We start from the raw sequence: 121,896 nt of genomic DNA, 5'->3' as shown, positions 1-121,896 counted from the left end.
AAACTGTTCTCGCCGGGTCGTGTCCAAATTGCAGATTTACGAGCAAAATGAAAGATTTTATTATCAAGTTTTGGGGTGATTCGATATGCAGAAGTGGATGACTACAATAAGAGTTCTGAGAAACGTTCATTCTGCCTTTTCAGTCTGGTACACAGCTGGAGCCCCTGCAGCCATTTTGACACCATGAGGGGAGCCAGTGTGAGAATAAAGTTGGTGCTACAGAAGGTAGAAGGGTCAGGTGGCCCTGAGCCTGGTCCTCGGGACATGGCTGACCTGCTGGCTGCACCATCCACAAAGCCCCCCGGCTCTGTACTATGGGGCTCTGTGGGACCAGCCGAGAGATCTGGGAGGCAGACAAACCTCTTAGGAGGCTGCAGCACAACTTCCAGGCGAGAGAAGGAGAAGGTCAAGCGGATGGGCTGGAGGAGGGCACTGCTGAGTGGCAGGTCCCAGGTGCATGTTTTGTAGGTACTACCGTGATAGAAGGACATGCTGACACCACCCCTGCAGGACAGAGAACGGGCAAGTAATGGAACTACTGGGAGTGACTCTCCCTCCCTCTGCTCCCATGGGACTGGAAGCTTCCGCTCCTGTGGTCCTCACTGTGGCTGGGAGAGGGTGCTAACAACCTCCCAGACTCAGACAGGCCCTGGGGAGGGGAGCTTCTAGGCCCAGGGGGCCGGCTCAGCAGCTGCACAGCTTGTCCACTGTCCACTGCCCTAGAAAAAACGCCTCTTCCTGTTTCTGCCTGACGTTCTGGGTTGATCCCCACCCAGACTGACCTCAGCCCATCCCACCCTCCAGCCAGCAGGGCTGCGCCCCCTTCAGCGCCCCCTCACAGCTGGTAGCTGTTACTGCGGCCCTCAGCTGTTTACCAAAGGGCCTACCGCATTTCTCTCCTCTGGCAACGCAGATTCTTAAAGGGGCGCAGCAGTTTTCCTCCTCCTGTGACTCTGGGTTCTTCCCGGGGGTGTCCTTGTGCGGAGAGCAGGTGTCAGGATCCGGACAGTCAAAACCAGCAGGCTGACGACTCCCTGGGGCCACGGTGTTTGGACTACCCTGACTGTGGGGAGGGGGAACTGACCTCCTTTTCATCCTTGGGTAGAGGGGGTTCACCCCCACCCTGATCAAGCTTAGGACAAGACCCACTTCTGGGGGTGCACCATGCCAAGGTCCTCCTGGCTGGGCCCCTCCCTGATGGGTGAATGCACACAGACGCCCGGACGGCCCAGGAACACCCACTGTGCAGAAATGGAGAGAATCTGCAAACAGCTGAAGCTTTTAAGCATTTGGAAACCCTCTGACATTGCGTGAGACCAGGTGGGCTGCCCTGTGTGCCTGCCCCCAGGCTCGGCCAAGGCCACGGGCAGCTGCCCAGCCCATCGTGTGGCCGACAGGTCCTCTGCACCGTTCCCCAGGCCTGCGCCTGTCTGGCTGCATTGTGGGCTCAGGGCCTGCAGGGCCAGCTCTGCCCGCCTCTTCCGGGAACCGCAGTCAACATGAGGCCTTTGAATTATCGAAAAGCCTGAACCCCAAACGGGCATCACTGCCTGTAATCTGGGTGGGGGGGCTGGGGGCAAGCTAATGGTAATGACAAGGGAAGGGGCATAAGCACCCTGCCAAAGACTGAAATCTGTGTCCCCCACAAATTCACAGGTAAAAAACAACTCCCTCCCCGGTGATGGTGTTAGGGGGCGGGGCCGTGGGGAGCTGAGTAGGTCATGAGAGTGGAGCCCTTAGGAATAAGATGGGTGCCCTTGTACAAGAGACCCAGAGAGCTCCCTTGTCCCTTCCACCCAGTGAGGACACAGCAAAAAGTGACAGCTGTCTATGAACCAGGAAGAGGACCCCCTTGGACACCAAATCCGCCAGCACCTTGATCTCCAGCCTCCAGACCTTGAGGAATGTGTTTCTGCTGTGTGTAAGCCACCCAGGCTGTGGTGTTGTCATAGCAACCCGAGAGAAGAAAACACACCCTCACCATCATGGCGAGGGGGACCCGCAGGGCCCCTGCCAGGAGGTACAGATGGCAGCCCTGGAGAGAGGGAGTGTTATCAGCACCCACTTCATAGAGACCAAGCCAAGGCTCAGAGAGGTGAAACCTTCTGCCTAAGGTCACACAGCAAACAGAGCAGTCGAGGCTGTCGGTCCCCAGCTCCTGCATCAGATCCACCTGGGCCCCGGAGGGCCCTTGTGCACCTGGTGACAGCTGCAGACAGAGCAGCAGCACGTGTGGCCAGGGGCGCTCCAGGGCAAGCAGGGACTCGGCTTTGATGTGGGTGCTTTCAAACAGGGCTGGGCTGAGGTGAGAGCGTGGGAGGGAGGGGCCCCCAAAGGCCTCCCCGGACTGGGTCTCACCGTGGGCTTGGGAATGGCCCCCGTGGCAAAGCGGGGAGAGGAGAAAGCAGCAGCCCCAGGAGATGGTGAAGGTCAAAAGCAGCCCTGGTTACCGTCGCCAGCCCCTGAGACTTTGTGTTGCCAAGGCAACGCTCCCCCTGTGCTAGCCACCCCTTACGGGTCTGCTGTGATTGACGCAAAGCCTCTTGCAGGAGGCTTCTCAGGAAGGGCTTGACGCTGGTCGAACGGGGAAGAGCTGCCCCCCCCCAGGGGTCATAGGGAGCTGCCCATGCTTGCCACCCCTGCCCAGCCTCCCTGCCCGCAGGCAAGGTTCTGGGGAGAGGCCCTCCTTGTCTCCACACCTGAGCCCAGCTCCCCCATTTCTGGAGCAGTCCTGCCCAGACACCTGCCTCCCCCCGCCCCCGCCCTGGGAGGGAGCCCGGGAGCCGTGCAGAGCTGACCCACCCAGAGGGGTGGTGGGGTTCCGAGACTGCGATAGACTAAGAAATGCGCGGCAGGTTTTCTTCTTGGCTCCTGGTACAAGGGCTTCTAGAGCCTCTGGAATTTCCGGAGCGTCTGGGGTGAGAGGGGCTCCGGTCCCCCTGCGGCCCACACCTGAGTGCAGGCTGCCGGCGGGCCTGGGGGGTGGGCCACGGTCCCCCTGAGGGTGGCCCTGGGGGGGTGGGCCTGCGGCCGGGGACTGAACTTTCAGGCCGACCCCTGACGTCAGGGGCGGCTGGCGACTGAACCAGTCACTCCTGTGGAACGGACCCTCCATAGAAAGCCCTAAGGGCTGGGGCTCCGGGAGCTCCCCCGTAGCTGAGCACACAGAGGTGCCGAGAGGGTGGGGCACCCACAATGGTGCCCCCCCCCCCCCCGGCTCATGCCTCTCTTCCAGCTGCCTGTCCTACGTTAAACCCTCTTTGTAATCACCGGTGACAGTGGCGAAGTGTTTCCCTGAGTTCCGGGGCCCGTCTGGCAAATGGTCAGACCTGGGGAGACGCTGTGGGAAGCCCCTCCCGACTGGCCCTTGGTGTCTGAGGGGGTGGAGCCTTTAGCCCAGGGGTCGGCCTCAGGGTGCTGGGAAGTGGGGTTGCAAGCGACACCACACCGCAGAGGGGGTGACAGGCGGGAGAAAACCTCCCATCAGAGGTGTCATGACAGCAGACGCTCTGCAAGGGTCGGGGACTCGAGGGGAACAGACCCGGGGCTTGGGGCTTGAGCGCCCCGGAATCCCAGAGGGCTCTGCAAGCACGACCCGGGGCTTCCGACGCAGGGGGCCTGGGGCCCCCAAGAATGCAGGTTCCTAACAAGTTCCCTGGGTGCGCTGCCGCTGCCAGTCGGGACCCACTTTGAGAACCGCAGGTTCACACGCCCTGAGCCGAAGCCGACCTAAGCTGGCCCGTCATCTCCGCTTCCCACGCCCCCCCAATGTCAACCCTGAGTGAGACTCACGTCTGAGTGCTGGGCTCTCCCCTCGGGGCAGGTGTGGCAGCGGGGAGGCCAGTGCACCCGTGTGCGGGCTGGAACGCACGGTGACCAGCCCGTGGCCTGTGCAAGGACTGCTGTGGGGACACACCGCCGCTGACCCGCAGCAGGACAGGCCTGGGCCCGAGTCCCAGCCAGCCGAGGACCGCCGTGGGGAAACACCGCCGCTGACCCGCAGCAGGACAGGCCTGGGCCCGGGCCCCAGCCAGCCGAGGACCGCCGTGGGGACACACTGCCGCTGACCCGCAGCAGGACAGGCCTGGGCCCGAGCCCCAGCCGGCCGAGGACCGCCGTGGGGAAACACCGCCGCTGACCCGCAGCAGGACAGGCCTGGGCCCAAGCCCCAGCCGGCCGAGGACCGCCGTGGGGACACACCGCCGCTGACCCGCAGCAGGACAGGCCTGGGCCCGAGCCCCAGCCGGCCGAGGACCGCCGTGGGGACACACCGCCGCTGACCCGCAGCAGGACAGGCCTGGGCCCGAGGACCGCCGTGGGGACACACCGCCGCTGACCCGCAGCAGGACAGGCCTGGGCCCGAGCCCCAGCCGGCCGAGGACCGCCGTGGGGACACACCGCCGCTGACCGCAGCAGGACAGGCCTGGGCCCGAGCCCCAGCCGGCCGAGGACCGCCGTGGGGACACAGCAACCCGGGAGCCGAGGCTCCTCCAAGGGGAGAGAATGAAGGATGCCCAAGTGTTAACCTTGTGAAGGGGAGGAGGAGGAATGTTCCGGAAAGAGAAACAGCCTGCGTGCCTTCTCAGAAGAAAGAGTTCCATTGACCGGGGCCAGGATTTTGGGGGGAGGGCGGTGGGGGAAGCTTCTTTCGTGGTGAAAGGGTGCCCCACTGCCTTAACCGGGGTGACTGACCCTCCGGTGTGCCAGGGCAGGGGGCCTGCAGAGGGTCACTCTACTCTTAACTGCCCCAGGTAAAAAGGGGGTGTTGTTTTGCTAAAATCCCGGGAGCAGATTTGCAGTTTATCGAGTCAGCTCCAGCCTCCGTGGGGGCCTGGACCGAGCCCAAGACGAGCCGGTGCCCAGGTGGGCCCTCAGGCAGGTGGCGGCCACGCGGCGTTGCCATTTCTGACTTCTGGCCTCGGAAGCGCGAGAGAACCTCTGTGCTGTTTCTAGCCCCCCATTAGCACAAGCCTTGAACCCCCTCCCCCACTCAGAGCCAGGACCGGGCGTCCGTGTGGCCCCAGAACCTGAGGTGGGCAGGACAGGATGGGGGCCCGGACCCCCTGCTCCAGGGGAATTTGAGGTTGTCTCGTGGGGGTGCGTGGGGGTCCAGGTGAGGCCGGGGTGCAGACTTCCCCTGGCTGCGCCTGCCCGAGTGAGCTGTGAGCAGGGGCCGGGCCCTGTGACTCGACCCTGACTCTGCCGCCGGCCCCTGGGCAGTGCGGTGGTATCGAGTCCTGGGCCACCCCTCTGGGCTGCGCACCTGGTCCCCGAGCCCCCGTACCCGCTCTTCAGCTTGTCTGCCAGACGGGCTCCTTTTCTCAGTCACGGACCGTGGCACTCACCTTGGCCAGCACCCAGGCTGCCTTCCCCCGGCCCCCCTCCCTCCATGCACTGCGTCCTTCCTTATCTGCGGCAGGGACCCCAGTCCTCCCCGGCCACCCAGCTCGCCCAGGGGCCTCCATGAGCCTCTGCCCTGCTAGCCCGAGGGAACACCTCTGGTGCGGGCACACCCCTGTGCGGGCACTTCCCGTGCGGGCACACCCCCGTGCGGGCACACCCCTGTGTGGGCTCACCCCTGTGAGGGCACACCCCTGATGAGGGCACACCCCTGTGCGGGCACACCCCTGTGAGGGCACACCCCTGGTGCGGGCACACCCCTGTGTGGGCTCACCCCTGTGAGGGCACACCCCCGTGCGGGCACACCCCTGTGAGGGCACACCCCTGTGAGGGCACACCCCTGTGCGGGCTCACCCCTGTGAGGGCACACCCCCGTGCGGGCACACCCCTGTGAGGGCACACCCCTGGTGCGGGCACACCCCTGTGTGGGCTCACCCCTGTGAGGGCACACCCCTGTGCGGGCACACCCCTGTGAGGGCACACCTCTGGTGCGGGCACACCCCTGTGCGGGCACACCCCTGTGCGGGCACACTCTAGTGCGGGCACACCCCTGTGCAGGCACACCTCTGTGCGGGCACACCCCTGTGCGGGCACACTCTAGTGCGGGCACACCCCTGTGCGGGCACACCCCTGTGCGGGCACACCTCTGGTGCGGGCACACCCCTGTGAGGGCACACTCTGGTGCGGGCACACTTGCGGACGGACTCTCCGGGCACAGGCCGGGGTGCGGGGAGGAGCCCGAGGCACACTCCACCTTCAGTCCTGCAACCGGCAAGGCCTCGCTCGGGGCTGCTGGCACGTCCCTGCCCTGCCAGTGACCTTCTCCAGATCAGCTGCTGCCACACAACCCTTTCTGTCCAGCTCTCACAGAGGCCCAGGGCCGGACACATTCTCCCAGGGCCACGTGGGAGAAGCGCAAGGAAGTCACCTCGGATTCCAGGCATCTTAAGGAGCCACAAGCACATCGGCGCCTGGGCCTGGGCGAGGAGAGGCACTTCAAGACCTCTCGTGGCCGCGGGCCAGGCTCTGTGCGAGTCCCCGTGAGTCCCCTTCCCCGCCAGGAGCACACGCTTCTCACCCCCAACCACACGCACCCCGAAACTAGTAACTGGCAGAGAAAACGAGGCTCCTGTTGACCCTAACTGGGATCAGTCGCGTGCTCACGATGCACAAAGGCACCGGGGTGGGGGCCGCAGATGGAAGGAGTCAGGTGGACAGTGAAGATGGGAGCTTTGGGAAGGGTGAAGACAGACATCCTGGAAGGGTCACAGAGGACGAGGCCAGTCATGTGACTGTCCTCAAGGGCTCCCCCCACAGGCAGCACAGGCTCTCACCTCGTGGGGGTCAGGAGGCTCTCTGTGGGTGTCCCTCGGCCCCCTCTCCAGACACAGGGCCTACTCTGCTGGCTCTCCAGGGCCCTTGGTGGCCGGGAGGGGGCCCTTGCCAGGGCTCACGTGGCCTTGTCACCAAAGCTGATGTGACCATGTGCTGTCAGCCCTCACCTGGCCCGTGTGTGCCGAGGTGTAGCAGTGACGGGTGGCCCCTTACTGCAGGGCCCTCCCACCCAGCGTCCTGCCCTTGGGGCTGCTCGTGTGATCCTGTGGTAACTCGACACTTCGTGGTCATGGATAGGAAGGCTGGGACACCGGCTGGGAGGACAGGGACCTGGGCCTGACATGTCGACAATGTGTTAGTTGATCTTGGGTCCCATCTCCAGATTCCCTCCTAAATCCTGCATCAGTTATGGCCCCAACCCCCAAACGAACAACCACCTCGCCCAGCCCTGCCCTTCGGTCCGCGAGCTCCTGGCAGGTAGCGGTTCTGGACGGCCGGTGCGGGCCCCAGCGGTACCGCCCGGTGCCCGGAGCCCCTGCAAGCCGGGGCTCTGCTGGGTTAGAGGCGCTACATCCCAGGGAAGCATGTTTCCACCGAGGGCACCCCCGAGTTCCACGGAAGCGGAAGCGAGCCTGCGCCTCGCTGGTGGGGCTGCCCACGCCCTTGGGCAGATCCCGTGGGTGGAGCAAGGGGGCAAGGGACGCGGCTGCCACGCAGAAGTGCAGGTGTTCCCCGAGCAGGCCCGGCCCTCTGCTGCAGGCCGGGCACCCCGAAATGAACGGGCAGGAGGGGATGCTGACCGTGCACCTCGCTGCGCCAGAGGCCGGTCACGCACACACGTCCTTTGTTCTCCTCCAGCGGTGCTGGTACCGGTCGACGGTGTGGCTTCAATAAAATGACTTCAAACGTGCCAAGGGATGGCGGGACCAGTGGCCGAGAGGCTGGGCCTGAGCCCCAGCGCCCCTTGGGAAAGGGGGACGTGGCTCGGCTGGGGTGGAGGGCTGTGTCTCTGGGGTCCATCGACCATCTGCAGTGCTACTGGAAGGAGAGTGGGGGGGATGCTGCTGTCCTGGCTGCCCAGCCTCTGAGCCTCCCTCCCACCGGGTGAGCTCTGAGCCTCCTCCCCTCCCCGAGGCCAAAACAGTCCAGATGCGTGTTCTCGGAGTCCACGGCCGAGGGCAGCAGGCATGCGGCCTGAGCTTGGCCAACCGTGTGCCCGGCGTGCGTCACAAAGAAGAGGGGAGGCTTAGAACCCGCGCCCTGCTCTCGGGCCCCCGGCCTGGCCCTCCTGCCTTTGCCTCGATGCTGCGGGTCGCCCAGCACCTTCCCGCACTCCTTCTCCCCGACAGACCTGACCGGCCGCTGCAGGTCTACCTGTGCTCAAGCACCTCGCTGACGGGTGGCGGACGCGTCTCCGGGTTTTCACTCCTGCAGACGCGCGGACCTGAGCTCTCCGTCCTGCATCCCCCCGCACTCGCGCAGAGGTTTACGGAGCAGGGTTCGAGGCCCCTGCGCCTCCTTCCACCTGCAGCGCGCCCTCCCGGTGCCCCGTCTGCTGCTCCTCCTCCCTCCACAGAACCCAATCGAAGGAGTTCCAGCCGCCGCCCCCGCCGAATACCCTCCGGTTTCCGTCACCACGACCCGTTGTAAACACCCGGTGTGTGTACCTGCCCCCTGGCCGGGGCTTCGTGAGGACGGGGGCAGCGTCTGCTCGCTCAGCGTGCCACCCTCTGAACGCAGAATGGATTCAACAGCCCTTTCCGCGTGACCGACAGAACCTGGGGACCACCAGGCAGGTTTAATGGTCTAAGACGAGGGTAATGGAGGACCGAGCAAGCGAAAGGGGTGTGGAAGGTCCAGGAGCCACCAGGCTCCGTCTCCTTGCTTCCTGACAAGCCAGCCAGGCGGCGGGAGGACTGGGGATTCTCGGGGTGAGCACTGGCTGAACCTTCCAGTAACTTCTTTAAGCTCCGAGGGATCTGTGGAGGCAGGGGGACACCCGGAGGCCGGCTGCGGAGAGGAGCCGGGCTCTGCTCAGGGAGGCGCCGCTGGGGCCGGCCGCCTGCTGCCTAGTCCACGCCCGAGGAGTTGGTCAGGTAGAAGGGGCGGACGACCACGCGGAAGCTGCTGAAGGCCCCCGCCGGGCAGGGGAAGAAGGACGCCGCCCTGGAGCTGTTGGTGTCCAGGGCGCTGGGGATCATGGCCTTCTTGTTCTCGAAATCGGTGACGTCGGCCACGAAGCGCCCCCCACAGAGCATCAGGGCTTTGTTTTCATAGCCGATGGTGGGGTCCGAGAAGCCGGACTTGGAGAGGCCCAGGAGGGGGACCTCGTCAGAGGAGCACGAGAAGCCGTAGTTCCGGCAGCTCTGGACGGTGGAGAGGTACACGGACGACCAGGAGACGCGGCTGGCCCGGAAGAGGAAGCTGGGGTGTGGCGGGGTCTGGAAGGACTGGTAGGGGTCATACCCGTAGCGGTAGGAGTAAGACTTCGAGACGTAGCGGTAGGAAGCCCTGGAGCCCCTGGTCAGGGACACGCTCCAGGTGGGCGAGGTGTAAAGCCGGGGCAGGTAGGTGTCCTGGGTGAGGTTCAGGCCCCGGTACCGGGCCAGCAGCCGGAGGGGCACGGTGTGGAACTCCAGGGCCTGCAGTATCTTCTCCTGCAAGAGCTCCTGGTGGCTCCAGTACAGGCTCAGGTTGAACTGCAGCTGGAAGAGGCCCTCGGGCAGGATCATGGGGAAGCGGACCTCCCCTAGCAGCTCCTCCACGGCCTCGCTGGTGGCTCCCCTCTCCTGGCTCCAGGCGTCCAGGGACATCAGCAAGGCCAGCTCGCTGGGCACCGCCAGCTCGCTCCTGGAGAGCAGGACGCGGAGCAGGGCCGTGGGGACACGCAGCCAGGCCTCGGTCTCCATCAGGGCCTCGAAGTTCCAGGCCAGGAACTGCACGCAGAGCTCCTGCAGCACGGGGTCGCGGGTGGCCAGAGCGTAGGCGTAGAGGTCCAGGGTGGTCTGGAAAGAGAGGTCCTGGGGCAGGAGGACGGCGAAGAGGCCGGCACAGTAGCTCTGCAGCTGCTGGGCCCCGAGGGCAGAGGCCAGCTTGTGGAAACACTTCACGGTGGCCAGGGAGACGTCTATCCTTCGGGAATAGAAGTACCTGGAGGGGCGGGGTGGGGAGCTGAGCGCTGGTCCCAGCCCTCCCCCGCAGGGCGCAGGTGTGTGGGCGGCGGCCGGCCACCTCTCCCAGCATGCCGCCTCTTCCACGCCTGCCCTCGACCCGCTGACACCCACGTGCTGGCCGTTTGAAGCCACATCAGCCCACATCCACCCCCGATTCATCCTCAGATCAACCCACATTCCAATCTCAAGTCTCCTTGGAGTCCTGGGCACCGACAACTGGGCGGACCCCAGGGCCCTGGAGGTTGACGTCTCCTCTGTTGGGGGAGAGAGGGGCCCAGCACCTCCTGGTCGCCCCCCTCCACCGTCACCAGCACCTGCCTCGGTCCCAGACACCCTGCCCAGAAATCCCATCGAACGGCACAGGCTCACGAGCAAGCACTTGGACTTGGCTGGGAAGAAACTGTTCTAACCTGTTCTATTCTTTTTTGTTTGTTTGTTTTTCCTAATCAATTAAATTGCATCTGTTCTCTCCTAGGAGTTTCTTCAGCCATATGAAGCCGTGTAAGTCATGAAAAGGACCGAGAATAGTTTTCAATACCTGCAACTCTCTCAGGGGATGATTTAGAGACATCTCCTAGACGGCCCCCTGGTGGTGACAGAGGGGACACTCCCAAGCAGGGCCGTCTGGTGGGGAGCCCCAGGGACACAGCCCAGTACCGAGTCCCCGCCCCAGGGACACTCACCGGATGAGGTCTCTGACGACAGGCAGGCACTCGGCGTCCACCTCCATGGTGACCGTGCTGCCCGGCTCCCTCCACAGGGCCTGGGCCTCGGGGTTGCTGGACAGGATCAGCCTGTGAGCGCACATGCCCAGCTGCTCGGCACCCTTGGTCTTCACCTTGATGGACAGGTCACAGCCCTGCTGGCTGGCAAAGATCTGCTCCAGAGCCTCGGGGAGCTCGCTGGACAGGTCGAGGGTGTGGGTGCCTCTGGTTTCTAGGAAGGGGCAGGGGAAGGCACAGGCTTGGGCCAGGCTGTGGGGCCAGCATGGGGCCTGTCTCACGCTCACTCTGTGACCGGAAGTGTTTCCTCCCTGGGGTCAGTTTCTTTCCCTGAGTTTCGGCCCCGACCCTGCCCTGTCTCCTCAGGACGGCTCCTGGGGACATGCGGGACGTCAGCCCTGGAAGACTGGGTGCTCTTGCCCACAGGGGCCCACAGTCCTCCCAACCCACACCCGTCAAACACCCCTGCTTAACTCATCTGCTCCCCCACGTTCAGGCGGCCCCTCCAGGGGATTTGGAGGTGCTGACTTGCAAAGCCCGAGGCCCCATCCTTTTAAAATCCCAACCCAGACTGTTACCTTCTGAAACCCAAACCTTCTCCCTGGTCTGAAACTTGAGGGTCCATGGCAACCCAATGCTAGAACTTTGGGGTCCTCAGCAGCCTCCTTCCGGGCCCGAGAGTGGTGGGCGGGCATCTGCCCCTCCTCCGCCCCCTCCCAAAGCATCGCTGGGAACGAATCCACCTGTTCCTCCTTCGCCACGAACAGGTTTAGCTCAGTCCCGACTCTAAACCAGGTGGACTCGGTGCCTGTGTTTCTCCGGCCCCAGGCCCGGGAGCCTCCTCTGTCCCGCGGCTCTGTCCTGGGGGGACCCCTGCTTCCCTGTTCCCTCGGTGCAGCCCGGGCCTTAGGGGTGCACATGCGCCCAGGCCCTGTGTGTGAGTCTTGGAAGAAGCCACAGGTGGATGTGAGACAGCAGAGAACAGCCGACAACTCGGACTCAGGACTGAAACCCAGAGTAGCTCCTGGAGGTCTGACGAGTGTGGGGGGCTGGGCTCCTGGAGGTCTGACGAGTGTGGGGGGCTGGGCTCCTGGAGGTCTGACGAGTGTGGGGGGCTGGGCTCCTGGAGGTCTGACGAGTGTGGGGGGGCTGGGCTCCTGGAGGTGGATGGAGTGGGGGGGTCTGGGCTCCTGGAGGTGGATGGAGGGGGGGGCTGGGCTCCTGGAGGTCAGATGGAGTGTTGGGGGGTCTGGGCTCCTGGAGGTGGATGGAGTGGGGTGGAGGGCTGGGCTCCTGGAGGTGGATGGAGTGGGGGGGTCTGGGCTCCTGGAGGTGCATGGGGGGGGCTGTCTGTAACCAGGCCTTTCCAGCATCAAGAGCGTCCAGCCATGGCCAGTGTGGCCCAGTTGGTTGGAGCCTCATTCTGTGCACCGAAGGATTGTGGGTTCAATTCTCAGTCAGGCACATACCCAGGTTGTGGGTTCAGTCTCTGGTTGGGTTGGGGTACATATGGGAGACACAGATGTTTCTCTCTCAAAAAGAAGGAGAAGAGGAAGGAAGAAGTGGTGGGCTGAGGCCCTCAGTGCAGGGCCAGCGGGACAATGTTGGCTGGTACAGAGAAGCCTCAGACGTCATGGCCACTTGGGACGCGGCTCATTCTGACCATCAGGGCCCTGAGGGCTGGTTGCTGTGAGGCCGGCCCCGCAGGCTTTCCCCTCCTGGAGAGTGGGCGTCCCCGAGAACCTGTGCGCAGGTGTGTGATGGGCTTGGGGGCTTTCGTGCTGGGAGGGCAGGGAGCTGCATGACCATCCTGGCCTGGGGCTCAGGTCTCAGGGGCAGCCCCAGGGGCCCAGCACTTTGGGGGGCTCGGGCTGGGGGAGCCCCACGCACCATTGCTGCAGATGACGCCGGCGTCCTGTCTGTGCCCACACCTGCTCTTCAGCCAGCCCAGGGACGAGCAGTTGGCCAGCGAGGGCTCTGTCCCTGTGCACTGCACTTCGTCCAACATGACAGGGCCCGTTCCTGGTGGGACAGTAAGGTCAGACACTGGGGGTGGGCTGGGGCTCCCCGGAGAAGCCGGGTGCAGAGCCACACCGATGGCACAGGAATAGAAAACCCTGGAAACCCCGGAAACCCCGGCCCTCGCAGCGCTGTTAGGTCTGGGCTCGTGCGTCTTCAGCAGGATAATCAGGGGGCTCCGGGACTCGGTTTGGACTGACTACCGTGACACTGTGCCATAAACCAACCTTCCTCCTCATAGTCTGTGTGCTTCATGGACAGGAAGTTACCAAAAATCTCAATGATTTCCCTTTCTTAGGACTCCCGGCCACTGTGTCAGGGGAGCTCCTCCTGCACAGACTGCTTTGGGAATACATTGTGTCAAGATCAATTCCCAGGAGTGGAGTCTGGCTGGGGGGAAGGGCTGCAGCTGATCTCAGGATGATGTGCCCAGGAGCCTCGAAACAGCCACTAGCACGGGGAACGAGCCCAGCTGGTGGCACCTCCCCAGCACGTGGTCCTCCCCAGTGTGGGGCCCCGCGTGGTCCTCCCCAGCAGCGTGATCCTGTTGTAGCTCACTGTCCTTAGAATCCAACTTGTCTTTGAGCTGCCCTAATTAACAACCTCAGAGACAGCAAGACGAACAATGGGGAATGTTACAGAGGGCTTTAGCCCCATAAAAATTAACTAGAGTTTGACCTTCACTGGGAATTTGAAAAGCAACATCCTTCAAGAAAAGGGAGGACAGAAACGGCCCCAAGGCCAGAGTGTCCTGCATGCTCTGTAAAGAAACTGATAGGGAGAAACTGAAGCTCCCTTCACCCCATAAAACTGTAACTGTTCAACATGTGTGTATTGCTCCTGACTGACCGCTGATATCTGTCCCGAATTTGTTAGTTTTTAAAACTTGGATAATGGAATGAATAGCAGGATAGATGTGTGCTGACCCAGTTCACCCAGTTCCCTTTCGCCTCAGCTCCTTCCCCCCTCCGTTCCCTCCTGCTTATCGCTAACTGCCTCCGCTTCTGTACACCCAGCTTGCTTGCTCTGCTAAACTCTTGAATGACCCCTGCCCTATATAAGCAACCCTCCCCCTGAGCTCGGGGCTGCAGTTCTCCTCTGTGTAGGTTGGCTGCAGTCCCTGCGCAGGTAATAAAACATCCCCAAAAACTGAAAAATGGAGTCTGAGTGTGGTCGATCTCCTGGGTTACAACAATCCCCCCCCCCCCCCGTGCAGGGCCCCTTGCAGTCCTTCCCAGCAGAGCGGTCCTCCCCAGCAGCATGGTCCTCCCCAGTGTGGGGCCCCGCGTGATCCTCCCCAGCAGCGTGATCCCCCCCCCCCGTGCAGGGCCCCTTGTGGTCCTCCCCAGCAGCATGGTCTTCCCCAGCACGGGGGCCCCTTGTGGTCCTCCCCAGCAGCATGGTCCTCTCCAGCAGCATGGTCCTCCCCAGCAGCATGGTCCTCCCCAGCACGGGGCCCCTCGCGGTCCTCCCCAGCAGCGTGGTCCTCCCCAGCACGGGGCCCCTCGCGGTCCTCCCCAGCAGCGTGGTCCTCCCCAGCACGGGGCCCCTCGCGGTCCTCCCCAGCAGTGTGGTCCTCCCCAGCACGGGGCCCACGTGGTTCAGGGCGCTTGCTAGCACAAAGGGAGTGGGAATACCCCTCACATGGCCCAGGAACGGGGGAAGGGGACCGGCAGGCTGACCTGGCCCAAAGGCAGCTCCGCCCACAGCCTCGGTGGCGTTCTCAAACCCAAGGGCTCGGCAGACGACGCTGGCGTCCGTCAGGTCCCACAGGTTGTCACACACTGTCCCCCACTGGCCTCCATAGAAGATCTCCACGCGGCCCTTGTTGGCGGCGTCCCCATCGGCCAGCCGCATGTCACCATCTTGCACACCTGTGGGGCGCGAGAAGTCGGCCTGGGGGCAGCCCTGCACGGAGGCAAGGGCTGCTGGGGGGAGTGGGGTGCCTGGGGGGGGGGTAGACCCAGGGACCCCGGAAACGTAGGCAGAATCAGCCAGGTCAGAGAAAGCGGGGTCCTGGCCCACCCACACTTGTGCACCCAGGGCTCAGCCCCTGCTGGAGCCGACGGGGTCAAAGGACATTTCTCAGTGGGGGTACGGCAGACTTCCGTGGGGTCACCAGGATGAGGAAGGCCGCTCGGGCCTTGGGGGTGAAGAGCATGAGGACAAGTGTCCCCAACATCGGCTGGTGGGATGGCCCCTCCTGCTCAGCCCCTCTGGGAGCGGATGCCGTGCAGGACCCCATGGTCCCCCGAGAAGGTAAGCCACACGACTTGGGGCAGCAGGGGCTTCGGGTGGGAGAGGGGGCCAGCCGGGCAGAGCGCTGCCGAGATCTGCGAGGGGTGGTAACCTGCCAGCGAGGGAGCATGCTGCCCGGCCTGCCTGGGTTCTCACCTCGAGTCCCTGCCACCAGCAGCCACGCGCACAGGAGCCACGAGAGGGCCATGCCGCCCGGAGCCCTCGCCTGAGCAGGAGAGACAGGGGTGGGGCGGGTGGCCGAGACCCCCAGGCCCTGCAGCCTCCGCGCTCCCAAGAGCAGGGAGGGTGACGGGCGCCCAGGGGACCCTCGCCTGCCTGAAAGGTGGCCCTCCGAGGACCCGTGAGAGGCCCAGAGGGAGGGCTGGGCTGGGGGTGTCTCAGGTAACAAGGATGGAGGAAACAGGAGTGTGGCTCAGAACACCAGGCCTGGGCGTGGCTGTCCGCTGGGACAGATAGGGAGGGTGGGGAAGGCGGGGTGTGCAGGCCCCACAGGGAGAGGCCTATCTAAGCCGGCTCTGCCTGCAGGAGTGTCCGGGGGTCTGTGCAGCCCTGGAAGGGAGGGGGCGAGAGCCGGGCTGAGGGGCACATCTGGGGGAGGCCACAGAGATCCTGGCCGGGGAAACAGAGCGGGCAGCAGGGACAGATGTTGGGCTGGTTGGGGTGCAGCTGGGGTGGGGTGGGCTGTGACGTGGGCAGGATGGGCAGGACGTGCTGAGCCGGCTTAGTGTGGACTTGGCAATGACATCTCCCAGATCAGTGTCCCCAAGGCACAGAGGCTGGAAGGGGCTGGGGCACCGAGGACACAGGACCAGCAGGCAGGGTGGGGGCAGGTCTCCGCCGGTCCCAACAGTGTTCCTCTGCCCTTCCGCTGGGAGCTTGTCCTCGGCCCCGTCCCGCTCCTCCCCGGCCCCATGCCCCCTGCCCCACCACGGAGGAGCCGGTCATTGGCTCTCTGGTTTAGTGAGAGTCCTGTGACCCAGCAAGCAGGAGCCAGGCTGCTCTGGTGGGTGACCTGAGGCAGCACCCGGTTCCCATTGACCGGCCTCTGGCCTCCCAGCACACCACCTGGGTTCACAGGCGTGCATGGCGGCTGCTGGGTCCGGCCCTCAGTCCCGGGCACACCAGGAGAGCAGCCACTACCAGGCAGATTCACCTGGGACAGGAGCTCGGCGCAGACCCGGCACCTGGTGCCCAGGACGCAGATGGGGTTGTCCGGGGAGGGGCCGTGCCACGGGCTTCGCCTGACCCCCGAGTGGGAGCTGAGCCGGCTGCCTGACTGCCCACGTGGTGCCTTGGGCGAGTGAGCGAAGGGGCCCGGCCCCGGGCAGGTCAGAGCGGGCCAGGGCTGCACTCCGCACGCTGCTGTCCTCGGCGTGAGCCACCGCCCGGCTGTGCAGGGGCCTCTGCATCCCGGGCTCGGGAGCACCAGGTCAGCCGGGTGCAAAGGGGAAGTCCTGGCCCCGTCAGATGACACCGTGCAGGGAGAGGAGCACCTACCGTTCACCCCGAGGCAGTGATGGTGGTCCTGGGCCTCCCCTTCCTGCTGCAGGTCCCCTTGCAGACTGACCTTTACCCCGGAAACCCAGTGCGCAGGCTGGTCCTAAGTAATGCTTCAGAAAACAGTCTGGTTTCGATTCCCAGAAACCACATGACACACGTTTCTCCTGGGGTTGGCTGCTTGCAAGGTTCTGGGGCTCCCTGTGCTGCCTCTCGGCTCTGACTGTGGGTGTCGGGGATGGCAGCCGCCCAAGGCAGCAGTCTGGTTGGCCGGACAGCCGGAGCTGAACTCGAGCGGTCCCGCACCCTGCGCCGGCCCAGGGGAGAGGGGAGCAGAGGGGGGCAGGCAGGGTCTGCATGGCGGGGCGGCCGGGACCCCTGCTGCGATGTGGGCCGCCCCGGGCTCCCTCACTGCCAGCAGGCTGGACAGACCGCGGCGGCCGCTCAGCCAGTGGCTACCCCGAGGCCAGCTCCCGACACTCCCATCTTCACTGAGGGGCGGTGGTGAAGGTTGGGGGGTCCCTGAGACAGCCCAAGTATGAGCCAGTGAAGAGCTGGACCCCATGTGTAGCAATGGCCCCAGAGCCCGTCTGTGCTCGTCCCCACCGGAGTGCCCCCCGCCCCAGCAGTGGTTGCCCGCCCCACGCCTCACCCCGTGGGGCAGGGGACAGGACGCAAACTGTCCCGCCCACCTCATACCCTCCCCTTCCCCCAACAGAAAGCCAGCACCTCGGGTTTCCCTAGGGGAAGCCTCTCTCTCCTTCTCGTGGGTCCTGAGGCTCCCGTCTGCCCGGGGCCTGGCGGTCGGCGCCTGCAGACCCCTTGGCCGCACAGAGGGATCGGGACGGGCAGCCCCGCCTCGTGGAGGGGCCTGAAGGAGCCCCAGGCGCCCGGCCTGTGCCCGGGGAACGCCCGGCGAGGTGCGGGCAGCAGGTCCCGAGGACTCAAGGCTGAATGGGGCAGGCAGTGCCCTCCTCTGCTTCTGTCACGGGTCCCAAGGTCCAGGGTGTCCCCCTCACTAACCCAGGGCTTTCAACCTGGTCTCGACAGGAGAGTCACTGCGAGTTTAGGGATTCCGTGTCCAGACCACGAGGCCGCTCTCGGGCGGCACAGGCATGGCGTCTGCAAGCCCTCGGGGGGGGCCGGCGCACTGCCAGGGCTGGAGCCCGGGTGGGACGCAGCATTTCCCTGGCAGCTCAGCCTAAGGGAGCCAGCCCCGAGGCCGCACCGCCGGTGGCTGCCCAGGCGTGGGGTCCGAGAGCCCACGCGGTTCACGAGTCCCCTCCAAAGACGCCGTGAAGGTCCAGGGGAGAACCGGGGAAAGGACGGGGTGGGGTGGTTACGATCCCACCAGGTCAGGGACACGAACTCCTGGATTTGTGCCCAAAGGACAGAAAGTGAGAGGAAGTCTTTTGGGAGGTGCTGGCGGAAATGCTTAAAAACTCAAGTCGCTGAATCTTTAGCCCGAGTCCTGGAAAAATCCTTCACATCATCAAAGCAGACGGGCGAGTCTGTCCCGGGCCCCAAGGCCTTTCCAGCCTGCAGCTCCCACAAAGGGAACGGGGAGCAGAGCTCGGCCATCTGCCTGCAGGGTAGCTCGGCTGTGACCGAGACTGTACATCCCAGACCCCTCAGGGGCCCGGTTGTGAGTGTGGATGCGCTGCTGGAACCAGGAAGCCCCCGCTGAGACACCGGGCTGGGGCTGAGGCGGGACCCCAGCTCCCCGAGCGTAGGCACCTGCCCGCGGTGCTGACACCAGGTAGCAAGCCTTGGACACGAACTGCTTCACTCACTGTGAACTAACCCCTTTCACAGACAGAGGTGAAATCCGCCCAAAGCCATTCCACTGAAGGGGTAGAGCTGGGATTCACTTTTCCTTCTTATAAAAACAAAAAAACTGGCTTGAGGTATCATTTCCGTTAAGATAAAATGCAGTGATTTAACGAGCCCTGACAAATGGTGACAGATGGTGACCATGGCCACAATCACAATACGCAGGACGTTTTCATCACCCCCCAAACCTCTGCAGCCTCCTTCGCCAGCCCCGCCCGGCGACCAGAGCTGCTCGCTGCCAGCCCGCGCCCCTGCTGGAGAATTTCGGGTGAGTGGAAAGAGACGGCGTCACCTTTTGTAACTGGCTGCTCTTCCGTAGCACAACGCACCTGAGATCCATTCACGTACCTGTGAATACCGGTTTCGGTTCCCTGTTCCCTGTCTGGCATTTGCCAGTTTTTTGCTATCATTCCGGTGGGTGTGGAGTGGAATCTCGTGGTGGTTTCAATGACTAATGATATCGAGCATCTTTGCACATGCTTATTTGTCCTTCAGACATCCTCTTTGGCGAAGCACTTATTTAAATCTTGTGCACATTTTTTTTTTTTAATCCTCACCCAAGGACAGTTTTCCATTTTTTATTCAGACAGGGAGGGAGTAAGGGACGGGGGGGAGAGAGAGAGAGGGAGAGAGAAACACTGACGTGAAAGGGACACATCGAGTGGCTGCCACCCGCACGACCAACCAGGGCCGGGGACAAACTGCAACCGAGGCACATGCCCTTAGCGGGAACCGAACCCGGGTCTCTCTGGACCGCAGGCTGACGCTCTAACCGCTGAGCCAAACCGGCCAGGGCTCTTGTGCACATTTTTGATGTGGTCGTCTTGTTACTGAGTTGCATAAGCTCTTCACATATTGTGGCTACAAGTCCTTCAGCAGGTACTGTGATGTGCAAGGCTGCTTCCGGATGAAAGCCGCCTTTTCATCTTCTTAACGGTAGAGCGAAGGTTCTGGATGTGGGTAAAGCTCCATTTATCACCCCTTTGGTCTCGTGTGTAAGAGCCCCTGCCTAACCCAGTCATACAGACTTGCTCTTAGTTTTGTAGTTTTACCTCTTACATGCGGGTCTGAGTTCTATTCTGAGTCAACTTTGTGTACAGTGGGGGACAAGAGTTTCGATCTCCTTCCATGGAGAAGGGCGTTGTGCCAACCCTGCGGGAAGAGAGTCTTTCCCCACCGAGTCACTCTGCCACCTTTACACATGTGGGTCTATTTCTGGACCCTCTCTGTTCCGCTGACTTCCATGCCTGTTCTTAAGCTCACACCACACTGTTCTGATGACGGGCTGCCGCACTAAGTCTACAAGTGCACAGTGGAAGCCAGATAGGGAGTCCCTCAAGGTTGCCCCCCACAGCGCGTCTTCCCGTCCATGGAGACAGTGGATCGCCTTCCATTTATCTGGACCCTTCTCTGGCTCTTTCCTCTGCATTTCGCAGTTTCAGCCAATAGACTTCGCACAGATTTTCTTCGATTCGTCTGCTCCTGTTTTATTGGTGCTACTGTAAATGACATTGTTCTAGAATTTTCCCATTGAAACGTTTTGTGTTGGCTTGGAATTAATTTCTTCCTTAAATGTCGGGTACAATGAATCAGTACAGCCATTTGAGCTTGGAATTTTTGTGGAAGGTGTTTTACTTTTGCTTCATTAAATCTTTTAACAATTTTATTAAGGTATAATTTACTTTAGAATTTACCAATTTAAAATGCACAAGAAAGTTGGCCGGTGTGGCTCAGTGGCTGAGCATCGACCCTGCACAAGGAAGTCGCCGGTTTGATTCCCAGGTCGTGGGCCCATCCCCAGTGGGGGGCACGCAGGAGGCGGCCAATCGATGTTCTCCCTCATCGATGTTTCTCTCTCTCTCTCCCTCTCCCTTCCTCTCTCTCTAAAATCAATAAAGAAAAAGAACTTTAGCCCTGGCCAGTTTGGCTCAGCGGTTAGAGCGTCGGCCTGCGGTCCGGAGAGACCCGGGTTCGGTTCCCGCTAAGGGCACGTACTTCGGTTGCAGTTTGTCCCCGGCCCTGGTTGGTCGTGCGGGTGGCAGCCACTCGATGTGTCCCTTCACGTCGATGTTCTCTCTCTCTCCTTCCTCTCTCTCCCTCCCACTCTATCTGTACAAAAAATGGAAAATATCCTTGGGTGAGGATAAAAAAAAAATAATAATAAAAGAAAAAGAACTTTAAATAAATAATAAGTAAATAAAACACGTAAGAAGACAAGATTAACACTTGGAAAGAAGCTGATCTTCGCCCCACAGCTCCGAGATGACTTGTGGTTCTTTCCCACGCTGGCCACAGCTGAGTGCCACATAGGCACGGTGGCTGCCTGTGTGAGCCGGTGGTCAGGACCGGCTTCTGGTTCCTGGGACTCGAAGTGAAGTCCCCCCTCCCATCCCCACCTCTGCCCCTCCCTGTCCTGGAACCACCAAGAACACCACGTCCTCCGGCTTGGCCATGGACACTCTCTGGGCCTTCACACTGGCCTCCCTGCGGCCCTGGACGGCGTCCTCCGGGCTGTCCTGCCCCGGGTCCCCGCGGGAAACAGCAGGCTCTAGACTCAGACCCTTTCTGAGGCTTTAAGGTCGGGAACCCTCCCCCTCTTCCCTCAGGCATGCTACCTGAGCCTCCCTCTCCTAAGCTCCAGGGGCCCTTCTCCTGCCCGTGACGTGTTTCCTGAGCCTGCGCAGCCTGGCCGGCTCACTCCTACTACCTCCGCAACTTTCTCTTCTCATTTGAAAATGGAGTGGGGGGGGGCTATTTACAAAGTATGGTACCTGGGGCTATGGCCACCCCCAGCCAGAGGGGACAGGGCCGGCAGAGAGCACAGGGGGCTGTCTCGGGAGGCAGGGACCCCAGCTCACCTCCCTCCTGCCTCCCAGAGGGGACAGGGCCGGCAGAGAGCACAGGGGGCTGTCTCGGGAGGCAGGGACCCCAGCTCACCCTCCCTCCTGCCTCCCAGAGGCCATGGAAGGGGTTCACTCAGGTCAGCCTCTGGGGACGTAAGGCAGGGAACAGAGGGGTCTGAAGGGTCTGAGGGGACAAAGGAGGACGAAGGCGCTGGCTTCTGTGACACCACTCTCTCCTGGTCTCCCTTGGCTCAGGCCTTCTTCCCAGGCCCTCCCTCCTGGTGTCCTTTGAGCCGAGCAGTCCCTGCAGTCACCAGCCCATTCTGGACCTGTCGCCTGAGCCCCCGCCCCCGGCTCTGGCAGGTGCACGGTAACCCCCACACCTCTGGGCGTGACGGCACCGTGTCCTGGTGGCTCTGTGAATGGCTCTATTGTTGCCGCCCGTTCACAGAGGAGGAAACCCAGGCCTTGAGGTCGGGCCGTCTGCCAAGGTCACACAGCCAGGAAGGCCGGGACACGGCAGCCACGGGGCCGAGAACGACCGCAGAGCCCAGTAGGGCATCTTCAGGAAGAGCTGGACTCGACGACTCAGAGGGCGGCTGCCCAAGAACGAACTCCATGGCGCGTCAGGGCGGGGTGCAGGCCTCCCGGTCTCCCCACATCCCAGCGCGAGCCCTGGCGCCAACACAGAGAGCAGACGGAGAACTCTCGGCCCCTCCCACTTTATTGTTCACAACACAACGGCCAAGGGGCCGGTCAATACGATCACACTGCGAACATGGGGGGAGGGGCAGCTGTAAACTGTCTCAGAATCACCGGGGTGGGGTGGGCACCCTGGCCACGGCTGAGGCGTCCACATGAATGCCTCAGGTCTCAGCCCGGTGACTGTCCCAAGTCCCCCACCCTCTTAACTCCGTCTCTGCACTTTTAAATGCATCCAGTGCCAGAGCCCTGACCTTCACCGAGGAGGTGGCGCGGGGACCCGCCGGGCACCATCAGAAGAGGCGTGTCCACTGGGAGCCGCGTTCGAGGAATGTCAGCGTCCACGGCTTGGCCTCTGTCCTCCCGCTGGCTGTGCCTCAGTAGAGGAAACACGCGAGGGAGCAGTGTGAGGAAGAGGGACCCTCGCTGGGCTCCCGCCTGGTGCTCGGTGACACGTCGAGAAGCCTGCGGCCAGAGCTGAGGAGGTGGCCTTCCTGCCACCACAGCGCCCTCCTCAGCTTGGGTCCCAGCTGACCTCGTCTCAAACCCTCTGCCTTTGCCCTGGAGCATGAGAGCAGACGCAGGGACCTAGACAAGCTGGAGTCTGGTTCCCCGGAGAAGAGGCTGCAAAGCTCCCACCAGGAGAGGAAGGGGCAGGGCAGGGCCGGCCGCCTGGCCACTCCGGCGGAGGCGAGCCAGCACCCAGGGGCTCACTGGGGCAGGAAAGCTGGAGTCTGGCTCCCGGAGAAGAGGCTGCGAAGCTCCCACCAGGAGAGGAAGGGGCAGGGCAGGGCCGGCCGCCTGGCCACTCCGGCGGAGGCGTGCCAGCACCCAGGGGCTCACTGGGGCCAGGAAACAAAATCCAAGTCGCCGTGGGAAGCTTTAGAGGCACGAGGCTGCCGCTAGAAGCCGGTGTCCCTCGTCTCTGCTGCCGTTGGCCGCGGCTCAGTGCGGGACTCGCTGTGCCCGCTGCGGCCAAGTCCCAGGTCTCACTGAGGGGAATGCGTCTGCTAACGGAAGGACTTGGCCGTGCGGTAGGTTTGGTGGTTCCCCCTCACAAGAAAGGAAACTGCTTTAATGAGAGTAATTAAAACTTCAAAGAGCTATGGAGCCATAGAGTTTTCCTGGAGGGAGGAAACGGAACCGGCCACGTGGAATCGAGATTGTCGGATGTGAGGCTCGGGGACACACAGGAGGGCTAGTGACTTTTCCTGCGACATTCTGGGGGACGTGTCCGCAGAGCCTGCCCTTGCTCACAGGTCCTTTCCGGGCAGGAGGCCGGGGCAGGTGGAGGGTGGAGCTCCCAAGAAGGTGCACTTCAGAGTCAACGCCGTGTCCCCCAGGGCTCAGGGCCCACACAGGCTGGGAGCTCAAGAAACATTTATTGAACAAAAGAACAACAGAAAGAAAAGGGAGGTCAGATGGAAGGCAGGGCGCGGGAGAATTAGGGGGCCGGGCCCCACACTGCGGTGCCTGCAATGCCCGCTTCTGCCGCCAGATGGCAGCGCACGGGACTGCGGGCCCTGGAGACTGCCCTCCGCTGGGCGTCGGGGGGCCGCTCCACAGGCCGGCTGACCCTGCAGCGGAGGCCTCTGAGCCCCACACCCCTCCTCAGAGTCCCTGGAAGAAAAAGCCAGACACACACCAGAAAAGGGCATCCTCTGCTTTGTATAGAATCTGAGTCCTGATGTCACTTAAACTTGCTCTTCCTCGGCCTTTTAAAAGTCAAACAAACTCTATCCCTTCGTACTTCACACTCCCGACCTTCGTCTCGGGCAGGAGGAAGCGCCCGTCCAGAGTGAAGGCCATGATGTAGGTGGCGACCTTGCCGCCGTCCTCCTCGGACTTGAGAGCCACCACGACCTGGTCGTCGGTGCCGGGGACGAACTTGAAGGAGGAGAAGCCGTGCGTGGGGACCACGTCCCCGACGCGGCTGACGGAGATGTCCCTGAAGTCGGGGCTGGCGCTCAGCAGCAGGTTGGTGCCCCTGCGCTCGTCGTCCCTCTCGCTGTAGCGCTCGCGGCTGGCCCGGCGCGGCAGGAAGAACCAGCGCTGCAGCGTGTCGCTCCAGCAGGCGGACTCGTGGATGAGGTAGCCTGGGGACACACCGCAGGGCCTCAGCGCGGCCCAGCGCCCGGCACGCACGTGGGCACTGCCAGCCAGCAGGGGCACCACCCCCCGGGCCTCCCGGTGCCCGTTCTCGTCGCCCCGAGAAGCAGCCGGGCAGCGCCTGCGGGAGCCTTCCTGTCCCGGGCCCGCCTGCCCGGCCGGCTTCCCGGAGCTGCCGAGGCCCAGCCGTGCGGTCAGTCTGCTCCCCTAGAGCTGGTCAGGGCGCACGGCGCCAGGGAGGGAGCAGACCAGGCGCCCTGTGGTGCAGGCAGGGCGGAGGGGGAGGTGCCCGAGGAGACGAGGCAGCACGGCTGCTCCCCACTGGAGGCCCGTGGCCCCCCAAGCCCAGAGCTGGCCAGGCCGCTCCAAGCGTCGCAGCCCCACTGCGGGGTGACAGCTCGGGAGGCCAGGGTAAGGGGCAGAGTTCTGCCCTGCCTGCGCCTGGGGGCAGCAGGGCACGTCCGGTGAGTGGGGGTGACAGAAAATGCCTCATCTGCCCCAGAGTCCACGGCTGAGGGGAGCAGCCATCAGAGAGCGGAAACCATCGGAAACCATCGCAGCGAGAAAGGAAACCAGACACCCCTGGGCGGTGGCCCTTACCTGGCGGGTGGAGCCCAGCAGCGGTCCGAAGGGCGTGGTAGCTGGACACCCAGTTCTCGTGGTCCACGCTGCCCCGGAAGCCCACCACCTTCACCCACTCTGGGTTCTCGTTGACCACCTCCCCCGTGGTGGTGGTCCACTCCTTGCCCAGGCCGCCCACGTACAGGCGCTCGTCCTTCACGGCCAGCCACTCGGCTTTGAAGCCTGCGGACAGGGGGACGAGAAGGGCAGACCGAGCCCACGGCCAGCCCTCCGCCCGCCCGGCTCCTGTGGGCCCAGCCGCCCTGGGTGTCCCTTGAGGTAGTGATCAGAGGTGGACAGGACAGCCTGCTCGAGCTGCCTTCCGGGAGGGTCAGCGGCGGGCACCCTCTGCAGGCCCGACAACCCTCGCAGGGCAGCTGCACGTGCCCTCCGGCCTGCGTCATCCTGCCCCCTCCCTGCCCCAGGACCCTGCCGGGACGGCTGTGAGACCCATCTCAACGGCTCCTGCTGCCTGGCCCGCGTCAGCGTCCTTCCCCTCCAAGTCCGTTTCTCAAGGGGCTTCGTTCCCCAAGCGGCCCACAGTGGGGCTCCGCCTTCTAGAAGGTTTAAGCCCGCAGAGCACAGGAACACATGGCAGCTGTGGTCAGCTCCTGCCGCTGCCAGCGCCCCCTCGCGGTCTGCTCCCGCCTGAGGAAGGCCGGGACCCCCCGCCGGCCAACAGCAGAGCTGCGGGCACAGCTGAGCTCGGCCGTCGGCCTCTGCTGGAGTGCGGTCAGCGCTCAGACCCTCCTGCTGGGTTTCCAGAAAGGAGGGCGGGCCAGGAGAGGTGCACATTTTCCAAAAGGTCTCAGTTCAAAGTGACAACAATCTGACCCCCGGGCTTCGTGGGCACGGCACCTGGACGGTGCAATCCCAGCGTGCTCTTCAGACAACTTTTAAGACATAAAAAAGGCCATGTCCCTAGAGGCGCCGAGAGCAGCATGGGACTGAGCCCTGACACCCACCCTGGAAAGAATCCCTTCTCCACAGTCCTCTGGCAACAAGCTCACCCTTCTAGAAAGGGCTCTGGGCTGCGGTCCGCAGCCTGTGCTCCTGGGCGTGGCCGTGGGCCAGAAGCAGGACAGGGACACCCGCTCCTGGACGCTCCCTTCGGGCACAAGGCCTCACAAACCCAGCTGTGCCCAGCACCAGTGACCGCCTCCTGCAGCCCGGCCCCGCGCCACGACCCCGCCCAGGGACCCACAACCCTGCCCAGGGACGGGGCCCACACCCACCTTTCCCCACGGTCCCGTCGCCGTCGCACAGGATCACCCAGGGCACGGCCTTGGCGCCTTCGATCTGGTAGACAACCCCTGTCCGGTCGTCCACGGAGTAGAGCTTCCCGTTGAAGACGATCAGGTCGGACAGCTCCATGCCCCGCCCCTTTTCCGCCAGGTGGGACTCCAGGACCCTGTGGCCTTTGTCCCACTCCACGGTCACCTTGTCCCCACTGCTGGACAGGGTCAGATAGCCCTTCTTTAGGTAGCTGAACCAGGTATTTTCCTCCTGGGCCTTTGACTCCGTGTCCAGGTCGGCGATGAGTGCGATTCGGTACCGGGTCCCACCCGGCGTCCTCTGGGGGGCCGACAGGGGGTAGGTGTCATTGTACCGGTCAGCAGCTGCCTGGCTGAGCCTCCAGTTGTGGGCGCTGGGTGCGGGGGGCCTGCCTGGGGCCGGGCGGTGGGAGCAGAGCAGCCAGAGGATGGCGGCACCCAGGACGGACGGCAGGATCACCTTCCAGCGGGCGCGGAAGCGGGGGTCCGCGACCTTGCTCATGGACGCCAGTGCGGGAAGGCCCCCTCCGCTTACCCAGAGGGAGTGCATAGACTCACTCCATCCCGGGGGCTGGAGGGCTGGCGGGGGTCCGGAGGGCGGGCTGGCGGGACCTGCACACGGGGAGGAGACAGAGGTCACGACTGGAGCTGGGTCAGAAGGTGCTTGTCCAGAACGCACGGCACCACCGTGGTGCGGTGGCCATGATCACCCCTCGGCCTGATCAAACCCCGACTCTGGCGCTCTGCTCCCTCCTACTCGGCAAGACGAGGAGTCTTTCCTGAGCAAACGGACCCGTCTCCTCGGTGCCAGCTGGCGAGATGGACGGCCCGGCGGTCAGCGCAGCCAGAGCTCTCGGTCTCAGGCAAGAGACCAGCGGGGGGGGAGGGGGGGGTGTGTCTGCGCTTCTGTCAGATGCCACCTCATCTGGAAGTCCTCCCTGGAGGCTCTGCCCTCCATCCCCTTCCCGGCACCCGGCACCACGACCGCACGCTGGGGACATCACTTGCTCCTCCGCGTCCCCTGTCCTGCCACAGCGTTTACTGCCCGTTGAGCGCGGGTCTTCACCTCCCCCAGGCTAGGTGTCTGTGACACTCAAGGATAAACGTAGAGCAGATTCAAGCCGAACAGAAATGGTTCTGTTTTCGGCAACACCTGTCCCCTGGCACCTTTCTGTTAAGGCCAGTGACCGAGGGACCAGAGCCAGAATGGCCCTCGCTGCCCGGAGCCAGCGTGTCAGCACACGGGCGTGCGGCCAGCCAGCCTCGCCGGGCAGACTCAGCACGCCAGCCTAGCTGTGGTTCCCAGTCCGTCCTTCAGCTGCCCTCACGGGACTGCCAGGCACGCCTGCCTCCTCCCAGACAGCCCGGGGGGCACCAGGGGCGGATGCTCCTCGCTGCCAGGTGGCATCTGGGCAGGGCGCGGAGATTCGAAGGCTCTGTGGCCCCCTGGCCCCCACATGCCCGGCTCTGAGGATGGGGACCACAGCAAGGGTTCCTTCCACAGGACCGCATGCCTTCCCCTCCTTGCTTCTGGGCAGTCTTAGGTTTTGGCCACAGGGTCAGGTGCGGAGAAGCAGCCTCTAAGGAGCAGCAAGGTGCGTGGGACCCGATGCCTGGAGGGAGCCACACACGAAGAGCTCCCTTGTGGCCAGAGCTGGTGGCCGTGGCCTTCGTGCTGGGAGACAGGAGTCCCGATCCTGCCACAGCCACACACTCCTGCCCGTCACCAGGAAGCAGCAGGAACTCAGGTCCCACTTGTTGAAGGGAGCACACACCCACACCCTCCACAGCTTCTCCACTCCCAGCCCCCCGCCCCGCCCTCGTCACACAGCCCAGCCCAAGGCCGAGCTGCCCAGCTGTCAGGGCTGCAGGTGCAGTGGACACGCTGCCAGGGCAGACTGCTGCCACCAGTGCTGCCACCCTCACCGCCCCGGAGACGCCCTCTCATTCCCGGGTCACCATCCCCACCGTCAGGTCATAACTACTATGGATGAACGGTGAATTGTGACTCCGTGACTGCAGCCTGGCCCCTGGGAGGAGCACCCTCCTCTGTCCCTCCCAGAAGCTCAGTGCCAGGGCAGGCCTGCTTCCGGGAGATGGTGACTGACGGGCCTGCTCCTGAGGCCCCACGAGCAGTCCCTCGGGGTCCCACAGCGGCTCCCGCCAGCAGCCAGGACAAGGCTGTGTGGTGACACTATGGGTCCTCCTCCTGTCTGCCTCCTCCCAGCCCTCGAGGCTGCTCCTTCCTTCCCTGCCGCCCCCCTTCTGCATGGACCTCAGCCTGCAGGAACACAACCCCCAGTGCGGGCTCGCCAGCTTCTGGGCCAGCATGCCCAGCTGCCCACAAGCCCCAGGACAGGATGGCAAGTGCCTCCAGCTGGAGGCCTGGGGCAGAGGAAAAGCCTGCATCTTTATTTTAAAAAACCCGCCAGCCACACACCGAGCAGAACCAGCTGGAGAAGGGGAGAGGCGCGGGCAGAGGGCTCCCGGCAGCAAGCCCGCCCGCGGTGTCCGTGCCCACACTCCTCCAAGGCCCACGCAGCTCACATGCTTCCCTGTGACGAGAAGGGGGCCAGGCCCACCTGCAGCAGGTGGTCATCAGGAACGGGGGCCACGCTGCTACAGTAAGCATCAGGGTGCTCTGGCTAGGCCGGCTCGCCTGTCTGGGGGGGTCTGCAAACGTCTCGTCAGAAACCCCAGGGGACAGCAGCCCTGCTGGACCCTCCTGAGAGCCACACGCAGGGCACAGCCCCGAGAGCAGCCCCAGAGGGCACGGCCCAGAGAGCAGCCCCAGGAGGACATGCCCCCCCCAGATCAGCCCCAGAAGGGCACAGCCCCCCCCCCCAGAGCAGCCCCAGGAGGGCACAGCCCCCCCCCCAGCAGCCCCAGGAGGGCACAGCCCCCGCCCCCAGCAGCCCCAGGAGGGCACGCCCCCCCCCCCCAGAGCAGCCCCAGGAGGGCACGGCCCGGGGCTCAGGTCCCGGTCCCCTCCCACTTTCCAGGTGGCCTGACTCAAGGCTTTTCTGTCCCTGTCACACCCGGATGTCCTTATACAGCAGACCTGAACCAGCCAGGGGTGCAGGTTCCCAGACCCCAGGGCGGCCGCACACAGGGCACCCCTCCCTGTCCACCTTCAGTGAAGTGTGCGGACCGGCTCGGACACCCCTACCTTCCCGGGCCATCCTCAGGCCTGCCGCCAGGCCCTACACAAGGTTCAGACGGAAGGGGACAGCCAGGGGGTAGCTTTCCCAGGCTTCCTCCAGGAGTGGTCTGGACAGGTGGCGGAGCAGATTTCCGGCTCCTCCCCTCAGGATCTGGGCAGGGCAGGGAGCAGAGCACAGCCCAGGGCCTCTTCCTCTTCCGGCTGCCTGGCAAGGAGCGGCCCTCTCCTCCCAGACCCTCCCGCCGTCCCTCCCTGCCACAGCTCCCAGGACCCGGGTCTCTGATGGGCTAGTGTCCAGACAGCAGGCAGCCTCCGCCCTCACTGCCAGTCACTTCCTGGTTGGAAAGAAAAGAGCGAACCCTCTTGACCGCAAGACAGGCTTCAGGCAGCAGTGCTGACAGAATGCTCTCCGGCCCCACTAAATCCTGCCCCCTCCTCGGCGCACAACGGGCACTAGCCACTCCCGGGGTGAAGTCGAATACAGCCGGGGGACTGTTCTTCAGCCCTGCTTTCAAGCTGACCACCGAAGGGGAGCGTATCAGTGTCGTGTCGCTGCTGTAACGTCAGTGCAACACTGGCAGCTTAAAAAGCAACCTTGCAGGCCCCAGGACGGCGGCATGAAGTGGCTCACTGGGCTGATCCTTCTGAGGCTTGAGGGCAGACTCCGTTTCCTGGCCATTCATCTCCGGCCCCCAGTGGCCAGCAGCATCCCCTGGCTTGTGGCCCCTTCCTCCACCTCAAAGCCAGCGATGCTGCACCTCTGCGCCCGCCTGCCTCGCTCTCCCGGATGCGCCCCTGCTGCCCTCTCCCTGGTCAGGGCCGTGGTCACTCCGGGTGGTCCCGGGCAATCCAGGATGGCCTCCCTATTATTTTATCCTCACCAGAGGATATTTTTTCTATTTAATCACCAGATAGAGGGGATGGAGGGGGCGGGGAGAGAGAGAGACATTGACTGGCTGCCTCCAACACGACCCAACCAGGGCCCAGGACGAACTGAAACCAAGGCAGGTGCCCTTGACTGGGATCAAACCCGTGACTCTTTGGTCCATGGGCCGATGCTCTAACTGCCCAGCCAAACCGGCCAGGGAGATGATCTCCCTAGTTTAAGGTCAGCTGATTAGCACCCTGAATTCCAGCTGCTCCCGTACTGCCCCTTTGCTGTGTAACATATTTGCAGGTTGTGGGGGCTAGGACGTGGACATCTTGGGGACAAGGAAAAGAACCTCCGCCTGTTCCCAGGGCCGGAGCATCCGCACCCAGCGCTCCGGCTTCGGTCTGTTTGCACCTCCGGCAGCGCAGCAGGGCTGTGCTCACTCTGCATCGCCTGCTACATCTCCGGCAGCACAGCAGGGCTGTGCTCACTCTGCATCGTCTGTTACACCCGGAGGACTTGCAGCAGAACCCGCCTTCTGGGCTGCAAGTGCCTTCCTCAACAGCCCTGCATGGCCAGAAGACGGGGTGCAATGCCACCCTCGGCCCGAATCAGGCTGCTCCCACAGCGGCGGATACACCTGCCCGAACCCACCTTTCCTCCCGCTGTCCTCAGTGCTGGGCTGCTGGGGCACAGTGACCCCTTGGAGCCATTCTGCACAGACTCCGACCTCGCTCCCTCCCACCTGTCACTCTAACTGTCCCTGGTCTGCCACAGTGCACATGGCCCCGTCTCCAGCCCTACTCCTGCCTCATTTCCCGAGGCCCAGTCCTCGGCCTGGGAACCTGGAGCTGTGAGTTCCGTTCACTGACAGAACTTATTACAGATAAATAAGTGGGATTCAAAAGAAAAGCGGGTGAGAGAGAAACGAACATCTTCCCAGACTGCTCACTCTCAAGATGGTTTTCTAAGCAGCTGTCCTGTCTAAATCAGCATAAATGGCCTAAATAATGACTATAAACATTTAAATCCCCTTCCTGTTGGCGTTTACGAAGAACTTTTCAGAAATCTCCACCGCCCAGAGTACTAACGGAGGGAGAAGAACCGCCACGCTTCGTCCCCCCGCAGTGTCCTGGGTGCCGATCCACGGGTCTGTGCAACTGGGACATGGCCTCCTTGTCCTAACGCCGGTCCACTCAGGACTCTGGGCCATATTCTCGGATCTGAGCTATTTTCTCTTTTTCAACCTTTACTTAAATATGCTTTCACTGATTTTTTTAAAGAGGGAAAAACAGAAACATCAACGTGAGAAACATGGGTCGGCTGCCTCCTGTACGCCCCCACTGGGGATGGAGCCTGCAGCCCGGGCATGTGCCCAGAGTGGGAATCGAACCAGGACCTCTCAGTCCCTGGGACAGTGCTCAATCCACTGAGCCACACTGGCCAGGCTCTCTCTTTTCTTAAATCCTCACCCAAGGATATTTTTCCATTGATTTTTAGCGTGGAAGAGAGGGAGAGAGACATCAATGTGAGAGAGACACATTGATTGGTTGCCTCTCCCATAACCCCGAACAGGGATCGAACCTGTAACCCAGGTACGTACCCTTGACCCCAATCGAACCCTCGACCTTTCGGGCCGACTCTCTAACTGCTGAGCCAAACTGGCCAAATCCTAGATATTCTGTTTTTGAAAGAAAAAACAAAACAGAGCATTTATACCTTACCCCATATGGTTGCCGTGATGGTTGTCCGAGACTCAGATGAAAGGGGCCATGTGTATCTGGGGGAACCTGGCATGTGACCCCAAAGGCTACCTTCAGGGAGTGGGGGCAAACACACCACTAGAGCACCACCACATCCTGGGTCTCTCCTCACTCCTCTGGGGCTCAGGAAACACGGCGGATTCGGGGCACAGTTGGGCTGGTGGATAAAAATGTCCTTAAGACCAATAGCTTAAAGCAACGTGGTTGCTATGGGCCATTAAACTAGGGCGTGGACTACCTCCAGGGCCCAGCTTCAGGGGAAGAAGGCATCAAATGACCAGATTTACACCTCCACAAGGGATCCTACGGTGTACTTTTGGAATATGTGACTCCCTCCCCCTCCCTGGGATGGAACATCGCCCTTGTGGTCGGGTTAATTTGGATAACAGTCCGAAGACTGAGAATCCTCTGTCCCCAGACCACGGTGGTGGTCTCTGCTGGTGCACCCGCCACGCTTCTCCCCGAAGACGCTCTGGGCTGCCCAGGCCGGGACACCCCTGTGAAATCCGAAGTCCAGAGGGAGAAGGCTGGCCTGGCAACGTGCCCTTTAGCAGGCAGTCAGGGCCGAATAGAGGGCTCATTGAGGCCAGCAGGGCGGGGCACCAGGAGCCCAGGCTGCGCTGGGAGAAGCCCCCCCTTGTCCACAGGCTCGGGCTGGACTTTTCCAAGAAGACTGGGGACTGAGGAGGGTCTGCGGCCCAGCCCAGGAAGATCTATGTCAGTGAAGCTCCCCAAAGGGAGTGGAACGAGAGGCTGTAGAGACCCCGCAGAGACCCCGCAGCGCCCCGAGGACTGCAGCCCAGCTTCCTTGCCACAGACCCTTCTGTGTGACTAGCTTTGGTCAAGTGTTGGCCCTGACACTGAAGAGCCAGCAAGACGCAGCCCACAGCAGCACCCGCGTGTTCCCACGCACGCTCTGGTCGACCAAGCACAGACCCCAAGATGGGGATGAGAAATGGGCTGGTGTGCTAAGACGCACAGCTCTCCCGGGGGACACCAGGGGCCTGGGGGAAAGGAGAGTGGGCACAGGTGCGAGGAGCCTGCCAGGCCCTGGGACACAGAAGACAAGGGAAGGGCACTGAGCCACGGGGGTGAGCGGGGAGGTGTTGGTCGCCAGGGGCGAAGGGCTCCAGACCAGATGGAGGGGACAGGGACAGCAGGGATGCAGGGAGGGTGGGTGGTTTGAGTGCAAAAGAAGGGAAAGTGAGCTGTGCTGAGGGGAAGGACGAAGGTGCGGGAGGCTGGCTGCAGGTGTGACAGTCAGTTAGATGAGGAAGCCCTAACCCCTCCCGGGGGAGAGGCCGCACAGCTCAAAGTCCTCAAATCGCAGGGCACAGGAAAGGGTGTGGTCAGGATGGGTGTCCCACACCCCTCAGGAGGGGGAGGTGTCCATCAGGGTCAGAGCGGGGGAACTGCCCCCAGGTCAAGGTGGGGAAGAGCCCCCAGGTCAGCGCGGGGGAGCTGCCCCCAGGTCAAGGTGGGGAGGAAGCCCCAGGTGAGAGCGGGGGAGGAGCCCCCAGGTCAAGGTGGGGAGGAAGCCCCAGGTCAGAGCGGGGGAGGAGCCCCCAGGTCAAGGTGGGGAGGAAGCCCCAGGTCAGAGGGGGGGGGGCTGCCCCCAGATCAAGGTGGGGAGGAGGCCCCAGGTCAGAGCGGGGGAGGAGCCCCCAGGTCAGCGCGGGGGAGGAGCCCCCAGATCAAGGTGGGGAGGAGCCCCCAGGTCAGCGCGGGGGAGGAGCCCCCAGATCAAGGTGGGGAGGAGGCCCCAGGTTAGAGCGGGGGAGGAGCCCCCAGGTCAGAGTGGGGGAGGAGCCCCCAAGTCAGAGCGGGGGAGGAGCCCCCAGGTCAGCGGGGGGGGGAGCTGCCCCCAGATCAAGGTGGGGAGGAGCCCCAGGTCAGCGCGGGGGAGGAGCCCCCAGGTCAGAGCGGGGGAGGAGCCCCCAGGTCAGAGTGGGGGAGGAGCCCCCAGGCCAGAGTGGGGGAGGTGCCCCCAGGTCAAGGAGGGGAGGAGCCCCAGGTCGGAGGGCAGAGGGGGCAGCTCGCCAGGGTCCGAGGGAGGCGGCCCGCCCCCGCGGAGGGAGAGCGGACGTGCGGGGACCCGGGGCGGGACGCAGCAGGGTCGCAGTGCGGCGGCAAGCGGGGGTGGGCCCGTCGCGAGCCAGAGCGCGGGCGGCCGCGGGGCAGCCGTCACTCACCCGGTGCGGGCCGGCTCCGGAGCCCGCGTAAGGCTGGGCCTCGCTGCGGGCAGGGCCGGGACCGAGCGGACGGCCGACTTCCGCCCGGCGCGCTCGCCCCGCCCCCAGCACCACGCTCCCGGCAGCCTCTGCTCTGCGGCTGCGCGCCGGGCGCGCGAGGGGCTGCTGGGAGTTGTAGTTTTTGTTACTCAGCGAGCAGGCAGGGAGAGGAACCGCGGGCCGGGGGAGGGCCGAGGGACTTCGGCTCTGCCTTCGCGCAGGCCCTTGGCCCCGTTATTCTGGAGCGTCCGCCGAGCAGAAACGGGAGGGGGCGGAGGCGAAGGCTACTGGGGAAGCAGGTGGTCATTCTTTGAGCTGAGATTGTAGGACTCCTTGCCCGGGCCTCTCTCCGCTACCCTCCTTCTCAGGGACCCCTCCCCCTTGGCTCCTCTGGGCGCCCACGTCGGAATGTGGGTCCCTTTCCAAATATCAGCGCGCTGGTCTACCCGCTGGAGCGGCCTGGGTTCCCCTGACCTGCAGGCAGCAGACTCCTTCCAAATAAGGGTCTCTGATTCTTCCCGCTCCTCCCGAGCTATTTTAGTGGATATGTTAAAGGGCATTCCTGCCGGTCACCCCCAAGTCCTGCAATGATGCTCATTTTAGAGTCGCGCAGGGGCCTGGTGTGGAGGGTGCAGGGCGCTGGGGGTCGGCGCCTGCAGCCCCTGCGGGCATGCGTCCTGGGTCTCTCCGGAGCCTCTCATTAAAGGAACAGATGCAGAAAGGAAATTTCAAATTATGTAAATGGTACACAGTGAAAAATAACCCTGCCTCCCACCCCCCTCCCGTTCTGCATTCCCTCCCCAGAGGCAAGCACTATTCTTAGATTCTTGTGGTTATTCTTACAGATATTTTGTGACACACAAACAAATCATAAACACATATATTAAATTGCCTTTTAAAAAAAATCCAGTGGAAATGTGCTGCATTTTGGGAGGGGAGGGGATGAGGGAACAAACCTTTTTTAAACTCACTTATGTTTCCCATCATGCTTGGCCGAGTCCCAGCCATACACCATGTAGTACTAAAATTATTTTAAATTATTCAAACTTTTATTTACTAAAGTATCTATAGCTTTATATGCCTCCCAGCTTAAAAAATGAAACATGGATCCTGTGATCTTGAGAGCTCTCCAGGTCCCCCTCCTGGTTCCCAGCTCCCTTCCACCCCAAGAGGTAACCACAATTTCTTTTCCCCCTTTATTGATTTTAGAGAGAAAGGAAGAGGGAGAGACAGAAATATTGATGAGAGAGAACATCGATTGGCCACCTCCTGCATGTCCCCCCCCTGGGGATTGGGCCCACAACCTGGGCATGTGTCCTGACGGGGAATTGAACTGGCGACCTCTAGGTGCATGGGTCAACACTCAACCACTGAGCACACCGGCCGGATGTAACCACGGTTTTATATGTTGCAATAATCATTCTCTTGCCTTATTTTATAATTTTAGCAAATAGGCATGCACCCCTAAATAATATATATATATGCCTCTGATAACTTTTTTTCTTTTCTTTATTTTAGAGAGGAAGGGAGAAGGTGAGAGAGATAGAAACATCCATGAGAGAGAACATCAATTGGCCACCTCCTGCACGTCCCCCATTGGGGATTTAGCCCACAACCTAAGCATGTGTCCTGACTGGGAATCGAACCGGCTACCTCTTGATGCATGGGGTCACTGCTCAACCACAGAGTCGCACTGACTGGGCCTGCCTATGATAACTTTTACAGAATGAAATAAAACTGAATGCAGTGGATGAGAGATCTCATTGCCCCACATATATTATTAGGTGTATTAATTTTACCAATCTGATGGCATGACGATTATTCTCATGGTCTGATGACTGAGCGGTTGTGCATCTCTCTTATTTTTATTTTTGGCTATATGTATTTCTTCTTCCACACATTGTAGTGCTGTTTTTAGAAAATAACCCATCCCTTCCCTCACTGATACATAGGCAATGCCAGTTTAATCATAGCTCAAGTGTCTAGAGTGGGGCTCTGTTTGGGGACTTGCCATTATGTTGCATTGGTATAATATGTCACATCTGCTCCAGGGCCACTCCCCTCATTAGTACCTCTTTTAAAAAAATATTTTAATTGATTTTTTTTTTAGAGAGAGAGGAAGGGAGAAGAGAGAAACACCAGATGTGAGAGCAAAACATCATCCATTGGCTGCCTCGTGCCGCCCGGTGCTGGGGAGGGAGCCTGCAGCCCAGGCATGTGCTGTGACTGGGGATCGGACCCTCAGCCTTTCTGTGCAGGGGAGGATGCCCAACAACCGAGCCACACCAGCCAGGGTGGTACTGTTTACAATAGACCTTCACCAGTCGTAGGACAACTTCCCCTCTCCCCCCACGACATCCCACCCACCCCGACCTTTTGGGATTTGGAATGGAATTGCTTTGAATCTGTAGATTGCTTGGGAGAGAACTGAGATTTTTCTGATATTGACCCTTCTACCCAAGACCATAATTGGCCTTTCCATTTACTTAGTTTTTTTTTTTTAAATGTTTTTCAGTAAGGTTTGTAACTTTTTACGTCAAAATATATCTTGTTCTGCCGGGCCGGTGTGGCTCAGTGGTTGAGTGTTGACCCTGCACCAAGAGGTCGCCGGTTCGATTCCCGGTCAGGGCACATGCCCAGGTTGTGGGCCCGATCCCCAGTGGGGGCATGCAGGAGGCGGCCAGTTGATGTTCTCTCTCATCGATGTTTCTCTCTCTCCCTCCCTTTCCCCAAAATCAATAAAGAAAAAAGAAACATTAAAAAAATATCTATATCTATATATATATCTATATACCTTGTTCCATCTCATTTTGTAGAGAGCTGCTCTGTTCTCTGAAGAGCGGCGGCTGTGGTGTCACCGGCTCCCCCAGGCCCCCGAGGTGTCTTTTCAGGGTACCTGTGATGCTTTCGCAGCAACAACGCTTCAGGGAGCATCCCTGAACTCGTCCTTGGAGCACAGTTGGACGTGTGTCTGTAGGACAGAGTCCTGGAAGAGAGGACTGTGTCAAAGGTGTCGCATCCTCTGCAAACACACTTCCTGTCGGGTCGTGAACTCACGCCCCTTGCTGTCAACAGTGAGTCAGCGGTCACGGCCGCGTGGGTGTTGCTTTTCGTTCTCCGGGTGTGCGTTGTGGACGCCTCGCGTCCTCTGCGGGCCGGGGAAAAGCCTCCGCAGTCTCCACCGACCTTTCTATGCGGGCTGCACCAGCGGCTTGCGTTTCACTCCCCGTGCTTAGAATCGGCAGCCCACCAGGGGGCCCTCCCATTTTGTGTATTAAGACATTCCTAAGCAGCCTGTCTCTGCCTAACGCCAAGTCCCCAAAAGGACTTCCCCAAATGGGGTCGTAAAACGGCGCGAGATGGGGAAACCGAGGCACGAGGCGCTCTGTGACTTGACCGGAGTCTGGAAGCACACGGTGGAACAAGGAAGGCTCACAGGGCTGCCCGTCTTGGCCTCAAGCGTGCAGAGGGGCCGTCCTTGGAAAGGCTTGTGCCCCTGACACAGGGGTCTTCCCCAGGTGTGAGGAGTGGAAAAGAAAGTAGACCAGCTGGTTCGGTCTCGGAGTGGCCAGTGCTGACCCCCACCTGCCCCGAACCTTCTACGGGCACCGCTGTTCAGGAGCAAGGAGCGCGGGCCAGCGGCCAGGGAGGCTGCGTCTGGCTGCCAAGTTTCCATCTCGGCTCCTTCTCCAAATCTCGGAGGAGACTGTCCCACCCCCACCCCTTGGCAGCGGGACCCTGCCATCTCAGCCTGCCTGTGGCTACCCTTCGGAACGGAATTCAGAAGTCTGCCATCCCAGTGTCTGCCCTTGTGGGACGACTGGGCAGCTCGGCCCAAAATAGCTGGGAGAAGCAGACCGTTAGGGCCGCGGTGGGAAACATCACAGGGACGCTAATGACCAGCTGTGCTTATCTGGGACCTCGCATCTTCCAGACTCGAAGCAGAGGTCACGCCGCTTTCGGCAGTGCCGAGGAAGGGAGCACTGGTTTGCCCAAGCAGAGAGGAGGACTTGGCAAACGGGAGGACACAGAGTGTGCTGTCCCTGGGTAGTGATCCGGGGAACGTTCTTCCCCCCGGGTCTCAGGGCTCTAAGTCCCAGGAGCTGCCCTTGTCCTGGGAATATTCCGGAGGCCGTGGGGAGGGGAGGTGTTGCCCCAGACATCCTTGTGTAGGAAGTGTGAGCTCCAAGCGAATTCCAGGCTGGGCGTGGCCCCAGCTCCGTGAGAGCCCCAGCCAGACACCTGGGGGGTGGGGCCTGATCATTCCGTTGGCCCTGGCCTCTGACCCCTTCAAGGTTGACGAAACCTCCCGCGGGCGCTGCTGGCTTTGGGTTCTGATGTGCTGTTCATGCTGTTTGTGTTTCTCCTATGACTCCTGCCCTAGTGCTGGCCAGGAGTCTGTCCAGCTGAACTGGGAACACTCGCCCAGGCTTCTGGGGTATCTGGGGCAGGCCGCGGAAGAGAGCCACGCCCTCCGCAGGACGGCCCCGGCTTGCCAAGTTTGCCATCTTTCCCGTCACACTTTCAAACAGTAAGTGAAGTGGATGACAAAGGGCAGTAGGGACCTGGCCGGCTCTGCGTGTGGGTTTTTTCTTCCTGTACTGAAGGCTGGCCTGCATTCCTGGGAGCCTGGCCTGGCCCGCCTTTGCTCATGTGCCCGTTGGCCCGAGCCGTGGGCCGTGACGCCACCGCCGGGACGCGCTCAGAGCAGGCCCTGTTCTTGCGAGCCCCTCGTGCCCGGGGCCTTCGGTGCCCCAGGCACATCCGGAACCGGCTCTCGTTGCCACATGAACCCTGCCCCACGTTCAGCCTCGAGGGGGCCGAGCAGTCCCTTTCCTGGTCTCTGGGAGGCTCCAGAGGCAGGAGGGGAGAAGGCCACACGGACGGCAGTGATCGTCGGAAGGGACGTTCCAGCGCCTCGCCTGTCCACCAGCCCTTCGCCAGCAGTGTGAGCACTTCCGGTTTCTGGATCCTTGACTCCGCATCCCCCACATATAAAAAGCTCTGACAAAAAAACAAAAACAGAAACGAAACCCCAAACCACACTCTGGCAGCGTGGTTTTCCCTAATTCTGCACGAGGACGATGTCAGCGGAGCTGTGGGATGGTGTCTGTCGGTCGCTGACCCAGCGCCGGAAACACAAGCGTCCACGAAGGGGCGCCGGGCAGAGCTGCCGGGGGCGGTGTCTGTGTGCTGTTTGCGTCTTACCGTGAACCCTGGCCTCAGAGCCTCTCTGCTTCCAGACGAGGAACCGGAGGGCCCGCCGAGGCCGCGCAGCTCCCCCAGGCGGAGGGCCTGAGGCCTCCTGTTAGAGCGAGCCGGCCCCAGCCGGAGAGCGGTCACTATTGGCCGTGTTTCCAGAGCTCAGCGCCGTGCCAGGAAGCCGAGTCCAGGTCTTGCAATGATCTTGACGGTAACTTTTACTTTAGTTTGTATTTTATTGATTTTAGAGAGAGAGGAAGGGAGAGGGGGAGAGAGAGAGAGAGATAGAAACACCGATGAGAGAGAACATCCACAGGCCGCCTCCTGCATGCCCCCACTGGGGATCCGGCCCACACCCTGGGCATGCACCCTGACTGCGAATCGAACCAGCGACCTCTTGGTGCAGGGGTCGACGCTCAACCACTGAGCCACACCGGCTGGGCACGGTAACTGTCTTTTAGTTTTCAGCTCTGGAACAGGCTTGGATGGGGGCAGGGGCGGGAGCAAGTCCTCTGTCTCCACATCTGTTTCTCTTTGAAGCCGTGTGCCCAGCTGCATGCGCACTGCGTTCTGGTGTGGGTCCCCTGGGTGGGGCCGTGGGGCGCTTTCCCGCTGTACTCGGGGAGCGCCCCATTCACTGGAGTCCCCAGAAACGCCCTGGTCCCCAAAGGGCCTGGACAAAGGCCCCGCTTGCCTTGTGGTGTCTGCCCCTGGTCTCCTGACCGCAAGGGCCGAGGGCAGAATTTAGGGGAAGGGCAGTCCCTCTGCGGGGCCTGGGTCTGCTGACCGGAAAGTCCCTCATGTTACCCACGGGACGAAGACGAGCTTATCTCTGGGTTTTCCTGCCCATAATCAACCAGGGACGTCAGTTTGGCCAAGCCTCAGGCACGTGCCAGGGAACGTGAGCAAGTCTGGAGCCTTCTGACGCCTGCGGACATGGGGACATGGTTTCTTAATCTCGCCAGAGAGTCTGTGAGCTTCTCCAGGCCACTCAGGACCAGGAACGTTTCTCCCCCGGCTCCCTCGGGGCAGGGGCCGCTGGGGGTCTCTGTGGGGTGGCCACTGGGGTCACACTGGCTCCGCCACCCAGCGCCCAGCCTGCCCTTCCGTCTCCATGTTCCCGGTCTGCCCTGGCAAGGCCTGGTGGGTGTCAGCCATGCACACCCCCCCTTTTGATTTCTTCCAGGCAGACACGTGGGGAGCAGAGGCAGGCGGGAAGGATATTCCAAGGCGGGGGTGGGGTGGGGGTGGGGTGAGTCACAGGCTCTTTGTTTTGCCCTAAGCATCCCAACCCAGCATCCCAGGTTCTGTGTCCTCTGCCCAGGTGCAGCCAGAGCGGCCCTGAGCGGAGCAATGGGAGGCAGAAAGGGCAGGCGTGATGTCAGAGCAGGTCGCAGGGGTGGGGGAGCAGGGGTTCAGGAAGAAGTGAAACAGAAAGAAAACTGTTATCACGGCAGAGTTCTGCTTCTCTGGTCAGATCCTACCTCTTCTCGTGGTATGATAAGACCCCGGAACAAGCAAGTCTGGCTCCGAGTTTGGGGGCGCAGCGCCCGGGTGCCAGGGAGCTGTCAGGCCTGAGGCGGGCTGAGGGACTTGCTCAGAAAGAACTCATGCTCGAGGTGACAGCGCGTCCTGTCCTCCCCTCGAGGAATGAGACCCCGAAGTGCCCCAGTCCCTCCCGTCCGCCCGGGCTTGGCCGACCTCTGCAAATCTGCTGCTCCCAGCTGAGGGCTCCCACCCTTTCAGACCAACGCTGCCCAGTGTACTTACATGTGCGTGCATGCACATATGCTGCTTTGGGGATCCCCAGAGCTCCCCAAACCTGCCCACGGTCCCTGGACCCCAGGTGGAGGCCCTGACGGAAGGCGTGTCTCAGGTCTGCCACGGTCTGGGGACTGGATCCCTCCCAGTTAACTACCAGTGAGCCCGAAGCTCCCTGAATTCCCCCCCATCCCCCCAGCCCCCCCCAAGCAACTTGGGTTCCCAACAAGCCTTGTCTGGGACTCCCAGCTGCCCCCAAGCCTGGGTCAACTTCCAGACACTCCGAGTGGCCACCCTGGTCCCAGCCTGGGCTGGTGCCCCGGGCGGGGGGCCAGGAGGCGGGCGGCCCTTCCCTGCCCGCGGGCACACACACAGTTAATCCGCGGCGGCTGCTGTTTGGACGAGATGCGCGGGGAGCAGGGGAGGCTCTGCGCACATCTGGCTGGGCTGCGCTCCTTACGCGCCGGCCCGCGTCCTCCGGCTCTTCCTTTACTTTCGAGAAACCCCGTTTCCGCTTCTGGCCAGAGAGACCTCGGAGCTGACGAGCTCAAGGTGCCCGGACAGACGGGACTGGCTGCCGCCTGCTCTGGCCTCCCCCGTCCCGCGCCTTCTCCCCGGAGGAGTTTTTCCTCCCTCCCGACGCTCTCCTTCGACAAGTCTGCTCCTCCCCGGACCTGGCCCGGCAGAGGCTGCGCCGCTGGGAGATGCTCTAAGCGGCGCCGGGAGAGCCCAGAGGCCGAGGGAGGACGCCGGCTGGAGGTAGGTGCCGGGCAGGGATGTGGCCAGGGACCCAGTGCTACCCTGGCCCTTTTCATGACTTCAGCCTGGGGACCAGAGCAGAGCGGGCAGACACCTTGGCTGCCAGGCCCAGGAGACCAGTGGGAGGGGCCCCGTGGCAGTTGTGCGAGGGGCAGGAAGCCTGGGGCTGCGGGAAGGTCCGTGCGCTCTTTCTACTCTGTTCTGACGGGGCGGGAGGGCCGCTCCGTCCCCTCTGGACTGGGCAGCAGGGCTGTGTGGCGGGTGGGTGCTGTCAGGAATGATGGGCCCCCTCCCTGTGCTTTGTGGGTGTTCATCTTGCTTCACTCTTCTCTGGTGCTTTTCTGAGGGTGTGAAAAGGAATGGTACCCAAGTCCCCTCTGCACCTGCGGGGAGCCCCCCCCCCATACCACCTGGACACCTGACAGCTAGTTTTGTGCCACCCTGGACCCCGCACAGGACAGGGAATACTGCCTTGAGCCTTGCTGTCCCCGCCTGGGCAGGGAGAGAGAATGCCTTTTCCGCGGAGCCTCCCAGGCCGCTACCCACACTGCTGAGAGTGGCCACCATCTGGGGCTGAGCCCCGACTGCCCCCAGCCTCTGGCCTCCACACGCCTCTGCCTGTTGACTCCCCCACACGCCACCCAGCAACTCCAGGCACCTCCACGGGTGCAGGTGGGCTTCCCCCCTGTCCTGGGCGCCCACCGCGTGTTCGCCGGGCCCCGCCGTGCCGACCCCTGGGCAGCCGGTGCCTTCTGTGGACGCCCACATGCCGTGGGCGCGTGCAGCCTCCCAACCCACTGGCGGGGCAGGAAGCTGTCTTGCTGGGACGGGTCTCTTCGGTCGCTTTCTGAGAAGGAGGCAGTGGGACACGCTTGCAGCTTGGGCAGCGAGCACTGTCCTGAGAAACGAATTCTTTCAGCGGCCAGCTGAGCCCCGGGCCCCTGGGGCCGGGTGGGACGCCCTGGGAGGCTGCTGGGCCTTTGCTTTCATAGGGCAGGAGAGCTCACAGCCAGCGCACCAAGAGGTCACGGACGCTCGGCGGCGTGCGCTGCAGGGAGGGGCCCGCCGTGGCCGCAGTTCACCTTCCCGACGCGTGTGTCCCTGCTGACCAGGAGAGGGGGCCGATGCAGGTGGAGGGGAGGTGGGGTCCCTCCTCCCCTCTCCCCCGGACCTGAGAGCTGAGTGGATGACAGGAGTTTGTCGATAACCCACCAATAACAGCGGCAATAAAACGAACAGCAGCCACGGATGTGTGTGTGCATGTGTGTATGCACGTGTGTGCATGTGCGTGTGTGTGCATATGCACATGTGTGCGTGTGTGTGCATGTGCGCGTGTGTGCATATGCACATGTGCATGCATGTGTGCGCGTGCGTGTGTGTGCGCGTGTGTGTGTGTGTGTTTCCCACACAAGCAGGCCCAGAGCAAATGTTAGTTCACAACAACTCTGCCAAGGGCACTTTCGTGCCTTGCCCAGGGGCAGCGGCTCCGATCGGCCTCTGTGCCCGGGGAAGGGATGTGACGCACACGGGTGCAAGCTCTCCAAGCACAGCCTCTCGTCCCCGGGTGTCCACTTCCCAGCTGCCGCAGAGGAAGTTCCTGGGCAGCAAGGCCAGCCGGGTCTGCGTCTCAGGGGCCCTCGCGCCCTCTGCTCTCTCCTCCTCCTCCCATCTCGAGTCTGTAGTGATGCCAAGGAAGACGCTCCCTGTAAACAGCAGGCTGGGGAAGCAGAGACACTCTGCGCAGGGGGCTTGGGTGGGCTCCATTCGGCCCGAGGCTGCCGCTGTCCGGGGCAGGTGCAACCAGGCGCCGAGGGGCATCTCGCAGGTGGGAGCGGAGGAAGCCGACGAGGTCCCAGGGAGGGCCCGGCTCCTCCTTCCCGGGACGTGACCTCCCTGTTCGGGGAACCAGCTCAGCACAATTTCTTTGGAATATGCTTCTTTCTGTCGTTCTCCCTCCCTTAACCACCCCAGCTGTAAGGAGCATGACTCACAAACCAAAAGCTTTGGCGTTGAGCTTCACCCGTCGAAACAAAGATGAAAGGAATTTCGTGGCTGCGGTGGTGCTGCGGGGCGGCCCGACACAAGCGTGGCATCGCGTGTCCGTCTTCAGGAGTGGTGGCTGGTGCGGGCCCCTGCTCCTCGGCTGCGGTGGCTGGGCTTCGGGGCCTGTGGGAAAGCGTGGGGGTGGCCACTCGAAGATGAAAGGAAGCCCGGAGAGGTTCCTGATCCCGGCTCTGCTGAGCCTCGGGCAACTCTGGGGAGAGAAGCAAGGCCTTTCAGGAGCAGCCTCGTCTGCGGCCCAGAGCACCCCGAGTTATTTAACGGGGGGTGACGGCTTCTGCAGAGATTCAGCTTGGTGGCGTAATGACCGTGTGGGCTGGGGTTATTATTTTTTTCCTGTTTCTACCTGCTGAAATCTGCCCTGTCTCAGTCAGATGAGGTAGGCATTCCCTGGGAAAGACCTCCGGGAGGTCCGGACCCCTCCCAGCTGGAGGCCGCCTCTGCCGGTTAGAGGCAGTGCAGACAGGACCCGCCAGAGCCCGCCCAGGGTGCTTCCCGCCACGCCCCGGGGCAGCCCGTGAGCCAGCCCCAGGAGGCTGGGGTTTGGGACCCTCGGGAGCCTGCCCAGTCCGAGCCGGGTCGCTGGCCTGGCCGGGCCAGTTCTGCACTTGGGAACCGGAGTGGGCAGGAGCGGGGCACACTGGCTCGCCCCTCCTCCTGGAGCCTGCAGCCAAACCTGTGTGCAGCTCTGTCCTCTGACACTGGCCTTCCTGCCCCTCGGGACGGGCGCAGTGCTGTGAGCCGCAGGGGGGCTCCTGGGCCTTCTGGGGGCATCTTTTTATTTTTATTTTTATTTTTTTATCCTCACCCGAGGATATTTTTCCATTTTTTGTACAGATAGAGTGGGAGGGAGAGAGAGGAAGGGAGAGAGAGTGAGAAACATCGACGTGAAGGGACACATCGAGTGGCTGCCACCCGCACGACCAACCAGGGCCGGGGACAAACTGCAACCGAGGTCCATGCCCTTAGCGGGAACCGAACCCGGGTCTCTCCGGACCGCAGGCCGACGCTCTAACCGCTGAGCCAAACCGGCCAGGGCTGGGGACATCTTTATCTCTGGGTCCAGCTGATGCCCGTGAAAGGGAGATGTGGGGGCTGCCAGCATCCTGGGGGACACTCATTCTCACCCACGTTTGCTTTCCAGAACTGGGCTCAGAGCGGGGTTCATGGGGGCGGGGGCACTGGAGCCCCACACTGCCCACGTGGGTGTTCCTGGCCTGCCCTGGAGGCCCCTGGAACCAACCCCTTCTCAGCTGTGGACGGGACTGGCCCAGTCCAACGGGGGCATCCTGCCCTGTCCAGGGCGGCCGTAGGGACGCCTGTGGGCCAGGCTGGGCCTCCGTGTCTGACCATCTCCCTGGCTCTTGTAGGCGTTTTCCTTGAGACGAGACAAAGCCGAGCAGGAGGCTGAGGGAACACGGGAACGAGGCAGACAGGCAGGGCAGGCTGTGGGGGACAGGCATCGGGGAGCCCAGTGCGTGGGGCCCTGTGCCAGGTCCGGCATGGCTGCTGGCCACCGGTAAGGCCGCCCTCGGTGGAATGCCCCAGACCCTGTTCCTCGGGGCTCTCCCCACCCCAAGTGGGTCCATCTGGTTCCCAGCCACCTCTGCCCTGGGGACCAGGGAGAGAAACCAGCCTCCCCGGGGAAAGCTGTGAGCCCTGGGGGTCTGCGGGCGGTGCAGGCGGGCTGGGCTGGCCCCGCGACCCCGTGCGGTGGATTTCGGGGGCTGGCGACTGGGACCTGCTTGGAAACACAGGGGCCCTTTCTCCCCGTGGAGAGTCAGGTGGGTGCTGGTGAGAGATGGGAGGATTGAGTGGGGGCCCCTGGGTCTTCAGGCATCAGGGCTGCCTTCCCCCAAGAAGGAGAAATTACGAGTCCAGGGGTGCGGAGGCGAGAACGGCACCTGTGGAGATGCAGGGCCAGGCCTGGCAGCGGGAGAGGGGCCAACGTCCGGTCCCGCCCCCCTGTCTGTCCTGTCCCAGCCCCAGCCCCAGCCCCACAGTCTCCCGCTTCCCATCCCCTCTCTGCAGGCGCCCCTATTAGGGGGTCCCCGGGGCAGATCCCCAGGCAGCGTCCCAGTCAGCTCTTGCCCATCAGAGGACGTTGGGGCCTGGATCAAACCGTCGCCACCCTGGCGTGACCGTCCCCCCACCCTCCTCCCTGACCGGCACAGGTCTCTGTCCACCCTGCGGTGGCAGCGAGTGCCCTGAAGATGCACGGCCCAGGCCCCTTACATTTGGAGGGGATTTGTTCCTGGTGGTGCTGTGCCTGGACCCGAAGGAATTAAACTCCAGGGTGGGTTTTGAGACGCTGGCAGGCTGGCATCCCTAGAGAAATCTTAGCGCCTGGCAGGGTGGGCTCTCAGTCACCTGCCGGGTGAACGGCGGCCAGGGCCCCGCACGCTCCTCAGAGCCCAGGGGCCGCGCTGTACCGGGCAGAACCAACGGGGCTGAGCGGCTGGGCCGCGGGTTGGCTGGACGAGCCTGTCCGACCCGCCACCTTCCCGGAACCCCTCGAGGTGAAATGTCAGACACCCCTGGGTCTCTCCTGAGCTCCGGCCCCTCCCCATCGCGGGGCTGGGACGAGGGCTCCTTCACTCGGAGCTCGTGGTCCACACCGTAGGTAAGAGCCCAGAGCCCGGCGCTCGGGGAGCTTGATCATGGAGGTGGGATCTGTTGGCAGGAACCTCTGATAAATGATGGGCCGTTCACTCGCGTGGCCCTTGTGCAGAAACCCTGACGTGGGCTGGAGGACGTGGCTCCGCGGCGTCACCCCGTGGCCCCAGACGGCTTTCCCAGGGGCAGGTGCCGTCACTGAGTGGGGCATCGGGGCAGAATGGATGCCCTGCTTCCGGAGGAGGACTTCTCCCCCGCTGGCCCGACTCGAGTCGCGCCTGGTGTCTGTGCCCTGCCCAACCCCGTCCACAGCGTCTCCGGGGCTCTGCTCCCGCGCGAGGGCTGCTCTCCGTCCTCCGTGTCCCAGGACCTGCCCCCTGCCTGCTACGCACACGCACTCCGTCACCACTGGTGGGAGAGCGTGGGCCATCGGCACGGGTGGATTCACGCTCCACACGGCCCCCCTGGAGCCACGGATTTGCCTCAGCACCCCGAAGCCCTCCTCCCCTCTGCGGAGAGTCCAATTCCCTGGAAAAACAAAATGCTCCCTTAGTCCCAGGGCGGGGCTGATTTGTCGTTTTTTCTAAGTGGAAAATAATGTGGACTTAATGGGGAGAAATATGTGCCGTTAGCGGGTCCAAACCCAGAGAAGCCCCGTGAGCTCACGTCAGGCATGTGTGTTTTCGTCACCCAGAGACAACTGCTGTCGGCAGCCAGGCGGGTGGCCTCCAGGCTCCGCGGTTGAGCGTGCACGCGTGTGCGTGTGTGTAGACATGTATTTACACGTGTGCTTACAGCCCGTGTTTTCACTCTTCGACACCTAGGAACGCCTCTCGAGGGTGGTGAACAGCCACCTGTTCACAGAGGCCACTAGTGGGGGCTCCCGGCAAAGCAGCCCCCACATTCACTCATTCACTGAAGTGCGCCCCGGCTGCCGCTACCCCCCGCTGTGCTGCACCAGCCGCAGACGATGGCAGAAGGGGTTTGGGTTTGCGCCCGGATCCACCTGGCTCAGTTCCCCGGGGTCACTGGGACGCACCCTACTTGTCCGACTAGCCTGTGTGCGCGAGGTCGTGAGGTGGTTTGTGACCTGGGCTGAGGGAGGCACTGGGATTAGATTGTCCCGGGGCAGGTAAGGGGAGCCTCCAAAGAGAAGGCAGCTGGTTGCCGCACCAGGATCCTGGGTTCCCCTGCCCTTCACGGTGTGCCCTGCGAGGCCCTGGCCGGCTGTGCTCAGCGCTTAGTTAGAGCGTCGGCCCGCGGACCAATGAGTCTCAGGCTCAATTCCGGTCAAGGGCACGTACCTCGGTTGCGGTTCATCCCCAGCCCTGGTCAGGGTCATGTGGGAGGCAGCCCGTCGATGTGTCTCTCTCACGCTGATGTTCCTCTCTCTCTCTCCCTCCCTCTCTAACTGAAGATAAATAGAAAATTGTCCTCCAGTGAGATTAAAAAGAAATAGTGTGCCCTGCGTCACTGTGCCCCTCCCCCAAGGCGCCCCACCCCGAGTTAGGGAGAGATTTGCACACACTGGCTGGAGGCCGTAGCCCAGCGCGTGGGTTCCCGGAGCCCTGCTGCTGGGGGGGTCTGGTAGGTGAGTGTGGCGGTCGGTCGACCTGCATCGGAAGCCAGACGGCAGCACTGGGGACGGGGCGGACGAGAGCCGGCTTGCTGTATGAGGAGCTCCTGCCCCCCGAGGGTGCTGGGCGGGGACGCCAGCCCTCGTGGACGGGTCGCGCTGGATGCTGCCGAGGGACGTCCTGGGGGAGGCGGCATCGGGCCGGCGTCTGACGCGCACACTGGTGGAGGAGGTGGCGGGAGAAGGAGACACAGGACGAGATCCTGTGACGTACGTTGGGGCCTCCAGTGGTCCAGGTGGCTGGGGTGAAGGACACTGGTGCTGGGTGGAGTGACGGGCCCGGAGGTGAGGCAGGTCCTGGGGTGTAGACATCCCCTTTATTTCCCCGGGCCTCCCTTGAAGCCAAGGGCGGAGGTCAGAGCTGCGGTTTCCAAGCTGCCTCTGGTGAGCGTGTGGAGGCAAATGCGAGGTGGGGGACCAGTGGGGACCAGCAGAGAGCCTGCGGAGGGGAGGAGACCTCTAGGGGGGTGGAGACTGGCCAGAGTGGCGGGTGCCCGAGAGGCCGGGGTCTGGATGGCTCCCAGCTCTCCGGCCTGGACCCCACATGAGTGGCAGGACTTCCCCGAGCCGGAGCCGCAGGGGGAGCAGGTGTGGTGGGCGCTGGGGGCGGAGCCGATGAGTTCGCTGGGCCTCAGGGTCTCTGGCGGAGCAGAGAGACCCCCAGAAGCTGGCTGGGTGCCTGGGTGTAGCCCGGAGCTGCCTGGTAGAACTTTCTGCAGAGAGGGGGTGCTCTCCCCTGTCCAGGAGGGGAGCCGCTTACAACGTGCTCGCGGGGCCGAGAATGTCTCATTTTGTTTATTTTAACGCATGCAGCCAGCCCCATGGGCTCGCGGCTACTGTTCTGGAAAGCGCAGACCCAGAGCCCGGCAAACAGGCTGGGTGGGGACAAAGGCTGGGGGCCTTCAGCGGAGGCCCTCGCAGGACTGACAGGCAGGCAGGGTGTGTGGGGCGAGGCGCCGGGCGCCGAGGACACAGCCTGGAAAGCCGCTGTCCCCACGGGGGCGATGGGGTGAGGGGGAGAGGCCGTGGTCATCGTTGGCAGTCGCTCCACAGGGCTGCTGCTGATGAGGGCAGAGCAGGCTGGGCGTCGAGGGACGTCGGGGACCGTGGCCAGAGCAGCCTGGCTGGACTGGGCAGTAGGGCTGACTGGACCCTGAGCTGAATTATATCTTGAAGCCAGGGGGCATGGGACAACGTGCGGTGGAGCTCCCGGAGGTGGCTGTAGACGGCCGGGGTGATGCAGGCCCGGAAGACCAGAGCCGCAGTCTGCTGTGATGGGGCGTGGTGGGGCGCGGGCCCCGGGGTCAGGTCCCCCCCCCGGGGGGGAGTGGTCAGCTCCCTGAGGGTGACCGGCTTCGTGGAAGTGGGCCGAGGGCCCGGCCACCTGCGGAGCGGGCTCAGGGCTCGCGCGTCGCCGGCTCCTCTCCCAGCAGCGGCCAGTGCGCCGCCCGAGGCCCACAGCTGGGAGGTGATCCGAGGACAGTGCCCCAGTCAAGGAAATCTTTGTTTGCGCTGGGCCAGGATGGAGCTGTGGAGGCCGAGCTGGCCGGGTGCCCTGGGCCTGCCGCCGGCGCCCACATGGGCCCGTCTGCGGGCCGGGGAACCGAGGGCCTCCGCCTGCTCCAGGTGAGCCGTCCTGGCGGTCAGTCCCCCAGGAGAGGGTGGAGATGTTTCTGGCTGGGGGGCAGTCCTGGCCCCCCAGCCTCTACTGCTTCCTCCCGTCAGATCTGCTGCGGTGCAGAGAGAGGAAGCCCTTCCTATCACCGGAAAACCCCTTCTCCATCCCTGGCCCTGGGCCGGGGGATAAACAAATGAACCCTGGAACCTTACAGAGGGAACCCAACCCTTGTCCTCTGCTCCGGAGCAGCTTCTTGGAAAAAGCGAAGGAGGGAGATTCCGAGTGTGAGGTGGCGCCTGACACCCAGTCTCTGGGGAAGACCCCGCTCACCCCCCCACCCCCCGCTGACCCGAGTTCCTTTCATGAGGGGTCCCGTCCCCCCAGGGCCGCTTCCTCTACAAGATGAGGCGGGTTGGTCCGGGACCAGCTCGGGGTGCTCCCTCCCAGGAGGGAAAATGAGACACGCAGTGGGCTGCTGGGACTGGGGACCCCGCGTCGCCCGCCAGCTGGCGGTCACTCTGCCTCCCTCCTGCCCATCGCCAGAGTTCGGTCAGTGGACGACGAGCCTGAGGGATGGCTCCTGGGGAAGGAAATGCATCAGGCCAGAGGGACACCCCAACACGCCACCGGCTCCTTTCTGGGCACCCTAGGGTCTGAGTCCAGGAGACTCCAGCAACCGGGCAGTGTGAGCAGCTGTCTCAGCAGAGAGGGGCAGCCCTGGGCTCCCTTTCCGGCGGAGAGGGTGTGGGGTCCAGGGGCAGGTGGCAGAAGCAGGGGTGGCTGTTGAGGCATCGCCCACGCCGTGTTGAAACAAGGAGCGACTGGGTGCCGAGCAAAACCGTATCCTTGACCCAGAGCACACACGGTGTGGGAGAAGGTCCCATCTGACGCCAAGCTTCCTGGGGAGGCACAGGTGAGATTTGGGGACGCAGTCCAGGCCAGACAAAGATATTTGTCTTGGGTGGAGTGAGGTCTGGGACCCGGCCAGCACTCCTGGAAAGCACCGAGTACAGGCCGGCAGCGGGACGGAGGAGGACTCGAGGAGACGCTAGAGCACGGCCGCTGATTCAGTGTGGCGGGTGCGAGGGGAGGGATCTAAATGACTCCCAGACTGCTGGCCGCTCTTTGCTGGAAGTCCCGCCTTCCTCCCTCACGGCTCGATGAGCTGGACCACGCTCTCCAGGGCAGCTCTCCGCGGTGGTGGCGTTCTCCAGGGTGATGGCATTCTCCGTGGTGGTGGTGGTGTTCTCCGTGGTGACGTTCTCCACGGTGGTGGCGTTCTCCGCGGTGGTGGCGTTCTCCGTGGTGACGTTCTCCACGGTGGTGGCGTTCTCCGTGGTGGTGGTGTTCTCCGTGGTGACGTTCTCCACGGTGGTGGCGTTCTCCGCGGTGGTGGCGTTCTCCGTGGTGACGTTCTCCGTGGTGGTGGGGTTCTCTGCGCCATCCCCCGTGGCGGCTACCAGCTATGCGGAGCTACCGGCAGCTGGGAGCGTGTGGCTGGCGTGATGGAGGAACTGAATTTTGCATTTTATTTGCATTTTCCTTTGTTTACCACAAAACAGCCACACGTGGCTCGTGGCCAGCGTGTCAGGCAGCGCTGGCCTGGATCTCACCCTCTTATGTTCTGATTTGACGTTTGCCGCTCTGCCTTGAGCTGGGATCAGGGCCTGTCTCCTTCCCTGGACCGTGACCTTTGTGGTTTGTGGTTGAATCCCTGTCTCCTGAGCCCTGACGCAAGCCTGTGCAAAGCACAGGCATTCCGCGAGCTGTGCCCGCATGGAATTGTCGCTGAGGGCGCATCTCGGGCCCCGTGGGCCGTCGGATTTGTTTTCTACCCTGTAGCTAAGCCGGGGAGACCCTAGGCCTCTCTCCTCGGAACAGCTGGTCACCCGATGAAGCAGGAGGAAGAGGGAAGGCCATGTTTATAAAACGCTGGGCTGGGTGTAGCCTTAAGACAAAGTGCAAACATGTGGTGTTTGAGCTCTGGGAGGCGACTGTCACAACACGGAGGTGGGCAGGGCTAAGAACCTAGGGCCGATTTTACTTTTTTTATTTTTTGTATGTACCCCTAGTGGGAACTGAACCCAGGACTCTCTGGTCTGCAGGCCGACGCTCCAACCGCTGAGCCAAACCGGCCAGGACCATAGGGCCGATTTTAACGGAAGGGAAGTCGGACGTGCCTGTGAATGCTGCCTCCTAAAGGGCCCCCCCAGGTCCACACAGGTCTGAGAAGGGGTACCAGTTGTTAACGGGCGGTGCCCCAGGCTTCCTGCCTCCCCCAGGTCCCGTAGTTGGCCCAGTTGCCCTTTCGCTGGCCCTCCTCCTGGAAGGGGCGTTGTGACTTGTTGGGGCGCTGACGCTGCAGGCGGTGGGGCGGGCTGAGGAGCGGCAGGTCCGAGAAGCAGTTGGGAGGAAAGACTCGTGCAGGGGTTGCCGTGCAGTCTGGCCAAGGACGCCTTCCCGGGCTTGGGAGAGGCGCGTCCAGAACTTGAGTCACATTGGAACTGACCTCAGATGACTGGACCACAAGGCAGCCCGAGACCAGGCCACGTGGAGCCAGATTCGTGGGAGCCACTTCCTGAGCGACCTTCCTGGGGCAGCCCAGGCCCTGTGTGGGGCATGTCTCTGAGGGGAGGGCTCAGGGCGCCTGGAGCCAAGTCCTGTGACTCAACAGGCGCTCACGGTGCAGGCTTTGCTGCCGGACTTGGATACATGGTTCCAGAGACATCAAAAAATATATATGGCCCAGCTGCTGTGGCTCGGTGTTGAGCATCGACCTATACATAGGGGCGGGGGTGGGGGGGGGTCCCTGGTTCGATTCCCGGTCAGAGCACATGTCCAGCTTCTGGGCCAGATCCCCAGTGGGGGGCGTGCAGGAGGCGGCCAATCGATGTTCTCTCTCATCGATGTTTCTCTCTCTTTTACTCTCTCCCTTCCTCTCTCTCAAATCAATAAAGAAAAAAAAAATTTTAAATAAAAAAAAATATGTTTCTATTGATTTTTTAGAGAGAGAGGAAGGGAGACAGATAGAAACATCGATGTGAGAAAGAAACATCAATCCACTGCCTCCCGCATGCCCCCTACTGGGGACCGAGCAGGCCCCCTGGGCATGTGTCCCGACCGGAACCGAACCAGGACCTCTCGGTCCATGGGTTGACCTGCTGCACTGAGCACACCGGCGGGGCTCTGGAGACATCTTTGAAGGAAAGGTTTTGCTCTGGGTTCGTTGTAGCTTCACAGAGGAGCCTCTGCTGCCCTCCCCGTCTGCCCGCCCCGCGCCTCCGGCTCTTTGCTGGGCCGCACACACCCTCCACCCCCGGCACGGGCCCCACCTCCTCCGATCAGGGCACAGATGATAAAAAAGACATGCCCACATGCAAAGGGGTGCATCCATTAGGGTGGAGCACTGGTTCTCAACCTGAGGGGAGGATTTCTGCCCCCCAGGAGACAGGTGGCGATCTCCGGAGACATTTTTTTTTTTTTTATCCTCACTCGAGGACATTTTTCCATTTTTTGTTCAGATAGAGCGGGAGGGAGAGAGAGGAAGAGAGAGAGAGAGAAACAGCGACATGAAAGGGACACATCGAGTGGCCGCCACCCACACGACCAACCAGGGCCAGGGACAAACTGCAACCGAGGTATGTGCCCTTAGCGGGAACCGAACCCGGGTCTCTCCGGACCGCAGGCCGACGCTCCAACTGCTGAGCCAAACCGGCCAGGGCTCCGGAGACATTTTGGATGGGGGTGGGGTGCTGATGGAACGTGGCGGGCGGAGCCCAGGGCTGCTGCTGAAGGTCCTCCAATGCGTAGGACAGTCCCCACGACCAAGAACGGCCGGCCCCAGGTGGCCACGCAGGGATCCAAGGTTGCTTTCCACCTCCTTCAGTGGTCCCGCTTTTCCAAAATGAATTATTCTGGGTCCCCCCCACCCAGGAAAAACGTTTAAAGAAAGGAAAACCTCTTTTCCTTTCAAGGGATGCAAACTTAGCATTTAAAAGAAAAAAAAAAAGAGTAAACAGGAAATATAGAGATAGATAATCAACACATTCAGCGAGTTCAAGTGACCCATACTGCCGGAGCAGCAGTCAAGTTCAGACTGGTCCGAGACGCAGCCGGCAGTGTTCCAGGCCCGGAGGAGGTCATGCGCTGTGCAGAGTCTCCTGGGCCAAACACGACTGTAGGATGAGGCGACACGGGAAACAAACGTGAGCAGGAGGTGTCCCCAGCGGAGGGTCTGGGAAGCCTTCAGGAGGATAGAGGGTGCTGAGTTGGGTCTTGAAGACCAGGTAAGATTCTGATGTGATCGGGGACAGCCCGGCGAGTTCGCGTTCCCCCCTCCCCTGTCCATTTTAAAAGTCGGGCCGTCTTAGGCTAACCGACTTCTCTTCGTCTGTGTCTTCACTTGTACATTTGGTGCAATGACGAATGAATAGCGGCTCCTTAATGGGGTCACTGCAGGTTCATCCGAGGTAAAATGATGACTGAGGACGTGTTCATTTTTTAAAAATTTATTATTATTTTATTTTATTTTTGTTACATATGTTTCTCCTTTTTTACCCCATTGACACCCTCCTCCCCATCCCCCCCAACCCTGTCCCCGGCTTTGTTGTCCATGTCCATCGGTTATGCGTACATGCATGTAAGTTCTGTGGTCTCTCTCTCCCCTCCCCCCACCGCCCCCTCTTCTGAGAGCTGTCAGTCTGTACCTGAGGACGTGTTCTTAGGACGAACCCCAGCAGGTGGGGCTGTGAGGATGGACTCAGTGGTGCCCGCCTGCCCAGCACAGTGCCTGGCGCCTGCGGTCATCGGTCCGCCTAGCTGGGTTCTCCATAGGAGAGAGGAGGAGAAAGGGCACTCCTGGCCAAGGGCCAGGGCAGCCTGCAGCTGGACAGATGCCAGGTGTTTGGGGACATGGCTGGAACCTGGCACTTGGCCGCACGTGGGGCCTTTTTGAAAATGTAGATAGATGCTCACGACTCCCCCGGAAGCAGAATCTGCATTTGATGAGATTCCCAGGTGATGTGTGTGGGGTTAAAGTTCAAGAGGCAGGGGTGAGGGGTGCCGTGCAGCTAACAGTGGGGATACCCTGGCCGGGCTGGCTCAGCGTTGGAGCATCGGCCCCCGGAGCAGAGTCGCAGGTTTGATTTTGGTCAAGGGCATGTATCTCCGTTGAGGTTTGGTCCCTGGCCCTGGTCAGGGTTGTGCAGGAGGCAACCAATCGATGTGTCTCTCCCACATCGATGTTTCTCTCTCTCTCTCCTTCATTCTATCTGAAGATAAATGGAAAAGTATCCTCGGGTGAGGATTAAAAACAAAATAGTGGGGACAGAGTAGGGAGGGTCAGGCTCACCCTGCAAGGAACTGAGACATGACAGGTAGGTGGGTATACAGACAGATGAAATTAAAAAAAATGTTTTTTTCCTTTATTGATTTCAGAGAGAGAGGAAGGGAGAGAGAGATAGAAACATCAATGAGAGAGAACATCGATTGGCCGCCTCCTGCATGCTCCCCACTGGGGATCGGGCCACAAGCTGGGCATGTGTCCTGACCGGGCATCGAACCGGAGACCTCCTGGTGCAGGGTTGACGCTCAACCACCGAGCCACATCGGCCGGACCAGACAGATTAAATTTTTTTTTTTTTTTTTTTAATCCTCACTCGAGGATATTTTTTCCATTTTTTGTACAGATAGAGTGGGAGGGAGAGAGAGGAAGGGAGAGAGAGTGAGAAACATCGACGTGAAGGGACACATCGAGTGGCTGCCACCCGCACAACCAACCAGGGCCGGGGACAAACTGCAACCGAAGTATGTGCCCTTAGCGGGAACCGAACCCAGGTCTCTCCGGACCGCAGGCTGACGCTCTAACCGCTGAGCCAAACTGGCCAGGGCAGACAGATTAAATTTTAACAAGCAGTTCATAAGTCAACATATATTCACACGACCTTTGGCGAGTGGAGGGAGGCAGTGCGGATTTTATTTTATTTTATTTTTTTTTTATCCTCACCCGAGGACATTTTTCCATTTTTTGTTCAGATAGAGTGGGAGGGAGAGAGAGGAACAGAGAGAGAGAGAGAAACATCGATGTGAAAGGAACACATCGAGTGGCTGCCACCCGCACGACCGACCAGGGCCGGGGACAAACTGCAACCGAGGTACGCGCCCTTAGCGGGAACCGAACCCGGGTCTCTCAGGACCGCAGGCCGACGCTCTAACCGCTGAGCCAAACCGGCCAGGGCGGCAGTGCGGATTTTAAGTGGGGGGCTGGTCCAAGCAGTCTTGGTCGCTGGAAAGGTCTCCGGGCACTAATGCTTGGTTGGTAGAGAACTTGGAGGTGGGGGACCCAGCCAATGCCCTGCAGTGGAGGGGGGATCATGTAGAGGTGTGGGTGACAGGGTCAAAGGGGAGTCCTGGGGTGGCCTTCCTGGCTCCCAGCCTTGTCACATCTGCCTCTTGTCCCAGGCTCTGGTCCTCGCGTTCTGCCTCCTCCATGTCCTTTGACTGGGCACGGAGTCTCTCCAGAGCCACGGGAGCGAGCCCCTAACACGCAGCGTGAAGCGTGATGCGAGAAGCCGATGTTGGCCCTGTGCCGAGGGTCACGCCCCCGCCGCTACCCGGCCACCTCGCAGGGGGTGTTTGAGGGAGCCGGGGCTCCCCGGGGGCGTGTAAACAGCTGCCGTCCGGGCAGACGGTCACTGGCAGAAAGAGCCCGTCTCCGGTTAGTTCCCTGATGTGAACGGGGAACGAAAGAACGGTTCCGAGTAGGACTTTGGGGATGTTGCCCAGCGTGTACCGCTTGTCTCCGGTCACGACCGGACCCCACCGATGCGGCTCGTGGTCCTGGCTCCCGGGCGGCCGAGATGGTCGAGTTAGGTCCCCGAAGGTCCTCTGAAGTGTGAAACTGTGAACAAGGGTGGGTGAGGGTTGACCAGTTAGCTGGGGGATACCCCTCACTAGAAACCGTGGGGTGATTGGCCTCTTTGAAGCCCGAGCACCGCCCACACGCTGGTCCCCCAGCGGACATCCCCTTCTGGAAGGACTGTCTCAGTCCTGCATGAGTAGGGTCCTGTCCACGATTTGCTGAGAGCACCATGAGGGTGAGACGGGGGCTTGGCCTCCGAGGACAACACAGGACGACAGCTGCCCGCTGGGGCAGGCCTGACACCCTCTCAAATCAGGCGCTGCCGGCCGGCCCCGGCCGGCGCCCCCTGGTGGCCACAGAGCGATGCGCAGCCACCTGCCTGCTCACTGGCTCCTGTGCTGCAGCCTTGGGCACAGTCACCAGGCAGCGACCACCCGGACTCATCGGGGTTTTGCTCATTGTCCTAATAGGCTGATCAATAATCATCTGTGGAGCCCAGTGGCTGAGAGGCCCCTTCCTGGGAAGCTTGATGGGCTTGGGAAGCTGGGTGCTTCCAGGCCAGCCAGTGGGGCTGAGGCTCCAGGGGTGAGCTGTGCACATGGACTATGTGAGTGTGCACGGGAGTACATGTGTGTGTGCATGAGTGTGCAGATGTATGTGTACGAGTGGTGTGTGAATGTATCTAATGCACCTGGCAGTGTGTTTGAGTATGAGCAAGCGTGTGAGTCTGTGCCAGTGTCTGTGTGTGTGAGTGCACACTGTGGCCTGTGTGTGTGGGAGAGCAAGTGTGCTGAGTGTGTGAATGTGTTGCACGTGTGTGAGAGCATGCATGTTGCATGCGTGAGAGCACACGGGTATGAAACAGTGCATGTGTTGCATGTGAGTGTGACAACACATATGTGTTGCATGTGTAAGAGCGCATGTGTGCTGTGTGTTGTGGGACAGCACGTGGGTGTGAGACAGCGTGTGTGTTGCATGTGTGAATGTGAGATGGCGTGTGTGTTGCATGGGTGAGATAGCGTGTGTGTTCCATGTATGAGTGCGAGACAGCGTGTGTGTTGCATGTGTGACTGTGAGGCGGCGTGTGTGTTGCATGTGAGAGATAGCATGTGTGTTCCATGTATGAGTGTGAGACAGCATGTGTGTTGCATGTGTGAATGTGAGGCGGTGTGTGTGTTGCATGTGAGAGATAGTGTGTGTGTTCCGTGTATGTGTGAGACAGCATGTGTGTTCTGTGTATGTGTGAGACAGCATGTGTGTTGCATGTGTGAATGTGAGGCAGCATGTGTGTTGCATGTGAGGGATAGTGTGTGTGTTCCGTGTATGTGTGAGACAGCGTGTGTGTTGCATGTGTGAATGTGAGATGGCATGTGTGTTGCATTTGAGAGATAGCGTGTGTGTTCCGTGTATGAGTGTGAGACAGCGTGTGTGTTCCGTGTATGTGTGAGACAGCGTGTGTGTTGCATGTGTGAATGTGAGACGGCGTGTGTGTTGCATGTGTGAGACGGCGTGTGTGTTGCATGTGTGAATGTGAGGCGGCGTGTGTGGTCGCCGTCCCAGCAGGCGCCACGGCTGGGACACTTCCCCGTCTGTGGGTCTGGGAACACCGTGCTTCTCGGCTGTCGCCGCACCTCCCTGATGTCTCCCCGCAGGGCACTGCGCGACGATGGGCGCCCTCGGACCGGGACTCGTGCTGGCCTGCTGCCTGCTGCTGGCCTCCGCCGGGGGTCCGGCGCTGGGCCGCGTGCCGCCTGGCCAGCAGGAACCTCCGCAGCAGGAGGGGACCAAGGAGCCGCTGCTGGGCCACACGGAGAGGTGAGGCCGCAGGTGCGGGTGCGGAGCTCTGGGGTGGCCGGGCTGAACGTGGGGGTTCTGGCAGCCAGCGGGCCTGTCCCCCGTCCATGCAAAGGAGCCGTATGGAGGCTGAGGGCCTCCCTGTGGGAGCGGGGCTGGAGGGCAGATGAGCCTATTCTCCTTCCAGTGACCCGGCCTGTCCCAAGCCCGAAGGAAGTGGATCTGGGTCCTTCCTTCCTCCTTCCTTCCTTCCTCCCTCCCTCCCTCCTTCCCTCCTTCCTTCCCTTCCTTCCTTCCTTCCTTCCTTCCTTCCTTCCTTCCTTCCTTCCTCCCTCCCTCCTTCCTTCCTTCCTTCCTTCCTTCCTTCCTTCCTTCCTATTTTTATCCTCACCCGAGGACTTTTTTTTGCATTTATCTTCAGATAGAGCGGGAGGGAGAGAGGGAACAAGAGAGAGAGAGAAACACTGATGCGAGAGAGACACAGCGACTGGCTGCCACCCACACGACCCCAACCGGGGTCAGGGACAAACTGCCAACTAAGGTACATGCCCTTAGCGGGAACCGAACCCGTGTCTTTAACTGAAGAGCAGAACCCCGGCCCAGCCCTCGGGTCTCTTCTCGCTTTGTCCTTTGAGAAGACCTGCTGGGGTTCTAGGAAGCGGGAGCAGGACGATGCCGGACCCAGCGCTGGTCCCCAGGGCCCTGACCACTGGGTCACCGTTGGATCAAGTTGCAGGATGTGGGGCGGGGGAGGGGGATTACTGACACCGGGCAGCAGAAGCGGTGGTTTTCCTGGAAAAGTTACGAATTTCTTCCAAATGGCACTGTTCCATGTGCATGACCCTCAGTGACGCAGACGCCAGGCTGCTTGGGGTATTTTGTAGGGCTGCACAGAGTGCTCAGGATGGCCGCGAACCGGGCATTCATCGACGTGAGTGAGGGCTAGGTACCCAGGACAGCCCGACGCGGCTGCCAGCTTGTTCGTTATTTTGAGCACAGGGCTGACTCGATACCCAAGGCTTCGAACTGCATTTAGAGAACATAGGATTTAGGGCAAAGTAACATCCCTCCCCTCCTCCTCTCTGCCCCCTTTCTTTCCCCTCCCCTCCCCTCCCCTCCCCTCCCCTTCCCTCCCCTCCTCCCTCCCTCCCTCCTTCCTTCCTTCCTTCCTTCCTTCCTTCCTTCCTTCCTTCCTTCCTTCCTTCCTATTTTTATCCTCACCCGAGGACTTTTTTTTTTCATTTATCTTCAGATAGAGCGGGAGGGAGAGAGGGAACAAGAGAGAGAGAGAAACACTGATGCGAGAGAGACACAGCGACTGGCTGCCACCCACACGACCCCAACCGGGGTCAGGGACAAACTGCCAACTAAGGTACATGCCTTTAGCGGGAACCAAACCCGGGTCTCTCTGGACCACAGGCTGACGCTCTAACCGCTGAGCCAAACAGGCCAAGGCTGCTTCTTTTTTTTTTAAAAAAAATGTCTGTCTATATTGATTCTAGAGAGAGAGAGAAACATGGATGAGCGAGAACATCGACTGGCCGCCTCCTGCCTGCCCCCCACTGGGGATCGGGCCCACAACCTGGGCATGTGCCCTGACCGGGAATCAAACCGATGACCTCTTGGTGTAGGGGTCCACGCTCTACCACTGAGCCACATGGGCTGGGCTCCTTCTTTTCATTCAATGAACACTGAGTGCCTATTGCTGGTCCGGCCCTTGGCTGGGCACTGGGGATAAACACGAATGACACAGTCCCTGACCTCCGGGAACCCTGAGGTTGTGGGAGGCAAACACACATGACCTAATGCAGTGACTGAGGCCCATGAGGCTGGGTGTGGGTGTGGGGAGGACGAAGCAGGGAGTGACTGTGTTTTGGACATGTGGGAGCCTCCAGGTGCAGAAGGAGGGCAGTGTGGACAGTGTCCCTGCAGCTAGGACAGTGTCCAGGAAGGCGTGGCTGTGTGGTACCTGGCGCCCGGCAGCGCGAGGGGTCTGGGTTCTGGGTGGAAGGTGGGTGCAGGGTGGAGGCTGGGTGGAGAGAGGAGTCTGGCGGGAAGGGTCTGTTCTGACGTCACCTACAGGGAGTCATGGAGAGGTTTAGATTTGCCGGAGTTCTAGAAAGAACTGAGGGTGGATTGGCATGGGGGTGGGAGAGACGGGTTCCAGGAGAGAAGGCACAAAGGTGATGGCCACCAGAGATGAGGGGGCCCAGGGCCCCGGTTCTGAAGGCACTTGGGGTGGGGTGGGGCTGGGTCCTCAGACCTCCGTGATCCTGACGGTAGTGGCGAGGCCAGAGAAGCCTCTAGAATAAGGCAGAGAGTTCCATTCCGGGGCACTGAGTGGTGACACTAGGAGGAGGGTTTGGAGAGAGAAGGTTCTGGAGGCGAAGCGTCAGCGATAGGACGCCAGTTTGAGACGCTTCGCAGTCTGGGGCGTGTTGAACCTCTGGATGGAGGTACTTGGCAAGGGTTAGGGGCGGGGGTCCACCTGGGAGGCCAGGGCTTGCGGGTGGCCAGACTTAGCGCACATAGGTCCAGGTCCTGCCCTGTCTAGGGTCTGAAAGCAGGAGGGGAGTTACGTAAGCAGCTGGCCCATTGAGAGGGACTGTCAGCCCCTGGAGCCTGGGCGCAGAGCTGCCTGCCAGAGTGCAGTGCAGTGCAGTGTGTGGCCACAAGGTGGCAGCATGGGGCTGTCACCATCCACCCAGCCCAGGAGCCTGGTCTTCAAAGGTCAGGTTGTAAACATAGAGTCTTCAGCTGCTGGGGCTCAAAGGGACCCCAAAGAGCTAGTCGAACCCTCTCATCTACAGCGAGTCGGCTTGATATGGCATCTTCTAGAATCACAGATGCACAAAGGGGATGGCCATCAGGGTGTCGTTCCACGGTGTGTGAATACCTCCTCCGTCGGGGGCAGGTTCTCCGGAGCGGCCTCTGTCGGGCAGACCTCAAGTTATTGCTGCTTTGTGATCATTGATTCCATGACTGTTGCTTGCTACTAAGAGAGGGCAGGGGGCGCTCTCGAAAATCCCACGGAGGGTCCCGGAATCCACCAGGAGGCAGAGGGTGTGTGCTGGGGGAAAGGTCTCGTGTCCAGGCGAGCGCGGGACGCCAGACCCGCCGGCGGAAGAGCGGGTCCCGGCCCTGACAGCTCACGGCTCGCACTGTGATGTCTCCATTCCCTTAGGGTGGAAGAAAAGCATGACAAGTACAGCCCCAGGCAGGATGAGGGACGCCCTGCTTCTCGGTGCTATCGCTGCTGCGACTCGGCTGGCCCCGTGTACCCCGCCGTCCCGGTGCCACAGATCAATATCACCATCCTGAAAGGTCAGGGTGCCGCAGCCTTCCCTTGGGGGAGGGGGCTGCTCTGTCCAGATGGGGGTGCTGGATGGCTCCCTTGGGGCTCAGAGTAGAGGCAGGCTGTCCTCAGAGGGGGGAAGAGGGGATGCCATTTCTGGGGCGCATGGCTCCTGTCCAAGAGGAGAGATTGACCTCCCCCAGCTGCATGCATGTGACAGGCCTCTGGGATCTGTGTTTTGAGGCTTGGTGCCCCCCCGGTCCCCAACCAGCCGTCCACATGCCCAGGTCCTGCACGCAGCAGATAACCCTGGGAAGACCCGCGGCCGGGTCCCTGGGCCACGCCAACATCTGCAGTCCATCTGCTCTCTGAGCCACGGCCTGGACACAGCGCCTGTCGCCTTCGGACAAGCCCCCGTCTCCCTTGCCTTTGCCAGGGTTTTCCAGAAGGAAAGAGAGATGATTGCTCCCCGTGAGGAGAGCAACCCTGGGGTTCAGTCTGCCTGCCTGACGTGACGTCTTTTCTGTCCCTTTTAGGGGAGAAGGGTGACCGGGGATACCGGGGCCTGCAGGGGAAATACGGCAAAACAGGCGAAGCAGGCGCCCGGGGCCATGTGGGGCCCAAGGGGCAGAAGGGCTCCATGGGGGCGCCCGGGGACCGCTGCAAGAACCAGTACGCGGCCTTCTCGGTGGGCCGGAAGAAGCCCCTGCACAGCAACGAGTACTACCAGACGGTGGTCTTCGACACGGAGTTCGTGAACCTCTACGGCCACTTCAACATGTTCACGGGCAGGTTCTACTGCTACGTGCCCGGCGTCTACTTCTTCAGCCTGAACGTGCACACCTGGAACCAGAAGGAGACCTACCTGCACGTCATGAGGAATGACGAGGAGGTGGTGATCCTGTACGCCCAGGTGAGCGACCGCAGCATCATGCAGAGCCAGAGCCTGCTGCTGCACCTGCGGGACCAGGACGAGGTGTGGGTGCGCCTCTTCAAGGGCGAGCGGGAGAACGCCATCTTCAGCGACGAGTTTGACATCTACATCACCTTCAGCGGCTACCTGGTCAAGCCCGCCTCCGAGCCCTAGCCGGCCCCCCGCCCACCCGCGCCCGCCCCGCGGGGACCCCGGGGTCCGGCACCAGGCCGACTTCGTCAGCTCTTCCCCCAGCCGGGTCCCCCCGTCCCCGTGTCCCCAGCTTTGGCATCCACACGAGGCCCTTCACAGGAACGGGAGGGAGACACAGCGTGGGGTCCCTGGCCTTGCTGTCTCCGGAGACGAAATCACGGGGGGCAGGCGCCTGGGAGAACGGCTGGGACCTCCAGCTCCCCTCTGCGGACATATCCTTACGTGACCCTCACACAGGCCCCTGCGACGCCACACCGTGTCCCAGAATAGGTCATCTGTCCTCCCCCGCTCAAAATAATTCTGCAAATTCCGAAGCTGAGCCGAGCACAGGACCCGCAGGGACAGGAAGGTGCTGTCCCCCCAGGGCAGCCTGTCCCTCCGCGGTTGCCAACAGGAGACAGGAAGTGGGCCACATCTGGCTTCATTCTTTCAGGCCACATGAACCTTCTCATGGGACATCCTGTGGACAACCCTGCAGCCTTGCCCGAGGGTTCAGGAGTCTGTCTGAGCCACAGCAGTGAGGGGGTGGGCTGGGGAAGCAAAGGTCAGCTCCCCGGCCTTGGTCTCTGTGCCGGGAAAGGCCCCAGACAGCAGCCGGGGGCCCCGGGCCACCGACCTAGATGTTTCTATGAGCGAAGCGCAGTAGCACCGAGGTGGAGCCGCACATCTGGCTGTTTCTGCCCCCCACCCCCCACCCCGCAGCCCTGGGCAGGGCCTCCATGCCCGTCACTCTGGTGCCACCTCTGTCCCTCTCAGCACGTCACCCACGGAAGGCAGCAGGCCTTGGGGTGGCGGCAGCCATCCCGGTAGAGAGGCTCCCTGTGAAGCCCTGGCCGCCGCCTCAGACCCCCGTTTCTCAGAGCGTTCGGCCCCACGCCCTCCCCGGGCTCCGGAGGAGAGAGCGGGCAGGGCTGGAAGGTCCCTTGGCCGGTCTGAGTGACAGCTCCCGCTGGCCTCAGTCCCCGACCAGGGGAAGGCGTGCCCCAGCCTCTGAGGGGGGTGAGGGGCCGGGGGTGGCGGCTGCTGGGATTGGTGCTCTGGCCTCGGCCCACTTTGGCCCGGCAGCCCTTCCTGCCTCCGGTTGACGCCCAAGCAGGGGTCGCTCTCCTACCTGCGCAGGTCCCTCCGCCCCTCCGGGAGCCCTCCCTGGTGACCTCCGCTCTTGACCAAGGCCTCTGCCCTCCCTGAGCCTGGCCAAGGGCCTGGGCACACGTCCTCTGAAGGCGGTCTGCTGGTCAGACACTCGGACCCGTGCTTCCATGGGCGTGCTACTGAGCAGGCGCCGGCTGCTGCTTCCTGCTGTCCCGCCGCTCTTTCGACATTAAACGTGGGTGTGTTTCAGCATCGTGGCCTCCGCGTCTGGTCATTGAACCTTCCTCTCGTCGCCCCCACGCCCGGCGACTGCCTGTGGGAGGCCCGGGTGCCCTCACGTGGCACCTGGGGACATCGGAAGCCAGCGGGCCCTGGCTGGGCCCTGACTGCCTCTTTCCTCGGGGGACATGTGTCATAGGCCCGGCCGGACTCGGCCCCGGGACGCCCTGTGCTTGGAGGAGCCTTGGAGTGGCCGGCAGGACTCGGGCGTGGACAGCTGCGTTTGTTTCCTTGGCTGCCATGGCGACCCAGCTGGGGCCTGATGGCCTCAAACCACAGAGACCAGGTCTCTCCCGGGTCTGGACACCGAGAGTCCAAAGTCAGGGGTGGGCAGAGCCGGCCCCCGGCCCCAGGTCTGCAGGAAGGGCCCCTCCTTCTTCCAGGTCCCGGTGGCCCGGGGTGCCCTTGGTTTGTGATGGCCTCACTCGGGTCTCTGCCTGTGTCTGTCTTCACACGGCCTCCTCCCTGCGTCTCTTAAACCCCCTCTCTTTTCTTCGAAGGACACCAGTCCCCCGATGTAGGGCCCACGCTAATGCAGGATGACCTCTCGAGTCCCGAGTTCATCATGTCTGTAAGGACCTTACTTCCAAATGAGGTCACCTGCCCAGGGCCAGGGGCCGGGACTTGGCGCGTCTCTGGGGGAGGGCCCCATCCACCCACTGCACACCTGTGGGCTCAGCCCCGCCCGCTCACGCCGGCTGAGAGCAGGTGTCCCTTCTCTCCTTCACTCGCCCACTGGGTTCGCGGCCAGGCCCTGATCCGCTGCCAGTGGGCCATTCAGAAGCTGCCTGCCCCTTCTGGGGCCAGCAGGCTGGCACGCAGCGGGCGTCCTTCCTGCGCCGGTCCTGGGGTGAGCCCGTGCGGCACGCTCGGCCTCGAGCGGGGGCTGGGCCCTGCAATCCTGCTGCTGTCGGACACAGAGCAGATCCTGCCCCACAGAGCTGGGCCACTGGGCAGGGACTGCCTTCCACGTAGCTGGGAGCAGGGCTGAGGTGTGTGGAGAGGGGGAGTCACCCAGGTGCCCGCCGCCAGCCCGCTCTCCAGGGACAGCCGCGGGGAGCGTGTAAGCCCTGTCCCTCTGCCGGCCCGGCCAACATGGAGGGAGGCAGCATTCGCTCCCGCCCCACCCCCGCCCCTTTGATGTCCCCAGTCCGAGCTGTCCCCACACCCGTCTGCCCAGCCCTGCCTTCCACTCGCTTCCCACTGGCATTTCCTCTGCTCACTCTCTCTGAGCATCCTCTCTGCCAGGCTCTGGGGCGTGAGGACAAATACGGTACGGGACTGGCCTTCCAGGGGGCTTTTCTGGGGTGTTACTGCGGGGTGACACGGAGCCAGCCTTCTCGGGAGAACCGGACTCACACAGTTTCTCCCTCCCCATGTAGTCTCCTGCCCACGGCTCCTTCCCCAGGGCCTGACCCCTGCTGGGAAGGGATCAGCCGACCATCCCGGAAGGGACCTCACACGCTCAGGTGCAATCCACACGTAAGCATTTCTGCAGAAGGACTGGGGCCGGCTGGCGACCCAGCCGAAGGGAAGGACGGGCCTGACTTCTGGAGTCTGTGCAGCCGACGGGGGGCCGCGAGGAGGACACACTGTCCTCTGGGGCTGGCGTGTGTGTCCGTGTGTGTTTGCGCCGGAGGGTGACGTCCTGCAGGGCTCGCATGGGGACACGTGGCCGGATGACACGCTCCTTTCCCTGGGCCACGGCAACTGGGATACCGTGAGGCCGTCTTGCCCAGATCACACGACCAGAGGTGACAGAAAGTAATGATCGAAGCGATGCCTCCACACTCAGAGGGCGGAGTCGGACCCGTCTCGCACCACGTGCGGAGAGGGACCCAGAGCTCTAAAATCCACGGAGAAAAGACTGTGTGTCACCCATTACGACCTTGTACCCGGCGACGTTTCCTGCATCCACCCCACAAGCACAAACAACAGGAGAAACAGAGAAATGGGACGCGTCAAAATGCAGAATTCGGTGCTTCAACAGACGTCCGGCCGGTGTGGCTCAGTGGCTGAGCGTCGACCCTGCACCAAGAGATCGCCGGTTCAATTCCTGGTCAGGGCACATGCCCAGGTTGGGGGCCCGATCCCCAGTGGGGGGTATGCAGGGGGCGGCTAATCAATGTTCTCTCTCATCGATGTTTCTCTCTCTCTCTCCCTCTCTCTCTAAAACCAATTAAGAAAAAAAAATTTAAGAAAGCGAAAAGCCAACTCCGAATAGGAGAAAATATTTAAATCAGAGATCTGATAAGGGGTTACATCTAAAATACATACAGAGCTCAGAAACAGAGAGACAACCCAATTAAAATGGACCATGGGCCTCACTAGACATTTCTGCACAGAAGAGGCACCAGCGGCCGGAAGGTACATGAGAAGACGCTCAGCCTCCTGAGTGAGTCACCAGGGAAACGCAGTCGAAACCCGGGTGAGATGCAACTTCACCCCCTGGGAGGGCTGGTGTCAAAGTGCCAGGTGTTGGCGAGGGCGCGGGGAAATGGGTGCTCCCGGCACTGCCGTGGAAACCAGTCTGGCACGTCCTCGAGATGTTAACCGGAGAGCTACCGCTGCCCCGGCCAGTCCACCTCTAGGGCGTGGACCCTGGAGAAACCACAGGCCCACACAGACACCCGCAGGTGGGTGCTCACAGCCCCTCCACTCACAGCCAACAAAAGTGGGAATAGCCCCCCGTCCCCCAGCCGATGGACGGACACACAGATGTGGCCTCTCCATCCGTGGTTTTCAGCAACCGAAAGGGGAGAAACGCTGATACCTGCCGCAACCCAGACAAGCCCGCAAAACATGACGTCAGGAGGAGGAGCCGGTCACCAAGACCAGGGCTGTGACTCACAGGAAGTGCTGTCCACCCCGAGGACCCACAGACACAGAGCGGATCGGCTGGGGTGGGGAACTGGGAAGAATGGGGCGTGACCCCTGACAGGTACCAGGCTCCTCTCCGGAGTGAGTGTGACGTGGTGGCGTAACTGGGGACAGACGACAGGCCACTGCGCCGCACAGTCCAGCTGGGGCACGTGCACTTCATCTCAGTAAAGCAGTCATAAGGAAACAAGTAACAGGCGAAGCCCTCGGCACCCCCCTCACGCCACCTGCTCCTGCTGCCACCGTGTCCGGGCAGAGCAGACGGGGCGCCCTCCGCCAGCCTCCGACACCCTCCGACACCCTCCCACCTGTCTCTGTCTCCACCTCCAGAACCCCGTGCGGTCCTGGCCCGGGGACCAGTCGTCACCTTATTGCCAGCAACCACGAGCTCCCGGATCCGTCAGCACGACCCCACCCCGGCGGAGCCCGTCGGCCTCCCGGCAGCCTGCACCGCGGCCGCCCACACCCACCTGTCTCGCTTCCACCGGGGCTGGGGCTCCGGAGGGCGGGGGCCCGAGATCTGGCTGAGGACAGGCCGAGGGCGCCTGTGTCTCTCGAAGACTCACAACCGAAGGGGGCCGCGCCCTCTTCCAGGACCCGCAGAGGCCTCCCCACGACCACGGGGTGACACTCAGGGTGTCGTGGGAGCTGCCGTGGTCCTGGGGAGGACCTCGAACCAGGCCGAGTGCTGCCCGCACAGACGCCCATCTCTGACTTCCTGGGAACCACTTCCTGGGCGGGGTGAACCTCATCAAGAAGACGGCGGCACCTGCCGCCTCCGCAGGCTGGGCCGGGCCAGTGTCTCTTCCAAAGACTCTTCCTCATGCACCACCCGGAACCTTCGAGGGCCCCTCCGCGTGCCCCGGCGCCCGGCCTCCGCCTTCGAGGGCCCCTCCGCGTGCCCCGGCGCCCGGCCTCCGCCTTCGAGGGCCCCTCCGCGTGCCCCTGGCGCCCGGCCTCCGCCTTCGAGGGCCCCTCCGCGTGCCCCGGCGCCCGGCCTCCGCCTTCGAGGGCCCCTCCGCGTGCCCCGGCGCCTAGCCTCCGCCTTCGAGGGCCCCTCCGCGTGCCCCGGCGCCCGGCCTCTGCCTGGGCCTCTCCCTGCTGCTGCTGGGCAGCCTGTTCACCTCCCTGGAGCCCTCTCCCAAGCTGTGGACCAAATGGCAACGGTAAAGCCTTCTGCAGAAAAAAACAGCCACCGGCCACACACAGGCACGCCAGCCCTCGCGTGTCTTTCTCTGTTGAGGTCCGGGAAGGTCGGGGGCTCCAGAAGCGTGACCCCTGGAGCCGGTCTTATTGTCCTGGGCTTGGCTGAGGCCGGGGCCGGGCGTGAGGAGAGACGGCAGGATAGGGTCAGCTCCCGAGGCCGGACGAGCGTCTGGAGCCGCTGACGGGCGAGGTCACTCCCAGGGCGTCAAGGGAAGCATTCCAGAGCAACAGCACACGGAGGACCGTGCCCTCCTCTCCGAAGGCCTGTGCAGCAGTAGGGCCGGGAACGGCCGAGTCCCCTCGAATGCCCCGACCAAGCCTGCCCTGGGGACCGGCGCCCCCTCGGGCTGCACGGAGCAGCCGCTTCTCATTCTGTGCTGGCCGGGCCAGGACAGGGCCGTCCGCGGCGGAGGTGTTCACAAATGGACCCAGAAGGCCATTACTCTGGATCGTTGGGAAGCCTCCCTTCTGAAGATGAAGAAATGCTCCAACTGGTCAACGGAGGCGGCCCCTGAGCCAGTGGTCCACGCGGCCCGAGGGCCTGCCTCCCGGAAACACGCAGCGTGTGGGGAAAACGCCCCGCGTTGTCACAACCCGGCGTCGGAGGACCGTGCGGCCGCATCTGAGAGGGGCATGGCAGGCCCCGAGGCGGACAGCCAGACACACAACCACGGGGAACCGGGAGGAAGCTCTGGAGGTGAGCACCAGGGGACTGGGGGGGGGGGGCAGGCACCGGTGTGTCACACGGAGCTGAAGGGACAGCGAGGGAGAAGACAAACCGGGGAGACGTCCAGAAAGCGCAGGAAGAGACGAGGGTGGAAATCGGATGGAGGGGCACCCGTGCGGGGGCCTCAGTGGGGAGGGGTCCCGGGAGGGAGGACAGGGCGCAACAGGATCAGTGAGACGGACGGACGAGCATGTCACCAAACGGATGGCAGTCGCCAAGGCACAGGTCCAGGAAAGCTGACAAATCCCAAGCAGGACAGTCAGCACCACACCCAGCACGGCCACAGTGGAGAGACCCCTGGAGGCCGGAGACGAGGACAGCTGGCAACGGAAAGAGGGGCAATGCTGTCCTTTTTTCTTTTAAATCCTCACTTGAGAATATTTTCCCATTTATCTTCAGACAGAGTGGGAGGGAGGGAAGGGGAGAGAGAGAGAGAGAAACATGGACTGGCTGCTTCCTGCACGACCCAGACCGGGGCCGGGGACGAACTGCACCCGAGGTACGTGCCCTCGGCTGGAATCGAACCCACGGCTCTTGGGTTCACGGGCTGAGGCTCTAACTGCTGAGCCACACCGGCCAGGGCAGAAATGTTTCCTTTCTTTAAAAAAAAAAAAATTTTTTTTTCTTTATTGATTTTTAGAGAGAGAGGAAGGAAAGGGAGAGAGAGACACATCGATGAGAGAGAACATCAATTGGCCGCCTCCTGCATGCCCCCCACTGGGGATCAGGCCCACAACCTGACCAGGAATCGAACCGGCGACCTCTTGGTGCAGGGTCGACGCTCAGCCACTGAGCCACACCGGCCGAGTGGAAATGTTTCCTTTCAAAGGAGCAGTTATAAGCCTGACAACTGACCATTATGGAAGGGGTGGCAGCCGAAAGGTAGCGGAATGGTATGTTTAAAGGGCTGAAAAGGCTAGCCGTCGATCTCAAGTTCCCGAGGACAACCGAAAAAACACACACACTTTCAAGCAGACAGAAGCTGGGAGACCGCGTCCCTGGAAAACCGGCGCTGAGTGAAAGAGGGGGCGCAGGAGCAAAGGGCCAGCCACCAAAACGCTGAATTCGGTGCTGGTTTACTTTTTTTTTTTATCCTCACCCGAGGACATTTTTGCATTCGTCTTCAGATAGAGTGGGAAGGAGAGAGAGAGAGAGAGAGAGAGAGAGAGAGAGAGAAGCATTGATGTGAGAGAGACACATCAAGTGGCCGCCACCCACACAACCCCAACGAGGCCAGGGACAAACCACAACCGAGGTGCGTGCCCTTAGCGGGAACTGAACCTGGGCCTCTTTGGTCCCTGGGCCGACGCTCTAACCACTGAGCAACACTGGCCAGGGCTGAACTGGGTGCTAGTTTAGACAGATACGGCCCACATGAAAAGTCCTGTCTTGGCCCTGGCCGGTTTGGCTCAGCGGTTGGAGCGTCAGCCTGCAGTCCGGAGAGACCCGGGTTCGGTTCCCGCTAAGGGCACGAACTTCGGTTGCAGTTTGTCCCCGGCCCTGGTCGGGCAAGAAGCACCTGTTGCCAAGCACCAGGCTTGCCCGAAGCAATTCTAGGAAATACTACAAAAGGAACAAAAGGTCAGTGAAGACTGGCTGATGAGTAAATGGTTACTTAAAGAAATGCAAAATACAGAGATAAAGAAATGCAGAATGCAGAGATATCCTGCCTTGGGGCAGGTGATAGCAGAGCAGATTTTAACAAAATTGACACTGGGCAAAATGTCTCCCACAACGGCCCACATGAAAAGTCCTGTCTTGGAAAACAGTCCGGGGGCTCGCGAAAATGTCAAACCTGGAGCCCCTCCTAAGGATGCGCCCGAGAGCAGTGCCCACAGGCACCCAGACAGCACGGGCAGTACACACGGCCCTCGGTGCACGGACGGATACACGGACGAGGCATACCCACACGGTGAACTGCCATCTGGGAAGAAAAGGAACCAAGTCCCGACACATGCCAGCGGGGGTAATCCTCAGAAGCATCCCTCCAAAGGAAAGAAGCCTGTCACAAAAGGGCCACACACGGCGTGGTCACGTGACATGTCCGGGATGGACACCCCTAGAGACAGGTCGGGGACTGGGGGTCGCCTAGTGGGGCCGGGGGCCGGGCAGTGACTGCGGCTGGCCGTCTGGAGCGACGCCGTGTTCTCAATGGGATGTAGGCGTGACTCTGCGAACATACTAAGTGTCATTGACACGAGCACTTCAAATGGACGAGTTGTATGATATTCGAACTGTAGCTCAACCAAGCCATGAGGAAATGAAAGGAGAGAAATAAAAACACAGACTAAGGGGGAAAAATATAAAGCCCTTAGTACAATGATCGATTTACAACCCAATCTAGTCCCGATCACATTAAATGCAAATGGGTAAACTGCTCCAATGAAAAGGCACAGCCTGGCAGGTGTGGCTCAGCGGTTAGAGCATCGGCCCGAGGGCCAAAGAGTCGCGGGTTCGATGCCAGTCAAGGGCACGTACCTCGGCTGTGGTTCAGTCCCCAGCCCTGGTCTGGGTCGTGCGGGAGGCAACTCGTCGATATGTCTCTCTCACATCGATGTTTCTCTCTCCCCCTCTCACTCTATCTGAAGATGAACAGAAAAATAGCCTTGGGTGAGGATGAAAAAAAAAAAGGCAAAGATTATGATACAAGATTGAAAACACCAACCATTCACAAGACAATACACCTAAAATGCGGGAATGTGAAAGGGGTGAACATAAGGCAGGGGAAAGAGACACCTGCCTGCGATATTCACTGAATGAACACGGCCTGGCTGGTGCGGCTCAGTGGCTGAGCGTCGACCCTGCACCAAGAGGTCGCTGGTTTGATGCCCGGTCAGAGCACATGCCCAGGCTGTGGGCCCGATTCCCTGTGTGGGGCATGCAGGAGGCGGCCAATCGATGTTCTCTCTCATCGATGTTTCTATCTCTCTCTCTAAAATCAATCAAGAAAAAAAAAAGAATACGGGACGAAGTAGATATGAGTGCAGAAAGCATCACAGAACCAAAGGGTTCGTGTCATGATGGCTGAGTCAGCTCCCCAGGGACTGCCCGGGCCGCTGTGCCCCAAAGCACAGACTCGAGCTGAGCAAAGGCGCCATCAACAAACTGAAAATCTAACACACTTCCCTCAGCAAAGGCAGACTGATCACATTTTAGTCAATCAATACAAACACAGAGGGTTTGAACAAAGTGATTATAAAAAATCTAACGTCATGCTCATACGTCGAACAGCGGCTGCAGAATTCTGTCTTTCCAGGTGAGCGCGGACTATGTTTGAACGCTGACGACATTTTAGCCACAGGGCAAGTTTTGCTTTCAAAGGGTTGAACGATCCGGGGTGCATTCTCTGAGTACAGATCAATGAGGCTAAAAATCAATAGCAACAATTAAACTAAGGTTTGGAAGTTAAGGACTGTACTTCTCAATGACTCAGGGATTAGAAAAATTAATCCCAAGAAAATCAGAAAATTGCCCTGGCCGGTTTGGCTCAGAGGTTAGAGTGTTGGCCTGCAGTCCAGAGAGACCCGGGTTCGGTTCCCGCTAAGGGCGCGTACCTCGGTTGCAGTTTGTCCCCGGCCCTGGTCGGTCGTGCGGGTGGCAGCCACTCGATGTGTCCCTTTCACATCGATGTTTCTCTCTCTCTCTCTGTTCCTCTCTCTCCCTCCCACTCTATCTGTACAAAAAATGGAAAAATGTCCTCGGGTGAGGATAAAAAAAAAGTATTTTGAAGTTAATGAACATGAAGAAAAGACATTTCGGGGATTTCCCGAAGCTACGCTTCACGCCCAGCGTTGGCTGTGGCCTTCGAGAAGAAAGGCAGGCCGTCAGGACAAGCTTGGCCCTCCAGAAGCTAGGGGTAAACAACGAAACCCAAAGAAAGGGAGAAGAGACAAAGAGAAAGGAAAAATGAATGAAGTAGGAAAAGAAACAAAATGAATTTCCGATGCCCCAGACATGGAAAATAGTAAGTGACTATTAGGAATAACTTTATGTTCATCAATTTGAAAAGTTAGATAAACACTGTTTTTCTTTTTTTTTTTTTTTTTTTATCCTCACCCGAGGATATTTTTTCCATTTTTGGTACAGATAGAATGGGAGGGAGAGAGAGGAAGGGAGAGAGAGTGAGAAACATCGACGTGAAGGGACACATCGAGTGGCTGCCACCCGCACGACCAACCAGGGCCGGGACAAACTGCAACCAAGGTACATGCCCTTAGCGGGAACCGAACCCGGGTCTCTCCAGACCGCAGGCCGACGCTCTAACCGCTGAGCCAAACCGGCCAGGGCTGTTTTTCAAAAACACAGCTCACAGTATTAGTTCAGGACGAAAGGGAAGATCTGAATAGTCTTTTTTTTTTTCTTTATTGATTTTAAGAGTCCCATGCTCTACCCACTGAGCTAGCTGGGCTCACCTTCTTTATTGATTTGAGAGAGAGAGGAAGGGAAGAGAGACAGAAATACCGATGAGCGAGAACATCGACTGACTGCCTCCTGCATGCCCCCCACTGGGGATCGGGCCCACAGCCTGGGCATGTGCCCTGACTGGGAATCGAACTGGCGACCTCCTGGTGCAGGGTCGATGCTCAATCACTGAGCTGCATCGGCCAGGCGATCTGAATAGTCTTAAAAGGATAAAGTAGAACCTGCCATCAAAAGCGTTCCACAAAATAAACTTCTAGGCTCAGAAAATTGAGTAAAATTTACCAAATACCTGTGGGAAAATAGCCCTCATCTTGCACAAACTCTTCTGGAAAAGAGAAAAAAGGAACATTTTTCCAACTCGTTTTTATCATAATCTCACCCAACACCTGATAAGAAAAGTGCCAGGAAGGAGAACTGTAGGGTCACCTCCCCCGAGAACACAGAAGGAGGGTGCGAGACACCACATGGGCCACCATCGGGACATCTTCCCCGGATCCCAAGACCACCAGGGAGCCACACGCTGAAGGCAAGGGTGACCCTGACATCAGAAACAGAAATACCTCGCGGCGAGCTGTCGACCTGAGAGAAAAAGCAAAAAGCAAAAAAACAAACAAACACCCCCCCCCCACCAAAGCCGAACTTCTGAAAAATAACAGAGGGTGGAATATTCCGTGTTTTCATGACTTTGGGGCAGGGAGACACGTTTTGGAAAAGGCACAGAGATACGAATGCGAGGAGAACAGACTGCGGGGTTGTACCGCGGCCAAACCGCGCGCCGCCCTGCAGGGTGAGAGGGACCGACAGGAATCACAGAGCCTTCAGGGCTTAATGAAAACGAAAGTGCCACTTACCGGAACCTGTGGGGCACAGTGAGTCACCTCTGTGAGGGGAAATGTGTCCCCTCAACTGCCTTCCCAGCAAAACAGGAGAGATTCAAAAATAAGCAAACCAAACTGTCCTCCAAAGAAATCCAAAGAAAATAGGGGGAGAGAAAATGAATGGGAGTCGAGGGGCACAGGAAAAACAAGCACACAGAACAAATCTCAGTGCCGGTGTTTTGAAAAGACTAGGAAAACAGACAGCCCTTCAGCAAAAAGGGCATCGAGAGAGAACGACAGACACCAGTAAACAAGGTCAGAATTAAAGACACATACCCAAGGGATTAAAAAAAAATACGATCAGAAGAAACAAAGAGCCTCCGCGAAATGGACACTCTCCTAGGCAAACAGTAATGAGCGAATTGGCCTGGGAAGAAGGAGAAACATCGAAACAGGCCCAGGACCAAAAAGGAAGATGAACTATGAAAGATCTGTCCTCAAAAGGCATCTGGAAGTTTTACAGGTGAAAAACAAAGACAGCTACAGACGATTCTTAGCTACAAATCCAGAAGGTCTCCAGGACCGGAAAGTCGGGGCAGCTCCCCCAAACCGGAGTGAACAGCAACACCAGAGAGATGCTGCTAATAATGTGACCGAATCAAAACCCCACACACCTGTACCACCCAAGGTGAGCCACACATGGATGTTCTTTGTCTTCACAGGTAAGAGGCAAAACCCAGCAGATACAACAGCCTCCTACATACGCCCCGGTAAGAAAAGACAGCCCAGGAGGACCAGGGCCCCAGAAGGATTGTCACAGAAGAAATGTCATTTCCAGACGGCGGAACAACATCAGCGGGGCGCCTGTGTGCCCCGGTCGGGCGGGCACGGATCCTTCAGGTTCCACACGTCAGTACTGGAGAGTCTCGGGGAAGCTGCTCATCCCGGGCTGGGGACGACGCCCAGGGGACCCCTCTGGATGAGTCCGGGAGTGACTGGGAAAATGGAAAATGTGATTACTGCTAGAAACTTCACTCCTGTTTTCATCTGGAAAAGAAAAAAACATGTATGTGCCCAAGAAGGGTTAGACAAAGATGTCCATTTTAGCCCGGCCGGTGTGGCTCAGTGGCTGAGCGTCAACCCTGCACCAAGAGGTCACCGGTTCAATTCCCAGTCAGGGCACATGCCCAGGTTGTGGGCCAGATCCCCAGTGGGGAGCATGCAGGAGGCGGCCAATCGATGTTCTCTCTCATTGATGTTTCTCTCTCCCCCTCTCTCTTCCTCTCTCTCTAAAATCAATAAAGAAAAAAAAATTAAAAAAACAAAAAAATCCGAAGATGTCCATGTCCCTGATGAGTAGTTGGGCAAGTAGACTGGGAGGCATTAAATAATACGGGGATAGCGTATTAAATAATACTGGGATAGCGTATCAAATAACAGTAAACACAAACAAATACCAGCTGTATAAATTGATGTGGCGTGATTTCAAAAAATACCACTAGGTGGCAAAAAGCAAGACACAGAATAATTTGTACAACGTGACACCGCTTTTATAAAACACAAACAACGTTAGAGTTTCAGGTACATGCGTGTGCGTCACAGATTGTAGAACATCTGCTGGTATTGGGGGGATGTGGAGGGGTCTCTGAGGACGGGGAGGAGGCGAGGAAACCATGAGGGAGGTGGATGGGGGAAAACACTCACTGTATTTGCGCTGCTTTAAATAATGAAAAGGAGACGGTGAATGTAATGTCTGTGCAGTTAAAGTAATAACACAGGGACCCGGCAAGGACAGGCCTCCCAGGTTTGTCATTTAGCTTGGTGCAGCGAGACTGTGTTCACAAGCGGAGGTGCACGGGGGCCGGGGTAGGCAGTCAATACGCAGGATGTTTGGGCAGGTGCCTGGGCACAGCCTGACGTGGGTGTACAGGTGAGTCTGCCGGAGCCTGAGGCCAGCCCAGCGCCGAGCATTTGGGAGAATTCTATGAGCAAACTTTGACATGAACTTCCACCTAATAGCCGCAGATGGCTGCTGGTTTCCACCATGACATCCTCACACGCGCACCCGGCAGGAAGCAGGGCAGGAGAAGGGGCGGGCATGCCTCCGTTTTGTAGGCACAACAGATTCGCTTACATCACTTCAGTCCTTGCCTAGTAAACCAGACCCTGCTCGCACAGACCCTGGCAGCTGTCAGGGCTGCTGGGGGTGTTGTCTTCTTTTGGGGAGCCAGCAGGCAGCTAAGTCGTGGGGCTTCTCTTCCTAAAGGACAGGGGCAGGGGGGTATTGGGAACAACTAGTTCCTGCCACACCTTCCCACATATCAACAACCATGTCCACTCACCTGGTTCTAGTGTCTGGTCCCAGGACTTGTGGGAGGCCTTGAGGGACAGGATGGAGGAAAGCGGGTAGATGTGAGCCCAGACCTCCCACGGTGGCCTGGCTGAGCTGCAGGTGCAGTAGCCAACGCAGAAAACCTGAGGCCACCTGGGAACACCGGGCTGGAAACCCAGAATGGTCCGCAGTGGAGGTCTCCAGGCTCCGCTTTGCTGAGCCAACCTGGCTTCCTACGCGGGTGTGGACAGAGCCCAGGACAGCTCAGAGCCTGCCGGGAGGTGCCAGAGGGGCCCTGCAGGGCAGGGTGGTGGTCTGCAGCCAGGCCAAAGTGCAGATCTACAGGGAGGGCTGCCAGGCTTAGCAAAGACAGGGTCCCAGTTCATTCTGAGAACGGGAAATCTTTGTTTGGTGAGAGCATGTCCCAGGTTCCTGTTATTATCTGAAATGCAAGTTGAATTGGGTGCCCTGTATTTTACCTAAAAACCCTACAAGATGAGGGTTTTAGGGGCCCAACCAGGTCTCAGAGGGATCTGGAGCCCCACTGGGGACCAGTATGAGCTCAAGGAAGATGTGGGGACCTCCAGGTTCGTCTCGATCCCCAGAGAGAACAGTAGCCACAGGGGCCTGCTGGGCAGACAGCAAACAGGCCAGTGCAGAGGCCACAAGACCCGACCCTTCCCTGCCCAAGGGAATGTGCACAGGGTGACCTGTGCCTTCCTGCATCCCTAGACCAGAGGCCCACCTACGGAGAAGAGCAGAGATGGGAAGCCCTGGCCAGTATCCCCCCAGGGACCGAGCATTACCTGAGGCCCATTTAAAGTATCTCTAAGAGTATGTCCTAGTTCTAAGGATGGAGTGACTTTATTTTTACCTCTCAGCTACAGGTGAGCGCCCGGGAACACGAGGCTCCGTGCAGACCATGCAATGACCGTACATCCTCGTGCTCACCTGAGCACAGCTGGCTTGAGTTCGGCCACCCTGCTCCCCTCCTCTCCGCACACTTGCCGGGTCTTTCGGATCTCCCTGGGATCACTGTCTCCTGTTTCTGAGTAACCGGTCCCTGAGGCAGCAGGGCCAGAGCCTTAGTCATCCACAGCCGTAGTCATCTCCCCCACGCTCGCTCGGGCTTTCTGGAAGCTTTGGGGCCTTGTAAAGTTCAAAGCCCACAACGATAATAAAGAGGCCACTGCGCTTGGCGTGGGTGGCAGCTGCAGGCCAGCTGGGACACTCCCAGCTGCACGGAGGCGTTGGGACTGGGCGAAGAGAGTCTGGGCTGGCCCAAGCTTGGCTCTGTGGGGCCCAGCCTGAACCTGGCCTCCCAGGCCCCTTCTATCACCTTTACAGTGAGCTCCTCTGTGCCCAAGATGCTGGGGAGAGGCGAACTCTGAGACACCGCCGGCTCTGCTTGGGGGCCCCGCAGGGCACAGGGTTGGGGGTGTATAACAACGTGTGCTCCAGTGGAAAGCTATGCATGGGGTACTCACCGCGCACCCTGCTCTTGTGTGACCCCAGCCCCCCCACTGTCTTTTTCACACAGTGCAAACTGATTTGTCCAGAGGCTCAGGGATCCCCTTCACCCCACCCTGTAGAAAAACGAGCTCTGCCTCCGGTTACCGATTTATTTCAGTATTTCAGGTCTCTGTCGATGGCCCTTTGAACGGGTTATAACACGCCGGGTTCCTCTGCGAAGGAGTCGAGTCTTGCACACTTGTCCGTACTTACACCTGCAGGGGGATTATGATGTGCCCTTTTCTGGAAAGGACCTGCGAAGAGGGAGGGGTGGGATGAACCGAGCTCCCCTCTCCCCTCTGGGCTCACGACTGCGTGACCTGCCGGAGAAAGGAGGCTGGTGAGCACCTGAGACCGCGCAGGAGGTCTCTGGGCGCGCAGGGCTCAGATCCCGCTCAGGCCCCGCCCCTCGCCGGCCCCGCCCCTCGCCGGCCCCGCCCCTCGCCGGCCCCGCCCCCAGACCGCCCTCTGGTTATAAGGTCCGGGCCGCGCGGACCAGCCCAGAGCGCCAGTCCTCCGGCGCCCAGTCGGAGCAGGGCAGCGGCGCCGCGCAGTCCCCATTGGCCAGCGGGCGGCTGCCGAGGCGGGCCCGGGCCTGCGATTGGCCGGCCGGCGGCGGAGTGGGCGGTGGCGGGCGCGGCTGTCATGGAGGCGCCCGGGGTGCTGAGCGAGCCGCAGCCGGGGACCTCGCAGGAGCAGCCGGGGCCGCGGCCGCGGAGGAGGTGCGCGGAGGCGGGGGGCGGTCCTGCGGCGCTCCCCGCGGCCGGCAGTGGGAGGCAGCCGGGGGGCGCCCGGCCCGGGCCCCGTTGGCGAGCGGTCTGCCACCCCCACGCCCCCGGCCCGCGGAGGGTCCTGCCCCGCTCGCACGGCAGCTGGCGCCGGGCAGCTCTCAGAGCCCGGCGGCCGCAGGGGCAGAGGGGCCCCGGCGTGCTCCCCTGCCGTGCATGTGGGCACCTGGAACGGGGGGCCGTGGATGCACTGGGGTCCACGCTGGCTGGACCGTGAGGGCGGAGGAAGGTGTCAGTAGATGGGGAGCGGGGAGGAGGGTGTTCCACTTTGAGGGACCGGGAGGAGCCGAGGCACGGGCGTGGGAAGCGATACACGTGCCCTCTGGGCCGGGCCCTCGTTCACCTGCTGACCTGGGGGTAAGCTGGGTGCACGGATGGGGCCGCCTTGTGGGAACAGCATCCCGAGTTTTGTTTATAGGCCCAAAGGAGTGAGCTGGGTGGGTGTTTCTGGCCGGACGCTGGTGGAAAGCTAAGGGCCGCTGGCTGCTGCGCAAGTGGAGCCAGAAAGGGGGCACGTTGGTCCCTTCCACCCGCCTCTGTGGTTCTGGGGCCCTGACCCCCGTGGAGGTCCAGCTCGTGTTCAGGCGTGGCAGATCCTAAAGAGGGCTTTTGCCCACAAGTGGGGTGCGGGCAGAGGATCCACTCCCATTAGCGAGCAAGTGGCCTCGGACGCCGGCAGGTTGAGAGGACTCCACCTTCGAAGCCCAGGGCCAGTGACGGGCATCTTTCCCCGCCGCTCTAAGAATAACAACTTTTAAAAGGGAAACTGTTTGTCCCCCCGTGGCTCAGTGGTTGAGCTTTGACCCATGCACCGGGAGGTTGCCTGTTCATTTCCGGTTGGAACACATGCCCAGGTTGTGGGCCCGATCCCCAGTGGGGGGCGTGCAGGCGGCAGCCAATCGATGTTCTCTCTCATCGATGTTTCTATCTCTCTCTCCCTCTCCCTTCCTCTCTCTCTAAAATCAATAAAGGGGGAAAAAAAAAGTGAACACTGTTTAATTCATTTATCCAGGGTTTTCCAACTTACCGTACCAAAGGTGTTCTTTTCCCTAGCGCAACCCTGCATGACACCCTGATGTGGCACCCCGTAACAGTCCTCCCTGGGGAGTTAGGGTTCCACGGAACACACTTCGGGAAATGTAGGCTGTAGAGACGCTTGGCCCTTCAACTATCTATCTTTGAGTTGTCCTGCTCCTTGGCTATAGCAAAACCTAGGAGGGATATGTCGCTGGTCTCTGCAGGGTGCTATTTGGTGGCTGTTTTAGAGGGGAAGGTGTTCAGTCACAGAGAGAGAGGTAGGGGTAGTATGTCTGTCCAAGCAGAGGCCGAGCCTGTTGCTAACACGGGCTGCCGGACCTGGTTTAACGCATGTTTCCATTGAAAAACGTAAGCCAGAGAATCTCTCCCTCCACGTGTCTAGATGGGGCCTGGTCCATTTGCTTCTGAGTGTTCTTTTTCTTTACCCTTTAATATAGAAACACAAAGTAAAAAACTCCCTCTTGGCTTAGGATTGAAGAGGATCAAGACGAAGCAGTCTTTCGTGAAGTGGTCAGTTTCACCCCGGATCCTCTGCCAGGTAAGAAACCCCCCGGCTCTCAACGCTGTCTCCCGAGTTTCCCGTGGGGTTTCCGGGCCAGGCTGCCCACTTCCTTCCTGTCTCAAGCTCTCGGTTATCGTCAGAGCATCGTGAATAATCTCATAGTTCCCACCGCTTCCTCTTCTGCCCAGTTAGGTACTATGACAAGGACACCACCAGCCCCATCAGCTTTTACTTGTCGTCGCTGGAGGAACTCTTGGCGTGGACGCCCGACGTGGAGGACGGCTTTAACGTGGCCTTGGTGCCCTTCCAGAGTCGGCAGCCCCCCCTGAGCAGCCGGAGGCCCCGGACCTTGCTCTGCCATGACATGATGGGCGGGTACCTGGATGACAAGTGAGGATTTTGCGAGGACATCGTCGGCTGTCATCTTCTGCTTGTTTTCTTTGGTGGATGGGCTGGAGGGGAGGGAGGGTGCCGCATGGCCGAAAGAGCCCGGATGGGGAGTCAGGAGACGGGCGGGAGAGCAGCTTGGCCTCAGTGCTTCATGTGGCAGGAAAGGGGGGGGCCGGGGAGCCGTGCTGCTCCGAGACCATCCGATTCCGCCTGGGCCTGAATCTGGTCAGCTGGCCAGGGCACAGCAGCAGCAGGGCACCCTCTTCAGAGCTGGCCGGAAACTTGGCTCTTCCCCCGGTTTCTTGCTCCTCCTCCTGTCCCCGAACTCTGATTCCTTCTGGGCCCCTGGCTCTGGCCTTGGAAGCTTCGCGTGTCACTGCCCCTCCCACTCCCAGCTGGGGACAAGGCCCCGCGCTGCTGTATCAGCTCACTCATCTGCAGTGTCCAGAAAACAATCTCGGACACGACGGTTCCGGGACTGTGCGCGTCAGAGCTGGCCGCCAGGTCGAGGCGGAGGCGGCCGGTGAAATCTGGGGCCTCCTGCGCCGGGACACTGTCCTGGAGGAGCTGCCTACTCAGAGCTGGCCGCCAGGTCGAGGCGGAGGCGGCCGGTGAAATCTGGGGCCTCCTGCGCCGGGACACTGTCCTGGAGGAGCTGCCCACTCAGAGCTGGCCGCCCGACACCTGGAGCTTTGGCAGGACTGCTGCTTCTCGTCCCTTCTGCGTGTTCCTCTGGGCATCGGGGATCCGACGGCAGAGCCTGCACGGCCTGGGGGAAACTTCCTGAGGACCAATCCTCGTGCCGTCGGGGTGGTGCTGTGGTCAGCCGCTCACCCAGATTCCGCACGGTGCCTGGCACACAGTGGACGGGCGGGACCCAGGAGACTCCACTCGGGGCTGCTCTCTCCACCTGGACGTCGCCGTGTCTTTCTTCTGCTTCGTGGCCCTGACTGGGTTCTGTTTCTCTACTCAGGTTTATTCAGGGCTCAGCGGCCCAGAACCCCTACACCTTCTACCACTGGCAACACATCGACATCTTTGTGTACTTCAGCCATCATATGGTCACTGTCCCCCCAGTGGGCTGGATCAACGCTGCCCACAGGCATGGGGTCTGCGTGCTGGGTAAGGAGCCCAGGACGCGCCTCTGCTTCAGCCAGACTCCTTAGCACACCTGCCTGCCAGGTGACCCAGCGAACAGGCTGGGCTGTGCTTCTAGTGAGGGGAACTGTACCTGGGGCTGCTTTGATGGGTAGGGCAGGTGGAGGCAGACTTGTTCTGGAAAGCATGGTGGATGGCGGTAGCTTTGCAGCTGCTGAGACAGCAGCCCCCGTAGACAACAGGCAAACGAGTGGCTGTGTTCCGGTAAAGCTGTGTTTATAACAACAGCTGGCGGCTGGCCCCCGCGTACAGCAGTGTTTCTCAAGCCTTCACCTGCGTCCGGCCTCACCCCCGGGGGTCTGATTCAGAGCCCGCCGGTGATGCTGCTGGTGCAGGAACCGCACTGTGAATGGCGTCGGTCAGGAGGGGAAGTTCCCACACCTGACCTCCCTGCTGTCCCACAGGCACGTTCATCACCGAGTGGAAGGAGGGTGGACAGCTGTGCGAAGCCTTCCTGGCTGGGGACGATCGCTCCTACCAGGCGGTGGCAGATCGGCTGGTCCTCATGGCTCAGTTTTTGCACTTTGACGGCTGGCTGATCAACATCGAAAACTCTCTGAGTGTGAGCACAGCCTTTCTCGCGGCGCTGGTGCAGCTCAGCCCCGGCCGCCGTGGGGTGTCCCCCACACTGTGTCCTCGTCCTCACCTCGCCCGCACCCAGGCCTGCTCCCCTTGGCAGCGGGGGCCGCTTCTCGCTTCCCAGTGAGAGCCAGCTCCTGCCTGTGTTACCCGGAGACGGAACCTTCCCCGGCCTGCGTCCGGAAGCCTGCGCGGCTGAGCTTTGCCCCTATGGCTCCTTCGAGGCGACACGTCCTGCTCCTCCTCCATCCCTGTTTGGCTTGGGCTACAACTGTGGCTTCCTCTCACGACACCCTCCTTTCTCCTGGCGTTTAATCTCTCCCTGGCGGCCGTGTCCGTGTCCTCCTGCTTCAGGGAGGAAAGTCGGACATCTGGCTGGAGCCTCCCTCGGTGGCTGAGGGGTTGCGGGGCTTCTGGGACCATGGCTCTTTTGGTGGGATCAGGTGTCCTGTCTGTCCTGTGCCAGGCACTTGTGACAAGCCCCTCTGGGCCTCACTGAGGGTCTTGCTTCCCCCTGCAGCTGGCCGCCGTGGGGAACACGCCCCGCTTCCTTCAGTACCTGACCTCTCAGCTGCATCAGCAGGTCCCGGGGGGCTTGGTGCTCTGGTATGACAGCGTGGTGAGCACTGGGCAGCTCAGGTGGCAGGATGAGCTGAACGAACACAACAGGTGAGCCCACAGGACAGGCGACAGTGCGTGCGCGCTGCCCGGGGTGACGAGGGAGAAGGCAGAGCCCTCTGGTCGCCGGGCGCTGTGCCGGGGTTGCGGGCCATGGTTTACGGGCCAGGCCCTGCTCGCGGTCCTGGAGGCGGCCGTGGCTGAGGCTGTGCGTGGGCGGCAGGCTCTGGGAGGGGACGCAGGCTGGACCCCGGCCCCTCACCGCGGCCCTCCTTGCAGGGTCTTCTTCGACTCCTGTGACGGCATCTTCACCAACTATAACTGGCGGGAGGAGCACCTGGAGCGCATGCAGGGCCAGGCTGGGGAGCGCCGGGCCGACGTCTACGTGGGCGTGGACGTGTTCGCCCGGGGGCACGTCGTGGGGGGCCGGTTCGACACCAACAAGGTGGGTGGGGGCGGGGGCGGGGGTTCAGGACAATGGTCTGCGCACCTTCCCCGAGGCCCCGTGTGCGGGTCTTTTGTTCCCATCTGACCCCAAGGCAAAGGCAGGTGGCAGCTACTCTTCCCAGAAGGGGGAAACCGAGGCACCAGAAACACCCGTGACCTGCCCTGAGGCCGGGCTGTGCCTCGAAGCCCTGTGTTCCATGGGGCGCTAGTGCGCCCTGCCGACTGTTCGCCCGGATCCTGGGAGGGGTGCTGAGCCAGCATCTCAAAGCGTCGGGTGACTGGGGACACCCAGCCCCATCCCCGGGCTGCCTTTCTCGGCAGCGTAGGGCTGAGCACAGGCGAAACCTGCAGTCGGAGCCGCAGGCGTGACGACTGGTGACGTCTGCAGGCGGGGGTCCCACGGGCAGCGAGGAGAGGCGGCTGGGCACTGGGCTGATGTGCCTGCCGTGGGCCGTCTGCCCAGCTCCTTGCTGGGTGCCGCGGACGTTCTCCTCACTAATGGAGCTTAAGTGGTCAAATTAATCCCGTAGCTGGAGATCCTCTCCAGCCCCCGTGGGTCTGACAAGCTGCCGGGAGGCGGTGAGACAGGGAGCCTGTGAGCGCCCCACCTGCAGTCCTGCCCACTTCGGGTTGTCGGGGGGACGCCAGGGGGCGGGCCTGAAGAGCTGAGGGGAGCTGGGCGAGGGCCCCCCTGGACCTGGCATGCGCTGGTGTGCCATCGTCCGACCACTGTGTCCCCAGTCGCTGGAGCTGATCCGGAAGCACGGCTTCTCGGCTGCCCTGTTTGCGCCCGGCTGGGTGTACGAGTGTCTGGAGAAGACGGATTTCTTCCAGAACCAGGACAGGTGAGTCCTGCCCGACCCAGGGGCTGAGCGTGGCTGACGGCAGCGAGGGTCTCGGGCGACAAGGGGTCTCAGGCGAGGGCTCTGGCCTGGCTCTCCAGGGCTGCGTAAGGCAGGACGAGGGCATGGCCACCTGGGCTGTGAGGGGCCTAGAGACCAGACCTAGAGCCCCCGAGGGGCTGCTGCCCACAGACGTGCGCCTGCCACACATCTGTGGTCCGGGGCCTGCGTGACTGTGGAAGGGACGCGGGGGAGCTGCTGAGGGAGCTCGGGGCGCCACGTGCCCTCTGCTCCGACATCAGCTGTGCCCCGACGTGTTTCTTTGCAGGTTCTGGAGTTTGCTGACTCGTTACCTGCCCACCCATAGCATCTGCTCCTTGCCCTTTGTCACCTCTTTCTGCCTGGGCTTGGGGACTCGCAGAGTCTGCTACGGCCAGGTGTGTGGGTTACCATGCTGGGTGACTGGGGGCACCGGGGCTCCTGACCGTGCTGCGGGGTGACCTGGGGCCTCACCTGGGAGAGGTGAGGGGGCCCGGGTGTCCGTGAGGGGACGGCACACCCTGCCCAGCCTGCTGCAGCCCGCCCTGTCCCGCTGCTCTCTCCAGGAGGAGGCGGTGGGGCCCTGGTACCACCCGAGCGCCCAGGAGCTCCAGCCCCTGTTTGGGGAGCACAGGCTGGAAGAGAATGGCCGGGGCTCGGTGAAGACGTACAGCTGCCTGGCAGACGCCTGGAACGGGGGCAGCTCCCTGCTCATCCGGGGGCTGATGCCGCCCGAGATCGGGCACGTGGCCGTGAGGTAGGTGTGTGAGCAGGCAGGAGATGTGTGGGCGTCAGCAGCTGCTCCCGTCGTCCTGCGACCTGTTTCACTGGGCAGAACTGAAGTGAGCTTTGTTTATTTATGTGGTGAAAAGTGCGTACAAGTAACATGATTCACCCTGAGCCGGTTCCGCGTGCCCAGTGGTGTGGACGACGCACACCGGTGCCGTCCGTCTCCAGCACAGCTGGTCCTGCAGAACAGTGTCCCCACGTGAACTCCATGCCCCGGCCCGGCACCCACGCTGGTGCGGTCCGTCTCCAGCACAGCTGGTCCCGCAGAACAGTGTCCCCGCGTGAACTCCATGCCCCGGCCCGGCACCCACGCTGGTGCGGTCCGTCTCCAGCACAGCTGGTCCCGCAGAACAGTGTCCCCGCATGAACTCCATGCCCCGGCCCGGCACCCACGCTGGTGCGGTCCGTCTCCAGCACAGCTGGTCCCGCAGAACAGTGTCCCCGCGTGAACTCCATGCCCCGGCCCGGCACCCACGCTGGTGCGGTCCGTCTCCAGCACAGCTGGTCCCGCAGAACAGTGTCCCCGCGAGAACTCCATGCCCCGGCCCGGCACCCACGCTGGTGCGGTCCGTCTCCAGCACAGCTGGTCTCGCAGAGCAGTGTCCCCGCGAGAACTCCGTGCCCCGGCCCGGCACCCACGCTGGTGCGGTCCGTCTCCAGCACAGCTGGTCTCGCAGAGCAGTGTCCCCGCGTGAACTCCGTGCCCCGGCCCGGCACCCACGCTGGTGCGGTCCGTCTCCAGCACAGCTGGTCCCGCAGAACAGTGTCCCCGCGTGAACTCCATGCCCCGGCCCGGCACCCACGCTGGTGCGGTCCGTCTCCAGCACAGCTGGTCCCGCAGAGCAGTGTCCCCGCGTGAACTCCGTGCCCCGGCACCCACGCCCACTCTTCCTGTGGTTCTGACTGCTTAGCTTCCTCCAGCACGCAGGACGTCGGGACAGAACGCGCAGCCACAGGGCACCTGGCGCGGGGGACTGGGACGCGGGCCGGTCTGTGTGAGCTCCTGTGCTGGGAGGGAGCGGTGGTGCGGCTGGAGCCCACCGGGTTCTCGGGTTCCTCTGTGGCCTCTCATCACAGGCCCTTCGTCCTCCAGGTTATTCTCCCTGCAGGTCCCAGCACCACCCAAAATTTTCCTGTCCCTGGTGTATAAGCTCGAAGGGTCGTCGAATGTCGGGGTAGCTCTGGAGCTCACCACAGGGGATGCAGGCAGCTGTCACGTCGGGGCCATCTCAGTGTTGGATGGTGAGGGGACGGGGTGGCTCCTGCCTTCCTTCCAGGCCTCTCCCCTTCTCGGGACACCTCGGGGGGCAGGGTGTTGGCAGTGTCGGCCCTGTGGCTGATGGCGCCACTGTGGTCCAGCTCTGGACAGGGAAGTTCCCGTCAGTCAAAGCTTCTGGCCCGGAGCCCCTCGGGGAGCAGGCCTGCCGGCGCGGCACGGAGAGGTCGGCCAGCCAGGGGTCAGGCGAGGCCAGGAGACAGTGGTGGCAGTGCCGGCTCTCCACCGAACACGTGCCTCCTGTCCACCTGGTCTCCTGCCCCTGCGGCCTGAGCCTGTCCTGGCAGGCCATGAGCCGGGGCCACCTGCTCCCTGCTCAGTCACTCCTTCTGGTCTGGTTTTGGTGGATTTTTTTCTTCCTCAAGTCCCGTGTCTCCTTCTGCAGTAGGAACAAGCTCCAGGCACAGACCCCGACCCCTCCAGGAGCCCCCCACCAAGCTGGCCAGATGGGCGGCCCACTGTGGCCAGCGGCTCAGTGGGGGCTGGGTCCAGCGGTGAGTCCCTCTCCTTCCTGTGGAGACCACAGGGGACGCCACTCTGCGGTGGGGACTTGAGGAGTGAGAAGCTCCAGAACCGGGGGGATGGCGGCCCTGGACTGACCCCCGAGTTTCAGGCAGCTCCCAGAGACAAGCCCAGGACACCTGCTGGGAGGGCCGTGACCACGCCTTAGGCCTGGGGTCCCCGCTGACCACAGCCCACTTTGGAGGGAGGGCTCTGCGTGGAGGCTCGCCCGTGACCAGCCTGTTTGCCCTCAGCTGCTATGAGCTGGGCCTGCGAGGCTGCCTCCTGCAGGACCTCTTCGTCAGCTTCTCTCGGCCCCCCGGCAGCCAGGACGCCGAGGACTTCGCCTGTCGCCTTGGAGAGATCCAGGTCAGGGTCCAGGGGACACTTCCTCGGGCTCCCCTGAGGTGCCTGTCCCGGTGCGGAGCAGGCGGGATGCCGCGGAGCTGAGCGTCCTCCCCGGTTTAGGGAGCAGTCAGGGTGCGGGGGGGGGCGTGTGTGGGCACCTGCAGCCGGCTGAGCCTTCTCTCCCCGCAGGTGGTGGATGCCGACAGCCTGCTGAGCCCTCTGCCCCACGTGCAGTCCACCTCGTTGTCCAGGGTCCACTGGCAGCGGGCGGCTCCCGAGGGGGCGGGCGCCCCGGCTGGGCTCCGGCTCAGCTGCACTCTGCACTGGTCCTACCCCCTGGCCCACGTCCGATGCTTCCGGATCCACTGCTACCAAGGGACGGGGGGCCGCGCTCCCGGCAGGGGGCCTCTGGGCCCCGAGAAGCCCACGCTCCTGGGTCTGGCTTTCGTTAACCAGTACCGGGTCGTGGGCCTGGCTGTGGCAGAGGCTGGGCCCGGCCAGGACGGCCGTGTGGAGTTCCTGGTGGAGCCTGTCCCCAGGGAGGGCTTCCTGGTGCCCCAGGCCGAGTGGGGCAGGGCAGCCATGCTGTACTCCGTGCCGGGCACGTGAGCAAACGTCCAGCCTGCTCCACCGCACGGCGGGGGCTTCCTCCGGGCCGGCCGCGGCCGCGGCCGCGGCACAGCCAGGGCCTGTGGACCTCGGGCCGGGGCCTTGGGAACGGGAAGGCCAAGGAGTCAGCTTGCTGGGTGCGGGTCCCTGAGGCGCGTGGGCCCCATCTCTGTCCAGTTCCTCTCTGTGGCACACAGCTCCCAGGGAAACGTGGAAGGATTCGGGGAAGTTGAAACCAGAAAATTCCATAAAGGGGATTTCCTCACGGGCTGACGCGTGAATGGTGACCTTTCATTGCACAGACGGGACAGTTAGGATGGACCCGACTCGCGGCTGGAGGGCTTCGGAGCAGGCCCTGGGACGTGCCTGAGCGTGCGGGCCGCCTGCAGAGGCCGTCGGGCCGGCACGGGGGCCCTCCGCCTGGAGGGTGGTCGCTGAGGTCCAGGCTGCTTTGTGTTGTGACTCCCAGTTTACTGTCCCCTGGGCTGGGCCCATTTCTGGAGCGTCCCCGTTGGCTGTGTCCCGCTGTCTCCAGGGTCGTAGGCATGGGGGAGGCTGCCACGGGGAGCGAGGGTCCAGGCTTGGGGAGCAGGAGGCCCGGGGGGGGGCCCAGATGTGCAGCCCAGCCCACAGCCCCTCCTGTGTCTCCCAGGGCGGGCTCGCGGGGGTGGGTCCTTCCTCTCGCTTCCTCCTCCCCCAGCACCCCCTTCTCCCTCTCAGTCTCAGGGTGACCGGTGGCTCTGCTTGGGGAGGAGGGGATGAGCTGGTGGCTTCTCCAGCCACACAGTTCCCCTGCTGACGGCGGGGCCACTCGCTGCTCCCTGGGGCCAGGCCCCCCCCAGTGCCCGAGAGGGGACAAAGGTCGTGAGCCCCTCATTCTCCGAGTCTTACCCAGGCCTCCGAGGGCAGTGGTGGGGCTGCTTCCCCACCCCTACGGTCCTCGACCTCTGCTGCCAGGTGTGGAGTGGTGCCAGGGCTGGGGCACGGGCCTCCCAGCTGCCTGTCCGGGCTGTCAGCGGACTGGACTTGGTGCTGTAGTGAGGGGAGAGGCCACCAGGTGGCAGTGCAGGGGTGGAGTGGTGCCAGGGCTGGGACACGGGCCTCCCAGCTGCCTGTCCGGCTGTCAGCGGACTGGACTTGGTGCTGTAGTGAGGGGAGAGGCCGCCAGGTGGCAGTGCAGCTCTGCTCCGGCCGGCGGCAGCGGCAGGGGTGCAGGGGTGCAGGGGTGCAGGGGTAGGCCCGCACACTTTGAGCCCGCAGGACAGTGGAGGGGCTTCAGGGCCACGCGGGCTCCATCCCCACCTTCCCAGGTGCCCCTGGGCCTCTTCAGCAGGCACAGGGTCCTCAGCACCCCTTTCCTGACTGGGAACACGGGCGGTCGTGCCCACACGTGTGCCAGCCCGCTCAGGAGCTGGGGCGGCCCTGTGCTGACAACTCCCCTGAGGGCTCCAGCCTCTCATTCCAACCCGGGGGCTCCCAGCCTTTGTCCCCAGCGGGGGAGCCAGCGGGGCGCCGGCTGGGCACCTGACGTGGCCTCACAGCTGAAACTTCCTTCACGAAACCCCTTTTTTCCTTAAGTGCTAGTTGCCCCGAATATTTTATGCAGCGGAGGGAAAATTTATAGTGGCAATTATTTTCTCAGTCTGGTGAGCAAGCAATTAGAAGTAAGGGCCCAGCAGAGCATGGTCCCGGGGGGCCCAGTCCACCCCCCAGGAGCGCGGTCCCGTCCTGCCGCCAGCCAAGGCCCGTGCGCAGGAAAATTAGTATGTCGGCACTTAAGCCGGGGCCCCCACCCCCCTCGGGTGTAATCACTGAAATAAATCACCCCACCTTGTGAAAACGAAGACCTCAAGTCAGACGCGTGGGCTTGGTGGGCGCCGGAGTCTCCCTGCCCCAGCCCCAGGCCAGCCCCAGGCGCTCGGCGCTGGGTCTGGAGTCTGCTGCTTCCCTTCCCGGTTCTCCCTCCTCTTCCGGGCGGAGGGCTGGTGGCTGCGTCCCCCACGCCGGCCTTCCAGGAGTGGGGCTCGCCCCCATCGGAGCACAGGGCTGACCACGGCGTGGGACCACTGTCGCGGCCTGACCTCGCCTCACAGACCTCCCCAGACCACTGACCTCGCCGCAGCAGCCCACGCCCAGATGCCCAGCCTGGCCGGGGACAGGGTCGGGGAGGCCGGTCTGGCAGGGAGGACCCCCTCCCTCAGGCCACCTGGGCTCAGCGCAGGCAGGCTGGCCCCCGGTGCCCTCCACCCTCTGTGCCCGGGAGCTGCCAAATCAGAGACTCGTCCTGGTTTGAAGAAAGAAATCTTTATTAATAACCTTAATAATAATACTGCTGATTTGAAGGGTCACGCCTGGGAAGCATACAGAACGTAAGAAAGGAAGCCGGGGCTGGCTGCAGTCCTGGGAGCGGGGAGCGGACGCAGCTGCGCGAGAAGGGCCAGCGGCGGGCGGCGGGCGGGCGCTGTACACGGGACTAGAAAAGGAGCCTGGCCCCAGGAGCTGATGCGGAGTACAAAGTGAGGTTCGTCCTTTACTTCTGAAGTTTCACGAGACAGTAGTGGACCATGTTGGGAACCTGGGTTTTTTTATTTTTTGCTGCTGCCCTGAACCAACTATCTGCCTGGCCAGGGCTTTTCCCTGTTCCTCGCCATCTGCTGCCCCCTCCCCCAGGCCGGCCTCCCCCTGCTCCAGCCTGGCTGTCTACACCCAAAGCACCGAGACTCCCAGCCTCACCGTGCAGCCAGGCGCTGGCCGTCCCTCGGCTCCCAAGCGGAGCCAGGCTCTGCAGGGCAGGGGTGCGGAGGGCTCGTCCGGCAGGCACTGTGGGGTCAGCCGTCCCTCCCAAGGCCAGCTCAGGCCTCCTCCAAGGGAACCGGAAACAGCCCATCAGGGCAAGTCCTGGACCTCACGGCCCCCACCACCCATCCTTAGGTACAGGATCCATCCTGGCCGGGCAGCCCGGGAGCCCCTCGCGCGGAGGGAGGGGTGCCTGGGCGCCCCTAGTTCTGGAATGTCAGCCCTTGGTGTTGGGGTCGGAGCCCAGGGCTGCTGGTCGGACAGCCTCGGTGGCCTGCAAAGCCTGCCTCAGGTTGCAGGACATGGGCATGGTGGCATGGCGCGAGGGAGAGCTGCGCCCCGAGCGCGACACGGGGTGACTGGGCGTGGGCTGAAGCCAGAGCCTGGGGATGAAAAGCGGCCCCTGCCTGTGCCCCCCGCGGCCCAGCCTCCTCCCACGGGTACAGCTGGCAACACAGTGGTGCTGGCCGGCTCTGCCCGCGCGGCCTGCGCCCTCCGCCGCTGCCCCCACGCTGCCCCCGCGGCCCGGGAGCAGGGGCCAGGAAAGGAAGACTGGACAGGAAACCGCGGCCCCGCCCCTCGCGCCCAGCCCCGTCGGGAGGGTGCGGCCGGCTCTCCTGGGCCTGGCGGTGCTCCTCGCTGGGGTCCGACACGCGGGACCTGGACGTGGTGGATGCGTCTTGGCTTGGTTTTTGTTGTTGCTTGGATCTTAACATCTTTTTTTGTTTTGTTTTTTGTTTTGTGATTTTTTGTTTGTTTTGTGTTTGCCCTTGGCGGTCCGAGAAGGGGACGGTGGAAGCATTCACTACAACAGAAACAGAAAGGGCGTGCAGTTTCGCGGAAGCTGCGGGCCTGTGGCGAGGGCCGCGCCCTGCACCCCGGCCCAACCCTGTCCCCCCAGCTCTCGGGGCCCATCTGCTCTGGGGAGCAGGACAGCTGTCCTCAGGGTCCGGAGGGTGGAGGGCGGAGGGGTCGGAGGGCTGCAGGGAGCCTGGTGGGCAGGGGCCTGGCTGGCTGTGGAGGGGAGCTCAGGGCAGGGCGAGTGGCCACGTGGGTGGCGTGCACTGAGGCCGCTGAGAAGGCAGTGCTCTGGGCAGTGAGGCGCGGGGGCCGCCACCTGGGCAGGGTGTGCCCACCCCACCGGCAAGGAACCAGCGCCCTGCCTGGCAGGGACCCACACCCTCTAGCTGGCCGTCCGCCCCGGAAGCCCCGCTCTGGTACCGGGCTTCCCTGGCTCATGCCACTTTCTCCCACAACAGCTGCCGAGGCAAGGGCCTGGCCTGAGGGCAGATGCACCTCCTCCCAGAGCCCGCACGGCCCGCAGCAGCATGGCTCACAGGGCGGAGCTCGGCATGGCGCCCCTCCGGATGAGGGGCTCACCCGGCGCGCGCCCCACGGCCCGTGGTGGGCCTCCCCCTGCTCCTGGCCTGCTCTCCCGTCAGGCTCCCCTCCTAGATGACCCTGATGGAAAGGATTTCTGAGTGGGGAGGGGACGGAGGTGCCGGCAGCAGCATGAGCACCAGGGCCAGGCCAGCGGGACCCTCTCAGGGTGGACGCTGGGGGGGGGGGGGCACTGCAGGGGCCGCGGCCTCCTGACAGGGAGGTTTCTGCCTTCACTTTGATCTCTTACATCAGAGGCTAAGGCACCTCTGAGGCTGCCGGGGCTGCTGCCGGACCAGCAGGAGACGTCAATACAATTTGATCCGCAAGGTTCGCTTCGGCTGGGCGGGGGGCAGGCAGAGCTCCCGTGACTGGTGGGTAACGGGTCTGAGCCTTTTCGAGGCTGTGAACCCACCGACCCCAGCACCCCGGGGAGGAAAGGACTGTGCCCTGGGCTGGCTGGGTGGCTTCCGGGCCAGGCGTCCTCGTGGCTCTGTAGACCTCGGGGGCCGGGATGGGCCACCCTCGTGGGTGTGGCCCTATTGCTAGCACTCGGGGTCCTCTGCCCAGCCTGCCCGTGGGCATACCATACCTGGGAGGCTCGGGGCGCAAGGTCAACAAAGTCAAAATGGGAACCGAGGTTTCAGACATACGGGGTGACCAGGTCAAAGACACACACACCATCGTGGGGGGCCCAGCTGGCTGGAGGTAAAACCTATGGACTTTAGCGGCGCAGAGGTCAGCGGCGTGCGTCGCTGACCGGGAGGGCGCACTGTCCTCCTGGTGGCTGTGCCTGGCTTTGGACTGCTGGGTTTGGTGTGTACTAGACAGGCTGTGAATGCTGCTAGGGGCTGGGCCTCTTGCTAGTAGGGGGTGAAGCGGCTGTACCCTCCTCGGCAGAGGCTAGCCTGCAACATCAAAGATGAAAGACAGCCAATCAGTACCACCTCCGGGAGGGGGGGAAAAGGCGAAAAGAAAAAAAAAGATAAGGAAAAACAAAAAGAGAAATAGCTAACTCCCGTCTCCTGCCCCCCATAGTTTGCCTTGGGGAACACGGGCCAGGTCGAAAGGGCAGCAGGAGGGGCCCTGGGCCTATTTCTGAGGTCACAGTGGCCTCTGGCTGGGTGCTAGGGCCTGCAGCCACCGTGCCCCTGGACAAGGTGTGAGGTGTCTCCTGGGGACTCTCTTGGCTCAGGCCTGGCCCGCCCTGCCCTCTCCTTGCTCTGGGGGAGGTCTGAGTGAGAGCCCTCCTCCTCTGTGCCCCGGACTGCGGTGGGGTGGCACTGGGTCCCTGCAGACGCGGGAGGGTGGAGGGACCTCTGCAGGGCTCCCCTGGCTGCGCCTGTGTGCCCGGCCCCAGGAGCTCTCGGGGGTCACTGGAGTCCCTCTCCTCTGTCCCCGGCCCCTGGGCCAGGGGGCCACACAGGAACCTCCCACCCCCCCAACCAGTTTTGCCAGAAATGGCAAGAGAATGGCAAATGCCAGAGAAGAAAATCTGGGGGGGGATGGAAAATCTTGAAAATAGAAAAGGACCTCAGAGGGAACCCTCTGCGGGTCTATGAGAGCTGTCAGCTAGCAGCTGTGTGGAGGGCCCAGCCGCTTCTGGGGCCCAGGGGCCTCCATCCGGGACGGCGTGGGCCCCCACGGGGCCGGCTCCCGTGGCGGCCGGCGGTCACCGCAGGCTGCTGGGGTGTCTGAGGCTTGTCAAAAATCAAAACACAAAACAAAACTCGGGAGGGAGCAATCAAAGCCAAAGGAGGTGGAAACACCCTCGCTGGCTCCCCCCCCCTGCTCCCCAGCTCGTTTTCATCTTTGATGCTGGACGCCCCTAGCTACAGGCGGGGCAGGGACCCGGAAGGGGGTGTCTACTGGAAACAGTCCGCGGGACAGAGAGGGTGTGCTTACAGCTGGCCACACGCGCACACGCACACACACACAGACACGCCGGCCCGGCAGGAGTGCGCCCCTCCTGGCAGAGGCTGGGAGCGCAGCCCGTTCCCCAGGAGAAAGCCTGCAGCCGGGAGCTGGGGGCTTGGGTGACAAACGGTGGGTAGCCCTCGTTCCCCACCCTGATGCAAGAAAAGGCCCAGCCAGGGGTGACGCACAGGGACCGTGGCCCGGACACGGGCACGCGAGGGGAGGCCCGCCTGCCTCTGCTGGGAAGGCTTTGCTGGTTCTGGTGGGGAGGGAGGTCTGGGCAGGGTTCTGCTCCGCACCAGGATGCTGCAGAGGGCCAGGCGGCACTGCTGGGCAGCGGGGCAGACCTGCCTCCTCCTACCTCCACCAGTGCACAAAGGGCACGTCCCTGCCCCTGCCGCTCAGCTCCGGGCTGTGGTTCTCCAGCCGCCAGACCCGAGGCACTGGTCTGAGGTCAGCCCCTTCTCCTAAGGGCCTGCCCACCCACCCTGGCCGCAGTGCCGTGCCCGCCTCGTCACGGCCGGTGCCAAGGGCCAGGCCGCCCAGCCTCCTTACCATGGTTCCGATGCTGTAGGTTGCCGCGGGGCCGATGGTGTGGTGGTAGGGGTCAGCGGCTGCATAGACTCGGCCGTAACTGGGGAGACAGCACGGGGCGCAGGTGCGGGGTGAGGGGGCAGGTGAGGGTGGCAGCAGGCTCCCACCTCCTCTGCCAGCTCCTGAGCACCCTCCCTCCTAGCCGTGCTCCCGGAAGGAAGTGTCTGGAACCCGGCTGGCCCCTCTCAGGCTTCCAGTGAGTGACCCGCGGGGCACCGGGTCTACCCGGGGCTGCGTGGGAGGGGAAGGGTCCACAGAGCTTGTGTGGGGGAAGACACCCCGATTCCCAGAGAGAACGAGGCAATGTTCAAGGATGGGGTTCGGAGGGAAGATCCAGGGAACATGGGGGGGCAGGGATTTCGCTATCAAGGGGCAGGCGGCACTGTGTCCCTGTGTGTATTTTGTGTGTGAAATGCCAGCTTGGAGGACGGGCTAGGCTCTGGGGCCTGCTGTGCACCTGACGAACACCTGGGCCACGAGAGACCGCGACCAAGGGGTGGGCTGGTGGGGGCTGCCGCTTGCCAGTGGGAGGGAGGGCCGGGCAGGCCCCAAGTCGGAGCCAGCACCATGGACAGAGCCACCGTTGCCCTCTAAGTGCCCACTGTGTGCCCAGCACAGGTTCTTGTGCCCTTCCCCAAGCAGGAGCTCTGTGGCCAATAGGCTGAGTGCCCACAGGGAAGGTGCCAGGCTGGGCCTCCTGGGACCTGAGACCGGGGTCCTCAGCCTCCCATCGTGCAAGCAGGAAGTGATTACAGAAGCTGGGGAGGCTTGCCGTTTGGGGGTCACCAATCCCATTCAGATCTCTCCTCTGTCCAGACCCTGTGCCCACTAAGGGGAGGCACCCCAGGCTTCCTGTCTGTGTGAGCCCAGCCCTGCAGGGACCAGTGGGTTGGCTTGTGGTCCCAGGTGTTACCTGTCGCTGTAGGCTGCCGCCGCTGCCGCGGGCTGAGCGTATCTGTAGGCTGCATAGCCGCCCTGCAGGGGAGGGAGGGAGAGCACAGGGCCTTAGTGGGCACACAGCCTTTCCACCTTCCCCTTGGCTGGGCAGCTGGAGCAGGCCTGGGCACCGGAGCTGTGGTCTAACAGAGGTCTGGGGACTGCACGCTGCCCCGCAGCAGGGTTCGAGGTGAGCGGGGCGTCCGTTCATTCATTCGTACATTCACTCATTCACCCGTCCATTCCTGCACTCAACACATGCAGGTGGGCACCAGTTACACGACTGGCTGTGTGCAAGGCTTTGGCACACTGTGGGTGCCCACGACCTGCACCGGGCAGTGAGCCCTGACTTTGACGCTGACGGGCATAGGGAACCCGTGGCTGACGTGGTGCCATCATGGACACTGGACAGGGTGGAGGATGAAGGGCATTAGCTCGGAGCACGCCTTGGCCCTGGCTAACGGGATGTTGTGTTGGGCCAGGCGAGTCTGGGGTGGGGTCATCAGCAAGGCTCTGACCTTGGGGAAACCGTGAGTGCAGCCCCAAGAAGGGGGTGAGGGGAGACAGGACCCTAAGGGTCTGCTCTGGAGCCCCTGCCTCCTGGTTTCTTTCTGGGCCTTGCGGTCAGGGACATGGGGGAGCCACACAATGCCCCATCACACAACACCTTGCAGAACGAGGGACACCCTTTCCTACTCCTCACCACCCCGTGCTGAGCACGGATAACCCAGGCCTGGCTGTGTGAGGCCCAGGGAGCCCATGCCCGCCGCCTGGGCTCTGAGGACGGGAGGGGGCGGGGACCGGAAGACTGGCTGCTCCAGGGATGAGCCAATGCCCGGTGCCACCCTCCCTCCCTCCCTCCCTCCGCGCTGCACTTACATAAATCTCAGCACCATAAAAGCCGTCCTGATACACGACCCTGGAAGCAAATGGACAAGAAAGTGGTGGGAACGCTGGAGAGGCGGGGTAGGCCGGCTCCGCTGTCTGCTGAGGGAGGGGGCAGGGTGCCAGCCCTGCCCATGGGACTGGCATTTTAACAAGCGTTTGCTCCAGTGCCCTGTTTGGTATAACAATAGAGTAACACCCCTGCTGGTCGGCTCCTCTCTCCCACAGACCCCGGGGCCCAGTGGCCCCTCTGACTTCTCTCCCCCCTCCACCCAGGCGCTGTGCCCCCATCAGGGGCGGGGGGCACAGCCCCAGGGAGACAGTCCAGTGTGGGCGTGGAGAAGGCCCTCACTGAACTCCAGGGCCAAGCAGGGTCCCATCAGAGCACTTGCTGGGGCTCTAAATGTGCCCCAATGCCAGTGACCTTTGGTTCCCTGTGGTGGGGTGGGGGTGAGGGGGCTGCACATCAAGATGGGACTGCAGCGTCATGATTGGGGTTCCCACAGGCCCCCGCAGTTCTGGAAAGGCTGCCTAACCCTCTGGCTGCCTCAGGCCTCCCTCCCACACCGGGGGCCTTGCTCCATGCTTCCCGCCCCATGCGCCCCCATGTACTCACGTTCCGTAAGTTGGGATGGGGGGCGGGGGCGGCGCAGCCCGAAACGTATTATACACGGCCCGGCCCCGGCCCCGTAGGTGCGCGCCCCTGTAGGCAACAGCTGTGCCCGTAGTGGGGTAGGGGAACCCCGTCACTGCAGGAAAGGGGGCAAGAGAGGGGACCGTGTGAGTGGGAAGGCAGGAATAGGGTGCAGGTAGGCTGGACCGCCAGGCTCGCGCGCAGCCACACCAGTCGCACCACGCCGGGCCTTGCCGTCCAGCCACGCCCACCTCGGCCACGCCCACAGGCACCGCCCCTGCCCAGCCACGTCCCCGAGCCTGACCACACCCACCAGGCCACGCCCCCCGCCGGCCCTGCTCCACTGGTCCAGCCCTTTACCTGCATAGAATTCAGGCCCGTAGACTGCGCCCACCACGGGGTTGAGCTTCCAGCCTAGACCAAAGCAACGAGTCCAATCACCATCTTCCCCATCCTCTTCCCACACCTGGGACCTCCCCAAGCCTGTGGCCCCTCCCCCTGCAGTGGGGCGGGTGCAGGAGGCGGGACACAGATCCCCGCCCCTCTTCCAAAGCTGCAGCCTCACCGGCTGGGCGCTGGCTGCTCCCTAAGCACAGGGACCGGGTAACTCCCCACCCATCAGGCCGTGTGCCTTCTGGATTCTTGCTAAAAGGTGGCCCTCCTCAGCACGCCCCTGCCCCAAGGGCACCGGCCAAGTGGGGCGCTTATGTAAATGTGTGCAGGCCCCCAGCTGGGGTAAGGGATTCTGGCAGCTGACAGAACTCGGTTCTGGTAGTGCCTTCTGCGGATGCCTGGCCGCCTTCCGGGAGGGTCAGGGTCTGCCAGAGGCCGGGCCTCTGCCCGGAGCGAGCCCGCGCCCTGGGTCAAGCTCTCCAGGACCCCCTTCTCAGAGCTGAGTCCCCCTATCTACCTGCAGTGTGTTTGTCCCCAAAGCAGCCAGCGGAAGGCGCCTAGGGAGAAAGGGCCTTTGGATTCGAATACTAAGGACTTCCTGAGCCCTTGACAACGTGCTGCTCCTTCGAAACCCACCCACCAAGGCAGGTGTCCACCCTCCCTGTTTACAGATGAACAAGTGGAGGCAGCCGCCTGGCATCGCGGACCTGGTGTGCGGCAGGGCCAGAACCCACGTCCCTGGCCGCTCCCTGCCCCCGGCTCTAATCTGCACCAGGCTCTCCCTCTCTGCAGGTGAGCTGCTCAGGGCTGGCTGCTCCTGGACCAGCCTTCCTCTCCCACCAGGGACCCGGCTGCCCAATCGGAGGCGTCTGGGTGGAAACCAGCTTTGAGTGGGCTCTGGCCGCAGGCATTCAGAGAGCAGGTTCCCTGCTGCCGGGCGGGCGGCCTTGTTCCTCCCGGGTCCATTCTCCCCACTCCCCGTGAGCCTGTGGGCCACCGTCACCGGTGTGAACACTTGTGCCGGGATCAGGTGAGGAGGGAAGCAATGGTCTATCTCCTGGGAAGACCTCCAGTCCTGAGAACTGTCTGCTTGGTAAGAATCCACGCGGAAGCCGAGTTCTGGAGGCAATGGCCAAGCCCCCCTGCCAAGGGGCTCTTCTGGGCCCCCTCCTCTGAGGCCGGGCTGCTGCACTGCCACCCGCCAATGCTGGCGTCCCGGAGCCTCTACCTGCCAGTGCCGGCCCCGTGCCCTGTCAGGGACCCCAGGTTAGGGGCAGCTGAGACCCCCCTGGGCGGCCCCTTGTCTTCTGCAAATAGTAACCCCTTGGCAAGCCTGGTGAGTGTTTCCAACTGGACTCCCTGAACCTCTCTCGGCACCAGCACCAGCCGCCCCGTCTCCAAAGGGGACCAGCCACTCTGCTCACGGTCGAGTGCACAGCATGACTACTCAGGGGGCCCTTGGGACTCACTCTAGTGGCTTCAACCCCGCAGTGTCCCACGGCCCGGGGACTGTGCTTCCCTGCATCAGCTCACACCCTGGACACTGGGCACCACCGGTCCAGGCTCTCCCCAGGCTCGGCGGTAAGAGACTCCAGGAAGTGGCCGCCGTCCCACGGAGCCTGAGCCGTCCACGGGGCCTCTGGGTGCCACACGCTTGGGGAAGCCCAGGAGTCTCGCCAACTGTGCGCGAGGGGTGGGCCGCCCCAGCTCTTCTGCTAGCCGACCTGCCCCTCTGATGGGGAGAGCTGGGGCCTGGGGCGCTTAGCATCCAGGGAGGTCAACCTCCAGGAGCCCGGCTCCTCCAGGGCCTCCGTCCTGGCCGGCAGTGGCCCCTGCAGCCTCCCGGGGGTCCTGGGCACCTTACCGTTGGTGTAGGGGTTCGAAGTCTTCTTGTTGGTCATGACTCGGGCTGTGGCGTTATTGACCTGCCCAGAGAGAGGAAGGAGAGGGTGAGGGGAGCGCTAGCCTCCTTGGGGCATGGCCGCCCCAGTCCCTCTGCACTTCTCCAAGGCCCCCTTGGAGGGGAAGGCTGGGGGTTGGAGGGAGCTCCGGGACCCCGGGCCAGCCTCTGCCGCCAGCCCGGCCTCCTCCCAGGTACTGTGCTGCCCTGCCTGCCTGCGGGCAGCCTAGCCCACCGCCGCTCCCAGCACTGGCTGGGGCCTGGCCTGGCCCCTGGCTCAGGCACTGTGTCCAGACTCCCTGGCCCGTGACCTTTACAAGCTGTTCCATAAACCAAGCTCCAGCCTCTCCCGGGCAGCCCAAGGTCACCGGAGAAGCTGGCTGGTGGGCCGGTCAGTGCTCTCAAGGAGCTGACGGCCTGCCCGACACCCAGGTGGAGACACCTGCGGAGGGCCCCAGCTGCAGACACCAAAATGGCCACCGCCTGGCCCACTGCCCCCCAGCCCAGATCTTTCTGATGCGCCCACAGGGGCAAGGCCAGTGAGGAGGGCAGGCGGGTGCCATGGGGGTGGGCCCTACTCTGCAGACCTCTAAGCCCTGGTCACTGCCCGGGGGCTGGGCGGGACAATAGGAAGGAGGAAGAAGGCTTCTTTGGAAGGGAGCAGAGAACAGGGCAGGCGGTCGAGGAAGGGGCCAGCATCGACCCCTGGGCCCCGGGCCAGAGCCCAGCCAAGGTCAGGCCTCCATTGCTCTGCCCTTTGGGAACCCTCCCCGAGACCTCTCCAGTCCCTTCCTGTGGGGGCCGTGGGCTGGCCGGTGACCCCTCTCTCCACCACCCAGCTGCCCTGCCATGGGGGAGCCCAGCTCCCCGACGCCCAGAGCCACAGCACTGGTGGGGGACATGCAGCCCTCTGGGTTGGGTCCCATTGCAGGCGCTGGCCACTTGCTGCAGACCCTGTGTGGTGAGGGTGGGGGAACTGCGGGCAGGCAGTGTGGGGGGCAGCCTCCTGAGAGGGGTCAGGGGGGTCAATGCCCCCTCCCAGCTGGAGGACAGACTTGGAGCTGCCAAGTCTCAAACACGCAGTTTCTGGGGTCTTCCTAGTGTCTGGCTGGTCCCCCAGTTGGGGATGATGGCCCAGGAAGGACCGGGGAGGTACAGAGGGGGCCCTCGGGTGGGCCTGGAGTCTAGACCCCCAAAGGCGGCAGGTGATGGGCTGGGCTCTGGCCTCAGTGGCTCGGCCCTGCCCCCGCCCAGCTTCCTGTCCCGGGACCCTGGCCTAGTGCTGTACCGGCAGCAGGGGACCTGGGGGGACCTGGGTGAAGGTGTCCCCACCACGGCACACTTATCTGAGCACCTCAATTTTCCGTCCCTCTACGATCGTCCCGTTCAGCTTCTCCCGGGCTCGGTCAGCGTCTGAGCTAGTTTCAAAAGTTACAAACCCAAAGCCCTGTGAGCAGAGAAGGACAGACACCGAGAGACAGGATGAGAAAAAGAAAGCAAAGAGGTGTGGTGGGGGCAGGGCAACGGGAAGGAGGAGAGAGGGGGGAGAGAGGGGGTTGAGTCAGCTGAGTTGAAGGAGAGAGGCAGGCAGCCCAGAGGTCTGTTCTGGGGCCAACGGCGGGGTGCCCGGGGGTGCCCAGGAGGGGTCTGGCCCCAGGCCGGGGGAGCCTTTGCTTGGCCGAGCCTGCCTGAGCTTACCACCTGGCTTCTCCAAGGGGACAGGCCAAAGCTACGGAGGGCACTGACCCTGCCAGGGTCTGGGACTGTCCCCCTAACCCCACTTGGGGGGACCGAGGCTGGGTTTCAGGACCTCAGGGGGCAGCCCCACCCACCTTCGCCCTAGAAGCCTGGTTGGGGGGCAGTGTCTTCTTTACCCAGAGCGGGACGCAGGGCTCGTCCTGGCTGGGCACCCTCCCCGGCCCACCTGCGGCCCCTCCCCCGAGCCTCGGGCTGACCCCGCCACCGCGGCCCCTGGAGGAGCGTCCAGTGCAGACAGAGGTCCCGGCAGCTCAGAGAGAGGGAAACGTCGGCGGCAGCAGCAATGACAACACAGACAGTGGGGGGTGAGGAGGGGATGCAAGCACCCGTGTCGCTCAGGGGTCCTCGGGCGCGAAGCTCTCCAGGAAGGAAACGCACATTTCACACGTTAGCCTGGCGGGACCTACAGCCGGCGCTGTAATGGTGGCGGCCTCTGGGCGGCACCCACCTTGGAGCCCCGCTCGTTAAAAATGATCTCCACGTCTAAAATTTTTCCAAATTGCTGCAGAGACAGAGAGGGTGGGGGAGACAGGAGACGGTGGGTTACCAGGAGGCCCTCGCTGCTGCCAGTCTGGCCTCTGCCCTGGCCCCGTCCGTCCTGGCACAGGAGAGGGGCAAGCTCCCAGCGCAGCCTGAAGGGACAGGGACACCCTCCTGACCGCCCCGTGGACATGGCCCCAGCTGCATGCCAGGCTGTGGGTGGCGACAAGGAGACTGCAGCGTCACCGTCGCCGGTGTCACCCTCGTTGCTCTGTTGGGACAGCTACAAGCTGCTGACAGGCACCGCTAATTCACACTAAAGGGTGAAGGACTATGGAAAAGTCCTTCCCAAAAGGTGGGTGCTGGAAGGAAGCAGGAGCCCTGGAAGAGAAAGTGCCACAGAGGGACTCCGGTGTCTGCCGCCTGTGCTGGCTGGGGCCGGGCTGTGTGGGCCGCGGCGACTGGACCCCAGGCCCCAGCCACACTGCTGGGCGGCCTGGACGCTCCGGCTCCCTCTTCCTGCCCTCTCACTGACACGTGAGACCAGCAGGCTGTGACCAGGTCCCCCAGAATGCCAGAGTGGCCCCCAGGGGCCTGTGAATGATGGGGTTCCCCTTCACCCCAAACCTCCCTGTGAGGAGGTCACAGGGCATCGAGGCCATGTGGAGCCAGCCAGCACCACTACCCAGCTCTGCTGAAGAGGGGGGAAGGTGCCCGCCCTGGCCCCGGGGCCGAGCGAGTTCCCGAGCAGTACGGGGGTACCAGCGAGGTGGGGGTGCCCTAGGGCCGGGGAGCTAAGAGGACCCTCAGCCAGGTCGGCGGGACTCTGTGTGCAGCAGCTGTGAGGGGGCCCAGGCAGAGGGGCAGACGCTCCTCTACTGATGGTCTTTGACGACTAAGTGCTGCAGCCCCACTCAATCCACCCCAAACCCAACGGGGCCTGGCCCCCATAAAGGGAGTGGATATCTGGGGCGCGGTCAGGAATGGCGCTGGGCCATCCCCAGGCCCCTCGGCAGCACCCCGACAAACCCCGCCTGGAGTGGGTGTGGGGGTCCAGGCAGAGGCAGGGTGGCAAAGTGCAGGCAGGAGAGAGAGCGGGGTGATGGAGGGCAGGGAGGGCTCCCGCGGGCCGGGCACACGCGTCCTGCGTGGCTGGGGCGGCCGGAGCTGGTGGCTGCACCACCCTGGGCCTAGCCCTGGGCGGCTGCCTGCCCACCTGCCCGCCCACGTGGGTGCAGAGCAAAGTGACCACGGCACCGAAGGGCTCCCTGTGGCTCTCCCAGCCCCCCGACAGCCCGCAACCCGACAGTGCAAAGTCTAGTCACAGCCCGGAGAGCCCGGGACGGAACCCAGGCACTCCTTCCAACGAGTGTGTGTGCTCCTGGGCCCCTCCCTGGGCTTGAGGACGGGCCCCCCGTAGGGCAGGAGGCTGGGCTGCCCTCCAGAGCCCCTGCCAGGAGACGGCAGCAGATCAACAACCTAACGGGCACTGACCTTGGCCTCGAGGGGACCCTATGAAGCCCGAGGACAGATGGCGGAGGTGCTGGGCCTCCCTCATCCCTCCCTCCCACCCTGCAGGCTTGAGACAGAGCTGGCTGGACCAAGAGGCGGGAGACAGCAGGGACAGGGAACCCAGGGGAGCCACTGTGGTACCTGAGCCCCATGCCGGGGTCTGGGATGGGGGACCCCGCACACACTCACCCCGAACATTTGCCGCAGGTCAGGGTCCCTGAACCGGAAGGGGATGTTGGAGACGTGAAGCCGCTTGGGTTGCTGCTTCTCTGTGGGGTCGGAGGGGTGGAGCGGCTGGCTGTCCGTCTGTGCCGCCTCGTCTGTCTGCTGCAGGGAGAGGCCCGGGGTGAGGTCTCAGCTTCCATCCCACAAGGGGTGGTGTCTAAAGACCAGGTCCTCCCCCATCCCGCAAACCCTCGCTCCCAGGCCTGGGACCCAGCAGGGCATCTGGGCGGACAGGGCTCCCCAGCTCTGCTGCCATCCTCCGGCCTCGGTGCTGTCTCCTTGCAGACAGTGAGCCTGGGCCCCCTTCTGGCTGCTGCAAGGTATGGCTCTTTCCACGCAGGGCTCAGGGTGGGCCCAGTGCCCTCCGTCACACCCCCACTGCCCCTGCATTCCACACACCTGTGCCCTCGGCGGCTCCTGGGCACTGGTGACTGAATGGAGTCACCCGGACCTGGGAATCCAGTGGGGAGGGGACATGCAATGCTGCCTTCAGGCCAGCAGAGGGCAGTGGTTGACTCGGCCAGGAGGCCTGGCTGGCACCCAGAGACATGGAGCCCTAGGCGGGGGTGGGGGGCCACAGGAGACTGAGCCTACTGGGTGTCAACAAGCTCCAGATCCCCCCACAAAGGCGCTAAGGGGAGCAGCTGAGAGTGAGGCGGGGGACATGGGGGCGTGGGCCGTGGAGACCAGTGAGGAAGGAGCCCCTGGCCCCGAGTGCAGCTTGCACAGAGGCCGATCGATGGGCTCAGACGGTAGAACTAAGATGTGCTGAGAAGGCCCAGCGTGTAATGCACACTGGGCGCCCGAGGGGAGCCAGGCCTCCCCACCACGCATCACACTGGCCCACACAGCCTGAGCCGCCCCCCTAAACCACTCCTTGCTTCAGCGCCTGAAACACAGAACACCAGCGACACCCCTTCCCTCCCACGGCCGGCCGTGCGGGCTTCGCTTCTGCGTCCTCCCCATCCGTCACCCCAGCCATCACCCCTCCCGAGGCCAGGAGCCGGTGCAGGTGGCCAGAGGTGGATCTCGGAGGCCCTCCCCACCCCGGGGAGCCTGCAGTCCACTCCGCCCAGGCCTCCCCAAGCCCAGCAAAGGGAGAGGCCAAGAGGGCCCTGGGCAGGGGGAGCTTGGCAGCAGGCGGGACCTGTGTGGGTGCTGGGGTGCCGCCCAGGCCGGCAGGCGTGAGACGAGATGGAGGGGGCCTTGCAAACCTCTCTCTGCAGTGTCCCCTCCCCCCCTCCCACAGAGCCGCCTGGGTCCGTGTGATGACCGTCAGCCGCGGGCAGGACGTGGCTCAGGCTGGTGGGTGGCGTTTCCCCCCGTGGCCCACCTGGGGGCCCTGGGCAGCCCCTCCTCAGGCACAGCTGTGTCCTCTGTGGGCTCTATTTGCACGACGCCACCTTCTGGATCTGCTGCCACCACCTTTGCCTCATTGGCGCTGCCGGTGCCATCTGCATGCACCCCGCCAACATGGTGGTGGCGGAGCTGGGGCTCACGCCGGCACGGTTCACGCAGGCTCATCTCCTGTCTGCCTTCTCAGCCGGCACCCCAGCGTGGGACCCTCCCGTCCCTGTTCCTGAGCCGCCAGGGCCACACCAGGGAGCAAAGGCTGCGGCTCCGCGCGGACTTCCTGCCACTGCAGCGCCTCCTAGTGGGAGGAGGGGTCCCGGAGCAAAGACAAGCTGGTCCCAGAGGAAGGTGGGAAGAGCCACACTCCGGGTGGACAGGTGGGCGGCAGGACACTTGCATGATGAGTGCTCTGGGAGGTGGTCCCCCACCTGTACTCCGGGGGGCTGCAGAGTAGTGAGGCGCCCCGATCCGTAGGCCGCCCAGGCACGCCCGGTGCTCCACGCTGCCTTTTGCCAGAAGAGCGCAGCCGGGAATCCACGCCCGGGAGAGGCCGGTCTGCCGAGGTGCAGCCTCCTGGGAACGAGCTCCAGGGCCAGAGGCTTGTCCGCGGCGCGGTGAGGCCTTGCGGGCAGCTCTGGGCTTCCGTCTGCGTGGCTCCTGCGGCCCAGGGCCTCCCCTCTCTGTGGGGACTTCTCTCTGGGACCCTGGGGCCACGCGGGGCCACGGACTCTCACAGCCACAACTGGCCCCTTCGACTTCCAGGTCTTCGGCTGGTAGGACCCGATGGCCATCACGAGTACTGCTCCGTGCCCAGTCCAGTCGGTGCCCAAACGTCTGCGCTCGAAGGCAGACCTGGCGAGTCCTGGTCGGCTGCACGGGCACCGGTGAGGAGGCCTCGGGCGCTTTCTGGGCACACCACACGTATCAGCCGTGGCCCCTGCGGTCCTCTGTCTCCCAACAGCGCCCACTTCCCGGGCCAATGCTGGGCTCACCGTTCGTCTGCGAGGAGGTCGTGAGTCCCTCAGACAGAGACGGCGGCCAGGGGCACGCTCACGGAGGCCCCGCTCACCTCCTCTCTGAGCACGTGCGGGTCATGGGTTTGCGGCATCAGAAGCAGCGGGAAGTGTGGGTGACTCCCAGGCCTGTGACCCATGGGCCTGGCCTTTTTCGCCTGGAGAAACCCTGGGGTGTCTGCGGGAGACACGCACTGGGGACGGCAGGGCATGGAAGAGTCTGAAGGCTTCCGGCAGGCTCCGGCTTGGCAGCGCTCGGAGAAGGGGGGCACCGGCCGGGCCCCAGCCGAGGGCCGCTGGTGGGCTCTCTCCCTGGAGAGCTTGGAGGACGCTGTCCACACAGGGCGGGTGGGTAATCCTGGGCTCCATGCAGCACCTCGGGGACCAGACTGGACTGGGGGAGGGCTGAGGGAGCAGGCGGGGGCACCCATCAGGACCCGCCAGGGTGGTGCCGCTCCTGGGTGGCTCGAACTGCTGGCCCTTTGCCAGCCCCGCCAGCCAGCTCTGGGACGGAGCCAGCAGGGTGGCTGGATGACCCCAGAACCCAGTGCAGCGGTGGGGGCGGGCCCCTGGACCAGGCGCGGGGAGGGCGGGAGGGGACGGCAGGCTGGCTCGAGGCTGGGCTCTGGAGGGTCGGCCGGGGCTCAGCCGCCCCTCACCACACTCTCTAGCAGGAAAGTGCAGGGCTCAGCCCTTTCTCCCCGGAGCTGCATTACAACTACATAATCGAAGCTATCTGATTGGAGGCCGGCCAAGCAGGTAGATTACAAGTGATTAGAAACGATAGGAACGCCTGCAAGTGAGACAGCTCGGAGGCCTGGGCCCCCCTCCGGCTGCCAGCCTCCCACTCGCCCCAGGACACCAGCGCGCCCCGCCGCCAGCCTCCGCCACGCCCCTCGGTGCCCAGCAGCAGGTCCCTGGCAGCCAGGACCAGTGCCGTCTCCCTGACGAGGTGAGAGTTCGCTGAAGTCTGGCTCCGGACACGGGACAGCGGGAGGTGGTGGGCCTGCCGCGGGTGGGGTCACCCCGCACTCCACCGTGCCTGCTGAGCACGTGCCACCAGAAGGACTCGGTGTGAGCTGAACAGCTGTTAGCCTGGGACCCCCACTGTGGAGCCTGCTGCTCCCCTGCGGCTCGCCTCGCCGCCCCGAGCGCCCCGCCAGGTGGGCCCCGCACCCTGCAGCTCGGGGTCTGGGGAGCCCCTTACCGGCACTGTCTGGGCCCCCGCAATGGGCTGAGTGCTGGCCTCGCTGCTGGGCTGCTCGGGGTGGGTCTGTGCTGGTGTGTACAGGGTCAGGCCGTGCTCCGGGGGGACCGGGGTCTGGCCCGAGTAGTCCTGCGTGGGGTGCGGCGGGGGCGGGGCGTACTCTGCTGGGATGCCGTTCTGTGGCGGAGGGGGGTACTGGGCGGGGGGGTAGGGCTGGGCCATCGCTTCAGGCGGAGCCGTGGCGTCCTGACTGCCCTGTGGAGGGAGAGAGAGAAGGCTGGTTAGCCGCCTGGGGAGGTCCGGACCCTGCCCCGAGCTCGTCAGCAGGACTCTGGCCCCCCAGCCCTGGCCCCCCGGCAACCTGGGTGCTGTGGGAACCATCAACCGGGGGATAAAGAGCCTGGCAGACGTCCCTCGGCCTCAGAGGGGGGACTGGGGTCCCCCGCGGTGTCATGGGAGGTGGGCTGGGGCAGGGTTCTTGTTCTCTCACCACGGACGCACCTCAAGGGCAGGCTCGCAGCAGCCCCTCTGCGCGGGGGAGGAGCTCTCTGGCTCCCCCAGGTGACAGTGCCCCTCCCCTGTGAGGACAGGTGCCCTCTCCCGTGAGCAGACCAGCTGCATGGGAAGATCCCTGCACAGGCGTGAAGTCTGACACGCATGACTGCTTTTCTCTCCACGCTGGGGGGCCCTGTGTGCTCCCACACTCCCCATCACGCCGACCCAGCACGTCTGGTGTCTGTCTCCTGGTCCCTCTTCCGCACGAGGCCATGAGAGCATGCTGGGACTTGCTCTCTGCCAAGCCTTCGTCCACTGGCTCCTTGTTCACCTAACGCCTGTCTACGGGAGTCTGGGGTCGGGGTGGGCAGCCCCTGGCCCTGTGAGGGCTACAGTCTGCTGGGAGGGCGACTTCGAACAATGGCCCAGCAGTCGAATCGGCTGTTGGAGCTCAGGTGCCCAGAGAGGCCTGGCCAAGCAGGACAATGCTGCGTCCACCCCACGAGGTGTCCGCTTTCAGGCTAGGGCCCCGCCCCCACAACCATCTGCCTGCCCACCTCCCTTGTAGACGAACCCAGGTCCCAGCCCTGCCCTGCTCCCAAACCCCACTGCCAGCCTCTGCTGTCTCAGCGCCTGACACCCCTAACTCCTGGGGTAGTAAGCAGAAGTAAGCAGAAGTCCTGTCCTTGTCCTCCTGCTTGGTGAGGCCACCGGGTCCCCTCCCTGTCTCCGCAGAAACTGGGGCAGTGTTCGAGCTCCTGACAGCAGGAGGAAATACACGTGTGTGCACACACATGAACACATGCACACATGCGAACACACATGAACGCGCACACACACAAATGCATGCACACAGGAACACATGTGTGCACGTACATACATGAATGCACACACACACACGAATGCACGCACACACGAACACACAAATGCACGCGTACACGAGCGCCTGCCCCACACTAGAGGTCCCCATCTCGTTGCTCCGAAGTCACCAGTGAAGCCCCACGACCCAAATGTGTTGGCGACGTCCCCCAGCGTCCAGCTGAGAAGGGCCGGCTCAGGGCAAAGAAGGAGAGGCCGGGGCAGGGGGAGCTGCAGCAGGGTGGAGGAGACCCAGAATGGCGAGGAGGGTGTGGGGGAGCCGGAGGAAACTGTGGGACAGCGAGGGTGAGGGTGAGGTGGCTCATGAGATCAATGAACCGATAAATATTTGAAAAGAACCTTCACTAATTCACATCTCCCCGCACCCCCTCCCCCCACCTCCTCCACGGCTCCGAGAAAGATGCTCCTCTCATCTGCTTCCCCAGCCTGACTCCCCAGTCCCCTCGTCCCCGGGTCCCATGCAGGCTGAGTGACAGCTGCCAATCACTCCCACTGCAGTCGGTCCAGGCTGGAGCCCTGAGCCCAGACTGCCAGGGAACCCGCACACGACACGAAGGTGGGGTGCCGGCGGCGTGGGGGCTACTGAGTGTCAGCGTCTGAAGGCGTTGGGTGCACAGGAGGCCTCTGTGTGATGAGACAGCTGGGGACGTTTGTAACCCGAGGACACAGCCACCACATCTGAGTACACGTGCTCTCTGCAGACCGGGGCTCCTTCCGTCCCCTCCAGCCCACAAGGTGGGCGCTGCTACTTCCCTACCTCACGGCTGGTAACCTGCGTGACTGGTCAGGCTCGTGCTGGAGGGACGGGGGTCGGAGCCACCCCCTGCCCCACCCTGCCAGCTGTGCCCGTCACAGGAGGGGCCTGGAGGGGTGGGAGGTTCCACGGCCAACTGACAGCCCAGACCCTGGGGTGCACAGGGAGCGGCTGCTGTCCCCCCTCTTAGCCTGCGGGTGGTCCTGGGTGCCCCTTTATCCTCCCTGAGCAGGTTTCTCCAGCTGCAAGAGAATGGACGGACGGACGGACGGATGGACAGATGGACGGACGGATGGATGGATAAGTAGGTGGATGGGTGGATGGATGGGTGGATGGACAGATGGATGGATAGATGGATGTGTGGATGGATGGGTGGATGGACAGATGGACGGACGGATGGATCTGTGGATGGATGGATGGATGGACAGATGGACGGACGGATGGATGGATAAGTAGGTGGATGGGTGGATGGATGGGTGGATGGACAGATGGACGGACGGATGGATGTGTGGATGGATGGATGGATGGACAGATGGACGGACGGATGGATGGATAAGTAGGTGGATGGGTGGATGGATGGGTGGATGGACAGATGGACGGACGGATGGATGGATAAGTAGGTGGATGGGTGGATGGATGGGTGGATGGACAGATGGACGGATAGATGGATGTGTGGATGGATGGATGGATGGACAGATGGATGTGTGGATGGATGGATGGATGGACAGATGGATGTGTGGATGGATGGATGGATAAGTAGGTGGATGGATGGATGGATGGGTGGATGGATGGGTGGATGGACAGATGGATGGATGGATGGATGGATAAGTAGGTGGATGGATGGATGGATGGGTGGATGGACAGATGGATGGATAGATGGATGTGTGGATGGATGGATGGGTGAATGGACAGATGGACGGATGGATGGATGGATAAGTAGGTGGATGGATGGATGGATGGGTGGATGGACAGATGGATGGATAGATGGATGTGTGGATGGATGGATGGATGGACAGATGGACGGATGGATGGATGGATAAGTAGGTGGATGGATGGATGGATGGGTGGATGGACAGATGGATGGATAGATGGATGTGTGGATGGATGGATGGATGGACAGATGGACGGATGGATGGATGGATAAGTAGGTGGATGGATGGATGGATGGGTGGATGGACAGATGGATGGATAGATGGATGTGTGGATGGATGGATGGATGGACAGATGGACGGATGGATGGATGGATAAGTAGGTGGATGGATGGATGGATGGGTGGATGGACAGATGGATGGATAGATGGATGTGTGGATGGATGGATGGATGGACAGATGGACGGATGGATGGATGGATAAGTAGATGGATGGGTGGATGGATGGGTGGATGGACAGATGGATGGATAGATGGATGTGTGGATGGATGGATGGATGGACAGATGGACGGATGGATGGATGGATAAGTAGGTGGATGGGTGGATGGATAGGTGGATGGACAGATGGATGGACAGATGGATGGATAGATGGATGTGTGGATGGATGGATGGATGGATGGATGGACAGATGGATGGGTGGATGGATAGATAGATAAATGGATGAATGAATGAATGGGTAGATGGATGGACAGATGGACGGATGGAAGTGTGGATGGATAAATGGATGGATGGATGATGGGTAGATGGATGGATAGATAAATGGATGGATAGATGGATGGACGGAAGGATGGTTGGGTGGATGGATGGATAGATGGATGGATGGATGGAGAGAAGGATGGATGGGTGGATGGATGGATAAGTAGGTGGACAGATGGGTTAAAGCTTAAGGCCATGGTCAAGTCCTTGATCCACCCTCCCCTGCACACTGTCCCTCTCCTGTCACCACATTCACGTGGCAAAGCTGGTGGGACCCGGCGCTGCCCACGTCACTCCACGGCCCACCCGCCGGAGAGGGATGCCATCAGCCCGAGCAGTGCACTCGAGACCACAGGGCACGGCCTGGCGCTTCCTCCTGCCGGCCCTCCCGCCTTCTCATGATCTCACCGTTCTGACTGCCCGCCTCCCGTCTTCCGTAGAAACAGGAGCATGAATGCCCCGCTCACCGCTCGCCTGCCCACCTCGGATCCTAGACCCTGAGTGCTGGCCCAACACCTCCACGCTGGGCCCTGGGCTCGGCCGTGCCTGTTGGTCTGTGGAGGGGAGAGCGACTCCTGGGCTTTGAGGCAGGGCGGGCAGGACGACCCTCCAGCTTCCAGATCCAGAGATAAGACCCGCCCAGGTGTCTGCCCACATCACGGGCCCAGGGTCCCCCGCCAGGGCGTTCCCATCCTGGGGTGAGGGTGCCTGTGTGTGGGGGGTGACGGCGGGGGGTGGGCAGAAGCAGCAAGTGGGGGCACGAGGGGTCCCTCCCAGCCCCCCTGCCCCCTCCACTCAGCCCCTCCAGGAAGACCAGCTGCCAGCCTCACAGACCACTTGCCCGGGAGGAGGTGCCCCACACGCTGGTCCACAGTGGGAGGGAGGCTGGCAGCATCGCTGGGCACTGGGCCATTTCTCCACCACCTCTACACAGGCTGCTCCAGACAGGATGGAGGCGGGAGCTCGGCAGAGCCACGGTCCCAGGGCCGACTCGGGCACGCCATCTGCCGCCCCGCTCTTTGGGCCCTCGCCTCCCCGCCCTCTGCTACGGGCCACAGCGTGCCAGGCAGTGGGGACACACTGGAGGGGCCGGGCCGGGTCCACCCATCACCGTGTGCCCCGTAAACTGAGCCACTTAATCTGCCCGTGACTCGAAGAGGCAGGTGTCATGGGCCACGTCTCACAGGGACACTGAGTCAGCAGCGACACAGAGAGTGAGCAGGAGCCGCCGCCCCGCTCCGAGGCCTCAGTCCTTCCTGAGTACAACCCTCCACGTGCTCAGTTCGGAGGTGGTATCACCGGGGACACCCGTCCAGAGCCCCTTCTGAGCGTCCGTGCGGAGTCGGTGGCAGAACGGGAGGCAGGCTGACCTGGCGGCTCACAGCAGGTGTGGGTTCAAATCCCCGAGGCCCCCAGGGATGACCGAACCAGGGGACCTCAGGGCGCTGAGCTTCCAGCCCGGAAGTAGGGGGGTGCCCCCAACCCCAGGGCACGCCCTGAGGCCATGGCCCAACCCCTGAATGCGGGGGTGTTCACATCCTTCAAACCCGACTCCTTCAACTCCCAGATCTTAGAGCAGGACGTGACCGCAGGACGGGACCCCAGGACGACCATGCCCGCCAGACGAGCCGGAGTGTCCTCTGCTCGCGCTCCTGACGGCGCCTTCACTGCTCTGCCCGAAGCTCCTCGTGCACGGAGCTGAACGCCGCCTTCAGGAAACTTCCACCCAGCTCGGGGCCTGCACCACGGTGTCCGCGGCTCCACCAGCCCCAAATCCAGGCCGCGCCCCCAGTTGTGCCCCGGAACCACCACACATTTCCGTTGTCAGGTGCTCGCCCCGGCGCACCCGTGGAAGGGAGCCAGGAGCCGAGCGGGGAGGTTCACGGAGCAAGGGGACTGCCCGGAAAATGTGGGGCAACCCGAATGCTCAGAGAGCTGAGGGGGCGTGGAGAAAGGATGTGGGGAGCAGGAGAGAACTGCAAGGCGAGTACAGTTGGGGTGATGTTCCTACGGTTTGTTTTTTTTTTTTTTTTATCCTCATCCGAGGACATTTTTGTATTTTTTGTACAGACAGAGTGGGAGGGAGAGAGAGGAAGAGAGAGAGAGGGAAACATCGATGTGAAAGGGACACATCGAGTGGCTGCCACCCGCACGACCAACCAGGGCCGGGGACAAACTGCAACCGAGGTACATGCCCTTAGCGGGAACCGAACCCGGGTCTCTCCGGACCGCAGGTGGACGCTCTAACCGCTGAGCCAAACCGGCCAGGGCCCTACGGTTTTTTAAACGTGGTAATCCTAAGAAAGTGAAGTTTTGGGAAAAAGATAATCGGAAAGGAAGGGAGCTGAAGCTGGGAACGCGGGGGCGTGGGGGGGGGCAGGTGCACACCCACTGAGCCGGGGCCACTGCCAGGCTGCTCCCGGTCCTGCCGTGCACCTGGCACAGTTCGGTCTGGTCCTGCGGAAGGTCCGGCCGAGAATGTGGGCACGCTGGGCGGACACAGCACGAGGTTTCTGAACCTCTCCAAGGACGGCGAGCCCGGCCTTGCTCATGGGGCTGTGACATCTGGGAGCCCAGCGAGGGGCCTGGGAGGACATTCTGTCCACGGCGGGCGGCAGGACGACGTTGGCACCCGGAGGCCGGTGAGTGCAGGCAGGCGGAGGGGAGCCCGGGAACCAGCCCTCCAGTGCCAAACACACGGGGCTGGGTTCCAGGTTTCCGGGTACACCGGCAGGCAGACACCCCAGGGAGGCCGTGCAGGCGTTAACTGACCTCGGAGGGCCTGATGATGGGGGACATGCTGCTCTCCGCCCTGGGGCTCAGGCGACCACGTCCGCGGCCTGGGCAGCCAACCAGGCGGCCAATGAGAGCGGCCAGACCAGGTGTGCTCCGGGCCAGGCCCCAGGACTCCCTAGGGCCCCCTCGTGGGGGGGGGCTCTGTTCTCCCAGGAGCACTAGCAGGAAACAGACACCACAGTTCTCGAGAACCTGCCAAGGTCTGGATTCAGCTGGGCTGCCCTGCAGATGGAGGGCCCCGCGGATGGAGGGAGGGCCCTGGGGACGGAGGGAGGGTCCTGTGAGTGGACGGAGGGCCCCGGGACGGAGGGAGGGCCCCGGGATGGAGGGAGGGCCCCAGGACGGAGGGAGGGCCCCAGGACGGAGGGAGGGTCCTGCGAGTGGACGGAGGGAGGGCCCCAGGACGGAGGGAGGGCCCCGGGACGGAGGGAGGGCCCCAGGATGGAGGGAGGGCCCCGAGGATGGACGGAGGGCCCCGAGGATGGACGAAGGGCCCCGCGGACGGAGGGAGGGCCCCAGGACGGAGGGAGGGTCCTGCGAGTGGACGGAGGGAGGGCCCCAGGATGGAGGGAGGGCCCCAGGACGGAGGGCTCGCGGGGGAGCAGGGAGGCCCGGCCACCGGGCAGGGTCCCGCCACAGCTCCCCCCCCCAGGTCCTTGCCTCCTGACAGCTGCTTCCTCAGCCCGGAAACAAGCTGCCTCCAGAGCTCACAGGCCCCTGTCCCTCCAGACAGGAAGAGGTCCCCACCCAGCCCGGCACCCCGAAAAAGCCAGGTCCTAGGTGGTGGGGGGTGAGTCCAGAAGGCCTGGGAGGCGGGCCAGCCCCCACCTCCACTGGAGACCCCTCCCTGCCCCAGAAAGACGCACAGAAAGCTGCTCCCTCGGACAGTCCCAGCCCCTCACATGTCACCCCAGCGGTGTGGGGCTGGGCGTCCCTGCTGGTGAGCCCTTCGAGGAGGACACTGGGGTGTGGCCTTGGGAAACAGGGGTGCTGGTGCAAATGCCTCAGGGTGCAGCCAGGCAGGGAACTGGGGTGGGAAGGGCAGCGGTTCAGCACCTGAGCCCAGTGGAACATTCCAGAACCTCGGCAGTGGAGGGGCTGCTCGGAGCTCCCGAGGGCAGGGCTCAGCAGAGTCTGCAGCGCCCGACACAGCCCAGGCTCACGGCGGAGCTCAGGACATGCTGCGGTGTGGCCGCCTCAGGAAGACGGTGGACGGGCGCCTGGCGCGTGGTGACCAATGATGGTGTCACTGCACCTGATCGTCAACCGTCAGCCGGCAGGGGACGTCACCTGCCACCGGCACAGCCAGTACTCGGGGACCTGGCTGACCACCGCATGCTGCCTGGGGAGGGGGCTGCCCCGTCGGGCTCCACTCACCTCCCGTGTCTCAGCACGAGGTCGGGGAGGGGCTCTGCGGGAGGGCGCGCTGGGGTGTCAGGGGAGCCAGGCCCCAGAGAGCCAGCTGCTGGCCGCGGAAGCTCCAAGGCCGGGGCGCTCGCCTCCCCTCCCCGTGCCAGCCAATCCCGTCTGCCCCTGGCGGGCAGTCGAATATTTGTATTAATTAGGGCCGTCAGAGGACGTGTCCACCCTGCATTCCTTCCCGCGGGGACTGAGGCCCAGTGCTCAGTGGCCTCTGCTCCAGGCCCCTCTCCTCGTGTGCAGGAGAGGTCTGGTGCCCGCTGCCCAGGTGGCCCAGAGGGACAGGCTGGATCGCCTGAGACCTGGAGGGCCTTCGGGGGACGTCCTGCCAGAGCCCCGCAGGCGGGCAGGACCCCGAGCCCCCACGTTTGTGATCCTCGGCCGAGCCCTGTGTTCTGCTACTGCCGTCAGTGATGAGCAAGGCACGGGCCGGGTGCCCCGTCCTGCTGCCCTCACCCCACCAGGATCTCGAGCGTCCCCCACTTTCTTCTCCTTTCCCCCTAGGCTGCGCCTCTCATGTTCCCAGGAGGGCCTCGGGCCTCTCCTACGCTGGCCTGGGGTACATGGCGTGTCCCAGAGGCGGCTGGTGGGTGGGTGATGAGCTGGGTCACCCTGGCAGAGAGCAGGCACCGAGCCTGGAGCCCCGTTCTCCAAACACAGGGCGCATGGAGCGCGTGGGGGCCGGGCCAGACCTGGGTTTCCGCGGAGCCCCCGATGCGGGACCCGTCTCCTGACGACCCAGGGCGGCAGCTCCACCGTTACCCCCAGACCTCAGGTCCTCCCGACCGACCGTGCCTCGGCGGCCCGCGCTCACCCCGATCCAGAGCGAGCTGCGGAGCGGACCGGCCCCGGGCCTGGTTATTCCATGCGTTAGTACGCAATGACACTTTCGATACGTGTATTTCAATAAACATGGCTTTCCTCGTCTTCCTGCGCACTTTATTTCATGCATTTAACATCATCTTCGGAGAAGGGGGTCCATGTGCCTCACCAGATGCGAATGAGTTCGAGGCACGAGAAATGGTAAAACCCCCCAGTCCCGAAGGACCCTCGACAACCCACCGAAGGACGAACGGCCTGGAACAGAGCGCCAGAGCCCACGCCCCGCCCAGCTCAGCCCGGTCCCGGCATCAGGTGGGCCCCATCTCGGCGGATTTCACGTGATCGGCCCTCACTCCCTCCGCGCTCACGGCACCATCAACAACGCGGCCCGGGTCCTCTTCTCCCGTCGGCCTCCCTCCACGCGCTCACCCACCTGCCTGGGGAACCCGCGAGGAACCGCCGGGCTGCCGGGACGGGGAGGAGGGGCCAGGGTGCCGGAGAGCCGGTGCCCCCTGCACTGTCAATCGGGGGGGAGGAAACGCCACCACCAGGGGCCACCGGGGCCACGTCCACCACAGGCTTGGGCACAGGTGGGGCCTCTGCAGGGTGGGCGGGGCGGGGCACACTCGGAACCAAGTGCAGGGAGGAAGGTGAGAAGCCTGAGGCAGGACCCCGAGGTGGGCCCAGGCCCAGCCTCAGACCACGTCTCCGGCGGCTGCCCCACAGCGTCCCACGGTGTCCCCTCCCCTTCGGGTCAGGAGCTGTTTGCTGAGCACATCCTGTGTCTAGAGCACCACAGCGCAGATCACGGCCCTGTGCGGGGCCTTTGCTGCGACGGGGCCCCCGGCTCAGAACACCTCCTCCGGGAAGCCCCAGGCGTCCCCACCCCGTGATGTCCGCCTTGCTGGGCTCCGCCTCCACCCTTCCTTGGGGCTCACTGAGGTGCTGCTGTGTGTGTCCAAGCAGGCGAGGCCCGGAGGACGCCAGGTTCCCACTCGGGGGCAGAGGGAACACCGCCGGGGCCGGAGCTCCCTCCCAGGGGCTGTGAGGACGAAGCCACGGACAGCTGTCAAGGTGACCTCCAGGAGGCGCGCCGTGAGAACCCCCATCCTGGCCAGGAGTACGGAGAGCAGCCGGCAGGGCACCCTCCAGCGTCCGGGGCAGCCCTCTGTCCTCAGAAGCTGTCCCCTACGCTCTCATTAAGGACTGTTAGCATCACTAATGGCTGGTGGCCTCCATTTAGCAGATGGAACAGGGTATTAATCACAGTGCCCCGGACGCGAGGGCAGGCGGGGGTGGGGATGGAAAGGGGCAGGGTGGGCACCGGGACTCACCCTTGGGTGCAGCCCTCGGTCTGTGCCCAGCGGCCCCAGGCCCCAGACGGCCCATCTCCCTCCCACGGTGCCCTGGTGGCTGCTGTGGGCTCTGGGAAGGCGGAGCGTGGAAACCCGCAGACTGTAATTAGGGAAGCACATTTCCTGGCAACCAAGGTTACATAACACGTCCCACAGTCCGTGCCGGGGTGGGGGTCTGGCTGGAGAAGTGGGCCCACGCGGAGCGGCACCCCGTTCCCTGGGCGCCGGTAGGAATGCGGGCTCTGGGGCCCCCTGACCTCGGCCACAGACTTCCCGGGAGGGACTGTACGTCTGCTGGCTCCCCGGCCACCGGAGTGAGACCATGGGCCTGGGGCCTGGGTCTGCTGGCAGAGCTGACGCTTCGGACAGACCGGGGGCGGGAGGCCCTCACCCGGACGCTGCAGAAGCCCTGCGGAGGGACTGTTCACCCTGGAGACGGCCCGGCCGGGGGCCTGGGGACCAGGAGCCTGGGAGGACGTCAGGGCAGGAGCGTCAGGACAGCGCCATGGGCGGGCACTGGCTGTGCGCAGACCCCAGGGCCCTAGAGCAGAGGGTGGGCCGGGAAGAGGAGCCAGAGGAAGAACAGGTGGGCTTGCTCCTGCCGTCACAGGACGAGTTCCCTGGGCCGAGCCGAGCCCAGATTCTAGCCGATGCTAGCAGAGTCCCCCCTGGGAAGGACGGGGGGTGACCCATCTGGCCCGTAGACAGCACGGTGGGGACACCTGGCACACCCAGGAAGGGATACGGGGCTCCGAGAGCCCAGACTCCCTCAGGTCAGTGAGTCTGCAATCTAGGCCCTTGGGGAAGGGGGACACCTTGTTCCTTCTCCTGCTCTGCCCGCGGCCCCACAACAGGGCCGCCCAGTGGGGAGACCGAGGCCGTGCACCGCTCCTGCTGCCGGCTGCTGCGCCCCCGTCCCTGCCCACGTTGTCCCAGGGCTGACGCCGCCTCGACCCCACCGTCTGCTCTGCCCGGCACCCTGCCTTCATCTACACGCTCGGTCCCACCGCCCCCTGGCTCTCCCTGTTGGAGGGCCATCTCGGCCCAGGGGGCGTCTACGGGGCCAGCCTGCTGCACCCCTGCACTGGGAGGTGGCTGAGGTGAGTTCGGGAACCGGACATGACGACCACTCTGTCTGGAGCGGCAGTGGCTGGAGGCCGGGGAGGAAGGCGGACAGAGCGCACAAGACGGGAGAGGCCCCCAGGATGAGCAGCAGCCGCCAGGTGGTCAGACCCTGGTCAAAGGGGGACGACCTACTGAGGTCCCGGGTACTCAGGCTCCGCTCACCGGGCAGCCTGGCCTGGGGCTGTCTGAGCAGCAGGCGATGGGGACGGTGCAGGGCAGCGGGGTGTGACCCTCAGCGCCGTCCCAGAGGAGGGGTTCTCAGCCAGGGGCCGTGTCTGCAGCTGGAAACTCGGCCCTGAGCAGGGAGCCTGCAGAGGTCCTGGAAGCCAGGGACCAGGCCGTGCCAGCTGTCACCTGGGCCTGCACCGTGGACCAGGGGCAAGTGCTCCGGACAGACGGCCATTTCCCAGGAGACAGCTGCCCGAGGACAGGCCTTCCTTGTCACAGCCTTTAGCCTCAAGTGGATAATTCTCTAAACACACTTAAAAGCAGGGTCCCAGAGATGGCCTTGAGTGGCTCTCGGGGTCCTGTACCCTCAGCAGCAGGCCGCTGACCACCACTGGGGCCTCCTCCAGGTCTAACGGGGACCTGCCTCCCCTCATTTCACCAGAGGCAGTATGAGCTCTGTTCTGAATGCCAGTCTGAACACAAGGGGGCAGATGTACACCTGCCCCCACATTCCCTGTGTGTACATACGTGCACATTCCCTGTGCACACGCATTTCCCACATATACATGCTCACACGTGCACTCCCTATGCACACATGTTCACACACATTCCCTGTGCATACACATTTTCTGTGCACACACTCATATACATTCCCCGTGTACACACACACCCTGTGCACGCACATTCCCTGTGCACACATCCTTTTGCACATGCTCACAGCCACATGTGCTCACACCTGCCACGTGCTCACCCCTGTCCCTGGCACACCTGCACACAGCCTGCGGCAGGGTGCTCAGCCTCGGCACTGCAGACACTGGGACAGGTCATTCTCTGTGTGGGGACACCCCGCAGGGTGTGAGCAATGGGCTCTACCTGCTATGCCGGCAGCATCCCCCCAAGTTGTGACGGCCAACAGTGTCTCCCCACACTGCCACGCGTCCCCAGGCAAGGGGCAGGATCACCCTCGGTGGGGCACTTCTGACCTAGACACCCCTCCCCCCGTCCCTGGCACCGGCCTCCACGTGACCGTGCACACTGCGCCCCCACACACGCCTCCCGTCCCCCGGCCCCCGCGCCCCAGCCTTGGTCTCTTCTTGCCCCAGGAGCTGGCGCGCGGCCCGGCGGGCATGGGGGAGGCCAGCGGCTTCGCTCCCGCCGGCGCCCGCCCGGCTCATGGCAGAGGCGCGCATGGATCTAATCCTTGGCTGATTAAATGTCCCTCATTAATGAGTTTCTTTAATTAATGAAGTTTTGGGTCTGCTCCACTAGCCTCGTCCCCGCCGCACTCTGCCTCCTCAGCACAAAGCGGCGTTTCCTCCCGGGGAAGCGAGGAGCCGCGGCCCTTCCTGCCGACGCTGCACTTTGCGACTGTGCCTGTCAACGCGGGGCTGACAACTCCATTTCTACACATCCTTTCTCCAGAAGCCACGGGCACACGCGTGCCTGCACACGCAGGCCGGGCACCGCCGCGGTCATGCGGCCGCTGCACACGTGCACAGCCCGTGCGTCTCCGGGACCCAGACTGCACACGGCTGAGTGCACACGCACGAGCACACGCTCAGGTGCAGCACCCTGATGTGCACGCAACATGCCTGCCCATGGTGCACACCGGCGTGCAACACGTCACACTCACTCCCAAGGTCACGCACGCCCACACACCATGTCACGCCATGTCCAGCTGCCGTGTATTCCCCACGCACACCTCGCCCACAAGCGCGCACACCGCCCTGGCCCGCTCACACCCACGTCCACAATCACGCCTCCCACCTGCCGTGTACACGCACCCAAACCACGCAGAGTGAGCCAGCCCAGGCCTGCAGAGTAGGACCGCAAACCCCCGCCGCACCACGGGAGAACGCCCGGTGACCACGTCCCCAGGTCCACCTGTTGTCCAAGTGACCCTGCTCAGCTGCCCACGGCTGCCCACCCTGCTGTGACCAGGTGCCAGCTCTGGGCCCCAGGGCCTAGGAGGTGACTTACTCCCTCTCGTTGGCTCATGGAAAGCTTCCTGAATTAAAAACATTCATCTCCTCCTGCTGACGAGGACGACAGTCTGGGTACCCATGAGGCTGGGCAGTCAGAGGTCACTGCTCCGCAGCCGGGGAGAGGGACAAGCTGCCCTCCGGATGTCCCTGTGGGTGGGGACAGGACGGGACAATTCTTTAGGACCAGGACTTGGCCCTGGCAACCAGGTGCAAGCAGCAGACCCCCCCCCCCCCGGCGGAAACGGGGCCTTCTGGGACCAGGCACCAGCCTGGAGGGGCTCAGGGCAGGAACAGTGCTCTGCACGATGCTGGGGGAGGGGCACGTGGCCTGTGTCCCAGTCAGACCAGGTGGGTGTCATTGTCCCCACAGTACTGATGGGGAAACTGAGGCTAGAGGAGAATAGGGGTCTCCCGGCCCCTGCTGGCAGGTGGGAGAACAGAGAGCCCAGCTCTGCCCCAATCCCCTGCCCACACTCTCCAGCTCCAGCTCCGCCAGTCCAGAACCCGGGGCCTCCCCAAGGGCTCTAGTCTCCCCGAGGGTGGCTCTGCCCACCAGCTCTGATGCCACGCACGCCCACGCACCAGAGCCCCTGCCCCTCACGTTCACAGGCTCCAGGCTCCTCACCACACCAGAGAGGCCTGTGCTGCGGTCTCCACCGTGCAGGCGCGGGAACAGGCCCTGGGAGCTTAGACTTGCCCACAGCCACACAGCTCACACATGACCGAGATTCCTGTCTCAGCCCCAAACGCTGGCCCGGGGGTGAAGCCACAGTGCCACCCTCTGGCCAGGTGCCAGCTGCACCCGGTGTGCCCATGCCCCAGTGGGCCAGCGGCGGGGGAACAGAGACCGCGCACTGAGCACCTGCCACGTGCAGGTCCCGGCGACCCTGGGAGCATCACCGTCCTTGTCTTTTGCAGACGGGGAAACTGAGGCTCAAAGACACGGGCCAAGCTCCCACGCTCACAGAGGCACGGCCTAGCCGCAGCCCAGGCCGCTCTCCCCGGACCAGCACTTGCCAAGGGGTGCGTATGGAACCCAGTCCTCGGAATGTTCCACAAAGGCCCTGAGAAATCCCGCCGCAGAGACGGCTAACTATGTCGAATCTGCCATTCCCCACACTTCCCAGACCGGGAATTTCTTCTCTGCCTGAGGCCTACCAGGCCAACGGAGCCAGACACCATGCTGGGGGGTGGAGCAGGGAGGGGGCAGCTGGCCAGTGCTGGGCCCCTTGCTGAGTGACAGACCCCAGGCCCCAGTGGTGGCAGCACACAGAGAGAGGGGCCGGAGGTGGAGGAGGAAGCTTCTGAGTGGGTGCCTGGATTCCCAGGGGTGGGTCCGGGCACAGCCCACAGTGACCTGCTCCTGAAGACGCCCTGGGGAGAAAGCTTTGTGCCTGGGGGTGTGGGGAACCCCAGGGCCCAGCAGGTGGCTCAACGCAGGTGGTAACGGCACCAGGCCAGAAAAGACTCGACGGAGGGCCCCAGAGTGGCGGCCACTGCGGGCTGGGGGTGGGGCTGGGAAGGTCAGACACCCTGTTCTGTAATAGATGGGTGAAGTGACCACTGGTGTAATGAAATCAGTTTTTTAAAAAACCAACAAACCAGGAAGCTGGATGCGGGGTCAGCGAACGCTTAAGCTCAGGAGACAATCTGCGGCCGGGGGACCCCTGTGGAAGCTGGGAAGTACCTGCAGAGCAGAGAGCAACCCAGGAGCTGGCTGCAGGGGGCAGCGCCCTGCCTGGGGGCCGGGGGGGGGG

At 62.7% G+C, this 121,896-nt stretch overlaps 5 protein-coding genes across 10 annotated transcripts; 2 read left to right on the top strand and 3 right to left on the bottom strand.

The window, feature by feature from the left end:
- Window positions 1-8,499: 8,499 nt before the first annotated feature.
- On the bottom strand, window positions 8,500-16,507 carry LOC118634841 (galectin 3 binding protein). Its single transcript, XM_036269664.1, has 6 exons — window positions 16,406-16,507; window positions 15,044-15,113; window positions 14,332-14,523; window positions 12,521-12,652; window positions 10,592-10,844; window positions 8,500-9,885 (listed from the first exon to the last, which is right to left on the bottom strand). The coding sequence occupies exons 2-6, from the start codon at window positions 15,093-15,095 to the stop codon at window positions 8,805-8,807; spliced, it is 1,710 nt and encodes a 569-aa protein (XP_036125557.1). The 5' UTR covers window positions 15,096-15,113; window positions 16,406-16,507; the 3' UTR covers window positions 8,500-8,804.
- A 5,986-nt stretch (window positions 16,508-22,493) lies between these two features.
- Window positions 22,494-33,834, bottom strand: CANT1 (calcium activated nucleotidase 1). Its single transcript, XM_036269101.1, has 5 exons — window positions 33,777-33,834; window positions 31,546-31,741; window positions 25,749-26,399; window positions 24,493-24,696; window positions 22,494-23,879 (listed from the first exon to the last, which is right to left on the bottom strand). The coding sequence occupies exons 2-5, from the start codon at window positions 31,616-31,618 to the stop codon at window positions 23,509-23,511; spliced, it is 1,299 nt and encodes a 432-aa protein (XP_036124994.1). The 5' UTR covers window positions 31,619-31,741; window positions 33,777-33,834; the 3' UTR covers window positions 22,494-23,508.
- Window positions 33,835-41,481: 7,647 nt separating this feature from the next.
- On the top strand, window positions 41,482-63,866 carry C1QTNF1 (C1q and TNF related 1). Of its 2 annotated transcripts, XM_036268945.1 has the most exons (5): window positions 41,482-41,537; window positions 57,980-58,142; window positions 61,306-61,445; window positions 61,953-62,329; window positions 63,662-63,866. In XM_036268945.1, exons 2-5 carry the CDS (start codon window positions 57,994-57,996, stop codon window positions 63,728-63,730), a joined length of 735 nt encoding a protein of 244 aa, XP_036124838.1. In that variant the 5' UTR covers window positions 41,482-41,537; window positions 57,980-57,993; the 3' UTR covers window positions 63,731-63,866. The 2 variants fall into 2 exon arrangements, with proteins under 2 accessions (XP_036124838.1, XP_036124836.1); XM_036268943.1 differs by lacking the exon at window positions 63,662-63,866 and having other exon boundaries at window positions 61,953-62,503.
- Window positions 63,867-78,455: 14,589 nt separating this feature from the next.
- Window positions 78,456-87,770, top strand: ENGASE (endo-beta-N-acetylglucosaminidase). The gene is made up of 14 exons (XM_036268324.1): window positions 78,456-78,532; window positions 80,107-80,174; window positions 80,327-80,528; window positions 81,502-81,650; window positions 82,091-82,248; window positions 82,786-82,934; window positions 83,163-83,328; window positions 84,072-84,175; window positions 84,501-84,609; window positions 84,778-84,968; window positions 86,094-86,242; window positions 86,662-86,770; window positions 87,032-87,146; window positions 87,315-87,770. The coding sequence occupies exons 1-14, from the start codon at window positions 78,456-78,458 to the stop codon at window positions 87,732-87,734; spliced, it is 2,166 nt and encodes a 721-aa protein (XP_036124217.1). The 3' UTR covers window positions 87,735-87,770.
- A 3,496-nt stretch (window positions 87,771-91,266) lies between these two features.
- On the bottom strand, window positions 91,267-106,968 carry RBFOX3 (RNA binding fox-1 homolog 3). Of its 5 annotated transcripts, none has more exons than XM_036268749.1 (11): window positions 106,718-106,968; window positions 103,109-103,246; window positions 101,376-101,429; window positions 100,524-100,616; window positions 99,134-99,194; window positions 97,237-97,290; window positions 96,859-96,991; window positions 96,237-96,276; window positions 95,335-95,396; window positions 94,383-94,461; window positions 91,267-91,335 (listed from the first exon to the last, which is right to left on the bottom strand). In XM_036268749.1, exons 1-11 carry the CDS (start codon window positions 106,937-106,939, stop codon window positions 91,333-91,335), a joined length of 939 nt encoding a protein of 312 aa, XP_036124642.1. In that variant the 5' UTR covers window positions 106,940-106,968; the 3' UTR covers window positions 91,267-91,332. The 5 variants fall into 5 exon arrangements, with proteins under 5 accessions (XP_036124642.1, XP_036124639.1, XP_036124641.1 ...); XM_036268746.1 differs by lacking the exon at window positions 91,267-91,335 and adding an exon at window positions 92,774-92,818 and having other exon boundaries at window positions 96,237-96,414; window positions 106,718-106,962; XM_036268748.1 differs by lacking the exon at window positions 91,267-91,335 and adding an exon at window positions 92,774-92,818 and having other exon boundaries at window positions 106,718-106,961.
- Between the last annotated feature and the right edge of the window lie 14,928 nt (window positions 106,969-121,896).

Source organism: Molossus molossus, unplaced genomic scaffold (assembly GCF_014108415.1).
Source record: "Molossus molossus isolate mMolMol1 unplaced genomic scaffold, mMolMol1.p scaffold_m16_p_19, whole genome shotgun sequence".
Classification (NCBI taxonomy): Eukaryota; Metazoa; Chordata; class Mammalia; order Chiroptera; family Molossidae; genus Molossus; species Molossus molossus.
This window is presented reverse-complemented; position numbering and strand designations above follow the sequence as displayed.

Excerpts from the sequence above, each read along its gene's own strand:
- LOC118634841 (XM_036269664.1), bottom strand. The coding sequence starts at position 15,095 with ATGGCCCTCTCGTGGCTCCTGTGCGCGTGGCTGCTGGTGGCAGGGACT. Across the intron at positions 14,524-15,043 it reads GCTGGTGGCAGGGACTCGAG|GTGTGCAAGATGGTGACATG; the intron begins GTGAGAACCCAG and ends CGCGCCCCACAG. Across the intron at positions 10,845-12,520 it reads CGGCGTCATCTGCAGCAATG|AAACCAGAGGCACCCACACC; the intron begins GTGCGTGGGGCT and ends GCCCCTTCCTAG.
- CANT1 (XM_036269101.1), bottom strand. The coding sequence starts at position 31,618 with ATGCCAGGTTCCCCCAGATACACATGGCCCCTTTCATCTGAGTCTCGG. Across the intron at positions 26,400-31,545 it reads CATCACGGCAACCATATGGG|GTCCCGCCAGCCCGCCCTCC; the intron begins GTAAGGTATAAA and ends CCCCGTGTGCAG. Across the intron at positions 24,697-25,748 it reads CGACGGGACCGTGGGGAAAG|GCTTCAAAGCCGAGTGGCTG; the intron begins GTGGGTGTGGGC and ends CCCTGTCCGCAG.
- C1QTNF1 (XM_036268943.1), top strand. The coding sequence starts at position 57,994 with ATGGGCGCCCTCGGACCGGGACTCGTGCTGGCCTGCTGCCTGCTGCTG. Across the intron at positions 58,143-61,305 it reads CTGCTGGGCCACACGGAGAG|GGTGGAAGAAAAGCATGACA; the intron begins GTGAGGCCGCAG and ends CCATTCCCTTAG. Across the intron at positions 61,446-61,952 it reads CAATATCACCATCCTGAAAG|GGGAGAAGGGTGACCGGGGA; the intron begins GTCAGGGTGCCG and ends TGTCCCTTTTAG.
- ENGASE (XM_036268324.1), top strand. The coding sequence starts at position 78,456 with ATGGAGGCGCCCGGGGTGCTGAGCGAGCCGCAGCCGGGGACCTCGCAG. Across the intron at positions 80,529-81,501 it reads GGCGGGTACCTGGATGACAA|GTTTATTCAGGGCTCAGCGG; the intron begins GTGAGGATTTTG and ends TTCTCTACTCAG. Across the intron at positions 87,147-87,314 it reads GTCGCCTTGGAGAGATCCAG|GTGGTGGATGCCGACAGCCT; the intron begins GTCAGGGTCCAG and ends CTCTCCCCGCAG.
- RBFOX3 (XM_036268746.1), bottom strand. The coding sequence starts at position 106,939 with ATGGCCCAGCCCTACCCCCCCGCCCAGTACCCCCCTCCGCCACAGAAC. Across the intron at positions 97,291-99,133 it reads TTCGAACCCCTACACCAACG|GCTGGAAGCTCAACCCCGTG; the intron begins GTAAGGTGCCCA and ends GCTTTGGTCTAG. Across the intron at positions 92,819-94,382 it reads CCTACAGCATCGGAACCATG|GCTAGCCTCTGCCGAGGAGG; the intron begins GTAAGGAGGCTG and ends TTGATGTTGCAG.